This window comes from Paramormyrops kingsleyae, chromosome 2 (genome assembly GCF_048594095.1).
Source record: "Paramormyrops kingsleyae isolate MSU_618 chromosome 2, PKINGS_0.4, whole genome shotgun sequence".
In the NCBI taxonomy this organism is placed as follows: Eukaryota; Metazoa; Chordata; class Actinopteri; order Osteoglossiformes; family Mormyridae; genus Paramormyrops; species Paramormyrops kingsleyae.
In genome coordinates this window covers 8,627,871-8,734,631 of record NC_132798.1, presented here as the reverse complement: position 1 = coordinate 8,734,631, position 106,761 = coordinate 8,627,871, and the positions used below count along the sequence as shown (strand labels likewise).

Below are 106,761 nucleotides of genomic sequence, written 5' to 3'. Positions count from 1 at the left end.
CTCCTTACACATTGTGTCCACCAAAATGCTCGCAGAGCCCTTCAGCAAGGTTTTCCTTGACACCAATGCATTACACGGTCTATTATTTGTGATTTTTTTCACTTAACCATTATGCTTTTCTGTGGTATATTATTGAAATTTTAATTAGAATGTGAAAATTCTAAAACTAAATGTAATATAGTCCATTAAAGATTTCATGTGTCGTGATTGTAGAGTAGCATGCAGCAAACAACGTGAGTGTATCATTTGTATAATTTACCTCAATATAGGAAAGTTATCTTACTAACATTTCACCACATGGCAATTGAAAACATTGTGTATGATTTCTTGCTATTTTAAAATGTTTAAGGTATTGATAAAAGTTACTGAAGGCTCTTTTTTCACTGTGATGGACAATAGTAAAGAAAAAACCCCAGCTGTAGAATATTACATTGTCCCTATTTTGATGCCAACACTACATATTTTAAAGGTCCACACATTTGCTGGTGGATGGATTAATCAGAGTTCTTATAAAGTTCCAGAATATGATCTCACAAACGGCCTATATAAATGAAGTTGCCATGGAACCGACGTCACTGCAGAGGCCTCAAACCACTAAATTCGAGTGGAGCCTGTTGTTTGGTAAACACATCTTTAGAAACCACTCTGATCATAATGTGGCCGACACCAGTGCCAAAATTAATAGGAGGGTAATGACTTGGTTTGGCTCCCTGCCTTGCTCTATTGATCAAATGTGAGTTTCTGCACCACTGTTAACTGCCTTAATGCAAACCATTCGCTGATAGAAAAACATACATCTGAATGGAAACTAATGCACGGGCCTTCGGTGCCCCTTTGGAAACACAGTGACTTAGCTATACAGAGGAATGTTAGCTTCCAACATTTCTGTCTCCACAGTCGAGTTTCTCAGAGAAGACTGCTGGCACTACTTATAATGCATAATTTCAAGTTTTCAGTCTTTCACAAATGAGCCCATTTAAGCAAATCCCCTTTCAGGAGTGTCAGTGGTTCGTCTTGTTCCATGGGTACCAGTAAGCTAAGATGATCTACTGCATGCTCTCTCAAAACTGAGTTAACGACAGATAATTGCAACATCGAGAAACACCGCATGACTGGGAGGGACACCCAGCAATTTATTGGTGGTTAATTATCACTAATGAAATACCATGTTTCATACAAAAATATATCAATGCACCTGAAGGTTGCACATTTAATTAATTTTGCCGGTCATAATAAATGAAAATGACATTCCAGGTTCAAAGCTCATTAAATACACATGACCTACAAGTCTGGAATCTGGTATTTTAACTCTTGTAGGAAGTAATGATCTGATAGATCACAAGCTCTGTAACATATGCCTAATTTAATATAAATTTGTTATAGGCTTAGAAATGTGTGGCAACGTGTTATGGATGATTTCTGTTTTAGAATACAGCTCGTGTTCTGTTTTGCTGCGATATAAGGGTTTTTAAGTACATGCCTCCAGAGTATGTCATCAATCGAGTCAGACCTGGGATGTAACAAAGTATAAAAGTTTCTCACAGCTGCAAACTTTCCGCCCTGGTGCAGCAAACATAGTTCTCTATCTATTCCATCCATTTTCTATAGCGGCACCACCTCCGAGCATGAGCCTGGGGAATCTCCCAGGATTCACAGGGCACCGTGGGGAACCCCCAGACATGGGAGCCAGTCCGTCGTAATGCACATGCTCACATGATTTGGGAAATCCATGAAACAGCGTGGTTCAAGGATCAAAGAAAAGCAGAGCTACTGGAAAGTAACTGGTTCCGGTGGTGCTGGAACTACAAGTGGGATCACCACCAGTATACTGACACAATTGCCTTAAACCAAAGGGACTTCGCGTGATTAAGTAAAGAGAGCACAGATTCAGTTACCAAGATTACATCAAGCATAAACGTTGTGCTTTTTGAAACGAATCGCTGCTAGCATGGAAAGCACCCAGCGAGGCCCGGTTTGGATCTGCAGAGGTCGGCTGTTGTTGGCACATGAGGCCATGCAAATTGATAGGAGGGGAGGAGAGAAAAGAGGAAGAAAATATGTTTCCTCTTGTTGTGATCCAGAGTATTTCCTTGAATTATTAAGAGGTCATTACAATCATTATCGCTGTAATCATGAACATCCCAAACAAACTGTGCTTTCAGTTACACCAGTCAGCCATCGTTTCTTCCAAAAATAAAGGGTAGATAGCATGCTAGTAATTAAACATAAAATCCTTATGCAGCTTATCATTTAAAAAAATACAGCAAATGTATCATCTGCACCTTCCAGTTGACGACCTCTTGGCTAATTGCGAGAGACTTCAGAGGAGTCAGCGGGAAGCAGGAGCAGACAAATGATGCTGCACATCACGGCTGAGATTTTGCTGTTGCGCTTGGAGGAAACCACCCTAGGGGATCTATCCTATGGCGCAGAACAGCTTTTATTTTCCACACAGAAAGCTCAGCCTACATTAAGGTGTTGCCTTTGCATGCAGTTGAGGAGAGGAAACTGGCTCAGACTGTAAGCGGACAGAGTGTCTGGGAATGCCGTTGAGTCTAATGATCGTAACGTTGTGATTGCGAGGTGCCCATCCCTCCCTAGCGGTTGAGATGAATTCTACATGGGTGCCCGAAGACAGGGCTAAAGTCCTTAAATGGCGCTGTCTTTTCAACATTTCAGATAAAGAGTCCTCTGAAAGGATGGATAATAGAACAACCAATAACAAAGCGTTTCAGTGATGAAAGCATTTAAGACATATGATGATGTGTTGCATTTTGTATTTCCATTGTTTCGTGTTTCCATAACTTGAAAAGTCTGTGTACCATTCTTGCTCCATTTTCCTCTTTGATGACAAATAGTCAAACTGGTTTTCTTGTATCCGTGTTTGCGTATCCACACCGTGATGATTCTTGTTGAGTAAGACCTCTCTACCTTTTTCCTCTTTCTATGGCACATATCGCACACTCCCTTATAAGTGACGGAGTGTGACCAAAGTTGAATGCAAGTCTTGATACTCAATGTAGGTAACAGATCTGCAGTGTTGATGAAGGTAGAAAATGTATGTGTATCTGATGATAATACAGGGGTGCCCAACTCCAGTCCTGGGGGGCCGGAGCCCTGCACATTTTTGGTTTTCCCCTCATTTAACACACCTGATTCAAGTCCTTGTGCTAATTACCACACAGCTCTTGAGCTGAATTATTTATGGTGGAACAGGGATACAACTAAGCTACACAGGGCTCCGGCCCTCCAGGACTGGAGTTGGGCACCCCTGTACTTATGCAATGTATTCGGCGTCGTCAGATTTTGACCTTGGTGATTTTAATAGACCAGATGGGAAAATGACCTTCAGTCACTGTTTAAAATGTCACTAACTGTCCTCAGTCTACGAACCCTTACTGAACTGTACCTGAAAAATGTAATATCCTGACCTCGGGAGAGTACGAGCCCCAAACGTTTTAGAAAGAATCTATTTTCTTAATCGTTCCCTTATTTATCACATATGGAAGATGATGATGAAATAAATAGCAATTAATAGTGCCACAGATGTAAAAGAAGCATTTCTCTTGCTGTTGTCTAATGTGTCCCTGGAAGAGCAGTAGAATCCTATCCCTTCTTTTATTTTTCTCCAGAATAAACTCAGTCGGCATGTGATGCACACAGTTGTGTGTGTCAGTCTGGATAAAAACGCCAGCTGAGAACACTGAAGTGTTAAAGCAAAAGGCGTCACAGGTCCTTGCTGTCAGAGGGTTGGTTGTAAGCAGACCAGAGTGATCATGCGGCTCAGCAGGAGTCCATTAGAGAGACTGAGATATTGTGGCTATGCTTACAAATGGCAAGTGCTGCCTTGTCACTGAGCTGCTCCTTATCTCTGAGAAGGAGCTACATTCTCCTCACTAATTGGTCGCCGCCTGCTATGTTGGGCCTACATGTTGCCCTAGTTTGGCCTTCTCACCGGCAACCGCAGGGAGTGTGGCTCACATCCAGCGTCTACCATCCCTTCATGACCTGCTGGAGACCAAAAATGGAGCTTGATCATCAGAAACAGGACTCCCGGCATCCTGCAGTCATCGTGCACAGATGATTCACACAGGGGTCACTGTCGCTTCAGGTGAGAGAAGCAGGCCTGTCCTGTAAAAGCCTACATCAGTGCATCCCAATCGGGTCCTCAGGGACCCACAGTCCATCCATGTTATGAGCAAGAATGTGGACTGTCTGTGGTTCCCCGAGGACACTGGCCTAGATGACAAGGTCTGCAGTTTTAGTCTGTGTATTTTATATATATTAGAGCTTTACTGATTTTCTGATATGATTGAGGCAGTGGATGCAACATGAAATCTCATTATCACTATCAACACTGGAAACCAAAATGCGGGAAATAAATAAATGCATATACAGTCAACCCTTCAGCATTGTGACTTTCCCCATTGTGGTTTTGATATATAGTGAGGTCAGCAGAAGAAATTAAATGACAAGTTTTTGGGAGTCTTGTGAAAGCCAGCAATGATATACAAAGACTAGCAGACGAGACAAAAAATTTAATATCAGATGAAATCTATGTGCAGAGCTGGTTTGGAGGGAGCCAAGCATGTTTACAGCATTCTTTCATATAATATCTCATAACGATCGCGCAGTGATCTTTGTATTTCACAATTCTTGTATCTTTTTGCTTCACATTGCTTCACCTGCATGCTCTCTTCGCTTCCCATGGGACCAAAAATTTTACGTGGTTTTTCCAGATTGTGGGGGGCTTGCACCCCTAACCCCTCAGGTGTGGAAGGGTTGACTGTATGTATATTTACTTCCTGTGCTCTTGACTTGAATTAATTAAGTTTACCTTCAAAGATAATACTCCCTGATGAAACGGTTTATCAGCATTTTTGAACCCTACTCTTGCATTACCCCTATGAATCGATTCTCCTTGTCAGCCCCCCCCCCCCCCATATCTTGAGCCAGGATAAGCAGAGATCAAAGATGGATGGATGGGTGAATGGCAATATGATAGACTTTTCTCCATATTTGGGCATACTGTCCCAGCAGAGAGCAAACACGTGTGCTGCTGAAGAAAACGACCCATTGACGTTGGCGATCGTCATATCAGGAGTCAAATTCTTACACCTCAGAGTAAAACAAAATGGTAATGGAGAAATTTATGCATGCACTCGCAACAAATCTGCTGCTGATGGATGCATGAGCAATCAAGCATGAATCTGTGGACCACGGCTGCACAATTCCAATGCTCAAGAGCCCCAGTCCTGCCAGGCTATAAAATTAGTGATTGGTTCACACCTGAAACCCAGCGTGAGATTAAATACCGGCCAGATAACAAACTGAGTGCCACAGTGGAACAGTGAGATTAAACAAAGACCACCGCGGTCTGCATTATACCCAGAGGAAGTGATTGTTTTTCGGTATTTATTTGCCCCTAGATCTTAGTCAGCTTAACTTCATTTAGTTGACAGTGTATATTTAAGAGAGATAAATAACATACTTATTGGAAATTTAAAAGAATATAAAGAAGTCTTCTTGTTTATAAAACTCAGCCAGATAAAGGCAATAACTCATAGGTCCGTCGACCTGCCAGTCCATAAGATTTATTGCCATATTTATTTCATCCATACCAAATAAGTGAGCATCACGCAACTTTAAAAGGTACAGCGGTGGTGTGAACGATCCAATTCTTAATGAAGTGTGACAGGGACTTTCAGTAAGAGGCATTCTTTCGGCTGATTCCCCTCCAGGGCTGGAGACACTGAGCGATCTCCAATCCAGCTGGTTCTGCTTTCATACGCCAGTCTGAAAACCTCAGTGGCCCGTCGCCAGCCAGGGCCCCGGACAGCCCTCACACTGCACCACGTCCATAACGCTCAGGCTCGCTCGCTGCTACATGGGTCCCGTAACATGTGCAGGGGCAGGGATCTGATAACCACAGTTAACAAGTTGTTTTCTACCCATATCCATTTAAATCGGTGTTGACGACTTGCATGTGTGCATTTAAGGAGGACCGCTCTTTTACATCATAATACTGGCAGATTAAATTCATTTACAGATGCTTCCAGTGAAGCAAAGGCCATTTCACAATAAAGTTAGTGAATTAAGTGATTAAATCAGTTTTAGCAGCTGCAAAAGTAGGTCAAGCTCACTTCCAGTTCCACTGAAATACATAACACAAAGCTTTGGTGGGTTCCTATAAGTCCTCTGACTTCATCTAGAGAACCGTGTGCCCATTCTTATGTTATTTAAATAAGTAAATTAAGTGACAATTGTTCCCTGGATTACATGTTCTAAATAAGGGGTGCGTATTTCCAGTCCACCCAGTCCTGAGGATATGCTGGTTTTTCTACCTGTTTGGTTCTTAATTAAAATTCAAAGAGAAAAGAAACAAAAAAAAACTTCCAATTAACCAGATTAAATATGCATACATTTCTTTGATTTGTACTGAAATACAAACAAACTTAGATTAAACAGATATCCATGCAGCACGGGGGCGGCTGCGAGGACCCGTTTTGGAACAGTTTGTAGGAAGCGGGTGTAGGAGAAAGACTGGGGGGAGAAAAGGAGGGACACAAAGCCAGATGAATGAAAAGCTCAACACCTGACTCTGCCCCACCCTGGAACCTCAACGCCCATGCACACATACATATATTATATATAGTTAGCACGTTCTCTCCATGCTGCACCGGCTCCCTCCTGCTGTCCAAGGACATGCAGTTCGGCCGACTGGCCCCCCCAAGTGGCCTGTACCGTGTGCATGTCTGTGCCCCCGCTGGCATTCTGTCCAGGGTGTATCTCTGCCATTTGCTGCCTGGGATTGCCTACCCCGCCCGTGACCCTAGCCAGGAGGAGCATGTAAATGTATTCCTCAAACAAATTCTGGCATCACAAATAAGAAAATATAGTTTTCATTAGCAATTCAGTTTAATAAAAGGTAATTAAAAGGTAAAGAGCTCGGTGCTAACATATATCAGCATACTGTCTGGCTCGCAGTTCTTAAAATTACCCTGCAGCCTGTTGGCTCATATTCAACAGTTATGATCACGTGATCACTTTAACTCTGAGCACAGGCTGTTCTAGCAACTCTAAAAGGATTTCCTCATAGCCGGATGTTAATTACCCATCTCAGGCCACCTCAGAGCCCCCTCCCCTACAGCCAGGGCATCCTGCTTTTTCTGGTCCAGCATCCATCTGTATGGTCTGATATGGGACAAATGTGAGGAGGCGCAGGGTGGGTGCTGTACTGTAGCTATTTGAGAGTGGAGCCAGCCTAAGAGAGACAGCAGCTCGGGTGAGACGTCTCAGCAAATCCAGTCCGATCCTTCTCCTGTGCGCCAAAACCTCTGAGAGCTTAAGTTTGCCAAATTATAAACCACGTAATTGTCACCATTTTAATGTGACTTATGTGAACAGCCATTTTGATATTGGTAACCAAAAAAAAAAGTCTAAGCGCAGTACAATGTAATCCACATATGTCAATGATGTATTCTTCAGAGAACTGTGAGTTCATTTAGTAACTTAAAGGTATGTGCATTGCACTACTCACACATACATACATACACTTAAATTCCCATAAATGAATCGTCGTAACATTTTTTTCCCCATAATCAGGGGCACTTTAATGTATGGGCTCACCCAGGCTGAAGCCCAGGGGCTCTAGTTAAAGAGGGGCCTCAGCCAACCTTATTTAATAAAGTTTTACCCCACAATCCCCAGTCACCACCCCTCCCCCTTCATGCCCATGAAATATGTTTCTGTTTTAAATAGGAAAATATCCATCCATCCATCCATCCATCCATCCATATCTCCAACCACTTACCCAGTATAGGCTCATGGAGTGCCTGGTATTTGACCTAGGAACCAATGGGCACAAGGCAGAGGAGCATGCTAACTGGGATGCCGGTCCGTCACAGGGTACACACACACACACACACACAAAGTTGGTCTACCTATCTAAATGGGGACCGTCCATTCATTTCTATGGGAAAAACCCTAATCACAATCACGACACCCTTAACCTCTACCCATCCCTAACCTTAACCATAAATAACCAACCCAAATACAAGACTTTTGGCATTTTTACTTTTTTGATTGCATTCACAGATGTTTATAAAACTGAGGTTATCCAAATGGGGACCTCAAAAGATGTCCCCAAAAGTAGGGAAATTTCAAGTTTTACTACACTTTGGGGACAATTTGGTCCTCAAATGTGATCTATGCAAACCCACGCGCACACACACACACACACACAGTGCAATTTAGGTTCTTGGACTGCAGGAGAATGCAGAGGAAACCCAGATGAGTCCAGGAGAGCATGCAAGCTCCACACACACAGCGGGGGGTGGGGGGGGAGTGGGACGCGGCTACCCCCAGCGACAGCGCTGACCTCCCTAGGGGCTTATATATCTGCTATATAATGACTATTCAAACTGCTGATGCTCTTGGTTCCACAACTGCATTTGAATCCGAGAGACTCATGCAAAGTCAGAATTCTGTAGAAGAAATTAAAATTCACTAGAGATTGCTATTATTAGACACAATAGTCTCAAAATATGAAATTATCAATAGAAAATGAAAATCATTTTAATCTATCCATCTTCCACCAACAGTCATGTTGGGTTCAGTATGAGAAATACTCTGATAAAAGCGACAGATAGATAGATAGATAGATAGATAGATAGACAGATAGATAGACAGATAGATAGATAGATAGATAGATAGATAGATAGATAGATAGATAGATAGATAGATAGATAGATAGATAGATAGATAGAAAAATTTGATCAAAATATAATTTGGGGTATTTGTCTTGCTTCTGGGTTTTCTGGTCCAAAATCCATAAGGGCACAGGCAAGGTGAATCAAATACCTTTTGTGTTTCATAAATTGTGTAAATATCTGCCTGTGTATGACCTTCCCACGCTTGCCTTGTCGCCCCAAAAACTGGCCTTAAGTATTCAAAAATGTCTACAATCGTTTATAATTATAGTGGCAAGGAATAAATTACAAAAATGAAAAAAGTATACTGAAAGAATCTTTCTGTACTTTCACAATAGCTTCTGGCAGGCTTGGTATTTTTTTATTTGATACTTGCTGATGAGTTGTAATGCCTTTACCATGCTTAAGACTATCTGGAGCCTGTGAAAACCACAAATAAATTTCAATCAAAATCGACTTAGAGGCTAAGTCATTTCCTAAGATACAGAGCCCATGTGATCAAAAACTGTCATCACACATAAAGTCATTGTACGATTGTGCCTGTTTCCCTGTGTTTAATAACATAACTCACTTCCTACACTGTTTTTTTTTTTAAATTAGAAGTGAAATTCAAAGGCACACCCCAAAATAAATACTAGCCATTGAAAGCTACAAGTGTGTTGATAAATTTGAAGGTTTTTGAGTATTTTCCAAAAGTGTATTGTTTCTGACAATTACAATCTGTGAAAATACTTGATTGTGTTCAGATATCTATTTAGGCATGGTTTACGTAATCTACTACTAAAAACATAAATGAACACAGCACAAAGAAGTACAGAGAGGCCAAGGATTCTTTTTCAGCCCTTAAAATATGTAGGATAATAAAAGTTTTACTGACATGTGACACAGTCATAAAAAAATCAGCAGTGTTGATGTGGGTGGCAACCTTAAAAAAAGAGTTTTCTTAAATAATCAGTCCAAGAATTGAGAATCACAACCAAGACCTCCAGCTATCTTCCCTGACAGCACAATCAAGAACATCTTGTAATAAGAATCTGCAAAGATAGAAAAAAAATCTGATTCATTTTAGGACAATTTTTGCATTTCATGGCAAATCGCCATCAACTCATAACCGTTGCCGGGGCCATGGAGTTCGGTGGCCTCTGTGCCGTGGCAGCGTGCCATCGCCGAGTTCCCGCAACGGCGCGGCGCATCCCAGCGTGTCATATGCTCCGCTCCGCTCCAGGAACTTTCCGGATGATCTTGAAAGCTGCTACGGTTGAGGTGTGCCGCATCATGTCCCGCTCCACAAAAACATGTCAGTCTCGGGGACGGGATGTAGCATCGCGGCGTTTTTTGCGCGGAGTGCATACCTACATTCTTGTGAAACATAAGGTGTTACTCTGAAGTTGACTAATCTCCCATTGGCAGCCTTGCAAGCTGGGGAACAGGGTGTACTGCGCTGCTCATTGTATTGAATTGTCTCCTATTATTGCAGTTTCTGCACACCTTTCCCAACACACATTTTTTTTTTTGTCTCCATCACAAGCAGTAAACAAGCTCGTGTCCAGAGGCTGCGTTTGTTTGCAAACCTTTCCTGGTGAAGTAGTGAATGATTGATACTGGATAGAGGGCAGGTTGAACAGCTAAAAAATTGCTCTTACAGTCTTTGTTTATGTGCTTCACCTCCATATACTGTAAACCTATTGGGGTAAATACCAAGATGCAGAGGCGGTTACTTGTGAAATTGTAAATTACAGTCCAGTTGCCCAACCAAGGGCTCATGGGTTTGGAGCAATTTGTGCTCCTCTAATATTAATACTCCTCTTTAGTGGCAGGAACACAAATGGTCATTGGGGAAGTGTAGGTACTCAGATGGTCATTGGGGAAGTGTAGGTACTCAGATGGTCATTGGGGAAGTATAGGTACTCAGATGGTCATTGGGGAAGTATAGGTACTTAGATGGTCATTGGGGAAGTATAGGTACTCAGATGGTCATTGGGGAAGTATAGGTACTCAGATGGTCATTGGGGAAGTATAGGTACTCAGATGGTCATTGGGGAAGTATAGGTACTCAAATGGTAGTTGGGGAAGTATAGGTATTCAAATGGTCATTGGGGGAGTGTAGGTGCTCAAATGGTCATTGGGGAAGTATAGGTACTCAAATGGTCATTGGGGAAGTATAGATACTCCACTCCTCTGGTGGAGCAGTAGTGCGATGCACTTGAGATGAGCATGCGTGGGGCGTAAATGATCATTGCAGTCATTCCAGCTAAACAAAACTTGCGCCGGTAATATATCATTCATTAATTTGGCAATTAATTTGGCAGTCACACATACACAGGGCTTCATACATAATAAGAAAATAAAAGATGTTCCCAGTTACGTTCGCCAGCTGGGCCGGTTATTGCAACTCCGAATTGCATTTTAGCTCGACTTAGTCAGGAGTTAGTCAGGCATAATTATAATTCAAAAGTGGCATAACTTAAAGCAGCACAGCCGCCCCTCTAACACAATTAGCTGCCTTTAACCAACAAGCTGAACTGTAATCTTACTGGAGACCGTCCTACTGGAGGCGTGAGCATTAATCACAGCCCCTTTGAGCTCGCGCTGGGAACCGTGCACGCTCTGGGAACACTGGGGACCACATCATATATGAGAACTGGGAAGGGGAACGGCCCTTTCTATATCCCATCCACTAATAACAGGCAGATTCAGAAAACACTTTTCATGAAAATACATGTGCACTGGTAGTTCCTTTTTGACTGACCTGGTTTGGACTGGTCTGTTGGTTCTGTGGGTGGCACTCTGTCCTCACGCCTCCAGAGTTGGGGGATTAAATCTGGCCCAAACACTGAGGCTTTCCTTCAGGGCCTCCAGTTTCCTCCTGAAGTCCAAAGACAAGTGGACAGGTGAATCGGTGTCTATAAAATTCTCATTGCGTGTGTGTGTCCTGTGTCCTGCAGGGTGTTCCCCTGCTTGGGATAGGCCCAAGTGGATATAAAAAGGGTGATTAAGTTAGCTAATTCAATTCGAATTTAATTTATAATTTTATTGTGTTTAAGATTTTTTAGATATTATAAGCATTAATTCATACAGTACATTTACACCAAGACTTTTTCAACATCAAAATCCAATCCATCAGTCTTGAATTGTAGCCTTTTTGCCTTTGTGTCATTGCTTGAAAGCTGTGCTGATTAGCAGGGATGTTCCTCTCAGAGGAACCACCACCTGGCCATGATCCTGGAGAAGTTCACCGTGTTTGTCTCTGCTTGGGGGACGATGGTGGCGCAGGAGATAGTGCTATCATTCAGTAACCAGAGGGTTGCAGGTTGAAGCCCTGGTTCCTCCTGACCCCATCAAAGTGTCCTTGAGGAAGACACTGAACCTCAAATTGCTCCCAGTGTGCAGGTTGGTGCCTTGCATGGCAGTCTCCACCACTGGTGTGTGAATGTGAGGCATGTATTAAGTACTTGTAGGAGTAGAAAAGCACTATATAAATGCAGTCCATTTAACATTTTCTCTAGATTGGGGAAATTAATATTAATCCACATTTCTTTAGTAAAACATACCCATTTTTTAAAAATGACACCAAATTATTGTAATTTATGTGGATTGTGTAGGACTACTTGGACAAAAGCATCCGCTTAAAAAATAAATAATAAATGTATTAAATGCAAAATAGCAATATTACAATTAAGTTAGAAATTGATTGAAAGTTATTGTGATAAACCAAAAATAGTTCCCAGCCTGTACTCTTCATATTGAATAGCATAAAATGCAAAAATAAAATAAAACAGCGTAAAATAAAATAAACAAAATAAGATAAAATGAAATAAAAAATACAATTAAACCTTGATCCAAAGAGTATCGAATATCCACAACATCTTCAACAGAATATTTTTTACCTCTGAAATGGAAACTCTCCAGCACTTTTACTTTGCAGTAATATGTGTCCTGAGAATACGGAAGGTTTTTCCCATGAGCCAAAGACTCATCAGTACTAATGGCCATAGGTACCTAGCGGGGACTGACCGGCGCTGCCAAAACAACCCTACCAATTTTCCATATGCTTTTTTGGCAAGCCTAAATGAGGGTATCCTTTCAGTCCCCCAAGACTGTGGGCTATGGAAGCAAGCCTTTGTTAGTCTGAGCAATAAAATATAGACTGAAAAGCAGCCTTAATCACAGTGATCACTGCGAACTTCTGACCAGAATGAGGGAGGGCTTGCTGAATAGCTACAACAACCATAAAACTGCAGAATCCTCTGAGGAGTCCTGGCTGTCACATACCCTTCCACTTATTTACTGTTTATACTGGAATTCCCTTACTGGGACGCCCCAGACGCCATCCTGTTACATTCTTCCCAGGGGAACGAGACACACAACAAGCAACAAATGCAAGTTTAGTGGCAATTGCAGGTCTAACACTTGAGGAACTGGCCTGTTGACTGAAGCATGTAGGTTGAAATCTGAATAAGGGCCTTGCTTTTATGTTCATGATTTAAGCAGCTCACTGAAGATCATTCACCCACCGTCCATAGCTGTGTGTTTAGATCAGGGTTTGCCGTGAGCTGGGATCCTGTCACAGGAAGCATAAGACACTATGGGCAGGATGCTGCTCTACTTTACACCTGCAACATATTCAAATTAATTAACATGTCAAATTTTGAGTAGACCTGATACAAATCAGACGATCTCAGATGGAAAACAAAAAGACTGTCATTATATAAGTTAAGGCATTGCTGTTACAATGGCTCATTTTTAGTTGTAAATCAATGTTGTCTTATGGCATTGTCTTTAATTGTAGGATAATTTGTAGTTTCAGGTTCATTTATGTTTTCCTGCGTCGAAATAGCTAACGGACCTATAGTCATATTTGATAAGTGTAGGATATGCTGGTATTTTCTCCATGGATGCTGCTGATAATTAATTATTTTGCTTACTGCTCACAGGTTATTAAAACTGCATATAATTTTCTAAAATCTACATTCAAGGGCCTGTGCTGGCTACCCTCATCCTAAAGGGACAACAGCTATAAAATGCCTCCACAAAATCTTTATGTATAAATAATGGTGAAATTTATTAAAGTACAGCATTCAGAACTGCAGCACACACAGATAAAATGTCTAGAAAAGCTCAATAGTTATTTATCTTTGGTTTTTCCTAGTCATTTACACTGTCATTTAATATGGTACATGACGAAAGCACCATACTGTAGCAAAAATGTATCCGTTTAACTGAGTACATGCAAGGATGAAGAGATTTTTTTTAAAAAATGCTGATTGCACATATTTTGCAGTTAATAATATATTCATTTTTAATCTATTGTGAAAATACAGTTTGTGGTTGTCTGATGGTTTCAGCTTATAGATTTGTTATCACATAAACCTGTAAAGGTGATCAAAGGTCCTTATGTCACTGTCCGTCGTCCTCGACTGCTTCCACACAAAGAAGGATGACTGTATACTGACGACGGAATTTCTGGAGGTTTCATACCTAAGGTGGCCATTGGCTCTAATGTGCCAATGAAGCGTGAAGCCGCTGCGGACGACTGATTGGTCAGCTTCCTAAACCAGAGACTCGCAGGCTGTCTGTGGGGACAGGGAACAGATGGTCTGTATTTTACTGTGATTGCACTGTTATTTTAAGTACCAGTTCTAATCTCAGCAATGGCTGAAAGCTTCAGTGACATGTCAGTCAGTACTTTTCAGTGCCTATCATTTGCCATGTACAAGTGCAAATGTGAACATATTGGCGATTTAGCTACATTTTTTTTGCACAATTGCATAGCGTGATCTACAAAATAAATGCAATTATTTAAACTATTTAAGTGGAAATTTAAATAAACTAAATGTGATTTCCTGATTTATTTTGGAAAGATGATCATCTGTACGACATCATTTATTGAGCAGTATTACTGTGTCTTGTTGCGTTCTCTCGCACTTTTACCCCTTATGTTTAACAGGCGGGGATTTTCTGCTCTCTGTGGAATTCCTTTCCCATGGTTCCATGTGGTTTCCAAAAATAAGACTTTTAAATTATGCTGAAGGAAGAGGCAATCATGAAACCATAGTGTTTATCCTCCTGGATGGTTTCTTCTGATTGAGAAGAAACACACATGCCCGTGGCATGAGGTTAAAGGACCAGGGCAGAAGCGAAGGACGAGATTGTGTTTAAAATTTCATACCACTGTTTTGAGTGTGATGGGGCTTCCGTTTATTGCTTTTCATGTAGAAAACCAAAATGACAGCGTGGCTACATTTCTGGGCATCATTACACTTTTAAAAATGCCACTCTCTAGCATAATCCCTCCGTGCTAGTAATATAATTAGCAGTCAGGCGGAAATTTATTTTAAATTCCGAGAAGTACAGCGGTATCAGATGTGACGGCTGTGAAGTGCAGGCCCATCGCTGATTGTCCGAATGCATCAAGCACCTTCACCTTTGCGTCTTGTACATCAAGTACTCCATTGCTGCCTCCTGCTCAGATGGACTAATTCTGATTTAATCCTTGTTCATTGCACGTTCTTCGAGTTTAACAGATCTGTGACCTGATACTTTCCTCATCTGCAGGAATTTCTCCACTTCACCTTCATTTTCCGTAATTTCTTACTGAAAGACTATCTACCATATTGCCGCAATTGTTAATGTATTCATTGGAACAGCTCGTAATAACGACCTACAATAAGCTTGTTCTCTTTACTGGCACCTTATGTCATGTGTAACCCTAACCCTAACCCTAACCCTATCTAATACTAGTTAATTTGGTGCAACATACTGTAAATATTTTTTAACATTTTTTTGAAGGACAATTTAGACATTGTCTCAGTGTCGGCCCCACCCCAGAGATGTGTCACATGACTTCAAAAAGACACATGTTAGGCTAATTCCAACCCCCGAGTGTGTGTAATCATCATTCTGGTAGGACGATATTGGGTGGTACTGCAGGAACCTCTCACCTCACTCAGCCGGTAACCACAGCCTTGCACCGCCGGTCAGACCTGTCAGGTTGTTGGGGCCAGAGGCAGGAAAAGTCTTAATTCATTTCCACTGGAATTTTTTAACAACATGAGAACCATGCGTGTGTGTAACAAACCGCTCAAGTCATCGGTTGTCATATGAAGGTATTTCCTTCAGGGCCAATTTGGGTGTTTGGTTGTTATTTTTCCTAACGGTAAAATCAAGGACGTTGCAGCTGCCATCCCCCCCCCCCCCGTCATGGGATGCCCCAAATCTCTGTCAAAATCAGTAGGGTCACCTTTTTCCTAAGCATTTCTGAATATGCAGATTTATGCAATTTGATTTTACGTCAGATTACCAGAATGCCTCATAATACTATGGTATGAAGGTATACGGCATTTTGACACATATTACCAAAGGTCTTTATTCATTTGAGTCATTAATTCTCATACATATACATTCTCCAAGGAATCTGAAAGTACAGGAGTGCTCACTGATGGTAAAGGTGAGCTGTCCACACCACTTCCACACAGGAAACACTGAAATGTTGCTGCAAAGTGATCTCTTACCAAACAGGCAGATTGGTTATGGGGGACTTTTTTAACCACTTTCATTACTGTGTCAGACTGTCAAACAGTTAATGTGCATGCTTAGGGCCTGCTAAGGCGAACATGAATAATTCTCATGGAAGAAGCATTTCAACAGAGCACAACACAAGGGATTCATTTCTTCATAGCTAATAAGGCCTCATTTTGCATTAGCTGATCATATCCAGTACATACTGTCAGATGGTACTTGCATCGTGATAATTAGCTACTTAATTTTTTATGCTAAATGCACTCAGAGTTTTACTAAATTCCTATTCCTATTATAAGTCATTCCTGATACAACTTCTGAAAAAACCTTGCGTTCACTACAACAGAGTAGTAAATACGCATATATATCCAATGGGGAAAATGGGGTTATGGCAATGCGACTCCAAGACATATATAGTAGTAGTGTTTCTCCCTAAGACCATATCATGTTGTATTCTGTGCAGTGCTTTTCGCTCCGACTGAAAATCACACAAATATAAATGCGATATCAAGCATTTCTTTTAAGTTATTTAGGTTTAGTACTTCTCAGGCCTCTAATAGGTGACTAATGGACGTTTTTCATCAAATTCACACGAGGTTATACTAAATTACTGAATATTATCACGGAATACTTTATTGGCGGATTATTAGAGGAAGGTTCCTCGCAGGGGAAGAGCTGCCAGCCACTCCGTCATGAGCCCAGTCCGTGTGGCTGACGCTTGTTGATATCCTGTGATGTAGTAACACGGCAGGATGAGGCCTCCCTCCCACGCTGCAGCTCGCTCATTCTCATCCCCAGCCGCGCATCTCGCCCAAAGCGTGTTCTTTGGACACGCCGCTCCCACAGTTTCATCTTCTGCCTTTTATTTCTTTATTTAAACACAAGTACATTTCTGGGAATTAGTCCAAGCAGTCTTTTTATTACCAGTTCACATCCTTATCCCCTTTGGTCCTCGGTGCAAAATGAAAGGATAGATAAGGTAATTAAGGTTAAAATGATGAAGCTTTATTTCACAAAGCCGCAAAGTTATTTAAACGCACGCTGAACCACAGCCAGACTACGATCCCTTTGCTGAAACCTGTTGAGGCTTATTAGTGGTTTTGGTTGGAAGTTCAAGAGAGCAACTTATACTTAAAAAAAATAATCACTGCCAGCAAATTTACAGAAGTCTGCAGTATGGCGGCTCATTGGATCGCAGTGTTTCCTCACAGCTTCGAGGTTGGAGGTTTGACTCCTGACTCTGCACTGTGTGGGTGGAGCTTGCATGTTCTTCCTGCATCGTGGGGGTTTCCTGTTGCAGTCCAAAGACGTGCAGTTAGGCTAATTGGCATGTCTATGTTGCCTGCAGGGTGTGCCATGTGATGGGTTGGCATTCCGTTCATGGTGTACCCCTGCCTTGTGCCCTATGTTGCCTGGGATGGTTCCCAGATAGGATATGCATTTGGAAGATGGATGGGAATCTGTGAGCTGGTTTTTATGGGTTGGGTTTTTCTCTCGAGGACCTACCTTTTAAGAAACCAAAGGGAACCACGGTTCCATTTTTCACGAGGTTCTGCAGTATGTATATAGTTATGCATATATTCCATAGTTAAGAATTTATCAGTAATTTTGTTTATAAATGACTTAATATATAAATGTATTTTTAATCCAGCTAATTTTCTATATTTCTATATCCAGAGTCATTTTCTATATTTACAAAAGACAGCATCATTCATTTCAGTTGTGTTGTCGGTTACAAATTAGACTAAACTAATGCACAGTCCATAAACCATCCTATATAAGGTATTTTGCCCAGTCAAAAACAATTCTGCATATTAAACAGTGCCTTAATTATCGTGCATCTTTGTATAACTTGTATAATCACATAAACGTATGCAGTACTGTACACAATCTCCCAATCTTGTTGTACTGTCATGTACAATGACAATAAAGAACTGACTGACTGAATGATTGAATGAATGATAGAATGGATGAATGAAGTCTTAGGCAGCCAAAGGATATTAAGTTTAAAGCATTTCTTCTGTTCTCCAAGAAGTTACTGATATCTTGTTGGATGGTTGGAGCATCTCTTCAGTTTCAAACCTCTCCTCTGGGGATGTTAACCTTCACCATCAGATCACTTCATTAATTAACTTCATTTGTTAAGAACCTGAATGTGATATCGATTAGCCAGACACAGTGAGGTGTATCGGAAGATTGCTGCAGATACTGGGGTAATTTTAAGAGAGATGTTTAAATGGCTCATCTGACACACTTTGACGGACATAAAATCATAACTTTACACCATACATAAAGATCATTTAAGCATAATTTCATTTGGCTGCCTACGACTTCTGCACAGTACTGTATCTGCATTTTGTACTGAATGCTGATTGTAGATGGCCAGCAGTAGTAGGCTTAGAACATCAGTTAACATAGAGATAAACAATAAGTGATGCAATAAGAATAGAGAAGAACCTTCCGATCCTTGGCTGGAGCACACAGGAAGCAGTAGGCTTTGTTTTATCGTCCTCCAGACTGTAACCAAAGCAAACAGGGAAGGCGACACGTTGATGTACTCAGTGCTCTAATACCAAAGAAAACAAAAAAATCAGACAGTTTTTTTTTTTATCTCCGATGAAGGAGCAGGAAAGAGGGAATACAGATGAGTCAGATTACACTTGTGTGTGTATTTGACTGAAGTTCGCCACAGGTAGACGTTCCTCTGAAGCTAAATGATTATTTTTTGTAAATGACTGCACACCAGGCACTCAGATATGGAGCTGTGGTAGACCTTAGCAAGAAATGCTAATGCATTCGGTTTTGTATGTTTACTTGCAGACATATATATATATCAAATAAACAAAGCTGAAGTATTTGGGTATACTATACCTAAACATATTTCTTTTCAATATTTTATATTACTTTGTAAACAAGATAATTGTAAGAAAATGTAAAAGCGTTTATTGAAAGTATTTTTTTTGGTGTGGGTGCTGAAACCATCTTTACTAGTTTCTGTAAAGCTGGTAACATAAAGCACAAAGGGACCCACATGAGCCTGCAATGACTCAACATCTGCTTGCCATCAAACCCCTGTAATCTGAGTCCTCATACATTGCACATTTCTGCATATTTCACCCTATAGAAACAAGGACGTTCTCATTGAGCCCATCGGTTTGATGATTCACTTTATTGGCTTTTGTTGTGCTTTCTTTTCCCCCTGCGTAGCATTGGATTTACCCTGAATTACCCTGCTCCAGGACTGTGTGGCCGGGGGTCAGGCAATCAATGAGGCCCACGCTTTTCATTTCCTATGGACATTTTTATTTCCAGGGTCATTATATGATATTAAGTCTCAAATTTTACGCTGTTTGTTATTCATGGAGGAGATCTTTCCTTATCTTGTGCTAAATGGTGAGGGGAAACCCCATGAGAAGGAGGTCAGCTTTGTCGGGGGGGGGGGGGGGGGGGGGTTACGTTGTGGATTGGCTGATGCATTCCTTTGGAGTGCTGTCCAGTTTGATTCTTTCCAGGGCACATCAAAGGCATTCTTTGTATTGTTACACAAGTCTTGAGTTCTGTGAGAGCTCGGTTATCATCATCATCCGATTAGGAATGCCTTGCACACCTGAAAATGCCCTCACCAGAATGCATCAGCCTTTGGGTAGTTAGACAACTTATAAATAGTACATCATGACCGCTCATCCAGTACAGGATCGTAGTTTATAACATTGTAATTAATTAATTTTAGTTTTGCTGATGCATTTTCTGAGGAAAATCCTCCTCACTACTATGGGCTGCTGCATGAGGCACAGCTGTAGATGCAAAAATGCTACAATCCCTTTAAGGCTCCTAAAAACATTGGGTTGATATGGATATAGTTCGATGTCCCCACAGAAATAGGCTCATATTTATTTATAGTGGGAATTTTCGGGGGGGGGGGGGGGGTGTGCAGTTGTATGTTATGAGTTAGCTCACAAATCCGTGCGGAAACTGTGAGACTTACTGAAGCGTATAGGGAGGTTAGCCTAGCGTAGCCTAGCGGGGGAGCTGTGACACTTTGCAGGTCTGCTTTTGTAAGAAGGATAGTGGGTTGGGGGGGCGAGAGCGCCCCGGGCTGTAGCCAAGACTCCGCCCTATGCTCCCTGCCCCACCAGGGAAGACGGCTCGGTGCTCAAGTCTTTGCCAGCATTCGTGTGTGCGGCGCGTAAGAGTCTCCGCGCACCTGCGCGCCGCTTGAAATGCTTGTCTGATGGCACTCATGCCCTCAAGAAGTTTCCTTTGGCGCCTGTGCAGATTTGTCAATACCGTCAAAAGTGTTGGACAGGATGAGTGAAGCGATACCCCGCATTACCCGAAATTACGTACACGTGAGAGAGACTCATGTTCCCCAGTTTTTTTTTTTTTTTTGGAACGCGTTTCATTCACCGACATGAATCAAACGCTCTCAGTCTGATTCAGGTGCACAGAACGTCCTCATATTTTGGAAATGTGTCTGTTGTCGGCGGGTCAAACTCTGGAGCATCCTTGACGTTGCACACCTGTATAATCGCTACATACGTTGGGTGTGGGTCTACCTTTCACCACCTTGTTATTTGACTTGGGCCTTACCAGTGGGGGGGAGGGGGATTGGTGTCTGTGTTTTATTGCCTCAGCTACTACCCTTGAATCGGCGAACGTCAGGTAGCTAAATCCCAGGCCAGAATCCCTGGTTGTTGGTGCTGCGGTACTGTGCCCTGTTAACTGTTTGTGTGCCAGATTGTGTGCATCCTGTTTGATGGCATTTGTTAGGTGCTATCAGTTATTATGTTACCATAAGGTACATCCTGCAGCTCATTTTTCACCATTTGTTGTGAGTTGTGTGTTTGCACGTGTGGGAAAAATGTGAACTGTCACTGTTAAAACGCTACTATCATTCTGCATGTTTTTTTTTTAACAGTTGCGTAATAAGTTCATAATTCACTGCCAATGGCAGAAAAATGGTCTATCTAGCTTATTATGCAACAGGCACCAAAAATCATCCTGCGTTTCAGTGATTCTATAAATACAATCTGGTATCCCATGAAGATCTCGCTGCAGTGCCATCAGTGTTTTTCCAAAAATACAACGAAACTGAATTATTTTGTGCTTAGTTGGCTTTTTGCATATTACTCCAAGCATGACTCTCTCTCTCCAAGTAACCAAAGAATCTCACCTCTCCCCTGAATCGGGACTTGTCGGAGTTAGTCTGTTCCTGCAAGAGTATTGATAGATACATTCTTGAGTGACAGTTGGCACAATTAATATGCCACAACCTTCCTACTGCAGGGTGCGCTGATGGTGTTTTGTAGTGGTGCTGGATAAACAAAATGCAAATGAATCTGATTAAAATAGTGCATTGTCGTTTGATAAAGAATGCCCCATCAAATTAGCTGTGCAGTATTTCCTGTTTACGTTTTGCATGAACATTTTGCACTAGTAAACATTTAGATGCATGTTTTATTCCAATTCCTGGAGGCTCAGATAAGTGTTCTTATAAAGCTTCTTCACAAGACACTACTGAGGCTAAGGTTCTTCACCTTTTTGATGACATATAGTTTATTTGGAAGTTACTAGTAGGAAAGTAATCATTGCATCAATACTCTAATTCTGTTTTCAGTGTTTACCTTATATTTTTACATTTTCATTAAAATGACAATGTAACATGGTGCGTCCTGTTTTATTTTGAATATTCAGAGTTAATTGGTGCAAGATGCCCTTAAATATAGATCTTGGGAACCATAGAACATTGACATGCTCGCATAAATTTTGCATTCTTGCCTTTTTTTTGCTCCGATTAAAGCAGAATGTTCTGCACAGGGTCACATTTTACATCAGATCAGCCCTGTGGTGTGTAGCTGGGACGTAATAAAATCGGCAAATAGTTTCTTAGCAATGAATGTGAAGTAAATTGCCAGATGTGAATAAATCTAGAGGACAAGTAGCTTTCTGTGTGAAGAAGTCCTGAATGCATAATGTCCTGTAGGTCTGGTGACTCATAAATGCTAAATGTGTGATTGAATAGGATTCAAAAACTGATCAAAATGAATTTGAGGATTTGCGTGAATTTCCAAATGATGAATGAATTCCTAATTAAAAATCCTTAATTAAAATATTACAATTAAGGGCATCCCTTATAAAAAATATTATAAAATATTATAATTTTAATTAAATTAATATTATAATTCACTGATTGCTTTTTTAGTTAAAGAGAAAGTTTTGTTAAAGAAAGGTTGTGCTGTATAAAATTATGCTTTAAAATATGTTTCCTCTTCATAATATTATGTGTTTCAAAACACACCCTAAGGAGTTTGGACCTAAAGATCAGCTTAATCAAGCTCCCCCTCATTTGTTCAGGGGCCAGATACCTGTTAGCTTTTATGCAGTTTGGATTATGCCATTTATCCAGTGAAAAGCTCAACAACAATAAAAGGTTTTGGGGTAGAGTGGCACCGTGAGTCTCCAGGCCATTTATTAATAAATCAAGGTTTGAGTTTTCTAGAAGGAATTTATGACATGCAAAAAAAAATCTCCCCATATTACAATGTATGCTATCTTGTAGTGTTATGGCACTGGGCGTCTGAAATTTTTATATGAAAATAAAAACCATTCATTCGTTAATAAATTAAATATAAAATGCATAAGATATAATGCAATATAAATGTATTTTAAAAAGAAATAATTAAAAAATATATATAATATTAATGATTTTCAAAGGTTGAACATGATTCCACTGTCCTAGTCTTTCCGGAAATGTCTGCTTTAGTGAAAATGTTTTCAGGTGAACAATAAATTAAATTACAAAAATTTTAAGATGGAATCCTGATTCGGTCTGTTAGAATCAAAACAGCATACACAATAAGTCCACTGGCTGGGAAGATGATTATCTCCCTATGATTCAAAGGTGTGGAATGACCTTATGATAACTGAGCATTCGTCATGATCCACTCCAGTACCGGTATGAATTCAGGCCTCAGTGGCCTTAGTCTGCCCCCTGGTGGTGAAAGAACTCGGGTTTATTACCACTGATTTGTTCTCCACAAAGTCTGAGCTGTTTACACCTTCGGTATTAATGGATTTTTAAAATTCCCATTATCGTTTTTGTAAACATTAAAAAGCTGAAATCTATATATGAAAAGCTGGGCGAAACTTGCAGATATAAGACAATAGTCTGAATGATTAGTTCTGACTTAATGGTTAAAAAAATGCAATTAGACTAGTGCTAGCTGGTGTATGATAGGTAAATTAAAAACAACAATTCATAAAATAACAAATAAAGCAACTGAAGCAATTATTACCGCAGTTTAATCTGCAGTTATTTCCACACCATATGGCCCATGTGACACGTAAAATGATGCTCAACTGAACAGAAAAGTTTTATACTGCAGTAGACTAGAGGTTCTTCAAAATACATAAAAGTAAAATAGTTCGGGAACACTTTACTCAAGGGGGCACAACTAATGTAGTAGTTCTCTCTAACTTAATGTATTTATTAAGCAGAAACTGCCAGTCATGCAGTTATTATTTTTGTTCATGGTTTGTACTTGAGTAGTAACTGAGTTATATAAATTACTAAGTTACTTGTGCCCCCTCAATAAAGTATATACAGTACAATCATTTTTTTTCTCTAAAACAGTTCATAATTTGCAGACCATCTTTCTGACTCAAGGTTATGTCTAGTGAGAGTAATTATTATTTTAGCATTAAAAACTATTTTAGGCAGCATTTAAAAATGAATGGCCTTTAAGGGGAGCCCAGAGCTGGCATCTCTGTGTAGCAGCTGCCCTCAGGTGACTGGATGTCAGATGCTCTTATGAAGAGTAATGGTATGTGGTGACACTTAATGAGGGCCAGTGCGATGCACTGCCTGGCTGATCAGGATGAAGGCTGGCAGCATCCCCATCGCTGCATTTTCACACTTTTTTCACACTTGTACCATTGATGGCGTGTTTACAGGGATGCTGAATCGTAGTGAAAACCAGGAACCTTGAAAATCATCGTGTTCGGATAAAAGGGATTGTCAGAAAGGAGCGTTTTCAATAAAATATAACGTGAATTGCTTGAAATTGTCTTAAGACATGCACGCACATTCAAATTCAATCTCACACAGACACAAATACACGTACAAGATGCAATCTTTAAAAACTCAGAATGTTTTGCTAATTTAATATGATGTTTATTGAATTGTTCTTTATATACTAGTTGTAATCCATGGATTGATCCATCCATCTATATTCTAACTGCTTATCTTGGTCACTGTCATACACTATGGGAAATAGAGACACCACTCAGCCTAGCTGCTCGTCTTTGGACTGTGGGAGGAGACTGGAGTAAACATGCATGACACAGGAAGAACATGCAAACTCCACACACACACTCACACAGACCTGTATTTATATCTCTGTGGGGACTCTCCATTCATTTCTATGGGAAAAACCCTAATCCCAACAATGACACCCTTAACCTACCCTGTCCTAACCTTAACCATAAATAACCAAACAAAATACAAGACTGTTGACATTTTTAGTTTTTTATTGCAGTCAAAGATTTTTATAAATTTGAGTTTTTCCTTGTGGGGACCCATGTAATATATATACACACACACACAGAGTGGAATCATAGCATGTCATAATTAATAAAAAACTACCAAATGAATATTTCATAGATATGATGGTGAGATGTTATACTATATATGTTAAACTTTTTCATAAGCTCCTTTATTGTGCAAAAATATCTCTTAAAATCAGCATATTTTATGAATAAAGGTAAGGCAGGTATGCCTATCCCATGTGTTAAATCACAATAAATAGAATCATCATCAGCATGGGATTTATAACAAGATTTTTATATGTCACTGTACTAAATTACCATCATCGTTCTTTGTTTTTTTTCTTCCCACGGAATTTTGCATCCATTGCTTTTACTTCTGTCATGTTACCAAAATGTCACATCCAGACATTTTACACACTTTTTAAAAATCATCTGTTTTGCTTCTAGGCTTTGGGAGCCGGTGACGATCTTAAGGCCTCTTACATCATGATGTTTCCATTTTCCGGAGAAGCATAGCGCATAACCAGCAAATGTGAAAACAAAGAAACATGACAAAAACAAGAGCCTTTGCTTAGGATGAGCCTTCATGCATTCCTGATGTTAAAAGAGGATCTGGCAGGGCCAGTCAATAGTGACTATGCAGCTGTATACTCTGACCATTTAACTGTAGCAAATTGAATTTTTAAAAAGAATCTAAAATAACAATGGTTTTAAGAAGTGTTCGTGGGAAACAGATATTGCGCCAAGTAAAGAGGCTTCGGTGATCAAACTGACAAGTCTGACAAGAGACTCAGCGAAGACATTCTGAAGGATCCCCAGTAAAACAAAATGCTTACCTAGCCCTTTTACCCTGGACGGGATGCTTTGTAACTCACACATACTCGTTGTTTTGCTTGCCACCCCAGAGAAGCATGGCTTTCATTAAAACAGGAGACAGTACTAGACTTGAGCAAGCAAATGCAAAACAGCTAAAGCTATTTAAGTAATTATCAAAAAACCATTCTGTGCAGCAGCAAAATGACAGGCTTTGGAAAAACTCAAGAAGCAGCAGTATATTGTGTGGACTATGGGAATCCTTAGGTACGGTATAGTAGATAGCCCCCAAATGTCGGAGGATACCTGGCCGGAATTCCCCTGGTCTCCAACTTTAACCAAACCCTCAGACCTAAACTGAGTTCCAGGACAGCGTCTCCAGTGGTGACACAGCTGCTTGCACTCGAACACTGTGCTTGGAATGACAGTTTGTCCTCCTCATCAACCGCCAGGTACCCCGAGAGATCTGGGCCACTTGAAAACGTGCACCCCCAGGTAAGGGGTGGCAAACTTGCCACTGCCAGGCAAGAAGGATGTGCCATAGTTCACGTACATGTGGTTGAACCGGATTTGGCCAGGAGAAGTCATGGCATAAGTGTGTGTGCGGCAAAGAACGTGACGATTGGGGTGTAGCGGAAGGAGCCTTTAGAGAAATCTGTAACACAGGACAGATGCATGGGAATGGGCTTAGAGGAATCTGTAACACAGGACAGAACGGGAATGCATGGGAATGGGCTTAGAGGAATCTGTAACGCAGAACGGTAATGCATGGGAATGGGCTTAGAGGAATCTGTAACGCAGAACGGGAATGCATGGGAATGGTCTTAGAGGAATCTGTAACGCAGGACAGAAAAGGAATGCATGGGAATGGGCTTAGAGGAATCTGTAACGCAGGACAGAAAAGGAATGCATGGGAATGGGCTTAGAGGAATCTGTAACGCAGGACAGAACAGGAATGCATGGGAATGGGCTTAGAGGAATCTGTAACACGGGACAGAACAGGAATGCATGGGAATGGGCTTAGAGGAATCTGTAACGCAGGACAGAATAGGAATGCATGGGAATGGGCTTAGAGGAATCTGTAACACGGGACAGAACGGGAATGCATGGGAATGGGCTTAGAGGAATCTGTAACGCAGGACAGAAGAAGAATGCATGGGAATGGGCTTAGAGGAATCTGTAATGAAGGACAGAAGAGGAATGCATGGGAATGGGCTTAGAGGAATCTGTAACACGGGACAGAACGGGAATGCATGGGAATGGGCTTAGAGGAATCTGTAACGCAGGACAGAACAGGAATGCATGGGAATGGGCTTAGAGGAATCTGTAACACGGGACAGAACAGGAATGCATGGGAATGGGCTTAGAGGAATCTGTAACGCAGGACAGAATAGGAATGCATGGGAATGGGCTTAGAGGAATCTGTAACACGGGACAGAACGGGAATGCATGGGAATGGGCTTAGAGGTATCTGTAACGCAGGACAGAAGAAGAATGCATGGGAATGGGCTTAGAGGAATCTGTAATGAAGGACAGAAGAGGAATGCATGGGAATGGGCTTAGAGGAATCTGTAACACGGGACAGAACGGGAATGCATGGGAATGGGCTTAGAGGAATCTGTAACGCAGGACAGAAGAAGAATGCATGAGAATGGGCTTAGAGGAATCTGTAACACGGGACAGAATGGGAATGCATGGGAATGGGATTAGAGGAATCTGTAACGCAGGACAGAAGAAGAATGCATGAGAATGGGCTTAGAGGAATCTGTAACGCAGGACAGAAGAGGAATGCATGGGAATGGGCTTAGAGGAATCTGTAACGCGGGACAGAACGGGAATGCATGGGAATGGGCTTAGAGGAATCTGTAACGCGGGACAGAACGGGAATGCATGGGAATGGGCTTAGAGGAATCTGTAACGCCGGACAGAACGGGAATGCATGGGAATGGGCTTAGAGGAATCTGTAACGCCGGACAGAAGAAGAATGCATGGGAATGGGCTTAGAGGAATCTGTAACGCAGGATGGAATGGGAAGGCATGGGAATTACTGGGAATGCATTATTTTTATGCATCAGCATGTTGTGTGATGTCAATATCTTACCAGGGGCAGGGGCTTCATTGTCCGCCAACTTCAGGGTGCAGTTGCTGCCACCGAATGGGCATTGACAGGCACAAACGGAACCAGCCTGTACATCAATGCACGTGCCTCCATTCTGACAACGGGCACTGTGGCACCCGGCAGCCTCTGCTAACAAAACACCGTCTTTGAAAATATGAATATAACAGGAACTATTTAAAAATATATTCAAGTTTTGAAATAGAATCTGCTAGAACCTTCTACAGGTCCTACAAAGGCACAGCAGTCACATCTTTACATAAAAACTACGTACTTATATGAGCTCACATATTAGATTTAAGTAGTTTTAGATTTGTTGTCAATTTGTTGAGGAGAGGTTGTTACCATGGATACAACCAACTCTGTTTAGTGTACAGGGTAAAGAGTAAATGGTCTTTTTATTACAGAAAGGGAACATATTAAGGGAGGTCTGACTTCGAGCAAATATAAACTTGGATTTGGGAATGAAATATGCACAAAACAAAACAAGCTCTGCATTTGTGGTCAGAAATTCTGATGTCCCACGAGGAGGTTCAGTCTTCCTTGTGCATTCTCCTCCCTTGTCTTCAGTCCATTTGGCTGCCATACCTTTAGTCAGTTTAACGACGGCCAGCTGGGTGCCATTAATAACAAAAAAGAGTGATATGTACAAGGCTGGAGCCCATGTTCCAATCCAAGGAGTCGTTAAAACACCAAGCTTTGATTTAAGGTTAAGATAAATAAAGACTTTAACTAAGACACCCCAAAGATCATGTTTGTCTAGGAAGTGCATTTGTTCATTTCCAGCTTCTCTCTGGCTTGTTTGATGCTAAATGACAATTTTTAAAAATTAAACAAGTACAACCAGTAATTTTTGCCTTGAAAGTGTGCCTTACCTTGACTGATAATGGTATCAGTGTCCCGCTGATTCCTTCCCAATGAAACTGTAGAATTTGGTACAAATATAGCCTCCATCCTTCTGTCCAACTCCTGGGCATGCCTTTGAAGCAGAGAAACATTCTGGAGAATGTAGGTCAGTGTGGAGGTTAAAAAAGCTGTGGGATTGGACCCAAGGGCAGAATTATTCAGATCCTGGCTCTCAGGATGTAAGACCTCGCATAAGGGGCGGTGAAGTAGACTGAGGTTAATGTGCTCTTAAAAAATCTGAGGAATGTAAGTGTGCATCAAATCCAAAGTGGCAGACACATTTCTGCAGGTCAGCCATGCTTGTGAAGTACTCCCTTTCAGCCACAAAACCTCATGGCTCAGGTTGAAGGTCTTGGTATCAAGGTCCTGCACTTGTTTACTCAGATCTTTGTATTTCCAGGCCAGACCAGGCTCCAATGCTGGTTTCTTCTTTGGTTTCATAACTGAGGTTATGTTTCTGCCCAGAGCATTCATCATAACTTCAAGGCTCCTTAGACGCATCCTGCATTCTCCAAACTCAATGGAGGAATTAGCCTGTTGCAGATGACTAATGGCTGCTTGGTGGTTTTCAAGCTTGGAAAATACATCATGCAATTTATGGGATAGATGAGTGAGATTTTCTGCCTTGTTACTTTCATCACCCTTCAAGGCAGGATATAAAAACATATTGGAGACATTTGAAGCAGCATCAGACTTCTCCATTTGTATTTGCATGGAAAGGACAGAAGTATTCAAAGAGTCAATGTCAACTTTTAAATCCAATAAACTTTGGAATTTTTCATTGAAATCCCCATGAATCTTGCTCAGTCTGTTGTTTGCGATGTCAATGTTACCCTGCAAAATGTAGTAATCATCTTTAACAGAGTCAATGGCACTATTGATAACTGTCATGGTGTCATTGAGTGCACCCTCAATTCCATCCTGGCAGCCTTTCAATTTCTCTTTCATCTCATCCTCTGTCTCTTGTGACTGGTTCCTCATCTCGTCTTGGATCTTTTCCAAGTATGTAAAAGTCATGTTCAAGACACTGACTGTAGGAGTCAGGTCCTCCAGCTGCTTCGTAATGGGTGTTACTTCATTGCATTTACTGCAATATCTATGAGCCTAACCCTGTCCCTCAGAGTCTGGTTGACCATTCTGATGTGACTGACCAGCATGTCTTGCTTGCATTGCACTGTCAGTGTTTTAAAGGTGGCATGAATGAGATGTTTCTGCTGTCCAACCATAGATGTAATGTTTTCAAACCTCGTCTCTTGTCTCTGGAGTTCCAGCTGCAACTGCACAATTGACAACGTTTGGTTCCTCACAACATCACCCAAGAGGAACTCAGGCTGATTCCAGGAGTTATTATCCCATTGGCTTTCAGATACTGCTAAATCTCTTATAAGGCTATTGCTCTGCATCTCTTTAATCTGAGAAAGTGTATAATTTAGGCTGTTGAAGAGAAAAATTCTTTTTTGTTTTTCAAGAGGAAGTTGACCCTCAGGGGAACTACATTTGTCAAACATCTTTGTGGTTTCTTTTGTGCGATTGACAGCATCGTACTCTATTGAAGATACTTGATCCCTAAGACTGTCAATCTCATTAACCATCTTTTTGTTTCTTTCCTCACCAGTTTTCTGGGCAGATAGTAATTTAGTTATTGCTCCATTTATTTGCTCCAGGTTTGCTTTTGCGGCCATAAGATCCAGTGAAAGACCTGACATGGTTTTAAAAACATTTGCAATACTTTCTTGCATTGCACTCTCATATGCTTGGATCTGTTCCTGGAGAATCTCTTTGAACATTTCTTGCATTGCTTTGGATTTCAGGACTGTAATTAAAAACACTACCATGTACAGCTTTATTTTTGTTCAACATTTCCTTTATACAAGAATATGTTTATTTGGTAAAGCATTCTCAGTCTTCCTTAGGGAAATTAAGTTTCTGTAGTAATGATTTAAATGTTTTGAAAAAGTCATTTTAAATAAGACTGTAGGAAATATTATATACAAGATCATGTATTTGTTAGTATAAGCTCGAAACCAAACACATATATGTTAATTTAATTATCATTTGAAACTTCTTCCCTCTATTTAGTACAACTGATATTTAAACATATTTATTTGTTTGTTTGTTTGTTTGTGTTTATTTATTTATAGAGCACTTTTAAACAACTGGAGTTGAATCCAAAGTGCTGTGCAGACGATATACCATTAAAATCAACACAAAATGACAAAACAATGTAACAAGAGGAATTTAAAAGACAATAAAAGAAATAACTGAATAAACAAAAACAATAAGAGAGAAACAGTGAAAATTGATAAACAAACAACTCAAACTGAATTTAAAGTTAAGGAATAAAATGTGTGTTTTTAGGCAAGATTAAAGTTAATAACTCACTTTCCATGGTGATCGCTGGCACATCATGTGCTTCTCCTGGTCTCGCTGTTTCGTATAATGCGGAAAGGGCCTTCTTCATACTGTCCTACGGAAAGGGCCTTCTTCATACTGTCCAGCGGAAAGGGCCTTCTTCATACTGTCCAGCGGAAAGGGCCTTCTTCATACTGTCCTGCGGAAAGGGCCTTCTTCATACTGTCCTACGGAAAGGGCCTTCTTCATACTGTCCTGCAGAAAGGGCCTTCTTCATACTGTCCTGCGGAAAGGGCCTTCTTCATACTGTCCAGCGGAAAGGGCCTTCTTCATACTGTCCTGCGGGAAGGGCCTTCTTCATACTGTCCTGCAGAAAGGGCCTTCTTCATACTGTCCTGCGGGAAGGGCCTTCTTCATATTGTCCTACGGAAAGGGCCTTCTTCATACTGTCCTGCGGAAAGGGCCTTCTTCATACTGTCCAGCGGAAAGGGCCTTCTTCATACTGTCCTGCGGAAAGGGCCTTCTTCATACTGTCCTGCGGAAAGGGCCTTCTTCATACTGTCCTGCGGGAAGGGCCTTCTTCATACTGTCCTGCGGGAAGGGCCTTCTTCATACTGTCCTGCGGAAAGGGCCTTCTTCCTACTGTCCAGCTCTGTGCTCAAACATACCATTTGTTTCTGAAGCGTGAGCATTTTTTCACCTTGCCGTTTGATATCAGCCATTTCTTTGTTTATCACTAAGTAAAACAAGAATTTAATTACAATACATATAACATGATAATTTAGTTTTTACTCTGCTTTTTTGTTTATCTAAACAATCACCTACAGCACACAGTTACCCTAAAGCCAGTATTGCCGTCCTGGTCAGTGTCTGTTAGTGACACACACACCATTGTGGTCTCTGCACTGTGATTCGAACTTCTGTGGCTTCAGCTCTTACATGTCATCTGTTTCCTGTCTCCCAGAGCTGTTTCCTTAACAAGGTCATTCAGGAACTGGCCTCCAGCCTCGTCCTCCTGCTCAGGTTGGGTCGGCGTATCTGTTGCTGGGGCAGAAAGTGATGTCGTTATGTGCCAGTGAAGGTCTGCTAATCCGTCAAACAGCTAGGGGGCGTCTATGCGGCGTCTTTACGGCTGGGCTGGCACTGCGGGCCCCGGTATTCAGGGCAGCACTTCCAGGTCTGTGGGTCCGGTGTTAACTACGTCCGTTTTGTTTTGTTACTGACCTCTCACGGCAACCATCTTGTCTCAGGTAACATGGATCAGTGATGAGATGATATGGAATCAGCAACCACTGTGGGAGATAACCGCGTGCGTACGTAAGCACACCAGTTCCTACAATAAGAACATAGCAAATGAATTTATATAATCATATAATAACAGCATTTATCATTTAATATTTATATTATTCATCCATTCTCCATGTCCAGTTGTCCTATGCAGGGTTGCAGGGGTTTGAAGCTTAATTCCATTAAATAGTCCATCCTTCTCCTCTAAAATTTGTATTATCCACTTTCTTCAAGCGATCTGTTCTGGTTAAAAAGTCCAAAAAGCAATCAGTCCCTGAGAATCTAGGAATGTCCTGCTCACACAGCCTCTCTACGAAGGCCATAATCCCCTCAGATGCTTGCCAGCTGAAAGCACTGAGCGGAACAAAGAACTGCACCAGTGATCTGTTATCGTGCGGGAAATTCAGAACGGGCTCAGTCAGATATGCCTGATTAGCCAGTAATATGGAATCCAATCTTTGTTGTACCTGTACCACAAAGTCATTTTTAATGTAGCTTTTTATAATGTAACACAACTCAGTAATACTTGCTACAACATATTGAACCAGTTTTAACTTCCTTTTTAACTTGTTCTATACTGTAAAAAAAAAACACAAAATCAAATACCATTTAGCATCAAAGCAGCTGTTACATTTTATTAAAATCCCTTTATTCTAACTAAAAATATTACTCAAATTCTAGTCAGTGAATTGTTTAAGTTGGATGTAGATGCTATTAAATGCAACAAATGCACACTGCATTCCTTATAAAACTTTATAAAACACTGTTCTTTCTTGAGGTTGCAGTGCACCTGTGTGTTTTCCAATAGGTGCTTGACAGTGTGAAGCCGCTTACCAGTGCAAGCTGGTAAGTGGCCCTTTGATATGAGCTTGCTGAGATACAGCAGCCCTCCGGGGCCATTGGCTTGGCATGCTGTTTTGATCATTCCTTCCGCACCACTGCCAGGAGGTGGCGCTGTGGGGATGAAGGTTTTGCTTTACGAGTTGCATCATCACGTGCTGTGGGATTCGATCCTCCCCTGAGGTTCCTTGTGACTCACAGTGAATGAAATATTAAGTAGGTGCGTGCAGTGTGTGTGTGTGTGTGTGTGTGGGAAGCCTTGGTCCCCAAAAAGATATGATTACATGACTGTGTGTGTGTGTGTGTGTGTGTGTGTGTGTGTGTGTGGGAAGCCTTGGTCCCCAAAAAGATATGATTACATGACTGTGTGTGTGTCTGTGTGTGTGTGTGTGTGTGTGTGTGTATGAGAAGCCTTACACTTAGCCCTCGGTAGGGTTGCAGGTGCTGGGCTGAGAGAGACGGCACTAAAGAGCCACTGCGTTTTTACCCCCTTCCTAGGGGATCATATGACCCTACAGTACATGCTCGCAAGTGATGCATGAATCCGGCTGCGTGCTGCATGCAAAACACCAGTCAGCCTCACATCCCTGCCGCTCCCAGCTGTCAGAGGAACCTCTCCCATGGTTTCCCCTCCTTTACGGGATTAATTGCTATTATTTTCCACCTCAGATGGCACCTGGCAATCCAGATGTGGAGCTTCCCAGTGGATGCAGACACATTTGTTTTATGGAATCTCTTTGCAGTGTTTGCAAGGCCGGATTCAGCAAACTGATGCATGAGGTCATTCTGATACACAACAAATGAATTACTGTAATCAAGTTTAAAAATGTAAGTATCATGTGTATGAGTAAATGCACTGGAAAAAAAATAGTTTGATAATGGTAAAATTGATTGCAGATTTGAATACCCACAATGCTAGACTAACTGCCACAAGCACTATATTTGCATAATAAATATTATTAGAAGTCTTCTCTTGCTTTGGATCGATTACTGTAATGTCAAAGCACTATCACAGTGATATCATCTAATCAAGTCATACACTTACCTGGGTCTCGAGGTCTCAAAACTGGGCTTAGAGACTCCTCTCCTGTTGTAGCTCTGATCTGGAATTTTGCTTAAAAGACTTTTCCCCCTAAATGCATTATGATCCTTGCTGTCCTGAGAGGGGCCGGGGGGCCGTAAATATCAGCTATTTCCTTCGTTGTCTTGCCATGTTTTGTGAAGTCAGCGCTGCGGTTGGTTACATATAATATCCTGAACTCCGCCGTCTTGCTTTTTTGTAAGTTGAGGTCCATCTGTACCGGGCGTTAGATTATCTCGTGGTCCACCGTGACTCTTGTTTTCGTGGTGGAAGCTTTGGCTAAGAAGCTTGTTGCTGTTCTGCTGGTGGTCATCTGCTCAGATGTTTCATTGTACGTGTCTGTGCCAAGACCATAAAGGCATCTGAAAAATATGAGCAGGCACAACAGGGCACCCCGCTTCATGCTTCATTCCAGGCTTGGCTTCACCATGAGACGACGGACACCAAAGGTTGTATTGTTCCTTATATTAAATACACCTGAGCATTTTGACTGAACTGAAAGTACCAGGGGATGTGACACATTAGGAAGTGCTGGAGAATCTAATTCCTGTTTCAAAGGTGTCACTTCAACACCTTTGAATAAGGGCTTATGGAGTTGGCATTAATGGAATAGTGGTATTACTTGTGAAAAACATTAGTGAAGCCAGGACATATGGTTCCTATTTATTTCCTGACTGGCAGTTTCAGAAGTTTTCCGTTTTGAGGTCCAGATGTTCCAGGTTCATGCTGACCCCAACAAGGTCCAGGACCATAGGCGGAGTTTGATGTGTCCACTCAGGGGTGGGGTGGCAAAAAATGTGTCTTGTCTATGCCTTGTATGTATTTGATGCCTACATAGCTTATTATTTTGTCTGGCTATTGGGTACCAACAAACTGCTTATGCAAAGGTGCAAAGCGCCAGCAGAAAACATGCCAAATAATTGCAATTCCGACTAAGGTAAGAAGAGGGGCACTGCCTTCTTCCCACACTCACTCTATGGAAGCCATTTAATTTCCAGTCAGTGAGCGTTCATGTGAATGTTTAAGGGGAAAAAAAAGTATGTGTGACGAGGGTATACAAAGCCGCTGAGATCAGCATGTACACAAATATCTGCTTCCATCCAGATGCAAAAGTATTGGCAAAGGGAGCTATAGTCATAGAGGAGAATGCATCAGAGAAGTCACTACGGAGCTGCTGGCTACAGATGGAAGAACAGAAATGTTCTTGGCTTGACATTTTCATTGACAAACACTCCACCAGCCAAATGCAGTACGAAGGTGAAACTACCAGCATAAAGTCGAGAGTAATTGTATATTTTTAGAATTACAAAATTATGAGATATTTCCAAATAAATTGTAATAAATAACAAAGCTGTCAGATAGCTAGAGGCAGTGAAGTGCATTTAGGGAGCCAACAAGTATAGTTCTGGTCCAGGTTCTCCAACTAGTGTTACTGAAAATGATTTTCTGTTGCCTAGCAACTTCTTGTTATTTATTCTGCTGGAGAACTATGCAGAACAATAGTGGGTCATAAATATATTCATTGGAATATTTTTTAATGAAAATATGTTCCATATTATTACAAAATGCAGTAATTGGTCTATAAAATGATGAGGACCAATGAAATATTTATGATGTTATAGTGTGATCTCTCACACCAAATTGCTTTAGTGTATGAGATTTGCTTTCTTACTTTGTGGGGACCATCCATTCATTTCTATGGGCAAATCCCTATTCCCAACCATGACAACCTTAATCCCTACCCAGCCCTAACCTTAACCATAAGTAACGAAACAAGATACAAGTCTTTTGGCATTTTTAGTTTTTGGATTGCCATCACAGATTTTTATAACTGAATTTCCCCTTGTGGGGACTGAGAAAATGGTCCCCACAGCATCAAAATAACAGGTTTGTATCACATGGGGACATTTGGTGCCCACAATGTACTGTATATCTGACCCCCCCAGATCCACACACAAACACAGACACACACACACACTCACACCAAAAGCTTAGCATTGAATAATCTGTTGTCACTTTGGTGAAGATCCATATAGGACCAGGCAGGACCAAGCTCCTCTTATTATTATTTGAGAACTCTAATAAAGTTGATTTGGTCCATAAAAATGAAGCCTTGCATATGGGTAAACAGATGTGCATAGCCGTCCTGAAGGCAAACAAAATGGGTCAATATAAATACAGAAGCTGGGGCCACGCCTAATCAGTCCTACTGCCCCCACACACCTCTGCAGGAGACCCAGCTGGTCCTCTTCTTCCAGCTGTTGTCTCATTAGCGAGAGGACAGCCAGCTGTGTCACATTTGCATGGGCCTGGATGGTGGATTCTATAAGCAAAGAACAGAAATCCAGACCAACCCACGACTCATCCCTAAAATGCATGAATGATATCTACTAAATAAATAAACTCATACACACATAAATAATTAAGTTAGATAATTAGTGTCATGATCCGCTCCGTCCGCTCCTGATGACAAATTGCTCGTTACCTCGTGTTCAGCCCTGATTGTGATCACCTGTGTCCTGTTATGTCTAGCCCGTCTTTTGTATTTAGTCCTCGTCTGAGTCAGTCTTCCCCAGACTTGTCATTGTGTTGTCCGTTAGATGTCCCTACTTGTCTGTCTTTTGACGATTAAAGACCCCGATTACCCGTCATTTTGGCTCTCGCCTGCTTCCCTGCTCACCTGCCTACCGAAACGTGACAATTAGCACATTATTGTATTTGACACCAGTAATGTTACTATTTTTGGATAGTGCTGTTTTTTTGCACTGCGTGCATCGTCTTGCCTCAGCTACAGGGGGCGCTCATGTGCTGGGATGCATAGTGTAGTGCTGCGTCATTCGTATGGAATTTGCATGTCTTCCTCATGCGTCTGTCAGTTGCCCATAGTGTATGTGTCTGTGCATGAGTGCCCTGGGAGGGACTGTGCTGGCACTGTTGGAGTGGCATCCCATCCAAGGTGCACCCCAGTCTTGTCCCCTTTGCTGCTCGTAATCGGGTCCAGAACCTTCCTGCTACCCAACCAGAGTAAGCAGATGGTAAATAGAAGGACAATAAAATAATCAGACCATGTCATAGCATTAAACATTACATGAGCCAATTTACGGAGAGAATGCAACCAGCATTGCTAATGGTGATAAGTATTATATTAGTGCAAAAAATAGCTAATTGCTAACATAAGTACGCCTTATTTAAATAGCAAATTGCTAACATAAGAAAGCCTTATTTAAATAGCTAATTGCTAACATAAGTACGCCTTATTTAAATAGCAAATTGCTAACATAAGAAAGGCTTATTTAAAAAAAAAATCAATAACATTAAGCTATTTTAGAAATGCAGCTCATTCAAGGCATTGCAATCACTGTTAAAATGATAAAGTGAATCTGAAATATGTGCCCCATCCTGCATTTCAGCATCGTGCCCGTGCCTGAAACACCTCTCTCTCACCTCCTCCAAACTGCCAGCTGGTGCCAAAGGAGAGCTGCTTCATGCCATCATTGTCATTGCTGGTACCCTGCAGTCAGCTGTTTGGTGTTAAAAAAAAAAAAACTGCCTTCGTTTTGTTTCTGTTAAACCACTACAATGTGGACACTGCATTCTTGATTACTATTATGCATTGTAAAGCAATAATGACAAGAGAAATGTATTTGCTGTCCATGTATCCCTATCCATCTTTAATTATTTTGTATTTATCATAATATTTATGTTTATTTATTTTTCTATACTTATTTTTCTTCTGTCTTCTCTTCAGTCTATATAGATATTAAACCTTCAGACAATCTAAAGAATACTCGACCAATACACCCTAGCTACATAGTTGTTTGGTTATACGCATAGCTATGCACAGCTACAGAGTGTTTAACCTTAACTTCCTTCTAGGAGTTTTACTGAATACGGTAAAGAAACACAAGGAATATCTGTAGAAGAATGTCTATACAGAGACTGAATCAACACTGGAGACATAACAGGCAGAAAGTATATGTGTTTATTTAGCAGTTGTTACAATGTTAAAATAAAGACCACTGCCTTTTAAAAGGCCTCATGCTTTTTTGCTTTATGTCCACCCATTCATTTTATAATATACCAGATTAAAAACATAAAACACACAGCACTAACATTTTCTGCCAATATGCATATAGATATCTAAATAAAAAATGAATTCCCGAATGCCAATACCAATTTCTCTAAATGACAGTCTACATTAACTGTTGACAATTAGCTAATAATTTATTTAATAGCTATTATGAGGCCTATTTAGGGTACAGTCACCATAGAACCGTCAACAATGAGTTAATTGCGAAGTGAGCAACAGCCTTATATTACATCTCACGTATTATTCGAAGAGTACAGATGGCATAGAGTGTTTTCGGCGTGCGGGGGAAGGTGGCGATCAGACCGATCATTCTGGTTGTAGCCGTCACTGCTGACTCAGTGACAAACCGTGGAGAAGCAAACATGCATACAGTAGCTTGGAATGGAGAGGTATCAGTTCAGTCAAAGCTTACTGACTGAATATTTTATGAGAAGGTGTAAGGCTTGCTGTGGGAACTATGTGCTTTTGGGCCAAGGCTTATAATCCTTTCAAAATGCACACGGTGACTTCAGATTAAAAATAAATAAATAAAGTAACACTTAATCAGACACAAGAAAATGTCAATGCACCTTCATTTACTCAGATGTGTGCATAAGACTTTCATTATTGAAATTTTTCACTTGGTATAGCACAGAGGAGACAGAAAAAAGTTGTTTTCGTGGTTGAATTAATTAGAAAAACATAATAATGAGAATTTGAATATTGTAAGGAAATAGTTCTGAATAAGAGTCCTGATTGTATTATACATAATACTTGGATTTTGTTAGAAAACTTTTATATGAAATTCTGCCATGATATATGCAAATTTTCTAAACCTTTAGCGGGGAGGACTTGCATCATTGTAACTGTTATAATCAATTATTTATAGTATCATTGTGCCCCGTGGTAAGCCTCAGGTTTGTTATGACTGTACTGTTAAGCAGTATGGAAAATGAAGAAATGAATGGATCTTACTGTAAATGTATGGAGAAAAAACATTATCGGCATTTTTTGCTTGTGGTGAAATCTTAACGCACCTGTGAGGACGTATGTGTTTCCAAGCACCAATCATTCCAAGCATCATTCACAACAAGCTTCCCGCAATGAGGGTCAGTGAGGGCTGGTTTTTGGCATTACTTTCAACAAAGTAAATAATAACAAACAGATCATGGGCAGTGCATGTAGAAATGTGGACTCACATGTGTAAACCTCGATATAGGATCTAAAAACAACAAAAAACGCATTGCCACGGGTTAACCCATTACGTTTGAATGAAAATAGCATTCTAGCATTCTAAAATAAGATACAATACACCATTTTACACTGAGGTGAAGTTTGTGATTTAAGATTGGTGGAATTTGCATTCTTGGTGCACAATTACCCACTGCAATAAATAATAAAGCCTTAATAATAAAAGATTCTAATAAGGTTTTAATAACAAAACCTTGTCCTCTGTGAAAACGCACAAACCCCCACAAATATTTTCTTACAGCTGTTTTGTTTTGCAAACAATGCTTACGATTTGCTTTCATTGATATTTTTATATGAGATTTGTACAAAGGTGTAAAATTGTTAAATTGGAGGCAAATGGCACGCAAACGGTAGGAGCGCATTTTGTTCAGTGGGCGTGGCAGGCGGAGAGGATGACGCGACGAATCGCGCAGCTCTGGCGTGCACGCGGTGATGCAGCCCAGCTACTCGACCTGCTCCAGCATCAGCACCACGCGCTGACTCACGAGCTCAGCCTCTGTCCTGCACGCGCAACCTGGACGCACTTTACAGCTTTTCGGATTTACATACATTTGCAGTGAGTTCGTCGATTCTGAAAACCAGGGAGGCTAACAGGTGTGTGCAAATGCTCTACAGGTTTTAAAATTCTCTAAGGTCACAGAGAACCTGCTTGAACGCATGTAACTTTTATAATTTAGATATTACACCGTTCTTACCATAACATACTGAATTTTGCATCTGTTTTATATTTTGCGTTTGCTGGCATTCGTGCAGTATGAATATTTGTGCAATTGCTATTTTATTTTTATTGATAAAATGGTGCGTTTGCCTAATCTAGCTCGTTTCTTGGCTAACAGGTGTTTGTATACGGTACCCAGTGAGATTCATCGTCAGCTGTAAATATATTTTTCTTGTTAGATGCATTCGGGATATGTAGTGTAACCCTGCCTAAATTTGGCCAGCTGTAACTCTTGCAGAACATAAGGATGATTATAACGGCTCTTGTAACAGTGGGCGAACATTCTTCGCAGAAATTACCGATCAATTTGTACCAACATGGACGCGCTAATGAAAGGGTTCTCGAAAGCAAAGGACGGGGTTGTGGCGGCCGCAGAAAAGACGAAACAGGGAGTGAGTGAGGCAGCCGAGAAGACAAAAGAAGGGGTAATTTTCGTGGGTAGGTTCTTAATTGTCCTATTTGTTATTTGCCCAACTATTGCTATCGGATATCAGCCATATTACTATCCACTGAAAATAATATTTATAATACTGGTCGATACCTGTTCCACGATATTCCGTTGCCTTGATTAAATAGAAAGCAAATTGGCCACTTTAAATCATTATTTCGCTTCTCTTGAACCGGATTCATTACAGATTCAAGCCCCACGCCGAGAGATCTTTATGTTAATTTCTCATATTTATTGATAAACAGTACTTGAATGGCCAATAATCTTTCATCTTTGCTTAATTCTTAATTTCCTTTTTATTCATAGGCACCAAAACAAAGGATGGAGTTTCATCAGGTAAACACGTTTTGAGTGCATATTTGTCCATCCATTCATACATTGTCACACCCCTTGCGTGATATTCATATATATATATACACGGACCGCAACACTGCACTGGATAGTATGGAAGGTGGATGGATTACACACAGGTATTAATATGGTAGTACATTTTGGATTTGCATACTAGGAAGCCATTCGTCCATTTATATACCACAGGAAATAACAGAAAGCATATTTTTAAAAGGCTGTAATTTTCTCTGCTGCAAACAGCATTTTTCAGAATCAATCAAAATAAATAATGCACAAAATTGAGTTTGCATTAAAATATGTCATGAATGTGGTAGCACTGGAATTAGCTAGGTGAATTAAAACTCTCTATGAGCGGGGCCCGAGGAGGGTGTTCACCATGAGACGGCTTCCAGACAGAAACAGACCTTGCTGGCCTGGAGCGAGCGCATGCGTGCATCGCGCCGGTGAGTCAATCACTCATGGCCACCCCAGTCTGAAGGTGAGCCTGCTGTCTATGTTTGACGGGGGTTTTGAATTCCCGATTAGCAGGCGGCAGACATTTAAGACGGGCAAAGTCAGGGAATAGCTTTTCGGGGGGGGCGTGGCCTCGTTGCCAGGAACAGCTTCCTGGAGGTGTAACTGAGTTGCAGTGGGCCGTCGTGTTAATGAACACGGGATCCCAAGGACAAAGCGGCGGCCGGCCGCTTCTCCCAGTCTGCGCCGTAGACATCCTTAGGTGTGCAGAAGTGCTTCCTGTGATTACCTTCAGCTGTCGGTGCCATGGTGCGATGTCTCAGTTAAAACTGCCAGAAGCACTAAATCAGCTTTTTTTTTCTTATTTTGATTCCCACTGTGCAACTGGCACGTGTGCTCAGGTGCGTAACTGAGGTGTGCAAGTCCCTGCTTTTTAGTTTTTATGACAACTATGATCAATCTGCAAAACATCTGTATTTTATTTTTAAATTCAGTTCATTATAGCTTTTGCTTGATATTGAATTCCATATTTCCTCATTGAATTCCTTGATTGTGCAAAAAATTATTCGAAAAAACAATTAGGATTTGAGGCTGAGCAAGACCAAACAGTCTTCGTGGACTTCAAGGGCAAGTGTCTGGCACCGTGATCTAAGCAAACACCATTATGCTTTACTTCCATGAGAATGAGCTGGACTGAGAACCTATATTGAGACAAGGCCATCAAATCCAGAGTATGAGAGAATAGGAGAGCTCTATGCAGGTATTTATCAGAATGACTCTAGAACTGTGTCTTGTGAGTAAAGGAGCTCCTACCAAAATGAGCATCTTCAACATTATCCTATAACTCACCTTATTTTTAACACCACAAGGTGTAAAAACGTTTAGTTTGGATGCTAATTTTTCATTCTTTCATTCTCCACACTTGTTCATGTAAACATTTAAATATGGTATAATGATCATTACACATGACATTTTTGAACGCCTGTTTATAATCCAGTGTGACCTTCATTCATTTATTTCTCTGTATTAAAATACACTGCAATTATATCACTATTTACAATTTGTCACTGTCCCTTAAACTGTGTGTATACACCATTAATAAGACAAATTGCCGTGTTTGTCAAATAAAACAACTTCATGGATTGGATACAGCAGCAACGCCTCTTTCAGCATGCAATCTCCAGGGAGACCGATTTTAATAATACGCTGACCTCGTCTAGTTGATTTTGCTACCAGATATTGATTTTGTCGTAGTCATAAATCTTCTTTACATCCACGAAAGGTGTGCAAGGTTGCCATATACTTACTTCAGATCCGTTTAGAATCCTTTAAAGCCTCTAGCATTTAGGCTGTTTCCTCCTCTGAATGACAGTAACACCGTTTTTTCTCCTTCACCAACGAACACCTGACCTGTTCTGTATGCTGTGTGTTGATCCTTGACAGTCGCAGAGAAGACTGCGACCCATGTGTCGCAGGTGGGCGGGGCAGTAGTGACCGGAGTGACAGCTGTTGCCCATAAGACTGTGGAAGGAGCTGGTAACATTGCTGCTGCTACTGGCTTAGTGAAAAAGGAGGTGGATAAGCAGGTGAGGTGGAACCTTCATACCAGCATATCTTATATTGAAACAGACAGACTGAATACTAGCATTTGGTCATTTTTCAATACGATATGTGGTTTCCTTTTCATAACTTTTTATTATACTATATTTATATTGCATTATTGTTATAATGTTTCGACTGTCAATATCGAAAATCATGATTCACAGTTTGCTGCATTGCAACTGTACCCCAGCATGACATTTAGGTATATTCCATGATTACAAAGATAGTAGACAAATTGGTGGGCTAGGAAGAGGCATCTTGCATCCACCCCAAACTCCAATTCATTTTAGCATACAGATGTTCTTCTTAATGTCTAAATTTATTCATATTTAATCACCTGTACTATAACTACTTGTTTTAACTTGACTATGATGATGTGTTGCAGCTCAAAGCTACAGATCATCACCATAATATTTAATAATGCCGGACCAGTAGGGGGGCACCCACAGAGAGCAAGTTGGTGGATGCAAAAAGAGATTTTCACCATGGGGATCAATAAAAAGTACCAGTTAATATTAGCACACCACTATACTCTATGTTAGTGGCTATACAACATTAGTTCTTTTACAAATATGGATATTTGCATTGTTCCAACAACCATTATGTGAGCACGGAAATGAAAAGCAGTCAAATCCTTCACGTTGTTAATTGTTGGCACAGACCAAGCAAAACATCCCCTGCGTGAGAAAATACAGAGCCTCAGTAATCCTACTGATCCTCACAGCCAATAAGATCGCTGTGTGTGAGTGTCTGTGTGCATGCGTACACCTGCGACGGAGAGGATGTTGACTGCCCGCTTCGTGCGTCACCGCACTTTTCCACGCGACGTCCAGCAGGGGCCTTGAGCATGGAGCGGTGACTGTTGCTGGAGTCGTCCTACTGACATGTTGACAGAAACAGATGGGCCCTGTGCTGAATCTCCACAGCATCCTCAGCCCCTGCTGCCTCACGTTGGTCCGTGGTGCACATCTTCGCCATATTAACGGAGCTTGTTAGGGTACGAAGGCGCTGTAAAATCTGGCTGCTTGTGCTTACAGCTTTACACATGGAATCATTGCTTCTAAAATCTTAATGCAAAGTTCTATTAGATCTATAAACCTCTACAAGTTCTATAAACCTCTGCAAGAGGTTTCAGACTGTTTAGACAAGAGTCCAGTGACGTTAATGTTGGTACTAGCTACATAGAACAAGAGCTTCTGAAGGGTAGTTGGGTTTGTCCGGCCATTTTTAAAATGTTGTTTTTCATTATTTACTATGACTTTACTTATGAATAATTCATTATTTAATAATCAGCTTCCAAGCTGCTAGGAAACAGATGATAAGCTATGATATGCTAAGCTCCTCGGATTCACACCGCTGTCACCCCACCCTTTCTTCATGCTTTGAATCAATTTCATAGACATGTAGGGGGGCACGGCCCCGATTGAAGCTTAACACCTGCCCCCCCATCAGCAATAACCAGCAGCTTGCAACCTAACAGATCAACAAAGCCACCTTATACGTCAGCAAGCTGAGAACCTCGTGCTGAGTTAGATCCTCGTGACCTTGAAGTTAAGATGTTAGTCATGTTTCATCACCAGGGCTCGAACCACAGGCTGATCACTAGGAAGCTTTAGCCAATGGAGTTGAGTCCTTCACCTTTGAGCTCTTTGAAGGCCGTTTCAAAAATTGGTAAAAGGCTATTGGCTTTGAAAATAGTACACTGAACTTTTCATAACAGTGAAGGATACACTCAATGACAAGTACACAGTACTAATTACTTTTAATAATCATCATTCAGCTTGTATCATTTAGACCTTTATCATGAAGTGGTGCTGAAGTGGATGTTTTAGTCAGATTAATATAGAGCCTAACCACATTACAAAAATAAGTGAAAAACTGACAATCAACAATATGTATATTATCATTTTAATGAATTGGCCTTTTATAGGATTTCTGTAGAATCAGCCACTTGTCCGTCTCTTATAGGACCTGTGAAATCGGCCACTTCTCCATATCTTGTAGGACCTCTGAAATCAGCCACTTGTCTGTCTCTTATAGGACCTCTGAAGTCGGCCACTTGTCTGTACCTTATAGGACCTCTGAAATCAGCCACTTGTCCGTCTCTTATAGGACCTCTGAAATCAGCCACTTGTCCGTCTCTTATAGGACCTCTGAAATCAGCCACTTGTCCGTCTCTTATAGGACCTCTGAAATCAGCCACTTGTCCGTCTCTTATAGGACCTCTGAAATCAGCCACTTGTCCGTCTCTTATAGGACCTCTGAAATCAGCCACTTGTCCATATTTTGTAGGACCTCTGAAATTAGCCACTTGTCCATCTCTTATAGGACCTCTGAAATCAGCCACTTGTCCATATTTTGTAGGAACTCTGAAATCGGCCACTTGTCCGTCTCTTATAGGACCTCTGAAATCAGCCACTTGTCCGTCTCTTATAGGACCTCTGAAATCAGCCACTTGTCCGTCTCTTATAGGACCTCTGAAATCAGCCACTTGTCCATATTTTATAGGACCTCTGAAATCAGCCACTTGTCCGTCTCTTATAGGACCTCTGAAATCAGCCACTTGTCCGTCTCTTATAGGACCTCTGAAATCAGCCACTTGTCCATATTTTGTAGGACCTCTGAAATCAGCCACTTGTCCGTCTCTTATAGGACCTCTGAAATCAGCCACTTGTCCATATTTTGTAGGACCTCTGAAATCAGCCACTTGTCCGTCTCTTATAGGACCTCTGAAATCAGCCGCTTGTCCGTCTCTTATAGGACCTCTGAAATCGGCCGCTTGTCCGTCTCTTATAGGACCTCTGATATCGGCCGCTTGTCCGTCTCTTATATGACCTCTGAAATCGCCCGCTTGTCCGTATCTTATAGGACCTCTGAAATCGGCCGCTTGTCCGTCTCTTATAGGACCTCTGAAATCGTCCGCTTGTCCGTCTCTTATAGGACCTCTGAAATCGGCCGCTTGTCCGTCTCTTATAGGACCTCTGAAATCGGCCGCTTGTCCGTATCTTATAGGACCTCTGAAATCGGCCGCTTGTCCGTCTCTTATAGGACCTCTGAAATCGGCCGCTTGTCCGTCTCTTATACGACCTCTGAAATCGGCCGCTTGTCCGTCTATTATAGGACCTCTGAAATCGGCCGCTTGTCCGTCTCTTATAGGACCTCTGAAATCGGCCGCTTGTCCGTCTCTTATAGGACCTCTGAAATCAGCCACTTGTCCATCTCTTATAGGACCTCTGAAATCAGCCACTTGTCCATATTTTATAGGACCTCTGAAATCGGCCACTTGTCCGTCTCTTATAGGACCTCTGAAATCAGCCACTTGTCCGTGTCTTATAGGACCTCTGAAATCAGCCACTTGTCCATATTTTGTAGGACCTCTGAAATCAGCCACTTGTCCGTCTCTTATAGGACCTCTGAAATCAGCCACTTGTCCATATTTTGTAGGACCTCTGAAATCAGCCACTTGTCCGTCTCTTATGGGACCTCTGAAATCAGCCACTTGTCCGTCTCTTATAGGACCTCTGAAATCGGCCACTTGTCCATATCTTGTTGGACCTCTGAAATCGGCCACTTGTCCGTCTCTTATAGGACCTCTGAAATCGGCCGCTTGTCCGTCTATTATAGGACCTCTGAAATCGGCCGCTTGTCCGTATCTTATAGGACCTCTGAAATCGGCCACTTGTCCGTCTCTTATAGGACCTATGATATTGGTCTCACTTTAGCAGGCAGTCAAATGTTCTGTGTCACACAAACTCAGTTTCAGGTTCCTTTTTTTCAGGCCACTGCTCAATGAAACTACAATTCACTTTCCGGTCCCGTCTCGCCTTAATAACTTTCAACAAAGATGTTTGTACAGTATATGACTACTGTTAAAAATGTAAATTGGATCTTACACATGTTAGTATTGAATTTTGTCAGTATCACAAAATTATCAAGGACACCCAGATCTCATGCGAGGCAAGTGACCACAAGGGCTGCATGACTTATTTAAATAAATGCTGCCTTCTTCTCAGTGGGGTCTATGTCCCCTTCTAAGCAGCCAGAAAGTCCCTGTTTACTTACCTCCGCTTAATGAGTTACAGCCTCTAAATATGTGTGTGGAATCTCACCCATGTGCAAAGAGCTGGGTGTTCACTTTCACCGGGTGCCATTATCTCACTCTGAAGATGGAGTGAAAGTCATCGAGTGCTCTGACATTTAAATGACTCTCTGCTAATAACAATCCCCGTGGAGCAAGCAAGAAAAATCCATACGGATAAAATTGGACTCGGACCTCGTTTGCTTACCTTTCCGGTGTTGAAATAGAGAAACCGCTCAATATTTTACGTGTCCTTAAATAGGATACCTTTCTTTTTAGGGTGTACTGTATCTGCAGTTTGTCCACAGAGCCTAAGTTACCAGCATGATGCGGCACATATTGAATGATTTGGATTTACAGGCAAAGTTGTTTGAACACTAGCAATAAAAGACCCCTAGCCAGACTAGATCTATATATTCATGTACTATATTGCAACAGGGTAAATACACACAGAAATAGTTAAAGGAAATAGTTAGCACCCCGCATAATTTATGACTCTTACATTTTCTCAGCTCTCAATCATATTCAAACTAATTTGCACCATAACAGAATAACAAACTAACCGTAAATCTTCATTTGCTGGTGTGTGCAATGGTGCCCATCACTAATACAAATATCATCTTTGTAACAGCTGTGGATGCTTCCATGCCTGAAATTGCACATTCATTCAGAGCTGCCATCTAGTGCATTTTTGAAGGTTGATTCTTCTTAATAACCGCATCCACCATCTGACAAGGGGACGACTTTTCAGAGCATTTTGGGCAAGTTCTGTGTAAATACACAAGGAATAACTGCAGAGCCAGAATATCTCTGGAGGGTTAACAGCTCTCCAGAACCACATCATGACTTAGTTCAGCCTTTGTGGAGCATGTGTGGGCCGACAGTAAGGCGAGAGGCCTGATATGCTTTTTTGTTTGTGCAAAATTCAGTTTTCATCTGGAGTCAATTGCATGGGTCCTAAATTTTGGAGTTACCAAATTGCTTGTAGGTGTGCATGTGTGAGTGAATGGTGTGTGAGTGTGCTCTGGGATGGGTTGGCGCCCCATCCTTGGTTTTACCCTGCTTTGTGCACATAGCCTCTGGGATAAGCTCCGGACCCCCTGCAATTCTGACTAGGACAAATGGTTGCAGAAAATGGATGAATTTGAAAATGGTGAAAAAAAAATTACAATGTGAAGAATGCTGACGGGCCAATCAGCTACTGTTTACCCTTTCCCCTGGAAACTTATGTGAGGCCAAGGGCAGCTGTGAGTACCTCTGGGAGTCTCTGGGGGTCCTCCTGTCCTAGTTACAGCCTCTGCACATCTCCAGTTTTGGCAGAGAGGAGGCGTGTGTTTTTGTCCTCATCGCTGTTTCCTCCTAGGGTCCAGAGCCAGGAAGCGACAGCGTGACCTTTGGGCTTTTACTGTTTTTTTCAGCTGCAGAAATGTTCCACACTATTTTATTTTCCTCTAGGTCAAAGGCCCCCTGCAGATTCCATGGTTATTTGACAAGCAACCAAGCATAGGAATCCAACTGTTGAGACCCCATAAACCTTCTAGATAAGCAACATAGACAATGGCTACAAAACTTGTATACCAAAACGATGCAAATATATTTTTCATTTACTTCGGTATAGATAGTCAAATACTATTTTTACTTCATAGTGGACTTCAGAGAAATTCTTATTTGGTTGAATGAGAGGTACTAAAATTTAATGGGGAACAGCTAATCTGTGGGACAGAATTGATTATTGCCCAATATGGGGACATAATTCACTGTGGTTTTCCTCTCATGCTCTGCCTGGCTTTTTTTGGGCAGGATGAAACGATGTCCCAGGAGGCCTTGGTGGAGAACACAGGCGAGCTACAGGTGGACCCTGACAACAGCTATGGAGTTGTACCTGAGGTGAGCTTAAGTTCAGGTGGGCTCAGCAGGTACAATAGAGGATAGGACTCTGTCATCAAACTCCACCCTTGTTTTGAATTACATCAGAAATGGTGCTGTTAGCCTTTTGATGACAAGGAGTCAAGGGCATAGATTTGGGTTTGGATAGTAGGGACATGTCCCTACCAAAGGCAGAAAGTTCAGGTTCAGAAAGTACAAATCCAGACCAAGATTATGTTTCAACCAGCCAGTAAAGGATAAAGAGTTACAGGCACAGAGGACTCAACTGGTTGGTTGAAACAAGATCATGGTCTGGATTTGTACTTTCTGAACCAGTACTTTCCACTTGTGGTCTCTACCAGTATTGTAGGTATACTGGGTGTGTTTAGGAGGAAGGGGGGTTTGGTGCTGATTTGATCCCTACTGAAGTTAGAAACCAAACCTACACTCTTGAGAGGAGTACAACAAACTGGAATAGTTGTCTGTAGAACCAAAGCAGGGCGACAAACAGGAAAGCATTGCTCCTCTGCATGCTGTTCTTCAATGTCATTGTTGCACCTGTAAGCCCACTTTCATAGGCAATAGGCTGTGAAGTTTGTCAGTGACAGCCGGACGTCCTGCTGAGGTCTGTGTTTATGGAGTTAATCCCCACCTAGACCTTAAACACTCGGTCTATGTCTTACTTATCGTTGCACATGATGTGCCCCATTGGCTAAGCCGTCCCCACAGCTGCATATCATCTTACCCAAATAATCATACATTTGCTTCTGTAATAAGTACTCTTCCCAAAACCAGATGTAACATCTATGAACTGGTTCCTCTTTGTGGGAATGAGAAGGCTCATAAGACCAGTATCTACAAGCAAAAATCTGAATACATAACTGAGAGTGAACATGGTTACCCAATGAACAGAAGTGTTACAATGCAATGGTGACTATAATCTAAAGGAAGCCAAGAAAATCTGACTCACGTCATTATCATCACACTATTTTAACTCAATGCCTAAAGGTAAATTAGCTGAGCAGATAGTCAGACAGTAGCCCTGTAACTATAATGTTACATTACAGGACAAGCTGCCCCCAAGTTACAAATGGGATCTGTTCCCTGAATCGCTCTTAAAGTCAAATTTATAGGCAAGTTGGAACAGTAATAATACATAATAATACAGTAATAAAAAAAACTATATACTGTACAGTACTGTACTGTACCTTGAGCCGGCGAACCGCTGAAGCGGCGCAACGTTTTCATGAGCGTCACAAAGTAGATTGTGCGTTTGTTTTCATGAACGATTGTATTTACCCTGAATTTTCAGTAAAATCGGCTATTAGGTTGTAAGTACGAGTTGTCCATCAGACCTTCTTAACCCAGGGACTGCCTGTATATTTAAACAGTCATTCATCTCTGTTGTACCAGCGACGCAATTTGATACATAGTAACTGAAGCTTTTCTGGTTAGTTAGTGTGAAGACTTATATTCCCAGGATAAAGTGTGAGTGCGATGCTGATTTGCTTATTTTTCTCCCTTTTCCAGGAGGGCTATCAGGGCTACCAGGATTAGGTCAAGCAGCAACTCAAACAGGCACAAGAAACATTCCACTTTATGCCGGCCCAGCGTGCTCTGCCCAGCCGCGCTCCTCGTCCCAGTCCAGTGTACCGCGTGTACTGTGTGTGCGTGGGCGTGCGTGTGTATATGTTTTGGTGCACATCCGGCCGTGCACTGATGTCCCCCCTCTGTATATGCTGTTCGTCCTTGTGGACCTGCTGCTGGTTTGGCGCCCCCTATCTCCTACTGGGGTGAGTGACCGGCTGCAAGTTGGTAATTGTGTTCCTTGGGGGTCCGTGGCTTTAAAATTAATCCGAATAGCAGAAACCTAAGTGTCTATTGATTTCATGCAAGACCAGTTATGTCTGTGACTTATGTCAATGTAATGCACTTATGTAATGAAATAGCACTATATTTACGACAGGTCAATGTACAAACTGAAATGCAGAATGGTGTGTGTATTCAAATCACTGACATGGAGCAGTAGATGGGGACAGGGGAGTTGTTTATGTTTTTAAGTGTTTATAAATAAAGTGTTAAATCTACTCGACTTTGCATTTTTACCAAGTATATTCTTATCTGTTGCCTAAGTCTTACATGCTGCTACAATAATTATGTTACTATGAGAAGTCACCTGTCATTTGGGGGGGGGCGGGGTCTTTGGGGTCAATTTGACCCCAGGGTAAACGTGAGAGCTTTAGAGGACCAAGTATGCATTTGTGCCTCAAGGTTTGTCACAGATGTGATTCTCTGTGACCAAGGACTTCTATTTCAGAATGGATTTTCATTGGAGATCAATTAAGATTAAAAATATCCACCCTCAACACACAAATGCCTTAATACTCTTTGTGGCCATGTAACAGTATGGTTTTTCCAATAGAATATAAATATATAAAAAACAATCCACGACCCTGGTTGTGATACTGCGGAGTGCCTGTCCTTTCGTTGCGATTTTGACCCAAGAGACCCATTGGCCCGGCTTGTTCTGAACATTCCACATCCAAACAAATTAATAGTAAAGAACTGATATATGTTATTCTAGTGTTAAATTTAAGTACTTCAGTCAATGTATAAAGTGTAAACTAATTAATGGCGAGTGCATCTAAAATGTACATTTAAAATCCAGTTTTGAATTATGTGCTTTTCTTCATATTATTGTCAGAGACTCACACTGGTGAAATTACCCTGGTGACAGAGAGAGAGAGAGAGAGAGAGAGAAAGAGAGAGAGAGAGACAATAAGTGCATGTTTATGGAGAGATGCAGGATCACAAAGCACCTTTTCACAGACAAATATGCCTGCGGCTGCAACAGTTTACCGTCTTAGGAGAGAACGAAGGAGGTGCATGTTCAGAAAGACAATGGGAGAACTTGAGGCCTGCATGATTTTCATAAGGAACATTGAACAGGACCAAGTCCAAGTGGAACAGCACAATCAGGAGCCAGCTACCAGACAGGAACGACAAGAAACAGAGATGCGAATGCTCGGAAGAAAAAGATGGATTAGCTCATTAAAAGGCTGCAATGATAATATTACAAGCTTTTTTCTAAGCTTCAATAATAAAATGTCTTTTGTTGCCAGCTGGTGTGACTTTGGCATTGTACAGATGCCCATGGCAGCCTGGGATTCTGCTAAATCAATACAAAAGCAATGAAAGGCTCACTTGAAAGCACGGTCCTGCTTTCTGAAAGACGTGGAAAATATGGAAAAAGGGAAATTCAGACATAAAACCAGCACCGGCTCACTGATTCATGTTTTTTGTCCATGAATGAATTTGAAAGTAGTTTGTTTGACCCAGTTGTGTGTCACGCACCGTGTGGAAAATTTGGGCTGACATTTGGTTATGATAGCAGTATCATTGTGACTCTGTGTCAGGCAGCAATAAAAAGGAGCAAAGATGAACAGAGAGCATTTGATGTTAAATTAATATACTTAGTTATTCAGCCAAATAAAAAAGGGCTTTATTTTTCCATGCCTACATCCCACATTAATATGGAAGTTAGCATCTGATTCACAGGACACCACATGTTCATCTTTTCTTTTTGGTCTGAAGGAACAGCTTGCAGCGTAAGCATTTTATATGAGACCTGCAGGGGGAAAAAATCACTTTAGGTAACATCAATGTGTCAAGGATAGTCAAAGACACGAACAAACGCGACAGAAGTTTGACCGGCTGTGCAAAATTCAGCACAATATTGAGGGACCCTCTAATTAGCATGAGTTGCATTCGCTTGAAATGAATCACAAGCTATTAAGGGACTGCAGGATGCTACGGGTTTTTTGAGTTTGCAGGATTCCTTGGACGGACCCTCAGAGTACTTATTAAGAATCTGTTCCTGAAGAAATGCTTGAGGAGAGATTTAGAAATCTTCCATAATAACATATCAAGTACCATAATGTACAAAGTAAAGATAATATAATGTAATACAAAACTTAATAAAAATGTAAACGTAACTTTTGTTCATTAACATCACTAGTTGGTTGGTTGAAAGAGAACTAGATACTAATACTATTAATACTAATATTAATGCTAATACTTGCTGTAGATAAGGAGGAACCATTTCAAGCAAACGAGTAAAACCAGGAGCACCGCAGATCTCTCTCCGTATGTTTGATTATAACGGTGAGGCACGTAAAGTTATTCATCGCCATTTAGGATTGGTTATGAGGGGCGTCAAAGAAACGGGAGATGTGAAGAACAGCCAGAGGCTCAAACAATCACAGCGATCCGGTCACATCTCTCTCCTCTATCAATGTGCCCGTTAAGGGCCACCTTGGGACTGAATGTGACTTCTCCATTACATTTAGAGCTGTTTCCACAGGAACTGTAAAGGTAAGATACATCACAGCCGCATTTGCTCTCCCTGAGGTTCCGGCAAGTTGGGTCACTTATTGCCTTCTTGACATTGACCAATGGTGATGTCGACCATTAAAGTCTCGCATGATTGGAATAAGAAAATCATACTGACATTTTTTTATATCACAATTTCCTGGATAATTGTTTGCTGTAAGCTTGAGTCAAGACAACACAGCCCTTCAAAAATAGCCAATCCATCCATCTCTTTTCCAGATGTTTATCCCAGGCAGGGTTGTGAGAGGCCTGGACCCTAGCTGAAGCTGAGGAGCAAAGAAGGCATAGGTGCTCCCAGGAAGGGTTACCATGGCCAAATATAGAAACATTTATACTAAAATTATATTGGTCTATTTTACAAATCCTTTACAACCAATTTAAACCAAATGTAATGGGATTTTTCTACACTGACTAACTGCTTAATAGGTAGTACATTTTCTACTTCTACAGCCACGTCTTTTCATTAGTTTGAAAAGAAACATTACTATGAATGAGTAAGTGGTCCCTCTTGCATTATTTTTGCCCTCCAGCCAGGAAATATTAACCTAGCAGGCCCTGTGGTGGCGTTGGGCTCAGCTGCACATCTGCTTCTATATCAGGCATTAGCTATAGCTTTGGGAAACACTCTTCCGAAAGATTTCCCAATGTGATACTCAACGCCGCCACATAGTCTGTGAAGATATTTCAAGTCCGTTGCCCTGACTGAAAACTCCGGCTTGGTTAATGCTGGAAAGAGGAAATGTGCACGTTTTAATGTCACATTGGGCGAAACCACGGCCACCCAACAAGAAAACATCACAAGCCATGAATGGGTCTAGCTGTAAGACAACCAATCAATGTCATTGCTATAAATATACACGCCAACATGCCCACATTTGCTTTCCAAGTTAAGATCTGTTACATTATCGATATCGACATTATTTCATGCCAACTTCCATCCACCTTCATGATGCCCCTGTCTGACTGATTGTTTTCGTATTTGGTTCAACTAATTCCAGTTTATAGCTATATTTTTCATACAGTTACACATTTTTTATATTGTATTTATCGGATTTCACTGTATTTATTTATTGTGTTGCTGCAGTGTCATTGTTAAACCTGTTGTGTGCAGTCAGATTCACTGCAAAAAAGTGATTTCCCTCTGGAGAACATATATGTATATCTACCAACCTACATACCTACTGTACCATTATCCTCAACCCTCTTCATTCAGAAACATTTCTATTCTTTGTACTACATCTCATACAAAATTGGTTGGAAGAATTTAACCGTTGGCTAGGAGGATATTCTTCAGTAAATATGGAACTTGAGTTTTTTTCAATTACCCTTATTTGCGCAAGAAAAAAAAGACAATTTATACCTTTAATTGTCACTTGTTTTAGGATGATGGTCACACTTTACGCCAATTTTTTTTTTGTCACTGTATGCGCGAGATAGACGATTGTCAATGAGAACCTTTTTCTCATTGCAGGTTAGTCAATAATCTGACACTCATGGCCACTAAACGGTATAATGGATGGTGCTTGCATGCTTTCCAATAGCATTTCATGTTTTGGCCCTTAGCCGCCTTCAGTAGTGACTGTTCAGTGACTGATGGAGCTACAAAATGTCATAAATAATCCCACAAGCACCAATGAAAAAAGGTAGCAGCACATTCATTTGTTCTGACATCTGCACTTTGTAAGAGCAGAACGGCACAACTGACTTCAAATTATATTCCCTATAGATTATGGCACTCAGATTAAACCCGAAGTCTAATCTGTCATACCATTCATTTGTAACACATCAGTCATTGTACAACAAGCTGTTCTGAGATCGCCATCTGTCAAAACTGGCTTTGTAACACTTGCCTGTCAATGGACACGACTGGTACAGGCAGGCCGCTGATGATTATGCTGTTGGATCTATTGCAAATCTGGCTGCAGCCCCAGGCCAAAGCCCGGGGGAAAAGCTTATGTCACACGGCCCGGTTGGGCTTACTGGGGTTTAGCGGCCCAGTTGTCAATTAGCATCTGGCTAAAAGATCACAGCAGCCCAACACTGAGGGCGTCAGCATGGACCACAGCCCTAACCCTGCTGCTATGAGCTTCTCACTGTCTGACATGTTTCTCTTGACACCACAGATCACACTTTCCTGAACCTTATTTTAACCCGCAAACTGCAAATGAAACACCGTTAAGCCCTCATTAATGATTAAATTTCAATAATTGTTTAGACTTAACGAATGTTACACCCAATGACCTTACAAAGTTAACAACTGCAATAATAATAATTGTAGTGTCTTTTATCGCATGTATTAAAACAAATACTTATTATTGTTCTGCATGAAAATGGCCAAATAAAACTTCCAATTTGTCATTATAAAGATGCACAGTGCTTTTGAAAATATAAAGGAGCTGTGTATCTAAAAAAAAATGGCAGGTGAGCTTTGTGTCATTTTTATCTTATTTTATTTCATACTGCAGCAGTAAAAAGGCTGACGACTGCAGCTCTAGCCCCGTCTCTGTCCTCTCGAGGAAGCATCCTGCTATTTTTGGAGACTTTTCCTTTTGTCACATTTTGATTCACGCCTCAATGGTGCTCCGCACACAAAAAGAAACAAAATGTCACATGGAAAAACTTTTCCTTGAGTAGTCATGGTGTTTCCCCCGTGAGCATAACACAGTGGCTCCGGCCCTACATAGCGCCTGGCTCCACTTTTCCGGTTAATTCAGCCACCGGCTATGTGGCACTCAGGTGAGAGAGCCAGTTCGGGCAACCAGGCTGCAGCTCATACTTCAAATTTAATTAACCCTATTAGTCATACTAGTCATACTGTCACATTTCAGATTTAACAGATGTCTGAAACATGGTGGACTTTCGAGGATACGCGCGACATTCCCTGCTGCCAGTATAAAGAACCAGCAGCGATTTCCAGGGACACCCAACTCGGACTGGGAGCACAGGAAGGCTTCATATCTTACCATCACATCTTTTTCTTCCACCAAGACATTTCCACGGCACCATGAGAAGCACCCATACACGGCTGAGCGTGTCTGCGGGCAGCACCAGCAGGGTGCGTGTGCAGAGCCCCTCACCCGCCCGCTGCAGGGCGTCCTCCTTCACCCGTGGTGGCCCAGGCAGCCTGGGAGGCGCTGTCGAGCTGGGCACCGAGATCCACTGGCACGGCACCAACGAGAAGGAGACGATGCAGGAGCTGAACGTTCGCTTCGCTGGCTACATCGAGAAGGTGCAAGTACTGGAGCAGCGGAATGCATCTCTACGCGCCCATCTGGCCACCCTGCGGGGCCAGCAGAAGGGGGGACCCACCGGCATCGGCCAAGAGTACGACCGCAAGTTCAGCGAGATGAGAGCCCAGATCGAGACCCTGACCAGCGAAAAGGGGGCTGCAGATATCGAAAGGGGCTACTATGTGGAGGAGGTGGAGATGTGGAGGCTGAAGCTTGAGGAGGAGCTGGCCCTCAAAGGTAAGCCACCAGAAAGGAGCGTTTATATCAGAAGCAACGTAATACAGCAAGTTATAATCAGAGATTGAAAGTTCAGGTCCAGAAAGTACAAATCCAGACCAAGGTTTTGTTTCAACCAACAGAGTATAAACAGTCACAGTCACAGAGTACTGAAGTGGGTGACTGAATCAAAATCCTCAACTTGGAGTTGTAGTTACTGCATCTGAACTTTCCACCTCTGGCTGCAATCTTGCAAGCAAATCTATGCAAATATGCATTCATCAACAAGAAGTGAATTTTAAAAACACTACACTCTTAATGTAATTAGTAAAACATAAGCATCATTATCACAGGCATGTATCATTTAATTATGCACAGTCAAACCCAACTTAAAACAACAAGGTATTTATCAAAGAAATCCTCCTTCACATCTGTTATGGCACAGAATGGAGTGATTGAAAGCACAGTTTTAGGGTCCCTTGGTTGAACAGTACTAGTGAAACTGAGACAACATCACTGATTCATGACGTGAGCTTGTTCTCGCACATGATCTAATCCCTGATCTGATCTGAAATGTCAGAGGAAGCGGAGAGAATCCTCAAAGAGTTCCGTCGAGACGTGGACAATGCCACCCTGGAGAAGGCTGATCTGGAGAGCCGCGTGGAGGAGCTGGTGGCAGAGATCGAGTTCCTGAAGAAGCTGCATGACGAGGAGGTGGCCGACCTCAGGAAACAGATTCAGGACTCCAAGGTATCAACAGAACTGGACTCGGAGCGGCCCGACCTGGCCGGCTACCTGCGCAACGTGCGGGCGGAGATGGAGCAGGTGGCGTCACGCAACGTGCAGGAGGCCGAGAAGTGGTACAAGGGCAAGTTTGACACGCTCAGAGAACGTGCCGGCAAGAACGATGAAAAGGTGCAATCGATGAAGGAAGAGATCCACACCTTCCACAACCAAATCATGGACCTCCAGAACCAAATCGATGCAATGCGAGCCCGCAATGCAGCCCTGGAACAGCAGCTGGACGACATGGAAGCCAGTCACCTGGACAAGGCTTCCAATCTGCAGAACATCATTATCCAGCTCGAGACCCAGATCTGCGAAACCAAGATTGAGATGAGCAAATACCTCCAGGATTACAAGGAGCTACTAAATATTAAGCTGAAGCTGGATGCAGAGATAGCCACCTACAAGAAGCTGCTGGAAAGCGAGGAGAAACGGCTGGGGATTTCCTCAGAGAAAATAAATGAATAGTGCCACTTTGTGGTGGTTTTGTGGTACTGCACTATAAATTTACGTTTGGCCGGTAGGTGTTTTTTTATCAGCTATGACAATATTTGTCTTGCTTTTGCAGCACATTTCCAATGCAAGTGTGCCCCGTAAATGCTGCCTTCCAGTTAGCAAGGTCAGTCCACAACATGACAGTGAAAGCTACACCAAAACTCACCATTTCAAGGTCAAACTCACTAACTACGTGAGCATACACATTGTCTTTTTACTGATTGACTAATAACTCCATTAACTGCCATATTAATCAAAACTGAAGCAATGCAGACAGCTGGAGAATCTCAATAGTGTAGGACTGGGAATTAGAAGGAAATGTTGTTTTGAGAGAATAGTTGGAACCTTGAACATTGTCGAAAATGATTTGCAGTGCCCCAGTTACAGGAAATTTTCTGTAAACTCCCACTGCTTTTAAAGCATGAATGTAACCCTTCTTCTGAAGTCTTTGCAGAATAAAGGTAATTCTCTAGTCTTCTTCTGTGGAGAAGACCCCTCCAGCCCTCAAACACTGAAAGAACTGCCTATAATGATCAGTCAACTAGTTCTCACTCCACTGTCCCCTTCTCCTTGTCGGACAGAGATGTCATCCTGCTTTTCTGTCCATACAGCTGACAGTGAACTGCGAGATATCACTCCCAACAAAGCCAAATGTAAAAATTCACAAGCACATTTACTTCGCATACAGCAGGCACTGCGCCTGTGATCCCCCAATAAAGCTCGGCTTGTCCGCATGGGTCCGTCCGTGTTTGTGCCTGCTTGGGTGTCCATCTGCCAACCTGGCCTGTGTTATTTAACCACAGGATGTCACTGCACTGAGTCATTACTCTTGCGCCGCTCAGAGCTGGCCATTCTATGCTTCCTGTCCACGAGTCGCTCACTGCGGCCAAGTTGTCCATTGTCACTGAAAGCCTCACTGTCGTGGTCTTCCAGATCCAAATTTGGAATTCACATTTGTTCTGGTCATCCTACAATGCTCTCTGCTTTCACCAAGATATTTTAAGAACAGAACAGTGATACTTTATTGATCCCCATGGGAAAACTGCCAACCCCATCTTTCTCTCCATGAGACACACAGACACATATACAAGATAATTTTAACAAATGAATATGTATATATAATGACATCCATTTCTCATTACACAAGGCACCTTATAGAAAAGAAATGAAAAAAACTGCTTTTTTTTTATGTTATGCAGTCCAATATGCTGAAAATAGGCAATAATTAAATTGTAACTTATTTTTAATTTTTTAACAGCCAAAAATGCAGAAAGTGCTATTCAGCATTATTTTAAAAATCTGGTAGTGTGTAATCTCTGACTCCAAAGACCAGGCATGATGTATAACAGCCTAATAATAAATGTACATTCAGCTCTGGAAAAAAAAAATTTAAGAAACCACTCTATATTTTTTAATCTTGGTTTAATCCTGGTTCTGCTGGCAGAAGGCTACACTGAGAAGCAGGCTCCTTCTATGCTCAAAATTTCTAAGACAGCAGTACACAAGAATAAGGTGAAGCAGGAGACACTGGGAACGACCAGAAACCAGCCAGGTATAGGGCGGAATCAGCTTTCTAACAGCAGAGATGAACGTTAAATTATCCAGTCTCATGAATTGGAGGGTGACATCAAGTGACCTTCAAATGGAATGGGAAACATTAAGTGCAGGCGTGAAGTGCACTGTTAGAACAGTACGTCAGGATCCTAGAAGCAGGACTGAAGACCAGGGCCGTGCAGAGATGTTTGAAGGGGCGGGTGCTCAAAGTTAAAAAGGGGAACATAGAACCAGGCTGAATAACAACAACCCACATTCATCAAGAATCTAATATGGAATCGCATCATACTATATCACTATATTCCCCACAAACGAGCTGGATGGGCTGAATGGCCTCCTCTCGTTTGTAAATTTCTTATGTTCTTATGTCATCGGGTGGGACAATGTAAAGCAAACGTAGCCTATATATGTTTTACCTGATGGGGCACAATGTTGTTGTTGAGGGGTTACTGCTGATAGAGCTGGACGGCAGGGCTGTGTTGATCTAAGACTGTAGACATTAAAAAGTCCATAGGAGAGATGGTAGCTGATTAAACAAGTGCTGTGAGATAATAATAAAATGCAAAGATTGGTGACAGCGCTTGGAACCTTAAGGCAACGGATTAAAAAAAACTGTGGGAAATAAACTGAAACCGGAATATTAGTAGGGCAAAAAACTTTCTAGTGAAATATAAGCCCTCCAGAAAGGCAGGGAAAAGCCCTGTAACTTACTTTAAAACGAAATATGTTCCCTAAAACGGTGGACAGAGTTACAGACCCATGACACCCTTACCCAGTTAGCTAGCGGCTAATGACCACCACTACTTGCGCAGTTAATAAAAGGACAGGTAATGTTTCCTCGCGCTGTTGCACACTGTGCACACACAGCATGCTCATTTGTTTCAATTCGTCAGTTGCCACAAGACAATTTAACAACGTGTACATAATAACCTAATACTCTTGTGTGCTATAGACTATAGTGTACGCTGTACACCCTACTTACTGGTTTTTGTTGCATCAGTCTGCGTCTCCCAATTAATTTGTGTGTTTCCCTTACAGCTCCGCACCGCCCAGCTGGCAAAAAATGCGCGTGCTCTTTGCCAGCTCGTTCCCGGCTCGTAACCAGCGCGCTCTGCCGTCAAGGCTGAGCATTGGTTAATGGTCATCATGTGACTGATGCAAGCCAGATCCTTTTATTTAGCAAAATTGTGACTAATAGTTAAATGTTATTGTTGAGGGGCACAGGCAGGACTCCACACGCACACACACATAAAAAAATAATAATAAAATGCCTCAAGAAAAGGGCACATGGGGTACCCAAGAGGAAAGGGGCAGGTGGTCAAGCCCCCCTCCACCCTGCACGTGCCTGCTGAAGACCCATAAACAAGGAAGAAGCCCTTCATCAGTGAAAAGCAGGGACGAGCCAGGCTGGAGTTTGCAAAAATATATAGGCCTACATTTTACACAGACGCACAGCCATAAATTGAGAAATAGGTGAAACAAAAAACTGTGCTGTCGTCTTTCTCCAGAGCTGTATATTATATATGTATATATAAAATACCTTCATCAAACTAAGATGGTTGTGCTTTACCTGCATGCACACCATATATAACTGCACTGCAGCCACTGATTCCGTTAAATTCACAACTGAACTCAAATTGTAACAATGTATCACTGGAGCAGGCAGCTGGGGTGTGGGGGCTCATGACAGCCCCTCCCCAGTCCCCCCTCCCCACACTCCGCCTCTCTCCATCCATGCACGTCACTTTTTATGCACTATGTGTCTTGCACTAAACTGATATGGTGATGTACAATGTTGTTCTTTTACTGCTATACTGCGGTGAATATATGTTAGTTCCACTTATATTCTATTTGTATTTTACACACTGGATGCCGATGGTGAGCATAAAATGTAACGAAATTTAATTATGTTGTGCACTAACCCGTGTATTTCTGAATGACAATAAAAGTGGCTATTCTATTCTACTCTGGAACAGGCAGCTGGGGTGTGAATGGGTTTTGTTGCAGTAGTTCAACTTCTTCCCACTAGATGGCACTGCTGTTAAGAAGAATGCTCCAAAATCTTCAGCTACTAAACTTCTTGAATTGATCATAAATATAGCAAACTAGTTGTTTTGTAATGTCCGGGTTAGAAGGGATTCGAACTGGGTCTTGGCTTTCCGTTACCCTGTAATGGATGTGATACATAGTAATATTATAACTTATATTAGAGTAAAATTCTCATTGCCGTTACTCCAGGTAATTTGCAAGTAAATTTGCTCTGCCTTATAAAACTCTTGCCTAATCATACATAGATGATTAGCCCCGCTTTTCTGCACTTCGCAGATGTAAAATACTTGCCTAATCCTTAAACCTTGATAATCAGCAATTCGTTGGGTTTGTGTTTGACATCGAGTGGTATAACGAACTTCCTCTGAGAACAAAATAAACTGTAGAGAGCGCAAGGGATCTATATTAATGGCGCCCCTACGCCATATGAAAATACTAAGGTCTTACACGACTTTAAAGGGAAGAGACAAGCACAAAGTGGAAACAAATTACTGCGCTAATGCACATTTGATCCAAACAGACAATAAAATGCGGATACCACTGGAATACGGAATATACTTAAAATGTTAATGGCTCGTACCAATAAACCGAACATACTTTCTTGAATACCTGACATGTTTATTTACACCCCGTTAAAGAGTAAACTAAATAATGCATTAAAACTATGAATGAGATTGCATCTCGCCGGCTTGATCCTCCATATCTCCTCCTGATGATGCAGTAATTTATGCTCGGTCGTTCAGACGGCCTCAGTTAGATTAACTCCTAACTTTTAATTCAACCGCCCCCGTTTCTGATCACGGAACTGAAGCCCCGTTTACTTCCGTTTATCTGTGAGTCTTTAACGATTCATCGGTGGTTTTTTTTAACGCATGCGTGGGATTCCTGTCATTGCCGCTGAAACACGAAACCGCTTCCTGGTTAGGAGATGGCGAAAGGTGTTCGCCATCAAGCCGTGCGGCGGTGCGACAGCTCAGGCGCAGACAGGCTCCGGCGGGGAAAGGTAAAGCGAAAGCCGGCCTCATGTGCAGGCTGAGCCCTTCCGCACCACCGCGGAGCCGGGGGCTGCCGTCCGGGCGTGAGCCTGTGTCCCTGCGCGTATCTTATCCTTCCTTTTCAGTCGTATGCAAACCAATGAAAACTGCGATGCCTCGTTTTTAGTGTGGACTTTAACGTAAAATGTGGCACAATGAAACGACAGACCAGGAAAAAATATCAAAGAGAAATATACTGGATATGCGTCCTGTGATTTATTGGATTACACTGACTGTGATATGTAGCTCCCAAGATTTTGGAATAAAAATTGATTTTTAAGAGTAATTAAGTGTTTTGGGGTGTTTTGCGCTATATTAAAGTAATGTTTTACCCAGGTTACTGATCTAAACTTAGTATGCAGAACAGTGGCTTCAGTGTTATGAAAACTTGTGTTGCAATTCTGTCTGATGTTCCTGCTGACTTTACGGATGATGGACACGTTAGTATCTTAAGTCATATGACTGGCTGCTGTTACGTATTGCTTGTAGTTTTAATAGTGACTAACATCCAGTTAACATTAAGAAGCTCCACTTAGGAAAGTGTTAAGTACAGAAGAGTGTCGTCATCCTAACTTAATGCATTTTTTTCTCTTTAAGATACTAGGATGAAGAACACAGCAGAAAGCAGCTCCTCCAGGATCATCACTGTCGTTTTTGTCCTCCTCCTTCTGGACCTGCTGGGGTTCACCCTCATCCTGCCTCTTCTGCCCTCCATACTTGACCACTATGGACGGACAGAGGTAAGAGCCTGGGTTGTTTTACCCAGTTGTTGTAGCCTTGCTTGCAACCCGGCTGGGGTGAGATACAGACCACTGGTGGATGGAAATACAGTTGGGCAGTGATGTAAGTGGCTTCTCTGAGGTTGGTCCGTGGTGAAGCTGTATCTAAGACGACAGTGAAGCCGGTCTTCATTGCACTGGATTCAAGCTGCCCTTTAGCTGTTTCCACTAGATGCATGACATAAATGTAGATGAACAGATCATCAGACTGTTAGTTACTTTTTCCCATGTAGGTCTTTCTGACTTTACAGGCCTTGCTTCAGGGCTTCGACACAGTGCTACCATGGGAGTGAATATTTTCTATTTGCTCTGTTCATTGAGTGAAGGAGCTGCTTCATTTGCACCTTTTTTTGCACCCGACAGGACAGTGTGTATCACTCGCTCCAGAGCCTAGTGAACTGGTTTAGAGAAGCTATTGGTGCTCCCGTTGGAACTAAATATAATGGCGTGCTCTTTGGAGGTAAGCAGTGAAAAATCAATGTGATCCTGTCCTTCTTTTCACTGCCCAGAATGTTTCTCGGATATTAACAGAGTATTTCAAATTTTGTTGTATTGATTATGTGGAAAGGGGGTCACCCAGATCCAGTCATAGATACCCCCTGTTCAGATTGTCTTTCACTTACTAACTTGAGTGATCTACTTTTGGATTCTGGAAGTCAACCTGTTACATAGTGGCAGAGGTGGAGATTTCAGGTCCAAATGGTACAAATCCAGACCAGGATTTTGTTTCAACCGACCAGTTGAGTACTCTGTGACTGTGAGTCTTTATACTCAACTGTATGGTTGAAACAAAATCCTGGTCTGGATTTGTACTCTCTGAACCTGAAATCTCCACCTCTACATAGTGGTTAATTAATTAGTAGTTTCAGGTTGTCTTGTATGTAGAGATTTATTGTGATGTGTAAGGCTATAGAATGTATATGCCGCTGTGTTGTCACCCCTTGTTCAGTGGGACTTTCGTTATGAAGAAAATGTGGAGAATTGAATTTCATAAATATTCTGTTCTGCTGCTGTTTATCACAGTTACTTTCTGCCATTTTAAATTGACCTGGTCCAATCTGCAAGCAATGCCTTGTTCTCTCTGTGTTCTACTACTCAGGCCTGATTGGATCGCTCTTCTCTTTGCTGCAATTCCTGTCCTCACCCCTCACTGGTGCAGCATCAGATTGCTATGGGAGGAGACCACTGCTGATGTTGACCACGGTTAGCCACCAGTGTTTAATACATAGCATCTGTTGTATCTTTTGTATATAATTGAAGCTCTTCAGTCAAAGTTTATAAAACCTGTTCGTACCAGTTTGTTTCCTCTTCTCCTGTGTATGCCAAAATGAGATTTTAAGAATGCATGGGAATACCCCATAAATCTAATCAACCTTTTGGTCGAAGTAAACCAACCCTTTGGTCCTAGTAAACATCTCAATGGATTTTTGTTTACAGAAGTGAGCTTGTAAACAGAAATGCAAAGTTAGAAACCTTAGACATTCAAAAAGAATGCATTCATTTTTACATATTGTATTTCCAGCTAGGATTTCTTACCTAATATTAACTGCAAGAAATTCATATAATAATTAATTTACCAAAAAATATTTTCATGTGAAATTTGTATTTTATTTAAAATGTAGTGGTGAAATCTGTTTGTATATGCTTGGATTTTATACTTTATACCCTACATTGATTTGTACAACCTAAATATTTTTGTTCAATCTGTCAGATCCAGAGTAGGACAGCAGGATCTCTTCTGGAAATTTAAATAGGAGCCATTAGTTCCCTTCCTTAAGTGACAAAGCTGCCTGATGTCCCTGTTCACTACGCTTTGTTTTTGAGACACATGGCTAATGACGACCGATTGTCCTTCACCTCCAGGTGGGGCTGATGGCTTCCTACGCCCTCTGGGGCTCCTCCCAGAGCTTCAGCCTGTTTCTGCTGTCCCGCGTGGTGGGAGGTGTCTGCAAGGGAAACGTCAGTCTCTGCACCGCTGTGGTCGCCGACCTCGCTTGCCCTAAGGCTCGAGGCAGAGGCATGGTAGGTGACCGCTAGGCTTAACTGCTGTGGCAGCCATTTACTGTATGAATGCACAATTCGAAATGAACTTTGCCTTTATAATTAATAAATGCACAGGCTCTCACATCCGTTCAAAAACTCACAAGCTATCAGACGCATGTTTTTTGTTTGTAATATTTGCCCACAGCTCTGGAGTTCCTTAGCAATAGCATTTTTATTTTCAATATGAATAGATGTAATAAAACTAAGAACTGCTTTTGTAGTATTAATCTTCTAGGTGATTCATACAAAACCATTGCATGCCTCATTTTGAAGTGAGACTCCTTTCAGTAACACCTGTTTTGTTGTGAGTCACCCTTCTTTTTGTCTTGTAACAAGTACAGTGTGTTCATGCTTATTTGTGGTAAAAACACTGTCGCCACCAGGCGATGATCGGCGTGGCCTTCTCCCTGGGCTTCACGCTGGGCCCCATGATCGGAGCCTACTTCGCATCCAGAGCCAGCAAAGAGGAGACCTTCTACTTGGTTCCAGCTTTGTTGGCCCTGGGCTTCTCCACGGTGGACCTGCTCTTTATCTTCACTATGCTTCCAGAGACTCTTCAGAAGGAGAACAAGGTGATGGCCACATGTCTCCCTTCCCACCCCCACGTCCCCCCGCCCCTTAAGTTCCCATAAGTCACAGCTGTATTTCCCCTTGAGTCACGTGTTTCTCTGAGGTTCTAACTGACTTCGGCACAGATATAACAGACATGAGCTTCTAGGCTTCAGAAAGAATTTTAGCTCAGGATTTAGCCGAGGACTTTATAACTAATTTTTAATTTGGCTGTTATGTAGAATACACCTTGACCTAAGATCCCCTATTCAACTTTCCATTTAAGTATGTTTTTCATAAATATCTATTTTTCACTCAGTGCCATGTAATCTACAGTGATAAACAAAGCTAAAAATAAGCTTCATAAATCCGCTTTATTCCTGTGCATTTCCCCCAACAGTTTTGAGTCTGAGCTGAGTGATGCACACTTTGTGACGTCTGCAGCAGTAGAGCGTACTGTACAGTGTAGCAGAGAGGGAAGATCTTCAATTAGCCTGGCTGTTGGCACGTTCTGACAAGTAATAGGAATCTATAGTTGCATCAGGAGAACAATGAAGGGATTGACAGTGGGTGAACACGCCATAAATGACACTGGTTTAGTCTCAGGCCTCCTTCAAAACAGGAGCTCGGACTTGCCTCCGCTGGTCCGAATTTTGACATTTGAGGTTATTTATGGGATATTTGCCATCTTAGTCAAAAAGACTACGTGCAGGTAGAACATACCAGTGCTGACCCCCCCCCCCCCTTTCTGTCTTAGGCCTCTGTATCGTCAGGCCTCCAGAAGTGTGCAGATCTTCTCAGCCCAGTGAACCTGTTCCACTTCTCTGCGGTCACCCGCCGGGCGGATCCACCCACCAGAGAGAGTGAGCACTGAGAACTTATAACCTAGTTAGCTGGTTACTTCACGACTATATATGGAACTAGCATGTTACATTTTTTTTTCCAGTATACTCTCTAGTACAAATCATATTTTACACATTTTTTCCACCCTCTGATATAAAAAAAAAAAACTATTTGATCCAAGTCATATATTACCAAATGTTAAATCAACAAACATTCTATTAATTTCATAGTGACTGTTCTCAGACAAATTCACTCTTTCACAGATCAGATGTACAATGGCATGAACTGGGGAGAATTCACAGCTGATGTAATCAGAATCATATATAAAAATCACAATAACCAGCTTTTATAATAGCTTTACTGAGTAACTACAAAGATGGTGACCAGTTTGGTTAAGTTTAACGTTTTTTTTTCCCTTCTCTCTGGCGGAACAAAGACATGCAAAACCTCAGGGTGCTTGGCTGGGTCTACTTCACGTATCTCTTTCTCTTCTCCGGGCTGGAGTACACACTGAGCTTCCTCACTCACCACCGCTTCCACTTCACTGGGTAAGAGCCATACCAAAGAGGAGTAGCTCCTCATCGTAAACGCTAGGTCGCACCGCTCTGATGCTACGCCTATACACGTCGTCATAGTCAGCATCGTCTCAGAAACCTGCTTCCTGTCTCCCAGCATGCAACAGGGAAAGATGTTTTTCTTCATTGGAATCACCATGGCAACAATCCAAGGGGGTTATGCTCGCAGGATTAAACCTGGGCACCAGATCAAGACCGTCCAAATGGTAAACACTTGGTATCACGCTACATAAACCAGACCACCTAGATTACTTGCTTTAAAATAATACTTTAATCAGACAGTCGGGCAAACGTGCAGTTTTTTTTTTTTTAGTTTCTTACAGCAAAATGTATTTGTCTCTCCCCTGTTTTTTCAGGCAGTCCTGTTGCTGATCCCAGCCTTCATACTCATTGGCCTGGCTTGGAACATGTTGATGCTGTATGCGGGCTTGCTGCTGTACTCATTTGGTAAGCTCCCCGAACGCGGGCGGGAGGGCCGTCCTCACACTTAACCTTCAGACATGTTTCTTCAGCTTTTATACAGTTCTAGTCAACATTACTGTCACCTGAATTTCACGGTCAGCGTTTACACTACCTCCTAAAATGTTTAGTGAAACAGTTTAGGTCTAAATGCACTCTTGTGTTTGATACAGAACAGCAAAGGATAAGAATTTTGAAATGCACGGGAGGAAAAATTATAAAATGGAAACACTGTAATGACACAGTCCTTTGAAAAATTCAAATCCTTTTAACAAATAGAACTAGATTGTCACTGTAGTGAAATAAAACTCACCTGTAACAAATTTTCAGTGCTCACATGACTTGAATTACCCAAGGAAAGATGCCTTTAATGCTTAGAATGGCCACTTTTAGTTATCTGGGAGCATCAGAAATGCTATTATCACCAAACAAAAGAATTCTAAAGGGTACAAGGCCATCTCGAAAGATTTGGCATGTTCCAACAGTGTTATTCAGAGGTTTGCTGGTCATAGAACTGTCAAGAACCTTCTGGAATGTGGAGGGCAAAGGAAAATCGATCAAGGAAGTCTTCAAAGGTTGGCGCAAACTGTGGAATAAAAACATTAAATAAAACATCCACAGAGCTTAAGGCTGACCTGGAGTGATCTGGACTGATGGTTTCAACTCGTACCACACATCGCCCACTAAATCAAGAAGGGCTTTTTGGGTCAAGGCCAAGGAGGACACTACAGCTAAAAGAAAAACATTAAAAGGCATGACTGATCTTTGCTGAAACCTAGAGAAATCACAACCCTTCCGGGAAAATGTTCTACAGACAGATGAAACCAAAGTAGAGCTCTTTGGCAATGAAGATTAGCTATTTGTTTAGAGAAAACGGGTTGAAGCTTATGATAAATATGGTGAAGGATCTGTAATACTGTGCCTCTAATGCTGGGGGCCTTGAATATATTAAAGGAAATTGAAATGAGAGTGAATTTTAGAGAGAACTGTGTTACCCAGTGTCAGAAAACTAAGTTTGGGTCAAAGATGGTGGGTGCTCCAGCAGAACGACCATCCAAAGCACACACCAATAATCACGAAAGAATGGCTGAGAGAGGAAAAAAAAACATTTTAAACTGGCAGTAGAAAATCTTTGGAAAGAACTGAAAACTATTGTTCTGGAGAAAGAATCCTGCAAACATTCATGAGCTGGAACAAACTGTGATGCAGAGTGAGAGAAACTAGCAATGGAGACCTGGTCAGCCATGGAGGGGGTTAAGCTCAGTGAGTTACGATGCTGTTCCTGTGTCACTGGTTCCAGTCCTGTTAGTGGAGTGATTTCATCGTTGGGCCCTTGAGCAAGACCCCCAATCCCCTCTTGCCCCAGGGGCTGGCTGGTCTTGCTTTCTCAAAAAAAATGTACATCGCTTTACATTTACTTTTGTTTGGCAGGTATTTTTGTTCAAAGCAACATACTAGTGAGGCAAATAGCACAAATAGCTTTGGATAAGTGTCGACTGAAAACTTGTGTGTTTTAATCCCCCGGTATTGTTCATGCCTGTGAAGTTCACTCCTGCCCCCTGGTTATTCTGTGTTCCTTCGCAGCTGCTGCTGTCGTCGTGCCTTGCCTGACAACTCTCGTCTCCGAGCACGGTGAGCGGACAACCTTAGGTTTATAGAAGTGTGTGCGAGAGACCACTCTCTTCTTTTTGCGCGTCTGTCGGATTTTAGCAGCCTGTGAAATTACCCGTCCTCAGGTTCGGTCAGTCAGAAGGGCACGGTGATGGGGATCCTGCGCAGCCTCGGGGCCTTGGCTCGGGCTCTTGGACCTGTGGTGGCGTCCTCAGGTCAGTACCGCTGCTCCCCTGAAGCTCAGCCCCATTTAAAAAGCCAGAGATGTGTCCCTGGTGGGTGGCTGTACCATGCAGGACCACTTACATCCTCGAGAGCCACTATGTCAGGATTCACATTGTCCTCCTAATGGATTTACTGCTATAAAATAAATGTCAAGAATAACGTCAAGCTAATGGTTAAATAAACTGTAAAATGCTAGTTCAAGATGCTACATATTATGTTAGCCAGCCTAAACGGTGCAATATGTGAATTGTTCCAAGTGATTGTTATGTCTGTAGCTGGAATCTGTAAAAAAAGGAAGTGTTTTTTTTTTTTTTTACAGTGTACTGGTTGGCTGGAGCCCAGACTTGCTACATTGTTGCCTCTGTCTTCTTTTTCATTCCCCTGGTCCTGATGAAGAGACTGAGGGACTCAAAAAGGGAGTGACTTTCGGATGCAGGTGGAGGACGAGCAGAAAGAGAACGTGGTTGTTATCAAAGGGCTGGACAGTGGCACTGCTCTCTGCTCCAGGGACGGACACCGCACTGTGCTTTTTATAGACGTTTTATATGCCTTTTTAGCTGAACTTCCTCTCCAGTTTCTTTGTGGAAACATAAACTCCGATGTTAACATCAGTTTGCCGCGATGGACCTTTCAGCTCACTTTCAGTACGTTGATTTCAGGCCACTAAAGCGCAGTTTGACCATTGTGTAGCGGGAGCTGTACTATAACATTGTGCGTGTGAACGTTTTCAAATGTCACTGGCTTGCAGTATTTACAAATATTTTTCTACCGTTAAAATGTAGATGATACAAATGGTTATTTATCAATGTCCGACTCATTCAGGAAGCTGCTGACCAGCTGCCTGAGGCTCTGAGGGTGTGCTTTGCTGCAGTTTTTTCTTCTTAAACATGATGAATTATGCGCTATCAGATTAATACAGTCAGCAAAAATAGTTTTCCGCCTGTCGTTCATCAGGTGAAATCTTGGCCTGTTATTAAATCTAAAGATCAAACACTATGAAGCTGGACATTTGTTTTCTGCAGTTTGGTAGGATATGCTTTTTGCTCGCAATGGTTAAACCTATTTAGTGACTTCACAGGAATGCACAGGAAAACACAAGCACTACTGATTGCTCTGTAAAAGTCATACCATTTCAATCTGATATTATTCAGTCTTGCTCACGCATCAAAGACTTTATTCATGAACAGAAGAGAAATGAAATGAAAGCTTTGACTGAGATGGTACTATGGGAGAGATGCATGTCGAAAAATGACCCACCGGCATCCAGCTTCTTCAGCATTTCATCTGCTGTTCCAGGTGGTGCACAGACAGCCATCAATACAATCCTCACCCAACCCAGCAAATGACTGGAGGTCAGAATGTAATTGCGAAGGATGTGGGTGCCTTATGACATCCTCCCAATGAGCCTATTCTACACAATAAACAGGTTCTCCACCCTGAAAAGTCATCTTTCAATGACCTTTCCTGGCTCTTATTCCAACTTAATCTGGTTATTCCTAGTCATAAGCTGACATAGGTCACTCAAAAAATAACCCTGCAATGTGGGATGCGTTCAGTATTACTATTCTGATTATCTTGTAAGCCTACTGTACCAGAGTAGAGTATAGTAAAATCCACTTATAACGGACTTCAAGGGACCTGGCAAAACAGTTTGTTATATCCAAAGTCCGTTATATCCAGAGTTGCTGTATGTCCAGAACACAACTACAGGACACCATTTACTCATGCCACACCCCAGCAGACACACCTGTGGTATAGATTATTATATTGTACATGTAGTAATCCAACTTGACCTGACCAGATGCGTGACTATTAATAATCCCGACTGCGTACGTATCTGCGCTGGATATCACCGGCACGCCACACGCCTTGTAGGCGGAGCCTGCATGTCCGTTACTTATCCACTATAACGGGATTTTACTGTAACAGCCTAGTGGTTGGATGCATTGATACCATACCAAGCACCTTATAGGCTGAAGTGGGCATCAGGTCAAAGTTCATATCTACATCAATCTCATCCCAGGGATCTTCTGCTATGGCTACCTGTAGGAGGCTCTGTGGTTGACTTCAGTTTTCACTCTACATATAACTATTCTTTAATGAATAATTGCCGCTCATACTTTAGCTCCTCAGGATAATTCTGCTTTGACTCGATTCTCCAAAGGTGATTTTCCTTTGGTAATGGGAAGGCTAAGGAACTAAGTGGGAACTAAGGAACCTTCATTGGCCATAGGAGCCACCTTAGTTAAATCATATTCGGTATTGTACCTGTAGTACCTGTAGTTATAAACCACAAATTAATCTAGAAATGGGTTTATGGAACCATAACTTGTACTCAATGGCAGACATTTCACTACACTTCACAGGACCTGAGAAATGGCAGCTCAAAGAGTATTGGACTGTCTTTCAGCCCATAGCAGACTGCTCCTGTTCACAGGAAGTAACAAAATTGAAGGTTTTTCCACCATTTTTGTACTTTTAGAAGGCATTTGATATTTGGTTAAGAGAACTCTAGTTAAACTTAATTGCTTTGTCATGTTAAGGAATTAAGAGCTGTAAGAATAACGCCTGGACTTAATTTATCTTAACAAAAATACATCTGTTAAATAAACTCAGCGACTGGTTTATTAGGTACCTCTGCAAGAGCAAATCAAGGGGCTGACACTGATTACATAAAGGATGCAGACAGGATCAAGGGGTCAAATTACTGTTTAACAAGGTATTAGATCAAGGAAGACACCTGATGCAAATGATACTGAACATGATAGGTCCAGCATACCAGACAGAACCACCACCCTGGAAGTTTCCCCACACTTCAGTGGCATGAGTTTACAAAGAAGGATGTGAGGGACAAAAACAAAGCCCACAGAATGGGCAGACTTGTTAAATTAACAGGAGCATTATAAAGGCTCAGGAAAAAACAAACAATGTTCTAGATCGCTTCTCTGAATGTACATTTTGTGTTCCCTTGAAGCTTCTTGGTACTTGCTAGGTGAAGCTCAAACGGCTTCAGTGTGTCATTTACAGGGATCTTTGCGTTTGTAATATTCCTTAAGCAAACAGTAAGGCGATATACACTCTCATGCAGCATTTTCCCAACCCCCCAGTTTTGTCTTTTTTTTTTTTTTAACACTGACCCTCACAAACATTCATACATATCTGAAAACCAAACTTAAAAAGGTTAACACGTCTAAATACAGTTCAGTCCCAACCGGTCATTCTAGTATTGATTACAGAAACATGAAAGAATCTGAAGCAGGGATTCACGGGTGGTAAAGGGTTAACACGTTCCAGATACAGCCACACACCACCACTGATTAATGTGCCTTCTTTTTAACTTCTTTTAGTTACATTTCCTGATGTCGACTGATAAAATGCACTAACCCTTCTCTACTCTTTCCTGCAGGTGGTGCTATACGCAGGCTTTTGGGCCCCCATACATTTGTTACTGTTACTGAATATGAATTTATGCCTATTAGCTTTAAATGAATTACTCCTGTAGAGAAACTGCCCATTTCATAGCTAACAAAAGTTGGTCTGGCAAAAAGCCTGCATATGCTTTGGCCTGCAGCAATGAGTGGTGGCTAACCCGAAGTTAGGCCTTGGGGACAGCCAATCAGAAGATGGAGCAGGTAATCAGAGAGGCTATAAAATGAAAGGAAGATGGTGCCCATTAAATACAAGGACAGTTAAGGATCCGCAGCACAGTTGTTTTCTCCTGAGGAGTATTGGCCTGAACCAGAGCCGGCAGAATCTCCAGGACCTGGGGTTGATTGGGTTACTGAGCAGGACTAGATTGAGAGAGACATCACAAGATGGTCACACCTGGGCTGGCTTCTGCTGCGCCTCTGAAAAGTCAGTTTAAGGAGTAGAAGAAAAGCAACGTTAATCACCTGCACAAAGCCAGTACAGCTGGGTCTCCTGTGTCTAAACACAGTGAAAATCTCTTCAAAGAAGTTCTTCCAGTCATTATGATACAAACACGAAATGACTGCAGAACACAAAGCAACTCCCTTTATGATCCGTCCCATTTGTATATAATACACAAAGCCAGAGGGCAGACGTGCCAGAATTGCATCACACAGCCTTCCAAGAACAGAAGGAACCATGAAACCTCTCCACAACCATGTATGACAATTAATTTAGTTTTTTCTCTTTAGAAAAGCATGTCAAAACCTGCAGTGAGATTCTTTTAATTGGCTGGGGTAGGTGGTTTTGCAGAGGATGGTAAAAGTACCTCAGGGAACAACAAGAATTTAAAAAAGTGTGAATATCAAAGTAATGCAAGGTTTCAGCGGGAAGAATGTGAGGGATGAGGAGACTTACTATGGCAAACTAATCTTTTTCATCATCCCCATCCTCTGATCCTGATGAATCAAAAGAAGCACAGACAGGAATCGTAAGTATAACACGAGAAGCAGGAAGATCACAAGGAAGGGCAAGTACAGTAAATGCCCCAGGAAGATGTCAGCGGAAAGCTAAAATGACCCTTTCACTCCCTTAACTCGAGAAATCACGTGGTGAGTATTAATATGCGGACAGGGCATTGTGCTGTAAAAATAGTTCCATCCTTTAGTTGAGACATAAAACAGAGGCCATGACTCTGAGGTTATCAAAGGTACCTGGGCATCTTCTGAAAGAGTAGGGGTGGTACCCCGATGCCCTGGCTAAAATTGCCCTATTCATCCCCTGTATCTAACTGGTGAATTGTCTCCTGCTCCTTCACCACCGTAGCTGCTGTGTGGTGAGCGTACTGGTGCAGAATGGCTGCTGTAGCGTCATCCAGGTGGGGGCTACACAGTGGTGGTGGTTCAAGTGGCTCCTCATTGCTTCTGTGAAGCACTTTGGGTATTTTGAAAAGCACTATATAAATAGTGCATGCAGGCATGTATGTAACAATTAATTAATTAATTCATTCATTCATTCATTCATTCATTCATTGCGATTCCCTGACAAAACCTAACACACAAATGTGTCTGAGCCTGCAGATCAGCAGCAGATCCATTAACCTGTACAGACCCATTAACGGTTGTGTCATTAGCCACTTTTGCTTTTTGGACGTTTTTAATATCTTCGCTCACTGATTCCATCATATCCCCTCTAATTATATACTCCATGGATTCGACGCAGCGTTAAATATCATCCTCGCATTCATAAACCCTGACTTTAAAATGCAACGTACTCATTTGAGTTTCACCTTTAAGTGATATTCTCATCCCAATCGTTTTCCATCATTATCACCATTTTGGATCCTGCCTAGTGATTCATTTTTAACGTTTACTTGCACAGCTATTAATGAAACTATAATCGCCCCTAACCGAATCACTGGTCACGCTGAAATATTAAACCACCCTTCCTGGTATTTTAATATACTTAAAGTATGCCTTTGGTATTTAATATAAATATGCTTTATAAATACTATAGCAAAGACCAGATGAACTGCATTTAGTTTGGTAGCTAAGCTAGTAAAACACTTCAGAAGGTTTAATTTGGTTGGACAACATGCCCAGATTGTTACCTTTGTCTTCTTTGATTGGTGAAGAGCTCAGGCTCCTGCGTTCTGAGTCTTCCTCCATCTCTTGTGATTGGTCTGAGGATGGAGACAAAGACCCACTGATTCAGCTACCAACCAATTACATGCCACAAGTCATACTTTATTCAAATATTTTGTCATGTGCTCTTAATACATATGGTTTAAATACATCAGAATCCCAAGAGAAGAATCCCTTCTCTTGGAGAGCTAAAACACATTGGTTCAAAATTCCAGCAGATATTTTGACATTTTTAAACTTTTATCCTTTGGCACCTTCATACAATTAATAATTTAAATTGATTAGGGCAGTGTTTCCCAACCCGGTCCTCAGGGACCCACAGACAGTACACGTTTTTGCTCCCGAGTTGCCTGCCACAGTCCATATTTTTGCTCCCTCCAAGTTGCCTGCCAGGTAGTGCACGTTCTGCCCCCTCCCAGCTCCCAGTAACATGGACTGTCTGCAGTGCCCTGAGGACCCGACTGGGATAAACAAGTTTTATGATTATGGTTTCATGCCTTCTATTCACACTGTGGTGTTACATCATACCTTCCGGGCATTTCTGTTTGCGCTGAACTTCTTTACAGTACTCCTCTAACTCCTGGTCTGTCAGTCTGTTGAAGGGATTCGGACCAGTCTTGTTGATTATGACTTTTGGCTGGTACTCCTTCTCAATGATGGCTTTGGAGGCGGTCACTAGCTCCCCCTGTTGGTGAAAAAAGTACAAGTTTTTTTTTAATGCCTTCATGTATATGCACAAAAAATAAATGCAGAATTTTTAGCCTACAGCCACAAGTCTGAAGAGTATCTTGTCAGGGGGGCTTCAATTTGTCTTGTAGTAACAACGGTAATCCAGAAAGTCCAGAACTCCGCATGACTTCCAAAGCAGTTTAAAGGCACAGTAACCTTTTTATACCACCATGCCATAATATGAGATAAAAAAGGTAATTTCTCTAAGAATGTTCAGGTCAAATGTCGACTCAGTACAATTCACACTTGAAGACCCCATAACTGCACATAAGGCAAAGTAAATCTTGAACTGCATGCAGAGGACAAAGCTAGCAAAAGCTGAAAGAGCAATGTGCTACAACTGTACATATGGACTGCCGAGTTTACACAAGGAGAGCACCATCCTTTGCCTTCCCATAAAAAAGTGGACTCATTTCAATCACTGGAAGTTTTTAGTGGCAATAATGCAGAAAAAATGAGAGACAAGGTTCATAAAACATGCCAAAAAAGCAAGTTAACTTTTAAAGTTAATTTCAGTTCATTACACATTTAGTCATGTTGATCTACTATAGAATGTATAGACTAAGTATGCATTGATCTATGCAATATATATTCTGGAGCCAGCTGATAATGATGCATAAAATTTGTTACAAGAGCATCTGGTGACCAGGCAGGCATAATCCTATGGAATATGAATGCTCGATGGCACGGTAGCTTAACCTGAATTAATGCATCGCACACATATCAGAATATGTAGGAACCACATTTACATTTTTTGCAGCGAAAAAAAAAAAATATTCTTGGAATCTTGAAAAATATAAAAACTTCAAATATCAGCCATACTTAACTGAAAAGGAAAAGCAAAAACGATGCATATTCTAAGCTCAATGTCAAATATCCAACCAATGTGGAGGAGAAAAAAGAAAATTAACTATTTTGTTATAAATGTGCTTCGGATACCCACAGGGAATGAATGTTCCACTATAGAAAAGCCATATTAATAGCACACTCATCTAGGTACAATACAAGGACACTTACTTATAGTGTTTTATTATTAAGTGCTCCAAATTATGTAGCTCAGAGGAAATTGTGGAATCTAGTGGAATCTAATAAAATGTGTAACTAAATCAAGGTGATATCTTCTAGCTACCTGAAAGTTACACTGAGTCTAAAAACTAATATTTAACAGTCAGATTAAGTTAGACCCTTCAATTTTATGACATCGCGCACATCACAGAAAAACCCCGGTAACTATTACAAGAGCAGTTCTCAGTTGTCTGGTGGGAAACATTATGGATGTATGACATAGTCATCATTCCAGAGCTGGTTTTCCAGTCCAAACCTGCCTGGTTTTACCGGCTTGACAATTCTGAAGCTCTCTGCTGATAGAAATCCCCAGCTAGCAAACCGAAAGCTCCCATCGGTTTGGTCTGAATCGTACAGCTAAGCTATTTCACTGTATCCTGTGAAGCACATCTGAGAGTTAACCAAGGCCTAGATCCACACCTGCTGTTTCAGACCCACAAACAACTGCAGCTGCCGAGATCCTCAAAAGAGTAGGAAACTGTCTTAAATCATACTGCATGCGCAATTCACATTTAACAGCTTTCCATATTAAGAATATAAGAACCTTACAAACGAGAGGAGACCATTTGGCCCATCAAGCTCGTTTGGGGAGAACTTAACTAATAGCTCAAAGTTGATAAAATCTTATCCAGCTCTGATTTAAAGGAACCCAGGGTTTTAGCTTGCGCTACACTAGCAGGAAGACTATTCCATACTCTAACTACACGCTGTGTAAAGAAGTGTTTTCTCAAATTCAGTTTAAAATGTTCTCCCACTAATTTCCACCTATGGCCACGAGTTCCAGTATTTAAACGAATATTGAAGTACCCATTTGGCTGAACAGCATCCAGACCTGTTAGAATAGACCTGTTAATAAAGGTGTCACATTTCTGAAGACTTACTTACAGCGTGTAATTATTCATAAGAATTACACACTGTAAGTAAGTCTTCAGAAATGTGACACCTTTATTAACAGGTTTTTATAAACTGGGATTTTTATAAACTGATCTATCTGTTAGCCCTTTTGAAGTGCAGGCTCACAGTTATAAATGCCATGTTCTGCACAATGTCCAATGATTCCCCAGTATCAAAACAGCATATTGCCTTAGAAGTTCCATGAAAACTGCGCTAAGCCCAGTGTGATTTAATGAATTACATAGCTAACGGCACCATAATATCAGTTTGGTCTACATCACACAGCTGGGTATTAAATACAGCGGGGTGGGGGGGGGGAGAATTGACTAGTGGACCTGTCCTGGGTTACATGGACAAAGCAGAGCGAGGTGATGGCAGCATGTACCTTTCTATCAGCCCTAGCAGGGACGCGGACGTGCTCTGAGAGATTGAGCCCATCGAGCGTGTCCGTACAGTCTGACAGGGGGGCGTCCTGCAACAGTAAACGGGGAGAACGGCACACAATCCCACCCCTGCTGTCAGTAAAAACCTCCACATCTACCAAGGACACGTGCAGGTGGCGAGGCGTGTCACGGAGGGGTGGGTGGGCACGGGGCCCCGGCGACGCTCACGCGGACCTTGGTGTACAGCCACGCGCCACACGGACGCACGTGCTCACACAGACACACGCGTGATCCACTCACCACACAGACCCTGGTGTACAGCCACACGCCACACGGACACACACAGACACACGCGTGATCCACTCGCCACAGATCCTGGTGTACAGCCACACGCCACACGGACACATGTGCACACACAGACACACGCGTGACCCACTCGCCACACAGACCCTGGTGTACAGCCACACGCCACACGGACACACGTGCACACACAGACACATGCGTGATCCACTCACCACACAGACCTTGGTGTACAGCCACACGCCACAAGGACACATGTGCACACACAGACACACGCGTGATCCACTCGCCACACAGACCCTGGTGTACAGCCACACGCCACACGGACACACACACACACAAACAGGGACACGTGGACATGGATATAGAGCCACTCGCATACAGATGCACAGACACAAAGACACACACACAGTCATAAAGACACACACACGGACGCACGTACACAGACACGGAGCACGGCCTGCGCTCATGCAGATTTGGGCATACAGCCAGTCGCCACACAAACACACAAATGCTCACGGCATGCAAAGGGAAGCAAAAACGGACAACAAACAAAAATGGGATGGTCCTGTCATGCAAAAGAAAAATTTAGAATAAAACTCAAATGTTACTAGTCAAACATCCAGAGAGGTGCAACATCTCAGTTGGAGTGGATAAACACAGCACAGACAGGAAATATTTTGAGACATCATTATAACATTCCGAAGAGTGAGTTTAACAAATAAGTAGAATGGGAGCCTTTTGGCAGGGCATAAGAAGTCTATCTGCCACCTATCCATCTATACAAGTCTGCATTCTGTGACCTCGGAACTCACAGAACTTCGAAAACTCCAACTTTGTTCACAAGGAGAACCCGATAGACAGAAACACAAGCAGATCCTTCCCCGAAAGTTTGACTAGTACTGAACGCAGTGGTTGTTGGTCTGTGATTTGGAGCCATGTCATGCCAGACCAAACATGGGCACCCCCACTGAGCTCAAGCGACGGCGATCAAGCATGAAATGCAGTGAGCAAAACCTTTTACCCGCTGAGGGACACAGTGTGCGGACACCTCGGCCTCGGCCACTCACCTGCCAGATAGTACCTCTCTGTGGTCAAAGAACAACACCACAGTTACTCATCAGGATGGATCTGCATCCGCAGGTGACAAACTGTGCACCAAATGGAATGAGGAAGCTGGGAGGCAGTCGGACTCACCTGTCCAAAGCTGTGGTCCATCAAAGGCCCGGAGAGGACCTGGGACTGGGGTCCAGCCGTTTTGATGTCTTGTAGGTTTTGCTCACGGATCTGTGCAGGAGAACAAAGGAAGATTTGGCTGCGAGCATCTAAAACCAGAAAAAGTCATTTAAAAGTAGTAGTAGCAGTGTTAGTATTAGTAGTAATAGTGGCGGTAGTTATAGTAGTGGTGTTTCTAAGAGCTGCTTAAATAATGTCATGTCACGTTAAAATTAACCAAGAAAAAAATTAAATAAATAAAAGTAGAATCCATAAAACACCCCGAATAGCCTGTCTGCAGTGCCTAAGGACTACTGGGCATGCAGAGGTGGGAATTTCAGGACCAGCAAGTAAAAATCCAGACCAACATTTGGTGTCAACCAATCAGTTGAACACTATTTGAATGTGACTCTCTGGTTGGCTGAAACAAAATCTACGGTGTCTACCACTGTAGGTATGATATACTAATGAGTAGATGAGAGCACAGACCACCGTGCTGTGCTCCTTGTGGGCTATACCACACCTTGTTCCTCATCTCCAGCACCTCCTTCGGGTCTGTATTCAGGGGGACAAACTGATTGGACACAGCAGGAGGCCGAGCACCTTCCTCCTTTGACCACTATCAAAAAATAAACAAGATTCAAAATGTTCATACAATGTTAACAGAAGGCAAAATTCAAGTGGTTTCTATTTTTATAATTAAAAGGGTTGCAAGTACTCCGATTAATTAATTAAGGTAATGTAAGTAACTAAACCAAACCTAAGCACAGCATTAAAAAACACACACAAACCCCCAGAAGGCTGAGGGGGAGTGATGGCAAATTCATACTTCGCTTTTCCATGTACGCTTCCCTGCGCTTTAAGGCTGCGGACGGACATCTGTGGGGCAGCTTGTGTTCACACTACATTTGGCTGCAGACGCGGACGGCCGCATACAGCAGTGATACTCCACCAGACCAGGAGAGGGCAGATGTATTTGCAACAAACACAAATTCAACCAGTGTAGTGAAACGGGTAAACTTTTATCAACAGTTTTAAGGTTATTAGTCTATAGCGCTGCTTTTTAAAATACCGTGTATGTTGGTATAATGAATGAATAGTATGAAAAATTAAATACTTGAATACCTCCAACCTTTCCCATACCGCTGCTCAGCATAACTACTACGACTATTCTTCTTCTGCTCTTTTGTTGTTGACCACTGATCTGTGAAAGTCAGTGCTGCCACCTACTGAATATACCTAATCAATTATCTTGCACATGTGCGGTTGACACACACAGAGCCGCAAGATTTCTGCTAGACATAAAAATCTGGGCTACAGACGCAACAACCACTGCAGCCAACCCCTGATGATGAAATTTATTACATGTCCCCTTGGCTACAACCGAAAGCGCACATGAAAAAGTAAAGTTGGTAGCCCATAAAGTAGAACACAGACAAGAACAGCACACAGGTACAGTGTTCAGCTGATCCACCGGAACATGTTGATGACTGTTTTCATTAATCCCTTTTCACATTCAAAACAGGAACCTGCACCAGCTAATGGAAACACTGCTTATGTCCAGTGACCACATTAAAGTAGGTGTAGTCATATTTTCATTATTATGATGTGAAAGATAATACTGGCAAAATCCAAAAACAGGAAAGGGTGGTGTTCAGGGGTGATTCCAGGATTTTTTTAAGGGTGGGGGGGAGAGGAGAGCTTAAGAGGAGCAATATTCATACAGCGGAGGCAATTTTATTATTAGCCAATGATACGTTTTGAATTGGTGAGTGATAGGTGAGGGTGAACTCTGGGGGCCAATCAGCTTTCAGTTGGTGACAGTACCTCCTGTGGCCCCGCCCCTGTATATGCTACTGGTGGTATTAAAGGCCTAGATAAAACACCACAGAAAGACTAGCAGAATGTTTTGTTAAAGGAACAAAGAGACAAGCAACTGAATCTATGAAAGAAAAATAAAAAAACAGCGAAATAAACGTGAGCAAACATCTAATAGCAGAGAGTGTGAAGAGAGGAAATATACAGACCAGGCAGGTGGTCATGCAGCTGGGCACGCAGACTCCAGATGAGAGAGACCTGAGCAAGGGCTTCACATGGCCGCGCGTGACGTTGTTCCACACCCGGGAACCGGGGCCACCGTCAGAGGAGCCCGCGCTGAGCCGCCGTGACGCCCCGCCGATTCTGGGCAGGGAGCGGGTACCGGGGCCGTTGATCTCGCTGTAGGAGCGACCAGTGAGGGCCAGGGGCATGTCAACGCTGCTGTTCTTCTTACTCTTGGCGCACAGGGCTGGACAGCGATACGGATATCCTGTTCTGTACCCCTTGGTAAATACAAGGAAAGGCATTGCAGTGCACTGCAAGAGCAAGTCTCTCTGTGGGCCCCGTGCAGTTTTCATTTTATCCAAATTTGAGGTTCGGGGCTTTAGAGAGATCCAAGTCACTCGTCCTTCAAAAAGTTTTTAGGCTAATTTTGCTACTTTAATGTGGGCCTAATTAAAGCAGTAAATCCCCACTGGAAGAACCAAAATTACTCTCTCCACATCAGCTAGGTAGTGGTCTGTTTTAAAGCAGGAAACTGGCATCTATGAACAACTTAAATTACTCTAAATTTATTACCACTGGAAGTCTGGATTCACATCTATTTGCGGCACATGGGCAGGGCGGGATTGTTTCTTCTGGAGCCCTGCTCAAAGAGCCACTTCAAGTGTAGTGACTGTCTGTGGTCAACAGGGGGGTCCCTCACAAATGCATGGTTTGAGTGAAGGGTGAACACCACCACTGCACATGGGTAGGAACTCCTGAGAGTGTTGGCAGTGGGCGGGGTTTGGCGGCTCATACCAAGTTGTCCAGCATCCTCATGAAAGCCTCAAACTGCTGCTCCCCGACCTGCCAGCGCGGCTGGTCGCCCTCGGCCTCCTCATCGCCCGACTCTGAACTCTGCCGTTTGGCTTTGTACTTCTCTGGGTCCAGAGTGACCAGGTTATCGGGGCCCCCAGCACCGGCCAAGGTACGAACCTGGAACCAGAAAAAGGGTCACAATGCAACCACCAGAAAACTGGTGGCAGACGAGGTTTGCTATAGATCCCGGTACAAGTTCCTACCCAATAATTCAGCTGGCAAGGACTTCCTGATCGGTCACTTGAGAATCAGACTTCATTAAGTCCCATTTAACTGATGGATATTTACAAAGTCAGCTTTCAAATTGCTGCAAATCTAAATGCTCCATCCGCTCACATTAAAAATTGCTTTTACACTCTATAACCCGGTTGCTAAAGGTAACTAAGCATAATGCCAGCTTATTGTCCTTGCAAAACAATTGATTCTGAAGATATTCCGCTCAAACGATCTATAGGAGAGTCTTATTGACCATCTTATTGAGCGACCATGTCATGTACAGCACTTAACGGCACACAGGGGCATGGGGATTGGAAGAGACTTTAAATCCTACTTCAAATCCAACGGAACACTGGTGCTCAGATCGTCTGCTTCGCTACCTGAATCTCACAAGCAGTAGCGAGGTTGTGAATGTAGTGGAAAGCTTCCTCCACCGTCTCCCCAATCGACAGCAGGCCATGATTCCGCAGTATGAGCACCTGAAAGACAGGAGTGTTTACCGTTCCCTGTTTTTCTCCCCAGAAATGCAGAAAAACCCGCCCGCTGACCCACTCAAACACCCTTCATACTTTTTTCTTGGGACCTAAGCTGTTCTGTATAGCCAGGGTCATCTCCTTATCCACCAGGATGCCATGATAGTCATGATAGGCCACCTCACCCAGGGAGAGGGCCTCCGGTGAGATGGGGAGGAGGCCGAACTTCATGGCTGATACCTTGGAGGGGGCACAGAGAGAGCCCAGTGAAAACATGCAGCACTAATCATGCATTGATTAAAATAATAATTACTAAAAACCTCATTTGTAAGAGGCCAAATCACATCTGTTGAGACATATGGGCTCATTTGCTCAATATCTAAAATTTCATTTGCTAGGTTTTAAACTTGCAGCTTGACACAAAGGACCAAATGTACTGACTCAAACAGAAAATATTCCGGTAGAGAATAAGAGTCTCCATCCTAGAGGCAGACACAGCGACAGGGAGTGGAGGTCGTTACCGCGGCGCCAGCTGCTGTGTGGATGTGGACAATGCACTTGACGTCAGGCCGGGCCGCATAGATGGCCGAGTGAAGGGTGAATCCAGCTTGGTTCACGCCGAGGTTAGTACTCCCTCTGTCTACAATCTCACCCTGCATGTCAACTTTCACCTGCAATGAAACACAATCTGCTCTACCCGCTATGTTAAACTGCAACGACGGGCTGAAATATTACGATAGAAATCTAAAATCCATGCTGGACAAACACTACTCCAGACTCACAAACTCTAGAATTTTTGCTCTCCTCTGCTTAACCTACACTGCAAAAATATCCATTTATTCCACAGCCCAAATAGATAAAAATAACTGTGTCAGGTTTTAGCCACTGACTTAGCAATAAGACTCCATTCCGCATTACTAGGCTAAATTTGTCAAGGGACGACCTTACCAGGCTGGAGGCTGTGACCTCACTGTACAGAAGTCCAAAGGGGGCAACCAGGAAATGTTCCTGCTCAGAACTGAGTCGCACCTACAACACACACAAAACCATCGTTAAACTGGGCATTGCCGCCATATGGACGTCAGGCTTGAACAAGGCAGTAATTTGCAGTCTATAATCCCTGCAAACAGTACATACAAATGGAAATTATCATTGAACAGAGACCAAAGAATCTTCATTTCAAACAAACAAGCAGATTGTTTTTTCAAGAGGGAAACTGGCTTGATGTAATGTTGTACCATATGTGTATAATTTATGGGCAATTTCAGCACAGATAGAAACCAACTGTTGAATTCAATGTGCTCCACCACGCAACTGTGCCAGTTTAAACACACTGTGGACATGACATGGTTCATAAAAGCTCTATTGCCAGCCTGATCTTAAAGTTCACAGATTATTTCAAAGCTTGTTTATTCATGACAGCAACGACCATCCTATCAAGTTACAACCAAACTTCCAGTTACTCAAGGGCTACAGGATTACATCATAGTCAATGTTTGTATACTGGTGGTGTATGTGACATTGAGAATCATCCATCCATCCATCTTTTGATTCGCTTATCCCAGTCTGAAGTACAAGGGGGCCTGGAGACCATCTCAGGCAGCACAGGGCACATGGCTGGGGCACACAGTTTATGGGATGCCAGGACATTTAGATATATCACACATTTCAGGCCCTTAAATGTCTACAGAAGTATGCAGCTGTGGAGTGTATTGAGTAGGGCTGCACAATATCAAGATGCGATATAATGATCAAGATGCGATATAAATGATTATTTGGTGTCTGCAAAATACTCATCAGGGCTTTAGATGACGGGAGTAAACGTTTGTCCGGATGCCAGCCTTTCAGTACTATGCAAACATTTATTACAACCACAGTTTCATAAGCAGATTAGTAGTATGCCTAAATTATTAATGAGATGCGTACTGTGACTCCGAAAAGTATATGTATACATTTGGTGCATTCTTAAGTTTATTAAATTCGGTTAGCGGAGAACTCCACATGCTACCGGTTTGATAAATGATGGAAGCGATTAGCACTGAAGTGGTGGTGAGGAAAGGGGCAGCTGAGCAGCCACAATGTATTTTGAAAGTGGAGATGTCTTTTTACCCTGTTTATCCACATCAGTGATGTGGCAGAACTTTTTTAGTTTAAAGTCCGATACGTTTATTAAAACATAAGGATACGCTGAATTTTTGGACATCACAATAGGCCTCTCATTAAGATTTTACGCATACTACTAATCTGCTGACCAAATTGTGGGTGTAAGTAAATGTCCATATAGTAACAAAAAGCTGGAGTCTGGACAAATGTTTCCGCCTATCATCTAAAGCAGCGTTTCCCAATCCAGTCCTCAGGAACTTTCATCCCGGAGTTGGGAGGGAGCAAAAATGTGGACTGTCTGGCAGGGAGCTCAGAGGTAGCAAAAACATGGACCAACTGTGGGTTCCTTAGGACTAGATTGGGAAACACTGATATAAAGCCACGGTATCTATTACCGTGTACCATATCATCGTGATGTGATATTGTGCAGCCCTAGTACTGAGCCACAAAAGTACATATGAAATTGCACAGGATGAGGACGGACCACAGATGTCTGATGGTCAGCTTACAGTCAGGTGGTTATAGATGAGCTGGGACCAGCCGAAGAGATCTGCCAGTCGGTACAGAGCGGCCAGCTTGGAGCGCATGAGCTTCTCGCCCTTTTCATAAGCCACAGAGGCAGAGCCACGGAGGTCGTTCACGGGGATAACCATCCCCAGGCCTGCAGAAACAAGCCATGACGAAAATGAAGGGGATAGAAACAGCGTGAATCATCAGAAATGAGAGCCCTCTAAGGAACACAGACAAGCTCAGCCATGCCATCGTCTAATTACAAAGGGCACCGTGTGGTGCTATATCTACTGTATTATTATCACCCAGTGCCCTAGAGGGCAGCTACGAGCAGGGCGCATTTGCGGTAGGTGCGGGCAGATGGAGATGCTCACTCATGTTGATTGTGGCCATGCCCCCCCGGGGGATCATAGGGTACACAGTTGGCATGCTGGTGGTCAAGAAATCTGCCATTTGCTGCAAGGCCAGCAGGTTGGTGGCATCCTTCCCTTTGTTCAGCTGATCCTGAATCAGTGACTCCAGCTCTTCACAGAAGGCCTGAAACAGAAGATCAACCTTGTTCATAAAAGGACCCGTTTACTTCCTGTTTACATTAAGCAATGCGATTTCACAAGTCCTTTGTGTTACATCAGAAGGAAGTGAGGAACACAGTTACCATAAGGAATTTCGAACGTATAAAGCACTGTGGTATTTAGAGATCTGCCATTCAGTATTAAAAATTGTCGAGAATTAACTTTAAAAGCCTTTCATGCCATGCTAAATTAATTAACTAATTCTATAATTCTTATGATTTATTAGACATAAATGTGGCTTTTAAACCATGCAATGCTAAGACTGATTTAGTTTGCTATCAGCACCCTACAAAACTATGTAACAATTAGCTATTCTGCAGTATGGAACTGAGAGTGACTCATGGACTGGAACAACACACGCGGATCAGAGACTCACCGGGCTCTGCAGGATCATGGAGACCCTCTTTCTCTGCTCCATCATGTTGAAGTCCTGCCGGAGGTTGTGGAACAGGTTCCCCCCCGGACTGCCCACCACGCGGTCGAAGTGGGGGACGGAGGTCGGGGGTGCAGTGACCACCGCAGGGCCTGAGCCGCCATCCATCGTGGACACGTGCCTCGCCTTCTGGGGAACATTGAATAAAGGGTAAGATTCAGGGTGTTTGCTTAAAGAGAATTTACGCGGGTGCTGAGACATCACTCCACCAGCCGCCTGCTGAAAAATACACGCCAAGAGGAACATGTGTGATAAAAGACCCTATTTAGGGGGGGCTTCAGCCACCCTATTTTTTTTCTCTCAGTCCCCCTGAAAAATAATTTTTCCAAAATCCATTAAGTGTTTTGTCCCGTATTTCCATAAACATGTCATACAAATGTTATTGTTTGCGACCCAACCCCCATACACCCTGTAACCCTTCAGGTTGAATCTGGTCCCCCCTAAAAGAAAAAATCCTGGGTTCGCCCCTAGAGAGGAACCATGGTCAATATTGCTCTGGGTGTCACAAACTCAGCAGATCTTAATTCCTTTTTCCAAGAAGAATATCTAATGGAAGGGCGTTAGCACATCTATTGTTTGGATATGGGGGGTGGGGGGGTGGGCGATTGTTCGTAAGTGCATTAAGAGATAATGGACTGACTGCATGTTAAAACCTGAATGGAGAAACATCAGCCGAGCCGCGCTGGCTGGAGATCCTGAGAGCTCCAGAATCGCCCGGAGACTGACTCAGCTCTGTTCTCCCTGCCGGCCACCTTCCAAAGACCTCGCTGAACACATTTACACTGTACAGGCAGTGCTTATGTCAAAACCATCCACAGAACAGTCCTTTAAGCAGACTAACTCAACTGTCGCCCACAGGAAGCATTCCGATGAGAATTACAGTTTTGACATTAGCCTGTCAGTTATTTGAGCAAGATACGATTTTGAGACAACTTCAGTGTGCTGTTGCGAACCTGCTGTGGATCGTCAGCCAGTCATGAGACAAAAAAAAAAAAAGTTAAAACTCTTGCAGAAGCAGTTTCAGCACCGAGGGGTTGGATCTCTTAAGGCATGTCCATACAGTATCTCAGACCATAGCTGGAATTCTCAGATAACATTATCACAGGATTCGAGACCCAACTGGTATGGAGTGAATGTGCTGTAATAGATTAAATCAGTGTCACTGGGCGTAAGCTACAGGATTTAAACCCAATGAACAAATGCGAGCTTCCCTCCAGACAACACATAGGCCTTCTGTTGCCAAGTGGACATAACGGATGATTCTCTGTCACAAATCCAGCTCCCCGATAAAAATAATGTAACAGAGTGAAGGATCACTAAGACTGAAGAACCATTGGGGATTTGGCTATTTAATTTTAATGAACAAGCATCAATAATGCTGTGTTTTACAGTGTTATTCCCAGTCAAAGGGATTAAAGGAAACCATGAAGAAACCACATAAGTACCAGGGAGTTTAAGTTCTTACGGTCTTTAACTGTTATAGTTTACTTCTAAATCAGGGGTTCTGAACCCAGGGTTCACAAACTTAGATGGAGAAAAAAATACATCTATATTCACTAACCTCTAACTGAAATTTCAGAGAGAAGAAGTCCATAGACTACCTCTATAAAATCAAAACATGGCTATAAATTGTGTGAATAATTTTCTATATTTGTATAAAATGTGACAACAATCGGAATCTGTCAAATATTTCATCCATGCAAATTTTTTAACTTTTTAAATATTTCATTCAACAAATGCATTTAACTGATTTCATCTTAAATATGGATTTTCAATACTACACAATTTACTACATTTAACAGGACGAACAACGCCCAGACACACCCACAACCTTTACTTCAAAAGAACCCACCACCCACTTTCTAAAAGAACACAAAAGATCGAAACATGTCCTTCTTAGAAGTACATGGTACTATTGATAAGAATAACAATAATCTGATTTATTTCAGTGTTGATCTCAAAAGCCCATCTCCATTAAAACATGAGTCAAATTAAACTCGGAAAGTACCGCATAAGCGGCTCCCCCGTATTGTCGGTGTAGCCGTTCACCGCCATACTAATATACACACGTTCATTATCACATGCATGAAAGACTAAGAATTAACCTATACGGCTGCAACCTTCAGTCAAGATCCTCTAATCGATGCAGTGTGACAGCAGTCGCTTTCAAAAACATATGCACTTTGTTCAGCTGGATGGGCATTGTGTGTATTTAAGGAGGCCTTGCAACCAAATGCGGATTCCTATATCCAGGGCAATGCCGTCTAGCTGTCACTACAATAAAATAAATCTTGCAAAAGATCGCTTTTTTTTCTCCATATGCAAACCGGTCGTGCCCATTTTGTCCAAATACGCTTGACCCCACCCGAAAGGGGATGACATTCATCCATCCTAAAACAAATGCAGTATATGAAAATATAATAGTATCCACCTAGCCGCCTAGCTGCAATGACAGAACATACTTTGTCCAACTACCAAGCGTAAGATATCACTAAGAATCGGCCGGCAATACAATAGTATTCCTGACGCCTGAAAACAATACTCTACTTTTATATAATTACATAATGGACATAATATCCGCCTGAAGCAAAACAGAACTTGCCAGTAATAATACTATAAAAAAACAACCGCGATAGCAAATGCAAGTATTGTGGCTTTTCTCACAAAAGGTTACAGCCCTTATAAACAATAAAGCATTCCTCTATAGCTGGCTAGCTTTGTATGTCCATGAGTAGAACATAAAAATATAAACCATAAAAAAAATCAAAATGGATTTTATGAGCCTACTAGCCGCGCATATATGTAATCACAGGTTGGACAAACAGGATACATTCTGCTGATATACAGCTACGACAGCAACTTCATAAAAACGAGCATGGAACAGTTTCATAATAACACGCATCGTATTTATTACATACGTGTTATGCTGATGGAGGACCGGCGCTCACCAGCTCACGGTGCCCGGCGAACTTCCCGCAGCTCTCCGCCGACGCTGCGATCGGGTATCTCTGAGGGCTTCGCTCTGCCCCTTACCAGCCCTGCGTCTCTCCGCCCCTCTCCACCACGCCGGGATGAAACCTCACTAGGTGTGGCTGCAGTGAGGGCTTCAGCAGCGGCATACATTATTGGTTATCCTCGGATCCCTACGTCGGCATGCGAGCAACTAAGATGCTGGTTGGGCTCTTCTCGCTGAAGGCTGCATGAAGAAAACAGTATTACACCTGTACGCGTCTTCCTTAAATGTATTATTTTGCACAAAGAACAATATAAAAGAAAAGAAAAGAAAAAAAAAAAACGAAAACCGGCTTGTGCAGTTATAATGCCTGGCATGCATTGCATTAGTCATGTGCCCTGTATCGAAAGATTCATTTTCTGCCTTAGTGGAAAAGCAGCCTAGTATAGTTGGCGCGAATGACCATTTTGATGTAGCTAAGCTTCACACCAGAGCCATATATATATGTATCTCTAAACATTGCATAATTCTCATTTAAATTACAAAAGAGTGCATCAGACTTTTTTCTTGACAATTTATTGCTTCGATTGCAGTCCTCTGCTCTGTGTGTCTGAAGTTCGCTTGTTAACATTGGTTTCCTCCTACGTTTCAAAGCTGGACTGGTGTCAAACTGTCCTTAGTGTGAGAGTATATCCTGTAATAAAAAGTCTGGTTTAGCCAAGTATTCTCTACCGTTTACACTGCAGTCCCCTAACCCCTAGTAATTTAGTCTGAAGTGGTCAGATAAACTTAATTCCCTTTAGAAATTCAGTACATCAACAATTCTATTAAAGTTACTATAGCTTAGTAAACAGGATTCATATATATCCAATAATACACTGTTTGATTTCACTAATAGGCCAGCATGCTTGTTCATACCTCCAGGGTTGGGGGTCTCAGTCGCACTCTACAATTTGCATTTTGTCCTAATGTTGATATGAATTTTCTCTGTGTACTTTGGTTTTCTTTGACATTCCAAAAACATGCAATTAGGTGAACTGGTGCCGGTGGTGAGTGAGTGTTTTCCTTGTGACAGACCGGCACCCTGATGGGATAGGCTGCAGGCTCCCCATGACCCTGTAGTAGAGGAAGCACTGATGTCATAAATGTTAAATAATGTATCATTGTTAAACATAAACAGAAATCACATTAGAGGTAAAAAGGTTGCCTATGTAGTCGATGATGTCAACACTGAAAATGCACAGACATCAATATTTTAAATCGACATCATTTAAAAAAATTATTTTACTGAAATTACCTTTGATTACTAAAACGCTTCAATTTATTATTTAACAAATGTTTTCCTTAAATGTTACTATATAATTATGGGAGTAGTTCAAATTATCACAACATAAAATGTGGTTTGTACACCATGCAAAGTGTTGGTGGCATATTACTGCAGCCCCGGAAGAGGAAGCAGAGATGCGCTAATCTGGATGATGGACCGTCAGAGGACATAAAACCACTGTGTTGTCTATTCATGTTTATTAAATTACTTATTATTAGTATGGAGAAGCTTTCAAAAATCTTTTGTCCTTGTAGCTGCTAGCCACACTCATTATTAAAGACATAAAGTTGTCTGCCTGCTGCCTTAGAATCTCCACTGAATGAGTGTTTGTGAAAATATTTAGGCTAGAATCTGGACTTATTCCTGGTTGACTGAGGGTGCCAGTGTGTGGTCGTGCATGCTGGGCTTGTTGGTACCAGTGTTATTATAGTAAACTGAAATGGGAAGGAAAACAGCCACTAAATTGAAAAATAGTAATAATTCGTGGACTGAAATAAAAATGAAACCTATTTACCAAAAACGTGTCAGGCTTTAAACTGCAGAATCCATCACCACCAGCGTCATTTTACCTTTTTTTATTCACAATATCTCCTCTTTTAAGAGATGTGGCTGCTGCACTCTCCCTTTCTTCACTGCAACTTTGTTGTTTGTCACATTCATGGTATAACAAAACAGTGGCATGCGGCACACTTCGCTAACTGAATTTATTAAGCATAAGGAAACACCGGATTTATATGGATTATTAACTCTTGGGAATCACAGTACGCCTCTCATTAATATTTTAAGCGTAATACTATTCTGCTTATTGAATTGTAGGCGTAACGTCTGCATAGTGCCAAAAAGCCAGTGTCCATTATCTAAGTCCTGCAGTGACATACAGTTTGTTGTTGTCAAAATAAAATGAACTTAAATGGAGCCATGGCTGTCTCAGTCCCCTGACCTGAACCCCATTGAAAACCTGTGGGCTGAGCTGAAGAGAGAGGACCTAGGAACCCGGATGATCTGGAGAGATTCTTTAAAGAGGATCTGTATTCTCCAAAACTATAGAATGTTATAGAAGAAGACTTAGTGCTGTTATCTTGGCAAAGAGAGGTTGTAAAAAGTATTAAATCCTGGGGTGCCAATAATTATGGCAAATGTGTTTTTGTTGAAATTAATTATTTCATGATGAAGGACCTGTTTTTCTTTGATTACATTTATTTCAATGAAAAGGTTGGATTTCCCTCATCTTTTCAGTGCGACATGAAGGTGCTTCACAAAAGGTGGAGTTTTTACAAATCTTTACAAGGGGTCCCAATAATTGTGGAGAATACTGTGTGTGTGTGTGTGTGTATTACCAGTTTTTAAATGACCCGTGGCATTACTAAGAGAAAGAAAAATCTATTTGCCTCTCAACTGCACATTGCCTCCGATTGCTCTAACCATGCACAAACATAACCAAGGGCATAACTTTGGCTGGAACATTGGGGGGGGTTGAGGTCTCCACCCATTACGGGGAAAACATGATTATTGGGGGGGGGTTGTATTAGCTGGTTTTGATTTATTTGGGGGGCTACAACCCCCCCATAATTTACGCCCATGAACATAACTGTCAGATACAATCGTTTTATCATACGGTGTCACTGTGATTGCTGAATGGGTGGGCCTGAATTCCATCTGGGTGGGCCCTGGACTTACTAGGCCCACCCATCCCATGCAATAGGTTAGGATCATGGCGGCAACATGCTCAGCAGGTCAGCCCAAACCATGTTCTCTGGGGCTACAGACTCTAGCTCATTCTGGGGGATCCCTAAATGTTCTCAAGCCAGACAGGAGCTACAGTATAATCCCTCCAGCATATTCCAGGTCCTCCTCAGATCATACATGTACAAAACAGATCCTTTGGAAGCCAGCCAGGTGGCATCCTTAAAAGATATCCAAACTACTTCAGCTGACTTCTCTCAGTCTGAAGGAACAAGTCAGTCTACTTTGACATCCTTCCGGACCTCAGTGCCCACAAAACTGCTGTCAGTCTAAATTTCCCACTTCCATGAAAAAGATCCCAAGATCATTCAGAAGTTCAGGGGGAGAGTCCGTCATTCTGTCACTTCATACTCTTTCACTTGGACCCAGGGTTTCAATGCAGATGGAGCCGAGCTCCACTTCCTTATGTCCACATCGCACTTTGCCAGAGCACGTACACCTCTGCTTTCTTCACCGTTAACCATTTTTCTTTGTGTTTCTTAATTCTAATGTATAGTGGTGCCTGCGGTTCACAAAGGCTGTGGTCTACAAAGAATTTGGTTCGCGACCCAAAATTTGGTCGATGGACAGATTCCTCGACCAGATTCCCTTTTTTATACTAGTGCAGCACCTGCGGGGCGCATGTCCCAGCATGCCCCGCGTGCAATTGTAAATAGAAGGATCACAACCGGCACCCAACGAGCACCGAAACCACACACAGATGGGAAACACAAGGTGAAGGTTGTCAGAAGCCGAATTGAAACATGCACACACGGTGGAAGATTTATACACGCTAAATACACGTGAGGATCGGACCGGGTACACACAAGACACGGGCAAACACACGCGCGACAATAGGGAAATGCAACCATTAACATTAAGAACAATACAAGATAATAAAGATCGCATGATTTCACAAGCAAGCAAGTCTCCATGTCTCTCTCTGCTCCCGCGATGCCTCGCTCGGCACGTCGCCACACTATATTGTGTTTTTCTTTAATGTTTTAACTATAAAAACCAGAAAATGAATTAACAAAAAATATTATTTGCTAGGCTTGTGAACGACTTAATCGAATTTCAGTGCTTTCTTATGGGAAAATTGCCTTGGTTCGCGTACAAATTGGTTCGCAACCACTTTCCTGGAACGGATCGTGTTCGTGAACCGCAGGCACCACTGTAATTCGTTTTATATTGCTTCAAAGTGATAAAACAACATGCTGACAAATGAACATACTGCATCTTTTAGATTGCGATTATAAATTTAAATAATAAAGTAATACACAGAACCACTTGTTTAGGACTCCCCCTCTTCCACTCTGTACCTGACAGGGCTCCCATCCTCTCTGATTCTGATTTAACCCCTACTAGGTAGTACCCCCAAATCCCATCTAGGTTGTACCCCTGTTTTGTGCGCTGTATTGTCTGGGATAGGCTGCAGGCCCTCTGAGAACTTGCTCAAGATAAGCAGCTGAAACGTCAATGAAACCAAAGCTTAAAACATTATTCATATTTATAAACAATGTCAAAATAGTCCTTAGCACCCAAAATCAATCCTCATTTCCTTTAAAAAATACTAGCTTCAAAATTTTGAGCAGTCTGTACAACTCCTTTGTGGAGTTTCTCCATCAATTCACCTTTCACTTCTCCTAATATTTCTTTATTATTTCTTTATTTTTCTGAAATCACCTAGGATCCTGAAGGGATATAACTGCTGATTAAACGCCTTTTGAAACAGTGTCTGATTTTTTCACACGAAAAAAAATGAACTGCATAATTCTGAAACTAACAAATGTATTTTTATGACGGCTTTCACACCAAGATCTGAAAAATTCATGTTGTTGTGATCTGTAATTTTTTTTATTCAGAGAAAGCTTGATCTTTGGAGTTTTCAAATGCGTTAAAAATTAAATGATTGACCAACAGGATGTCAGTTTTTACATGTGATCAGTCATTTTTTTATGGGAAAACCTTTCATCAACAACACAAGCCAGTAATGATGGATGATACCTCTGAATTTCTTTTCAATAAAAGTTTGGTACTGTAGATACAGATATTCAATGTGGGGACGGGTATTTGTATTTTTCCAAAGCTCTCTCCTCTTTCCTGTAACATTATGTTTTTATAGCTATGAAGGACCTGGCTTATTGATGCTTCCATTCTCTGATTACTGTATGCACGCGCTTGATGTGACTGGGCCCTTTTGGAGAAAGTAAAGTTTACCTGGGTGTCCTCCAGTAAAAACCCTAGTAAAGTAGTGGTTAAATAGTGAGAAATTATTCACAGAAACATAAAGGTAAAGCGATCAGATAATTATTGTACAAAGCGTTAAGAAAATGCTGAAACAAAGTTTAATACACTAATTTCAAAAGCTCTCAGGACACTCAAAATGCCAAAATCAATAGTATCTCACTCAGGTCTGAATGTGTGAAAGATTCTGACAGTAGCCTACAATGCCACAGCCCAGTTTTAAACTTGACAAAATGTATAGGAATAAGGAGAAATAAGTATAATTAATAAACATAAATCTAATACAAATCATTAAACAAAACTTAGTAACTTGTTTTCCATTTAGCAATAGTCTCGTATTTAGTCCAGCCGAAAACAGCATACACAACCTTGACGAATGCGGAATAACAGCACATATAGGCTAGTGTACCTCGACCAGGCAAGAAATGCACCAAGATGGCGGACGGCGGTCTTTGCTTGCAGTGGGCCATACGGTGTGACATAAATTGCAACCAACAGCCACAATGCAAATCGAGGGGGTAAAAATGAGAACAAAGCTGATTTTACCTGCATTTCTATTTCGTTTTAGTTTGTGTTGCAATGTTCGGTGTAGCTTTTATTTAATTTTCATTAACTAAATAATTTTCAGTCCTAGTTTTAGTTCTTGTCAACTACAATAGATACATACATCCAAAGTAAAGTCAATGCTGTTCCATAATTGGATGTATCCAGTTTATTTACCTTTTTCTTTTTTTCACTTGTTTGCTCAAAGGGACCAACAAAGCATTCATCGTCACTGCTGATAGTGCTTGTCTTTAAGTTTTTTTTCGGCATACAAACTTTTCTCAATAGTTTGCGAAAATGTCGCATCATGTTTGGTGCGAAAGGTTTTGATCCGTCAAATTCGCATCTAAATATTTCATAAATTCGTGTCGTTTTTTTCATGTCGCATTCGGTGTCAGAAGGCCGTAATCCCGTGGTTTCTTGTTTTACACGTGACTTTCAAACGACACGGAAAGACCGTTAGAAAGACTTTAGTAAGACTTGTGATTTATTAGTACCCCGTCTTATCTTACAATCTATGCCGTTCACCATATGCTTCAGACTGATGACAACTGGATACTATAGGAATGAAAAAAGCATGAGGGATACATAGAATCATCCGTTACTATTGGGCTTTGATCTACTGTATACCACTAGGTGGTGCTCTTGCAGCATTGAAAATTTTGTAGGGTACGCCATTGCAGATTTTTAAAACAATAGGCAGTATTCCAGTATTGCAACAAAGCTGGTAGCCCGCGTAATAAGCTGACTCTGGGAAAGAAAAGCTTGCAAAATCACTGGGTGCGACACAATAAAGACAGCAAAACATTCAACTGAAAACAAAGAAGGTCTGAGAATTAGCGAGGCAGCGGAATTTGGGCCTTCCCTAATTAGTATTTTGTTTAATTCTGCATACGTAGAGTTAACACTGGTCCAAGACACACAGCCTTTAGCAGAGACAAGCTTTAAGCACTACTACTGGCAGGATTAGAGCCCGGCTTTGCTTATGAAATGTCATTCATCCATGGCACAGTCTCTCTGCAAGTTCTCCTTTTCTTAATCCTTTCATCTCAACATTTGAATTTGTCTATTAAAATAAAACGGATATTTACATTATTGCATCAAGACATTTCGAAGTTCTCTCAAACTTCACAGACTTTATCTGACTATTTTAATCAATAGACAAAATATTTATGACTAAAAGGGGGTGCCCATTATTCATTATATGCCACAGAAAGGAAGTAGTAACAATGGTTACTGTCTTTTAATACTTTTTATACTATAGAATCTAATAATAATAATATTTTGTTTTTGCATGGTGCCTACACTGAGTGCATCCCTAGTACAGTCTTGTCCCCCAAGGTACAAATAACATTAATGTAATTAAGGTATAAATTGGTACCTTTTCTCTGACAGTGTATAGAGATTAAGACTCTCCCCCTCACATCCCAGCAAGTACATACGCAGCCCCAGGAAAAGCCAAACCTTTCATGTAGATCATAAAACATAACACGCTACAAAAACAAAATCTGTTCGCAATATTTTTCATTTTCCTCGCCACTGCAAGAAAATCAGTTTGTGGAACTTGCAGTCACTTTTAGCATATACAGAGTTCTGTCAAATAGGTCAGACAATAAATCGCAAGAAATGTGTTTATTTTAGTCTTATCATCTGTCTACTGTGGTGCCAGAAATGCCGTACAGATATCCATCCATTTTGCATAACCACTTGTCTGGTTCAGGGTGATAAGCCCAGGAAGCTTGGACATGCTGGGTTTGCCTGTTCCTCACAGGTAGCATACTCATATATACACCCATCCACCCAAACCACATGTCTACGGACTATGGGAAGAACCTCAGAGAAACTCCAACTAACACAAAATAAACAAGGAGGATAGGACTCGAACCCCAGCCCTGGAGGGGTGAGATTCTACCTCCCAGACCATTATGCCCCCATTTTGGCTGATATGTGCAATATTATTTGTAGTTGTTGGCTTTCGGTACTAGAACAAAATATTTGAAACCAGTTTTGGAAGTCCCACATTCTCTCATGCTGCTTTAGTCCAAAATTGTGGTTGAATTGGTCAGAATGTGGTGCAGTGAATGACTCATTCCTTGGCCCCAACCCACGAGTATGATGTGTATGTATTTGTATGCACTTAATGCAATTTTAATGCCTCAATGTTTAGGGGAACTGGCAGGACTCCAGCATGTGCAATTCCAGTGTGTCAGGGACATTGGGCATGTTTCTGTATTGAGGTCGTGTATTGCTTATCGCCTTTTGTACGTACCTATGTTTAGGTTTCAGCGGTGACGCCATTGTCCTGTTAAGTCCCACGTCCTACGCTCTCTCCAGAAGGATTGGATGTTCTGTGTCCCACCACATACGGGATGCGTAATGTGAACCAGAATTTTTAGTCATCCTCTTGTCCCCAAGTATTTCCATTTCTTTTTCCATTATTGTCCTTGAGAAAATATTCACCTCTTTGATCCAAACAATAAAAAAGGAAGGGAGGAAGTATACCATAAAATGCAACCGTCTCCCATTCGCTTAAGGGAAAACACACTCTGGTGGTCATGGAAACCACTGTTCAAGCTACATTAAATTTCAAATTTTAGGATATTGAGTATTAGTTCCCAGACACAGGCAACCCATACTAATTCTGCAGGACCCACACCCTCACCCACCAGACTTTCTGAGTCTAGAGAAGGGAAATCTGGAGTTTTCTGTCTTTTGTTCTGATGGAATGATTAACTCAAGCAATATCTATGATTTAGGTCTGTCTTTCACCAAATATAGCACAAATGAGATATTTGATTACCCTAATAGTTGGAGGCTGATGTTGCCTATGGCTTTGGTTTACAGATGTTTACAGCTAATCCCTTCCTGCACGGACAATTAACTCCCTTAAATTGCATTGGCAACATGCAGCCCTTGTGTGAGATCACGCCCAGTATTGTGGTTAGTATTGCTTAGTCGTTTATGAGCAAAATGAAGTGAAAGGGGAAATGAAGTAATCTTACAATGTTTAGAAGTTAATTAATGACAGAATATGCAGTTTTGGCAGTCTTACCTGAATTTAGTAATACGTGTTTGTGACTTTGCATAGAAATCAAGGGATTAAGCCACTTTCACGTTTCGTAACTTCAAAGTAATTGCAGAAAAGCTGCCCAATCATTCCACTCCCTTTCTGTGAGGTGTCACAATGATCAAGTGCAATCTACAGTCAGTTAGCCTGGAGGATAATGGCTCACATGCAATGTCATAGGGGCTGCAGACGACTGAGAAAATGATGGTCCATTTATTAAAGGGCAAAGGCAAAGGAGTGTGCAGCCCCCAAAAAAACCTCCTTTCAGACATTTAACTCCATCCACTCAGCGGGAGTTAAGCTTTCATTTTAAAAGACCTCCATCCATGCCCTCTGACTGTTCTCTTTTCAGGCAGGCCATTGCTTGAAAAGAGGCCCCCATTTACCAAAGAATAATCTGATGTGTATACTGCCGGGACTCGGGGCTACTCTCAGCCAAAAGTCAACAACTCTGTGATGTGTTGGAGGCCTTAGGGCAATGAAATCATTTCACTCTGTGTGTAAAAATCCTGGAAGTTCCTGTACCTGCTGTTCATGTTAGATTCCCTTTATGTCACCGCTGTGGGAGAAATTGTTTTACAGGCCCTGTCCATTTGACCAACTTTAACCCCCCCCCCCCGACACTGACCATGCCAGGAAATTGAAGGCTTCCTGAGGGATCTCCTAGGAGATCTCCTCCAAGGGTGCATGGCATCTCTGGCCATTTACTGATGGAGATCACTCAGCGGAAACTGCGCATTTTCAGGCATCTGTATACTTATATACTCAGACTCATTATTAGGCATCCAGGCAGCATTACTGCAGGATCCCTATTATTTTATTATTGTTATCATTATTATTATTATTATTATTATTATTAGTAGTAGTAGTAGTAGATGTAGTAGTAGTAGTAGTAGATGTAGTAGTAGTAGTAGTAGATGTAGTAGTAGATGTATTGTTAACACTAATAATGATGAATGAAAATTACATTTCTATGGTGCTTTTCAAGATACCCGGAGCGCTACACAGAATCAATGAGGAGCCATTTCAACTATCACTACTACTGTGTGGCCGCCACCTGGATGATGTGATGGCAGCCATTCTGTGCCAGGACACTCACCGCATGCTATGTAAGGCGGTGAAGGGGTAGGGGAGGATTCACCAGTTAGATATCGGGCGTGATTAGGAAGCCGGATTTGAAAGGGCAGCTGTGGGAAATATTAGTCAGGGCATCGGGGCACCACCCCTACTCTTTTGAAAGAAGCCAAGGGAACTTTTATGACCTCAGAGAGTCATTAAAATTATTATTATTATTATTATTATTATTATTATTATTATTGCTACACCACCACCTGTGCTCATGCATTGATATGAAATCATCAGGAACATTTGATTTGTTCCATTTGCCTTGCTGGGGTGTTTTCTGAATCGGTGGGAGGCAGAACAGGTAGAAGGGGCAGGGATATAGTGATCAATCTCAGGCAAACAAACACGCCTCAGGTAGTGAAATACAGCTTGAACAGACAGTTAGAGAGTAAATCAGGTCATGCTGCTGAATTTGGAATGAAGTGAAGTTCACAGGGTTGGGGGTGGTAGAAACTGATCCTTTTTAGTCCTTGATTCAAAGTTTTTTTTTTCTTGGTTAACCTTGTGGCAGAGCTCTAGGCAGCGATCTTTAGGTTAGGCTTTTTTGCTGCAGTGAATATGCTTATATTTTTGTGGGATTTTGGTGTCTTGCTGTCCTACATTTTTATGTGGTTTACGATATAACCGACATCCTATACGTTTTTGTTCGTTTTGGACTAAGGTGCAAGTTCAATACTGGCAAACTGGAGTGATTTTTTTTGAGTCGAGTATATGTTGGACATTTAGAGTTTCAGCGATATATCTCGGTAGCATATGTAAACAAACTGTTTTTGCCATGGCATTTTGGCTGTATTTTGTTGTGTGACTCTGCAAGTTGGGATGCCGTGCCAGTGATTGGAAGGTCCCATTAATTTAACCAGAATGACATGGAAGAAGATGCTGGGATGAATAGGTAGGCTGCCCTTCCCCGGCTCTGTGGCAGACACCTGGGGTATAGCTATTAATAGAGGCTTTTCGAGCCGGCCTCTGCTCCGTGGTAACCAGGGAACAGGGGCGTGTGCATCACATAAGCATGCCCAGCTTGCACTCCTCTGTTCCTCTTTGGCGCGGCCCTGTTGGTTCATCAGATGCCATGACGTGGGTCTGGGCCAGGCCGTCTGGATCCAACCCATTCACAGCCATTGGGTTATAAGCCCCCCTCCCACCCACTGCCCTCCCCCACCAGGATGCTGGCTCCAGCCTCTGTCACATGCCAGGCACACCCTCCCCGTCTTGCAGGCCCACACATGAAGCGTTTCCCATCAGGCTCAGGCAGGATTAACCTCTCGGGTTTCCGAATCAGTCTGAAGTTTTTTTTTTTACATAATGTTGATCTTTTTTTTTTTTTTGCATGGATGTACAAGACAGTTGTTCCTTATTCAAGGTTTAATAATAACTCTGTTATTATTAAAATCAGTACTATAGAATTAGTGTAAGGAGTATTACTGAATTTATTGCCTAATTACATCAAAGGATTATTTTAATCAGACTAGAGTAATATGGCATCACCCTCTGAAAATAACTTTAAAATTGCTTGGTGGTAAAATATTAGATGATTTATTTGAAAAACAAATGTTTAACAACAAAGGCTAGAAATTATTATATGAATGAAGAGGCTATTTGTCATCCCATTTATGATTTTAGTTTAGTTTATGGGAAGGAACAAATTGGTAAAAAAAATATAACACTAAACACTGGCTGCATTTGAACATCCTTCAAAGAGGTTAGAGGTGTGACTGTGCTTTCCGGCACCATCTGGGAGGTGCTCGCAAACACTGAAGACGTGTTGCTGAAATGTGGATGTGCTGCACTGGGGCCCAACTGTAACAGCTGGGAAACCATAGACCCATAATCGCTCAGTGACTAGGGTGACATGCTCCAGGCAGGTCCCTCCCAGGAAGCTCGTGAATAAAAAGGGTCACACATCATGCTCTTCTCCTGTCCTTGAGCAGCCAGCCGCACATTCCCAACTGCAACATCAATATTGATGATAAATTAGCCAAATGATCTATGAGCCCTTCACCATCTGCGGGTTCGGTATCTACTGTACGATATTTATCGATGGCAGCAGTCTTCACACATCAGTAATTCTCCAACCGGACCATATCATTCCGGAGTGGCAGCTTTGGGTGAGTAATAAATAATTATAGTACAGAACAGATGATAATCATCATTCTTTACTTTGAGTTCAGGGACGGTTCACTGAGAATTTTTGAAATGGCTTCCCTCTAAGTGGGTCATTTGCTCTTCAGAATCATCCCCATACAGATATTATGTACTGAAACATCAAAATCATAAAAGGGAATTTAGAATCACTATAGGAATTTACATAGGAATTTAGAATCACTGTATACAGTACATTCGCTATGTATCATCTGGGGTAGAATACAGCTGAAAACAGTGATAGAAAAACCACAATATTCTTTATCACCACAAGAAAGAAGCTACTGTTTTGGACTAAAGGCAACTGAACTTTTACACAAAAAAAAAACCTACAAAATGAGCCTGAAGGCACCGATTAGAAAACACTGCAGCAGTTTACCAGGACCATCATGTGAAATTACTGTCCAAGTTGGACATTCATCTTGATGTTATCAAAAAGATTCATCCATCTGGCAAATTGATTGTTCATGGTTACAGATGGTCTTTCAAGTGTGAAAATGTTGGATGTTAGCACTGTGGTGCCTGTGTGTATTTTATCACTGAGGTATCTGCTGAGGTTGAGGGAGAACTGAGAGAAGGTCATGCTTTTTATGGTTTGCTGTTGGAGACCCAGCCCTGAGCTAATGCCTGCCTCTATGGTGCCCACCAGTTAAGCCATCTGGGTGTTTTGAGTCTCAACTTTTCACAGTACATCCAGGTTGAGCCTGCACTGCTAACGGTGATCTCTGCATCAGATCATGGATGTTGTAAGCAATCTGTGGCTTGGTGTGCTTGACTTAATGGTTCCCAGTAGGGTAGCTTGTCTTATGGATGACTTTAATGACTGCTGATTAGATGTATTCTTCAAGAAGAAGCCTGACACTCTTTGCCCAGAGAGAGCTTTATCTCGGCTTATTCAGAATGATACAGCTGATGCACTTGCAGAGGATGCTACTTCAGTTTGATATCCCTGTTTTAAATATGTACCAGAAAGTGTAAGAGACAGTTGGTACTGTGCTGGAAGGTTGTTTCTCTTGAAATATCAGTGTTGGCCATTATAAAAAATAGGTGGGGACCTCATGCTTTGAATTTTGGTAGCCACAACAACCACGAGAAAATGCTCAATGACCATAAAATGAGTGTACTATTATATCATTGCTACAGAGTGGAGATGAGTCTTGAATCATTTCCACTTGAGTTCCTCTTCATTGATTACATATCCTAACCATGGTTACGAAGTCTGCTTCCTGGCTTCTGAAATTGTGTCTGTGCAGTGGAACATCCAAATAAAAGCACAATGAGAGGGGCTTCGGTCATCTATGTGAGATGTCCTTTCCTTGGCATCCATCCGTCCCCTGATGTGGTCACAGTAAGGCGGAACTTTATTGCCTTTGTGACTCTAGCTCCTTAGTGCCAGAGGCTTGTGAAACAGACATAGTTGGAAACTGATAAGTATCCAAATCCAATCTTCGTACCCATCAAGGCCAAACCCAAGTTCAAACTCTCTTCTCAGTGCTCTTGCTTCTTTAGTCAGTCAATAAGGGTTTTATGCAGTACTGTTTTAAGCCCACATGGTGCCCTAGACAAGGTTAACTTCCGGGGTCCCCCATCTAAGACAAAGCAAAACTGGCTTCTTTATTCAGTGCCCCCTCGGTCGATGACGCCCTAGGCGGCTGCCTACTCCACTTAATGGGTTGACCCGCACTGGCCTTAAATACTTTATCGCACATATTACAGATCGTACATTTCTCCATGAAGATTCCTCCTTGTGGAAAACGTAGCATCTTATGGCAGGTGTGTGATTCTGGTTATACCTCTTTGGTCCCAGTCCTAGAAGTAGCCTGACTGAGCCAGAATCAGCAGAATCATGTACTTGGGGCATATTGCCCACAGGATGTGGGAACCGGGGTGAATGGGCCCGGAGAGAGGGCATGGAATGCCGCGCCCTCTGGGAAGCTGCTGGGCATTCCCCAGGAACACCACTAAGGCACGGAAGGGGAGTGGCGACACGAAACAGTAAAACAAAAGGACATGATCAAAATCCAAATCCTCTCATTTCATGCGTGGCGAGGGCCAGACCATGTGTCATGCAGCTCAGTGGGCCCACCCTTTCTGAGATGCCTATACGTACCCTGCCCCTGTAAACAATGCTCCTCGGCCAGGAAATGGATCATATCTGTTTTTCCTTTTGCGTGCGAGGATTCCAAAGATTGTGTTTCTATTACTGAGGTTCATTCCAAACCCAGTATACAGTGACGGAACGTGCTGGCTGGCCTCTTCTAATTCTGCTTGGCATCCAGAGAACCGCAATGCACTGCATGCAGTTTGTTCTATTCTCGAGAAAAGCTGCTCCTGTTTAGAGCTCCTCTTATTTGTATAGCAATGGTTGCCTCCCTATTCTTCTCTGGTGACATCTTACAGCTCTGGTCCCAGTTTGGCACTGTTTACCAGTGAAGTGTAACAATGGAAAGTAAAATACTTTCCTACAGAATATTTTGCTTTAGGAGCAAAGGTCTCTTGTGATCACCATGGTAACAGAGCCATGTTTCAGCCAGCCCAAAAGGGGTGTGGATGGGTTATACCTGGTATAGCCGGTCGTGGGAGTAGGCCTATCTCCTGCTTCTTATTCCAACTTATAAATCATTGTTTTAAATTATTCAAAGTTTTGAATATGGTTCCTGTACACTGAGCAGAGGAGTCCTGCTCTTATTTAAAGCTCCGTCACATTTGATAATTATTTGTCGTAATAGCTAAGAGGAAAACCGCAACTATTACACTGATCCATCTAACACCGCGCTTTTCCCAACCGATGTGCTGCAGCTTACTAGTATGCCGTGTATACACACATATACATATGTATACAGAAGCTAAAATAAGCTTTTATATTAATAGTGAATTTATGAATGTGCTTTAAGTGATTTAGACGACGAAAAAAACTTTATGTGTAAGCGACTTTTAATTTATTTAACCGTCCAGTAGACTTTAAGCGCACTTTTCACGCAATCAAATGCGGCCGAGAATAAGGCCACCCTCCAATCGGCAACCATTCATGTACGTATGTTCGGCAATTTCCAAACTGCCCTGTAGTAAAAAGATAATGGACAAATTTTCAAAAGGACATTTTCAGAAAACGTACTTCATTCTGAACCGACAGGTTAAGAGCAAAGTGATACGTGTTATTAGTAATAGCCAATTAGTAGTACGTGTTAATCAATGGTGTGCCTTGGGCAGAAAAGGGTCTCGAAACACTGATCTAATGAACTTATAATATATGGCTTAAATTAATAGTCAGTTGTAGAAGTTGTAGATACTGGTTTATTTATAAATGTTATTTTACCAATCGCTCAAGGAAAAAATTATATTTAAGCGCAACTGATTTTTTAATGTTGCTATATCAAGTATATTAAGTAACTATATGTAGCCTGTACGATGGGTAGGGCAGTGCCATTTAATTGGACCCCGCCCCTTTGTGTCAATTAGTCCAGGTGGCAGAGGCGCTGTCCCTTTAAAAGCGTTAGATTGGGTTAAGAGAAGGATAGCACCTGGCAGGAAGTAATTTACGAAGTCGTGGGTACACGTAGTGCAGACGGAGTCATTGCGCGTTGATATTGGAAGCGGTATACGCGGTTGCGAGCCAACTGAAGCAGCCCTGGCTTTCGGAGAGTGCATAGGCCTATATCGACTTGTTCTTTGGAGGAGGCTTCGTCCGTTGGTCAGCCACTGTTTTTCCTGTGTCCCGAAGCATTTGATGGATTCTTTTTTTTGTGTGTTCCCATGAGGACTAAGCCACTGAAGGTCCTAGTGTGATTATTTGTCTATTTAGTTTTATGTAAATAAATTCTCTTATCAGACGATCAGCCCCAGTATCGTTCCTTTATTTGAACAGCCTGCAAACGGCTATAGCGTTTATATTGGTGGCGATCCGCTAGGGCAACGGTGGGAGTTGTGCTCCTTACCCTGGTGCGGGTTACATATATATCATATCTAATGTCCCGCAACACAAAATATAATTAGACAACAATATTATTAAAACGTATTTTATGAGAAACCATAAACAAGTTTGTTAGGTGTTCCATTTGGAATATTACATACTAAAATATATTTTCTGCTGAAATGTGGTCTTCCGCTATCTGGGGTCATGTGGTTGCGCTTTTCTGGCACTAGATGGCAGTCTAACTGCATGCCTGTAATGCAGCGCCTGGTTTTATTTATTTATTTATTTTTTAAATGGAATTTTTTAACGTCCTTGCAGCGTCTGTTCCAGTGTTATGTCGATGTCTGTGTGTGTCGTATGGTGATGCCGAGGTGGAATTTAATTCCCCAACGAAACGTCAGAGATCCGTCTGCCGTCATTTAGGAAGCGCCTCTCTTAAAGAACAAAAAACTTTTTATGCGAACTGAATTACATATAACTCCTGACACATTTCACCGAAGGATATAACCACCCCCCATAACCATGTACTGAC

General features: G+C 41.9%; 5 protein-coding genes and 1 long non-coding RNA gene across 12 annotated transcripts; 3 read left to right on the top strand and 3 right to left on the bottom strand.

Annotated features, from left to right (window-relative positions):
• Window positions 1–24,909: 24,909 nt before the first annotated feature.
• Window positions 24,910–29,656, bottom strand: LOC140587689 (multimerin-1-like). Its single transcript, XM_072709229.1, is given in 5 exon segments — window positions 24,910–26,060; window positions 26,062–26,189; window positions 26,192–26,244; window positions 27,691–27,837; window positions 28,581–29,656. Coding segments are annotated over 5 exon segments (1,584 nt in total). The 5' UTR covers window positions 29,629–29,656; the 3' UTR covers window positions 24,910–25,852.
• Window positions 29,657–39,897: 10,241 nt separating this feature from the next.
• Window positions 39,898–51,094, top strand: LOC111838250 (alpha-synuclein-like). The gene is made up of 6 exons (XM_023801052.2): window positions 39,898–40,085; window positions 40,502–40,647; window positions 40,964–40,993; window positions 42,905–43,047; window positions 48,942–49,028; window positions 50,538–51,094. The coding sequence occupies exons 2-6, from the start codon at window positions 40,527–40,529 to the stop codon at window positions 50,562–50,564; spliced, it is 408 nt and encodes a 135-aa protein (XP_023656820.1). The 5' UTR covers window positions 39,898–40,085; window positions 40,502–40,526; the 3' UTR covers window positions 50,565–51,094.
• On the bottom strand, window positions 46,544–60,804 carry LOC111838253 (uncharacterized). Of its 2 annotated transcripts, XR_002836840.2 has the most exons (3): window positions 60,663–60,804; window positions 60,097–60,170; window positions 46,544–48,500 (listed from the first exon to the last, which is right to left on the bottom strand). It is a non-coding gene; the product is annotated as an uncharacterized lncRNA (long non-coding RNA). The 2 variants fall into 2 exon arrangements; XR_011984719.1 differs by lacking the exons at window positions 46,544–48,500; window positions 60,097–60,170 and adding an exon at window positions 57,190–57,942.
• On the top strand, window positions 56,324–58,866 carry LOC111838243 (vimentin-like). The gene is made up of 2 exons (XM_023801040.2): window positions 56,324–56,866; window positions 57,426–58,866. Exons 1-2 carry the CDS (start codon window positions 56,404–56,406, stop codon window positions 58,097–58,099), a joined length of 1,137 nt encoding a protein of 378 aa, XP_023656808.2. The 5' UTR covers window positions 56,324–56,403; the 3' UTR covers window positions 58,100–58,866.
• Window positions 60,805–62,522: 1,718 nt separating the features above from the next.
• Window positions 62,523–70,843, top strand: mfsd10 (major facilitator superfamily domain containing 10). Its single transcript, XM_023802598.2, has 13 exons — window positions 62,523–62,732; window positions 63,361–63,503; window positions 63,906–64,002; window positions 64,642–64,745; window positions 65,406–65,564; window positions 65,969–66,157; window positions 66,892–66,997; window positions 67,414–67,525; window positions 67,650–67,758; window positions 67,909–67,999; window positions 69,596–69,643; window positions 69,748–69,837; window positions 70,167–70,843. The coding sequence occupies exons 2-13, from the start codon at window positions 63,369–63,371 to the stop codon at window positions 70,268–70,270; spliced, it is 1,344 nt and encodes a 447-aa protein (XP_023658366.2). The 5' UTR covers window positions 62,523–62,732; window positions 63,361–63,368; the 3' UTR covers window positions 70,271–70,843.
• Window positions 70,844–72,454: 1,611 nt separating this feature from the next.
• Window positions 72,455–90,397, bottom strand: LOC111838775 (alpha-adducin-like). 6 transcript variants are annotated; one of them, XM_023802100.2, is made up of 18 exons: window positions 90,109–90,397; window positions 87,134–87,319; window positions 86,560–86,722; window positions 86,185–86,336; window positions 84,521–84,601; window positions 84,094–84,243; window positions 83,669–83,812; window positions 83,480–83,578; window positions 82,824–83,000; window positions 82,013–82,306; window positions 80,509–80,604; window positions 79,968–80,057; window positions 79,841–79,858; window positions 78,473–78,559; window positions 75,928–76,084; window positions 75,366–75,437; window positions 74,174–74,214; window positions 72,455–73,695 (listed from the first exon to the last, which is right to left on the bottom strand). In XM_023802100.2, exons 2-17 carry the CDS (start codon window positions 87,296–87,298, stop codon window positions 74,183–74,185), a joined length of 1,977 nt encoding a protein of 658 aa, XP_023657868.2. In that variant the 5' UTR covers window positions 87,299–87,319; window positions 90,109–90,397; the 3' UTR covers window positions 72,455–73,695; window positions 74,174–74,182. The 6 variants fall into 6 exon arrangements, with proteins under 6 accessions (XP_023657868.2, XP_023657852.2, XP_023657859.2 ...); XM_023802084.2 differs by having other exon boundaries at window positions 87,134–87,316; XM_023802091.2 differs by having other exon boundaries at window positions 90,139–90,397.
• Window positions 90,398–106,761: the final 16,364 nt, after the last annotated feature.

Excerpts from the sequence above, each read along its gene's own strand:
- LOC111838250 (XM_023801052.2), top strand. The coding sequence starts at position 40,527 with ATGGACGCGCTAATGAAAGGGTTCTCGAAAGCAAAGGACGGGGTTGTG. Across the intron at positions 40,648-40,963 it reads AGAAGGGGTAATTTTCGTGG|GCACCAAAACAAAGGATGGA; the intron begins GTAGGTTCTTAA and ends TTTTATTCATAG. Across the intron at positions 49,029-50,537 it reads GCTATGGAGTTGTACCTGAG|GAGGGCTATCAGGGCTACCA; the intron begins GTGAGCTTAAGT and ends TCCCTTTTCCAG.
- LOC111838775 (XM_023802100.2), bottom strand. The coding sequence starts at position 87,298 with ATGGATGGCGGCTCAGGCCCTGCGGTGGTCACTGCACCCCCGACCTCC. Across the intron at positions 75,438-75,927 it reads CAAACAGAAATGCCCGGAAG|ACCAATCACAAGAGATGGAG; the intron begins GTATGATGTAAC and ends CTCCATCCTCAG. Across the intron at positions 74,215-75,365 it reads ACCAATCAAAGAAGACAAAG|GATCAGAGGATGGGGATGAT; the intron begins GTAACAATCTGG and ends TTGATTCATCAG.
- mfsd10 (XM_023802598.2), top strand. The coding sequence starts at position 63,369 with ATGAAGAACACAGCAGAAAGCAGCTCCTCCAGGATCATCACTGTCGTT. Across the intron at positions 64,746-65,405 it reads CACTGCTGATGTTGACCACG|GTGGGGCTGATGGCTTCCTA; the intron begins GTTAGCCACCAG and ends CTTCACCTCCAG. Across the intron at positions 66,998-67,413 it reads GGATCCACCCACCAGAGAGA|ACATGCAAAACCTCAGGGTG; the intron begins GTGAGCACTGAG and ends GGCGGAACAAAG.
- LOC111838243 (XM_023801040.2), top strand. The coding sequence starts at position 56,404 with ATGAGAAGCACCCATACACGGCTGAGCGTGTCTGCGGGCAGCACCAGC. Across the intron at positions 56,867-57,425 it reads GGAGGAGCTGGCCCTCAAAG|AGGAAGCGGAGAGAATCCTC; the intron begins GTAAGCCACCAG and ends CTGAAATGTCAG.